This window comes from Lepidothrix coronata, unplaced genomic scaffold, assembly GCF_001604755.1.
Source record: "Lepidothrix coronata isolate B3197 unplaced genomic scaffold, Lepidothrix_coronata-1.0 Scaffold45, whole genome shotgun sequence".
In the NCBI taxonomy this organism is placed as follows: domain Eukaryota; kingdom Metazoa; phylum Chordata; class Aves; order Passeriformes; family Pipridae; genus Lepidothrix; species Lepidothrix coronata.
Window position 1 is genome coordinate 1593604 of NW_016690225.1, and position 125091 is coordinate 1718694.

The window sequence follows — 125091 nt, forward strand, 5'->3', positions numbered from 1 at the left end:
CTCGCGAAGACTGGCCATATTATATTAAATTGAAAAACACATATGAATAACATGCAGTCAGTTAGAAGTTGTGTGAGAGGAGGACATCAAACCTGTCCTGCTTCTGCCTCTGCCTCTAGTCTATCCAAAGTGCTTGAATCCAGAGCAGAAGCAAGTTGTCAGATAGCCCTACTCTCTCTCTCCAGCAGCCTGTGATGAACAGGGAGAGGTGCTGGGAGCTGTACTCTGCTCTTCTCCCCCTCTTCTTCCTCAAGGCTTCATTTAAGTGCCTAGAGGGCTGCTCCCATCTGTTCACTCTACAACAGCACCAATGGGCAGGGAGGCTGAGGGGAGCAGGCAGGGAGAGAGGGGAGTTTGTAGTAGCAGAGGCATTGCCTGTGTGAGCTTGTTCACCTGCATGGGAAAAGATGGACTCATGGTCCTTGTTACAGCTCTACATCCTATTTACAGGATGGAGGACATCTCTGATGCCAAGCCTACTGGCTCTCAACACTGTTTCCACTCTCTGGGCTATATCTGAAGCAGATCAGCTTTTATAGTCGTGCCTGGAGCACCCAGTTCTGCAGAAGGCTGCAGCTCCCTGCTGCATGGGAAACCTCTGACACCCTGATTCCCTCATTCCCTCCCCACCACCTCTATCACTCCCACATTTCTTCATGCCAAATTCATGACCCTTATTAAGCACTTAAGGTAGTGTCCTTCCTAGGAGAACTCTGATGCTTCATATTCGTATGGCTGGATTGTAACTTGTCCAGACTCATGATTTATGCAGAGGCAACATGTGAAGTACTGGGGCCTTCACACATAAGGCAGATGATTGTGGGAATGGCCTGGTATAGATGGAGTGAGTTAAACTGGCAGAAGGTTTCTCTGCTTGTATGATTGATTGTGATGAGTGGAAAAGGTGCAATTCTATAATTAAGAAGGCAATGTTTTCTTCCAGGATAAGGTACGTTTCACTTAGGGAGGCTTTAGGGCAGAGCTAACTAGGAAAGATGGTGTGAGCAAAACCTTATAGTTAAAGTCATCAAAATGCTTGGATATGCCAGTACTTCAGGCTATTTTTAAATGATCCTGAAAGAGTTACTAATATCTGACTCCAATGTCTACTCTCCAAACTAGGCTATAGAGTTATTTCCCTGTTACAGTCTGTCAGATGTTTCATTATTTGATGCCATATGCAGCAGTTTGTTGAGAAAAGACTGAGAAAGGCATTTAGAAAGACTTCTAGACTGCTGGTTGCATTGATGGGATGTGGTGATCAGAGTTCATATTTCCCTACACAGAGAAAAGGGATGAAACTGTTTTTCCTTGATTTACATTAGAGCTCTGACAAATTGCTTCTGATACACAAGACTAATCTCTTTCCCTGCATTTTGTGCAGTTCCTGACCCCAAAAAGGAGGTTCTGAGAGGTCCATCTCGATGAGAGCTTGTTATTGTGATAGGCCTACTTGGTGGACTTGGAGGTGATGTAAATGTGAAGCTGTACAACAGTGCTGTACTTTTTCAGTTGTGCCCAAGGAGGCATTTAGGTTCCCCAGAATATTTAGACTCATTCTGTAATACAGTGGAAATGAATAGTTTGAATGTGCCTGAAAAAAAGGCTGATGTTGATGAATTAGTTTTACATAGTCATTTAGATTGGACCCTTAAAATCCTTACAATGATTGGTATACTTACAGGGCTGGCCGTGAGCACAAAACTGCGTTTGTCACAAATCTTGGCTCTATCTGGAACAGAAGTGCTCCATTTCACTGAGATTTACTGTGCACGTTCATCCCTTGTATTAGCTGCAAAAGACTGTTTTCAATGCGATACTGCTGTTGTTTCTTCAAAATCTGTGGCAGTTGTTCTGCCATTCACTTTCTTAATAGTGTTGTTGATAAAACCTCTCCTAGTGCCTTCCCTAATCTGGGCAGTTTAATGTAACATTTTTCTAGACCCTCCAAAGTGAAGACAGTCTCATCCTCTCATGTTATGACAGTGAGATGATGCTGAGAGATTTAGGGCATGAGAGACAGGACATAAAAAGGTGCCGGACTCTGCATTTTGGTGCAGACATATTCAGACTCTGGTCCTTCTTGGTTACTTATGCAGCTGTTTTAATGTAAAAGGCACAAGAGCACCAGGATCAGGAATAAAAACCAACATGGTTGATTCTTGCTTGGCTGTGGGCCGCAATCACTGCAGGCAGTGGTGTTTCTTGTCATCTCTCTGATCTAAAGTTTGCAATCCTCTCAGCAGAGAAGCCCAGTTGCTGCAGTGCATCTGTCTTGATTTACAAGTGAAGTCAAAATGCAGCAGCAACACAGTGTGGTGTGTAGGATTAGGCTTATACTGAGCTTTGCCATGCTGGTTTTACTTCAGCTTTAATTCACACCATCTTCTCCACTGACTGCTGTGAGTTCCTCTGGCATCCCATACTGGGTCAGCAGTGTGGTGAATTGAGCTCATCACTGCAAAGTTGGTGCAATGATTAGAGCAGCAGCTATATCTGTTATTTCCTTACACAGCTCTCAGAGCTCTTCTCTGCCGCGTCCTTTCACAGCAACTTCTCTTGCTGCGTCAGGTTTGCGGTAAGCGATATTGCTAATCTCCCAAGCTGGGTCCCTGCATGCAGGATGCTTCCTCCTTGCTGACAGCTTGCCTGTGAGCGACTCTGTGCTGCAGACCTTGAAAAAAAAAATTAGAAAACCCAGAAAAGATAAATGTTGCCCTTCCTCCTTTGTCTGTGCGTGAAAGTGAGCATGTGGGATTCTGCCTCTGCTACCACACAAAAGAGCCTTTCTCCCTGCTCGTCCCCAGGGTGAGTTTCTTCACTGATCCCACTGTTCTTCCCTCTGGATACCATTCAAAGGACAAAATGGAGTAAATAAATGTCCTCTGCTCTTCAGAGAGATCATTGCATTTTACATGAAACACACTGACCCTTTAAAACTATAACCAATTCATCAAAATCATTATTCTGTGTAACACTGGTGTTTTTTTCTGCATTTGAATAGCATTAACAATGCTTAGAGAGTATTATATACTACCATACATGTGCATTATCTTTCTTCCTAAATACGTATAAAATACCCTTGAACCTAAACTAGAGTAGCTGCTGTATCAGCAAATGCTTGTGCTTAGCTTACCTGCTTGTGACAGCATAGTCTTACTGGTGAAATGTTGTACCCGGGTGAGTTAATGGAGAATAGATATTTTTTTACTGTAATGAGATCCCGTTTCACCTGTGGGATTGAGTGGCATTATTTTGCGTGGAAACTAAGCATGTGTCTGTGCCACATTGGTATCATATTTTCAACGAGCACAGAAAGAGAAATAACTCAGGAAGAAAATCTCATTTAATGACTGGTAGATATATTAAAAATATGCCTTTTCTTGAGGACTTTGCTCTAACAGGTTAGAACTGAATAAAATGCCTTAGCTTTACCTTTCTTCTCTTTCTGAATGACTTTGAAAATGTATAGGAAATTGCAGGACAGACTTGAAGAAACTGATTGCAATGTTGTCAAAGGGAGATAACACGAAGATGGCAAATAGTGAAACATAGGAGGACAGGAAGGTGCACCAACAAGAGGAATGTGAAGTCTCTTAACTAGAGACCGTAATATATCCAAAACTGTAACAAATGGTGTGAATATTTTGGTAGATGCAGATCTTGGGTTTGCTAACTCAGGTTATGACTACGGTTATGCAGTTTTCAGGGGAACTCACCTGAAACTGTCTTGTGTCATACATGACATTCCGGGTGAGCAGCAAGTAACTCATTTGCCCCATTTGGCCGTGTAGGTGCCCAAAGTGAGCTCAGACTGTTGATCTGAAAGGCTTTGGATTGTGAATTTTCTTCCCTGAGACCACCAGAACAAAGTTATTAGTCTCCTAGACATAACGAAAGGCTATTTTTCTACCATCCCATTCCCAGACTGTTTAGGCAATGTGATACTTGAAATAATCTTTATTGTTTGTTTGTTTGTTTGTTTTGATTTTGTTTTGGGGGTTTGTGCATTTGTTTTTATTTTGTTGTTGGTTTTTTGTTTGCTTTTCTATTTCTTAATGCCATATGATCTATTTTATCTCAGCTTCCTGGACAAGACCCTGGACACTTTCTATGTGCCTGGTTTAGCCATTTGGTCTTTTCATGTTTGTTCCTATCTTGTAGTAACAAGCGTACCAGTTTCCTCCTGTTTCCTCCATGGATTTTACTTTCTGTGTCACCCACATGGAGGCTGAGTGTGTCTTTTCTCCCATATGCCATGGCTGGCAATAAAAATGAGCTTCATGACAACAAAGAGGACTTCGCTCTTTGGAAGTGCTTTATCACACAAAGTGTCCCAGCGTGCATCTTTTTCTGGGAATGGAGTCATGCTCTGATTAGATATTGCAAAAAGCAAGGGGCCTGCAGTATGGCATGAAAACTGTGGGCTATTCCTAAGCGGAGTAAAACTCAGGGCATTCCCCTCACACCTTGATCAAAAGTAATGAATGACACTAAATATTTCTCTTGTGGATGTGAAATTAAATATGAAATGGAGGTAGGGAGCAGCTGGCCAGGTGTCAGAATCCCACCAAGACCCTCAAGATGGTATTGGAAAACAAAGAACATTAGGTCACTCTCCGAGTCTGTTGTGTACCAAAGAGAAATTTACCATTTAGGTAAAAGTCTGAAAAACAGCATTATTTGTAAAATGAGGATTAGTTGCACTTCTTTTGTTACCATGGGTGAGACCATCTGAAATACTGCCCCTACTTTCAGGCATTGTCCTTGACTGGAAATGTGGACGCACTGGAGAAAGCTGAGTTTTAGGAAATGAAGAATTTCAGAGCACTGGCTATGTTTGATTTAGAAAATGAAATTCTAAGTGGGGAACATGAGAAGTCTTTCATTAGTCTTATTAAAGAAAACAATCAGTTGATCTCCTTGTTCCTTTAAGAAGTGCAAGAAGAAATCAGATTAATTTTTGCTTACTCTGCAGCTAAAAATATTCAGGCTGGATACTGTGAAAAATTTGTTAAGGTAGTAATAATCCTTTTAGTCTACCTAAAGTTGCACAACATCCTCATTTCTTCATTATTTTATTACTAAAAATCTCAATGCCTGAAATACATTACTCTGTATTTGGTAAGTTTTTCAAGCATCTTCAGTACTATTGAGTAATTTCAGGATAAATTGAACAGAGATGACATGTTTCTGACAATATATGCTTCTAATTATGTTGAGAGCACTGTCTGAGAGCTTATAGGCTTACCCACTCACATGTAATCTTATGTTGAGCTTTGGAGAGAGCTAAGCATGCTGTAGTCTAATAAAGTACAGGAGAAAAGTAACTTGGAAAATTAAAAACCCTCAAAGAGGATAACATAAACGTGGAAAATAATTGATTGATGTAATGATTAATGAAAGGATTGTGAGGAGAAAGAAAAGTTGATGGCATGTGAGACAGTGACCTTGGCAAAACAAGGCATGCAGGTGACATAGGAATATCTGACATAAAGCTGTAAAAGAGCCATGTGAAAGGGGGAGAGTGGGCAGATTGAAAGCAGTGGCAGATGAAGCGTAGGAGGCAGCAAAGAAAAGCTGCCGCATACATGAGGATGAAGTAATAGATCTCCTTCCCCCTTCCTTATATTACTGAATGGGAGGAGGGTCTGGTTTGAAAACACTGTAGAGAGAAGGCATTCTTTAGAATGGACCTACTCTGTATAGCTCCTGAAGAAAACTTGGTTGTGATCAGAAACTAATGGCTCTCCCATGCCTGTCTGTTCAGAAGCACTTTCCTATTTTGGTCACCACAAATATTCAGTATTATCTGGAGCTCATGTTCCTTCTCCTGTGCCAGCCTGCATGAACATAGAAAAGTCTTGTCCATTTTAGTTTCTTTGCTCCAGTTAAACCCTGAATTTACACTTTAATGATTCCATTCCTTCATTTTAATTTTGTCAGTTCTCTTATGGCATGCTGTTCTCTCCTGCTACAATTACAGGCTTCCAAGATTGTTGGTGACTGTGCCATAATATGCACAAGCTGCTCCACCTCTGTACTGTTCCTGTGGTACTTATCTCTCACCCTACCTTCACTCCGATATTCCTTAGCAGTTTTTCATTCTCAGCAACTGCTCCCTTTTTAAGTCTACCAGGTTCTATGCTTACCAGCTCTCTCTCGCTCTCTCTCTAGATATATGTACTAATAACATGAACAGGGTTATGGCTGTCATGGCTGATCCCTAGAACTACCAGCATGACCATGTCTTCACTATAAAGCTATCTTAGCTAGCAGAGCAGGAAGATTGCACTCAAACCTCCATAGGCAATAGTGCCTTGCTCAGGCTGAATCCTGACTGTACTCAGGTTTTGTTTGGGAAAGTACCATGTGTTCTAGTCCAAAAGAGTATCAAGGGGCAATCAAATGCTGTTACGGTATTGATGAGTGAATTATCATGCTTAGGAACCTCCTGTTCGATTGAGTAGCCAATGTGTTCTGCCTTCAGAAGTTGCCCTCGGAGAAGGTTGGCTCTCCAGGGTCTGATCCAGGCAGACATAAACATGATAACAACTCAGCCAGCCTTGGCTTGGCTGTTACCCATTTTGGCATGAACAAGTCTAGGTTGTCTTCACCCAGCATGGTTGGTGCCCATCACTGTGCTTGTTGCCGTGCAGAGCTGATATGAAAAATTATTTTCCCAAATCTTGTCAACATCAGGAGCCTGACTTTTCATTAGAACAGAATCAGACAGAGTTGACAGAAATTTGTGTGGGACAGTTTATGGCACTGTCTAACTATGATGAGGCTAACCTTTCCTGGAATAATTAACTTCGAGGTTTATGTTTCTCTTTCCTGAAATGTACAATGTTAGTAACCTCCCACCACATATTTTTTTAACTTTCAAACTAACTTTTGAATATTTTGCAATTAACACTTTCTGGCTTATCTTTGTAACTCTAGGCTTATACATCTAAGCTAAAACCTGAAATTTTGTCACTTCAGCAGTGAGAAACTCCCAGAGAAGAGTGAAATGGTTTCAGATTGAGGCTTGTAAAGTTGGTTTACAAATCTGATGAATCTGAGAGAAAAGCTCATGTTTTTATTCATAAGGCTATGTGTTGTTAAACACAAAACTAAGAAAAAGTGTCTCATATGAGAAGTAGATGCAGGGGCCTTTTTGCATACCTCTGAGACCTCTGCAACTTTGGCACCTATATCTGAACTGCTTACTCTAGGAGGACACATTTTAGTCAGCTGCTTTGGAATAGGATGAATTGTATTTGTGCAGTGACTTTCTCCACTGACAGTAAAGACAGTCCATGGTAAGGAGTTCAGGTACAAATGTAGGAATAAGCTATATAATAGCAGTCTGCGTTCACATTGTAGGGCAACTGTTTACGTGATGGTAAATCATCAGCTGAGAATTAACTTTGAATGGATTAAATGAGAAACAGTTGTGCATAAAGGTGAACAAAAATCAGAATAATGTCCTAAATCAGTGATTGTGTCTTTAGCTGTGAAGTGCAGAGATTTTTGTTTCTTGACCCTTTTTCTTATTAAATATGTGAAGAACAACATTTTCTATGGGTGTCTCTATGAACCAGAAAATGGGCAGGGAAGCTGATACATTTCTGTGAGAGGCTGAGCGCTCAGCAGACCGAGACAGAGCTGAAAGGTCTCTGAGGACTGTAGATTTTTGGAAATATATTTTCCTGAGGGATGATGGGATTACTGTTGTCTGGACCAACAGGTAGGAAACAAATGATGCTACTTGTTTCGCATGATTTTGTGCTTGCTATCCTCTGTGAATAGGTGTAGCCATAGTTCTATGTAGTTAGACACAGATGTGAAAAGTCTTCTGAATTTTTTTGGTGGAATGCAGGAAACTATTTTTCTTTTTTCTTGTAAGGATGTTGGATTAGGTAGCCAAGAATTTGAGGGATTGAGAGTCTGTGCTTGTCTTCTGATGTAGATGCTAGGAGAATTCAAGTATACTTATGAAGTAAATTACAAATTCAGCTTGAGCTCTTAAACTCGGTTGTGGTTCTGATATTTCTGACCACTTTTTACTCTTATTATAATTTTCTTCTGGAAATGCAGCTTTTCAGGGTAAACACGGCATTGTGAGCTGAGAATTTCTTGCCTTGGGGCCCCATCTAGTGGGTAGTGGCTTCTACTGAGCAGCACCAAGAGCAACTTTTTGTTGCTGAGAAATGAAAAGCAGGAAAAGGAGCTGATATGAAAATTCATTACAGAGCTTAGTAAACACAAATGAAATAACTGTGTTCGTTCTTCTCCTGATGTCATTTTTGTTACTTTCTCTCTACAAAACATTCATTTCTTCTCTGTATCCCTTCAATTTTTGTTTTAATGGAATGGCTGTATTATTTCACTGAGTATGCAGCAGTCACTGGTATATGATACAAGGATATCAGTATTCCTCTATGAAGTTATCCGTAAGGTAAGAGGCTTCTTAGGTAAACTTGAAAGTAGGAAGCATTGCAGCCAAACTAAAAGGTCTGTCTGTCAGAGCAAAACATTTAAAATCTGTATTTTGTCTTCACAGAACTGCTTATATTCCAGATGTTAAAATAGTAATCATGCTCAGACAGAAACTGTTTGCTATATGTATGTATTAGGAAAAGAAAAGAAAACGTCTCGATAAATGGAAAAAGGTTTTATGGCTATATCCAAGTTATTTTTACAAAAGACATTTTTCTAGTCCTTCTGTCAAATGAATTTAGCAAGCCAAATTTGGATTTCAGCTGCACTTAAGTCATTCAGTGTAACCCGAGGGAGTAAGATGGATAGCTAGACAGAATATATGGACCTGGCTGTTTAATAATTTGCTTTTTTTGAAATAAAAAGAAAAAGAAAGAAGGAAATAGCTAAACTATCTGGTAAGGATAAAGCTGTTTTCTCTGGCAAATGAATTTTACAGAACTAGCTGTTTTGAAGACAGAGTCTGTAACATAGATGGTAATTTTTCAATTTAAGATGAACCCTGATGAAAGCACTTTCTGAAGATTTTGTGTGCTATCTATATCTTCAGAGAGGATCCTAAGGGATAGAGACTGGATACTCCTAAATTTGTGTAGTGGAATTATTTTGCAAAAAAAGTTATTTTATAAAGGATAGGTTGATTATTTTCATTAAGCTGCATAGCAGGGTTATTTAAAAACTCTGCATGAAACTCCCAAGGTAGAGATATTGAAAGACAAATGAAAGTCTGGCTGAAATGAAAAGTGCATTGTTGAGAAAGAAGCCTTTTTAAACTTTGACTGTTGACCTTGCATACCTCTTTGCCTTAGATTTTTTTCTTTTTTTTTTTTTTCTCTTCTTTTAAATTTAGTATGTGTGTTGGGAAAAGGCAAGTGAAGTTGCCTTTCCACATCATGAAAATCTGACTCTTCAGTTTACTGTTTATAAAGGAGGAAGAGTTTTAAAAGATGAGTGTGTGTGTGTGTTTCAATATAGAAGAATGATCAATAAATAATTTTTCTTTTTTTTTTTCTTATTGCCATCATATCTAGTTATATTATTTTCTATCAGTTTTCAGCCTTTCATATTTGTTCTTTAGCCTCTATAGCTGGCATCCCTTTTGCAACACACATCTCCCTATTTTGATAGCCCATGTTGGTTTTATGCTGTCTCAGACGTCATGTACAGTAGGCAAGATTTTTAGCTCTGCAAATCCTGGAGAAGTTCTAAATTTTTTTCCTCATCACTGTGTTTCTCAGCCTGTCAGAACTAAAATAGTCTCTGAAATAAATGATTGTGGAAAAAATTACTTACAGAATAAATGATCTGAAACACAGTGCTGGAGTTACAGCACGTGGAATGGTCTCTTAAGTCCCATTACACTGACCAACAACTGACCTAGCTCAGCTCCCCGGGAAGGTGTGAAGGTCTGACAGAGGTTAATGCTGATCAGGTTTTTAGGAAATAGATCATATTTGTGAGAGAAACTTTGTGTCACAGATATATTCCAATCTAGACTAGATAGCAAATGCCTTTTTAACTATGATTTCTGAGTTTTAGAAAAAGTCCTTGTACTGAAACAGTATTGACACTAGTAATAAATAGAAGTCCTTCTCTTGCCTGTATTGAGTGTCACATCCCAGGTTTGTCCTATAAGTTCTGCTAGTCAAACTATTTCCATTTTATATTTCACTATTCAAATTTTAGAGACATTAGGCATGGGGTTAAAAACAGTCATTTGGAGAGGGAAGATTTAATCCCTTTTTATTCCATGCAGAAGTTAATACCGAAGAGGAGGAGTTGCAGTGGAGAAGCAGAGCCTCATGCCCCCTAAACAGCACAGGGACGAGTGCACGGGCAGGCGCAGGGCACAGTGCTAAATCTCGAGCTGCCTGGCCAAGGGCCACGTCTGTCTCTGGCTCAGAGGGTAGGCTGGGTCTGAGGATACCTTTGGAAAATGGTCTAATGCTTCTTTCATGCTGAGCAAGATCTTCTGACCTTGGTCTCAGGCTTGGTGAACCACCAGCAATAACAGCTACAAGGATGGTGAGAGCAGCCTCACATCCACCTGCTATCCTGGGATGCACCTGCCCTCTCATCTATTCCTCAAATTACATAGTACAGGTGGGGCTGTACACCCATGGCTAATCTGCTGTCCTGCACTTTCCCAGTGTGAAAGGGAAGACAGAAGCGTAGCCTAAGGATTCATAAACAATGTAAATACATCTTCATCATGGCCTGAAAGTCCTCCTTGGACCTGAGAAGCCTTTCCATATCCACATATCCAATTCCATATCCCCATATTCAATTCCATATCCATGGATGTACTTACCTGGAGGCAATTTCTGTTCGGTGCAGGCTAATATTTCATATACTATAAATATGATATTTAATATGAATTTTGATATTTATTAAATATATTGCAGCATGAAGTTTAAATAATTTGCAATATTGAATTAATACTCAAACTTGTCTATTTGAAACTGGAGTTTGTGAGTTATAATATATTGCAGAAGTTGAGTGAGGCTTTACAGTAAAATCCTGCATCTTAATTGGCTGGTTGTCTAAGTGCAAATATACTATAATGGAAACCTCACTCTATTATTTTTGATTCCTTACTCATAAAAGGTTATATTCTGTGGTATAAGGAAGATAATAAACATTTCCCCATCAATCCAGTTTCACTAATGGCCAACACTGTGAAATGTGTTTGAAGAGAAGTCAGAGGTATAGAGGAGGCTTTTGCTTTCCAAATTTGATTTTGGAGTTAATAAGAGACTCCCCCTGCCCTGCCCTACCCATGGCCCCCCAAGGCCCGTCTACAGGTCACCACATCCCTGGGCACCTTTAAGCAGAGCCTGGCTCTGTCTTCTTTGCACCCTCCCTTCGGGTATTTGTACACATTCATCCAGTCCTCTGAGATTTCTTTTCTCCAAGATGAACAGCCAAGCTCTCTCATCCTCTCCTGGTGTATCAGTTGCCCTAATCTCTTAATTATCATCATTGCATCCCAGTGTAAATGCTTATGTATGCAAATTTTAATAATGCACAAAAAAATTATTCCAAGGATGGTAAATAAAATGCTAGTTAGTAATCTTGTAAGTGGTGGTCAGAATTATTAAGTCATGAGACTTCCTTGAATGTTTAAAGAAATCTGAGGTGATTCTAAATATTATCAATTTTAAACAATTTTTTTCAGGCAGACCTGTCTTTGGACAGTTACTCTTTAAATTATTTCCCGGAGGAAGTTTTTGATCTTTGGTGTTTATCTTTAGCTGTAATTTTTCTACCTAGAAAGATGTAATCACATTTGGTTCCTCTTCTGATCTCTTTATACACAATGATTTATCTTTTCTCCTTACTTGGTTGCTGTTCCCTAGTCTTTTCTTTCAACAGATTGCATTCAACAAGAAAATGTTCATTAGCTTCTGGAATGCAAATCAATTCTTCGACTTTTTTCTCTTAAAGATCAGTGGTGCATATTTTGTAAGTATTGTCTTAACATAAGAATGACTTTATTAGAGCAGGCCTCGAGGTACATTTAGTGTCTTCGCCAAATGGCAAATAGCAGGTCCCTTGGAAAGTTTTAAAACACTAAACAAGTGTATATGTTTTGCTGCTCCCCAGAGTAGTTTCCATCCTTTTACCCAATTTCAGGTCATGATTAGCAATGAGAGTAAGTTACATGTTACCCTGCTTGTTATGTGTCTGTGGGTGGTAAGAGATGGTGGCATTGTCTTCCTGCTTGTCATCTCATCCTCTGGGCTGGCACTAGTAATGGCACATCTGGACATCTCCCTTTTCTTTCTTCTTGAAAATTGTTAAGGGGGGCATGGGGAGGTTGAAGGGGGAGGAGTAGCAAAAAGTAATAATGAACAAGGCACACCGCAAATCAGAAGTCCAACTATTGAGACAGCTGCTCTATATTACCTGAGACTAGAGCTTTAATGGACTATTTCCATGTGGTTCTCTTGAGGCACAATTGTTTCCCAGAGCATGTGACACATGAGGAAATTTCTGTCATACTTCCTTTGGAAAGGGAGTGACACTGCTCATATGTGTCTCTTCTGTTATTAGAGGGATACATGTGTAGTGGTCTGTTCTCTTTTCAGTGCCATATTTTTTAAAACTTGCAAATGGAGGCAGTATTTCTGTTCCAGATATATCATACATGAATTTAAAGTGTGTGATTGATCAAAGATGCACAGAAAAGCAGCCACTGTTTTTTGTTGCCCATCTGAACTCACCAAGTCCAGAAAAGAGCTCTTACTTTCCCTTCAACAGGCCTCTGTTTGCTGGCTCCTTTCATGATTCCTGCAAAGACATAACCTTCCAATTTGTCAGGCAGCCTCTTCACCAGCAGCTATCACAATCAACTGTATACTCTGTACACCTTTATACTAATTGAACCAAAGATTAGGCAGGAAAAAACATCTAGAAAGTATATTTGTCTTTTTATAGGCACACAGCTGAAGTTCAAGTTGAAGCTTTTATATTACAGTATAGGAATGCAATGCAGGTTGCTCAATCAACATTTCTCAGAAAACTTCTGCAGAGATCATAATCCTAAGGTGTTCTTTTGGTAAGGTGCCTCTTTCTACACACTCCCTCTTCCTGGAAGATTCATTTTTTTGTAACAGAATCACAGAATCACAGAACAGATAGAGTTGGAAGGGACCACTGTGGTGGTCTCGTCCAACCTCCCTGCTCAAGCAGGATCATCCTAGAGCACACTGCAGAGGATTACGTCAGACAGTTTTTCAATATCTCCTGTGATGGAGACTCCACAACCTCTCTAGGTAACCTGTTCACGTGCATGATCACCTGCACAGTAAAGAGGTTTTTCCTCATTTTTAGGTGGAAATTCCTTGCATCATTTTTTGTCTGTTGCTTCTTGTCATATTGCTTGGCACCAACAAGAAGAGCCTGGCTCTGTCCTCTTGACACTCTGCCTACAGATACTTACAGGCATTGATCAAGTCCCCTCTCAGTCATCTCTTCTTCAGGCTATACAGGCCCAGCTCCCTCAGCCTTTCCTCATATGAGATGTTTCAGGCACTTAATCATTTTCATAGCCCTCTGTTGGACTTGCTCCAGGATCATCATGTCTCTCTTGTACTGAGGAGCCCAGAACTGGACACAGCACTCCAGGTGAAGCCTCACCAGGGCTGAGTAGAGGCACAGGATCACCTCCCTCGACTTGCTGGAAATGCTCTTCCAAATGCACCCCAGGATTCTATTGACCCTCTGGGCCAGAAGGGCACACTGCTGGCAAGTTCACATTGCTGCTATCATGTGAATGACTGCATTGAAAGTAATGATAGGCAAATTTCAACTCTAGAAAAAACACCACAATTCTTTTACACTAAATATAATAAAGAGTTGGAGACAAGTACAAGGGCACACTGCTGGTAACGCATTACTGCAAATTATTTCTTTCATTTCTTAAAGTTTATCATGACCTATGTCTATCCCTTATCTCTGACTGACTATCCACTTTTATGTCAACACATAGTGCCAATTGCCTTGTTACTTCATTTGCAAGATTTTCTTAGCAATCACTCTCTTTTCTCCCAAATCTGGAAAATCGCAATTATATAAACACCTAAAAACTAAACCTGTTTTATTTCTTTGGCTTTTCTACCTTTGTCACAGAAGTCCTGACTGCTTTGTGCTAGCAGGCTGCACCAACAGCACACAGTCAGAAACCAATATTCTATCAATTGCAGTGCAATTGCACTGGGAAGGTGAAGTTTGAGGGTTAGTGTGTGAGCATCTTCTGAGGAAGAAAATATGGTGGTTGATGAAATCTAAGAAGTCAGCAAGAACTACTACATGGAAGGTAAAGATAGGCAAATTTTAACTCTAGAAAAAAAGGCATATTTTTTGTTACACTAAATATAATTAAGAGTTGGAGAAACATACAAGCAATAGGTAAGGATTAATTCCTGAATATGTCCAAATTAAGACAGATTTCCTTTTACAGTACAACTACTTCAGCCAGCTGGCATTTTGACCACATATTTTATCAAATGCATGGTGTCACTGCACAAAAGTAGCTAACATGACTAACATGACTGAATAGACTGTGAGGTATAAATAAGGCAATGATTATTATGATTCTACTGGCTTCAAACTATATGTTTCCACTCAAGAGTTCCCATGCATTGGGAACACTAAGCAGCTGATTTCAGTCCCCTTTTCAGGAAGGGAACAACAATCTGTCACTCCCTGAAGTGTCCTAAGCAACCCCAATGGTTGCTGTGGTGTTACAATGCTGTTTTTGTCCTGTCGTAAATGCCGAGACATCTTGACGACCACACTCAGCTCAAGATTTTTTCCTCTCCTGTGCTGCTGTAGTATTTGTGTCACTTGAGAAACACTGCCAGTGGATGGGATTGGGTACAAGTGTAATCAGAAAGGCCACGGAGGCAGGGAGGGAGGACAGCTGTCCTAAGCATTCAAAGCTTTACATTCTGTGCCGCTCTGATATCTAAATATCTTGACGTGAGCCTCAAGATATTTATTAAGCTGGATGACAGCCTGCTTTGGTCTTGCAGCATTCTGAATCTGCCTACCTGTTATTTAGAATATATTACAGAACAATCCAGAATGGTACCTAATGCTGCCTTATTGCAATAGAAAATCAGGATAAAAGAAACAGGCTCTATACTGTCTATGGTGTAAAAATATTTCTGCTATCTCAAGCTATCTCTGTATCTGGAACACTTAACTTCCTCAAATAACATTTAAGAGTAATTGAAAAATTGTTTGATTCATATATCAGTAAGGTAGGAATCAAAATATATATACTTATATCTGTAAGTTTTTCAGTCAGCAATGTAAATATTACCTTGTGATTAAAATAAAGTTGCAGAGGAATAATCAGCAGGCACAGTATGTGAGACAAGACATAGGCTAGATGAATAATGAAAAAAATAAAAAGAACAAAATATGAATAACTTGTCTAAGTTGCATTTCAATATGAAGAGTGTTTGTGTGGGCAATCCTACAGTCTTTATTTGGGGAAAAGCACCTTTTGAAATCAAAAGAGTCTTTGGCGCTCTAACATGAGTCAAGGATGCTAGTGGGTGACATTTAGTGACAACTGAATGCCAAAGAGTGAGAAGGGTAAATAATCAGTTAAATGGCATGGACAAAGAATTCAGCAAAACCTTCCCATCAGGAACACTTGCAACCATGCAGTAACTAGGAAGCAGTAGCAAGAATGGAGAGAACTGGTAACATCCAAATGTAGCTTGATTTGAAGGACCAGAATATGGACCATGGACAGAAACAGCAGTTGGAGATTGGGATGAAATAATCAGGTAGGTCTCTTCAGTCTGTCTTTTGTAATGAAATGTTGCTTTGTTTTATGCAGTATGGCATTGCTCTTGAAGACCTAGAGAAGAAACTATCAAGCAGTTGGAGAAGGATCAGGGTGGTTCATTAACATTTCTGCTTAAGTTTTTATTTTGTTCTTACTAAATATGAAAATCTATTAAAACAATGCAAATTTGGGGCCTCCCTGAGATCATCAGTCTTAGCACACTTTTTGTTATATCTACCTATAGTAAACTAATTCCTTTTGCTTATATCAACCAAAGAATCAAAGTTATCCAGCAGTACTGAGGAACAAGAATTAAGAGGTCCAGCTGACATAACTCCTAAAGAAACTTGTGCCTGTTCTGCATTTGCAGCAGTTTTTGCCCATTTTTGCCCATTGTCAGATCTCTGCTGTGTCACTCCTTGAAGCTGTTGTCATTTGGTCCCGAAATCAAAAAATATTTTTCTAATGAGATTTACCTGCTTCCAGAAATACAGTAAAAGTTCATTAGTCTAGAGTACAGTAATGATCATATATGTCAGACAGTATATCATTTGTGGCATGGGCCATACGCATCACAGCTATGTGCTTTCAGTGACATGAACTGTTGGATATGCCATACAAAGTTCAATGACCTTTAATAGTGGGATATGCCTGAAACTGATACCATTTGATGTTTTCACAGCAGCTCTCACATTAGACTCATCATGCAGGTGATCTGCAGTGTGATCTGTTAAGTATTCCTTTCCTTCTCCTTTTCCCTTGTGAAACAGGAGCAGATAATTTCCACATTATCTGTGTGAGGATATGTAGAGCGTGACATTTTTTTTCTATAAGATTGTCTGACTGAGGTCCATGTTAAATGATGATAAGGAAAAGGAGAGAGATAAACACATAGACACAAAAAATGTGACTGACTATTGATAATGAATTGAATAACCAGAAATAAACTTGGTTAGTGGCACTAATTGATAACCATAGTGGAGTGTGAGAATGCATATTCCATCAAGACGACTGATTGAGAAGCAACTAAAATCAGGTTGATAAGAAAGGGTAAAGGCAACAAACATACAAAGACACGGACCCGACAAAAAATGATGGAGACTATGAGAAGAAACAAACCTTGCCAGTCACACTAATCGATGGGCAATTCTAGAAAAACTAACTCGGACTTTGAAGCTGGTCAGATTATGTGACCAATACATCTGTTCTAGAACAAGCAGCAGTCACGACTATTGAGGCCATGTTACTGAGAACACAGCTGAGCTGGGCAGGGCATGTCTCAAGGATGAAGGACCACCGCCTCCCTAAGATCCTGCTTTATGGTGAACTTGCCACAGGCTGCAGCATGAGAGGAGCCTCGAAGAGAAGATACAAGGACTCCCTGAAACAACATCTTAGCCTTGGCCATATTGATCACCATAACTGGTCTACTCTGGCCTCAAATCGGGAGGTCTGGAGGCACATCATCTATAACACTGCTGCTTCCTTTGAGAACGCATGCAGGATCACTCTCGAGGAGAAAAGACAATGCAAAAAGAATCGTGTCTTGCTGAATGTACCACCTCAGGAGTCTTTCTGCTGTGCCTTTTTCAACTGGACGTGCCTATCTTGTATTGGCCCTTTTAGCCACCAGCACGCTTGTAACAATCGTGGGTAAAGCCCTCCTCAAATCTTCGTTCACGAAGCCTAGCTATGAATTGTTGCTGTAGCAGGTATCTGCAGAGTGTATTGTGTGACACTGGAATAAATATACCAGGCTAGGGCAAGCATCTTTATGGTCCTTGTCTTTGCACTTGGTTGAAAAACAGATCTTATTGTAAAGGTAAGTGAAGAGATGCCACTAAGCTGATATACAGCCAGTATATATCCCTATGGCACGGTTTGTCTAATTAACTCAGCAAACTGCAGTAAGTGCTACTGTTTTCATTAAGGTTTATCAGAAACACTTCCAAAAGACTTGATAGAATTACAACCCATCCAATATTTAAAATCTGAGCTGTACCTTCATGTCACTGGCTAGACTGTAATTTGCTTAGCTCATCCTAAAATTTAGCAAAATATATTTAGCTAAAACATGTTTAGCCATTCCCACTGGCTGAAACCCTAATTTTAAATAGAGTATCACTGTCAGCTCGTTACCAGCTCTAGAGTATTTTGTTTGGACTGCCATCCAAAGCAATGGAGAATATACTCATCTCCACTTGCAATAACTCACAAAAGAAATTGTTGAAATATTCTGCTCCATCAGGCAACCACGTGTTTTTGCAGCTCAGCTAACCCTCTGTCAACTTTTTAGAGAGACATTAAATCAAGCAGGATATGAATCTGAGCCTTCCTTAATCAGTAAAACCTTACCACTGACTCTGATGTGCTCCAGGGGGGGTCCTTGGACAACAGGATGACACATTACTTAATCTTAAAAATAATTGACTCACTGTAACTCAGTCTGTGTTTGCCTTCTTAGACATAAATAAGGATACTTACTAAGATATTCACTTTATCTTATGTTGCAGGGGAAAAAATCCCAACATTTTTTATACTCAGGTATTTTAGCATTTGTCCAAAGGCTTGTGCTGAAATGTTTGATGTCCTGAAAACAGTGCAGTCTAGCTCTGTCAAATTTCTGGTTGAAAATCCTTGTCTGGCTGTTTAAAATAGCTTCTGGCAAGTGTAAGCGTATTTTTTGGTTTTGTCGTGGGGTTTTCTGTTGGTTTTTTTGTGATTTTTTTTTCTTTTCCCCACAGCTGCTGTTGTCCTCTCTCTTTGGAGTTGCACAGTGTTCTCTTAGTTGCTAGTGTTTTCTTCTCCTTCTCCTCCAAATGACTTTGCTCTTCTCTGATCTGATCTCCACACAGCCTAGCCTCATTTCTGGGAAGGGTAGTTTTAGCTTTTGGCAGTTTTCAGCTGCATGTGGCTAGCTTTAAAATACTTGCAAGTTGGGCAGTGAAAAAGAAAATCAGGAAGCTTTAACAGAGGAAGAAAAAAATACATCAAGAAAAAATAAAAATAAGCAGATGGAAGGAGGTAGAGAGAGAAGTGCTTAAGCTTCTTAGGCGTCGTTATGCGTTTGTTCTCTCCGTGTCTGAAAGAGGCAGTAAGGTGTGTTTTACCTTGAGGATTTGTGCTCAGCTGCATGAACACATTTACAGTGCTGTCAGCAGTCAAGTGCATCTGTTACTGCTTTCTTGTTAGCTAATCTTCATAAGCAGAGGCACTGCCTCCAAAACTGTTTTTAATTGTTTCTTTCAGGTGGTGGTATTCTCTTCTGAATGAGACTCATTCAATGTGGTTTGTATACAGATAAACCCAAACTTCTGACCAAAGGCACTAACTCAGGAAAGAGCATGATTTATTTTTTGTGTGATTGAATTTGCATTCATTGCTTTGTCTTTCATTTGTAATGCCAAGAGAGATGCTAGGACTCGGGTAGCTGGGAAGGAAATCCAAGAGACTGCTCTTTGATCACCAGTGCACAGTATCCATTTTTCCAGCATAGCTTTAGAAACCTCACAATAGGGCTTTGTGAATAATTAGGGCTACTGTGGAGATGAGGAACTTCATTGCTAATTACCAATCTTTTACTTTACAGGAAACTATAAATATGCAACAAGCATTTGAAGAAATCAATAGCTAATATATTAACAAAGCTGGAATTTAGAAGCTGCCATACAAAGATGCATTGGTTTTTCTTGGAACTGGAGAAAGCTAAAAGCACAAGGCCACTATTAAGGCACCCTTACAGGCTAAAAAGTACCTCTTCTAACATCATTGCATTTCATTTCATTTTATGTTTTGATGTTTAATCCAGTAGCTAAAAAGCTAATGCATGTTTTTTCTGATTTCTAGTTCAGTTCTTTTTCTTCCCCTTTGCAGGAGTAGTTGAGCCATTACTTACACTTGTATCAACTAAACAACCCACATCAAGGGACAGGTATAAGATAAAGAAGTAACTCTAAAATAACACATTCATAAAGGGATTTTAGCACATGCTCAATTTGAAATGCTTGAATAATTCTTCTGATACTCTGCTAAAACTCCGTTTTAAAAAACCACCTCTTAAGGAATAACTTCTGTTTGGGAAGTGGAGGGATCAGGGGAAGGTGCCTTCTATGTTTGGGAGGAAGTTTGTTTGAGAACATAATGCAAATTATTTAATTATTAGAATGCTGGATAATTTTTGGTGCTCTGCTGCCTAAATTTCACCACCAATGAATAACAAAATATTTAAGTTTTCCTTTCTATCCTAGTTTGTGAATATCTATGAAGAGAAGAAGAATTTATTTATTGACTTACCTGGAGACAACCTGAGACTGGCCCCAGTTCTTGCCTATGTCATGTTTCCCACAGCCCTCAGGATGCACTTTCACATCTTTGTCATCCTACCACACCTTGAAGAAAAAACTTAAAATACAGGAGAGCTCAAGTGTAAAGACAAACAGAACAGGCTGTAGAAGACTCCATTTCTTTAGAGATAATAAATATAGAACAAGAAATTAAATGCAGAGTGTAATGAGAACTTTAATGTTTTCCTGAAAACTGACCTTTTACCTCCCCCAGGAAAATGCAATAGGAGAGAAGAGATGGAACTGGGTAAGTAAAGTGCGTTTGCTCTGGATTATTACCTGCTAATTACTTTGACAGCTGCTTCTGAAGCAACATCTACATTTAGGGCATATGCCCTCATTCCACTGTGTCTGTCTCTGTAGATATAATTCTGTCAAACTGAGTTATAATTCAAGAGCTATGGGAGGAAAGGAGAAATCTGTTTAAAGCAAATGGTAGTCCTAGACAATACAAAGGTAGGAAAGATCCTTACCAGAGCTCCTTAGGGAACTTGGATGAATACTGAAGATGAGATAAGAATCAGTTATTTAAATGCTTTGCTACCTCTTGCACTGCTTCCCACAAATGAATATAAAAGAAGAAAGCATGACTTAAAAAGAACATTGTTCATGTGTCAAAGTTTTGCATACCAACCACTGGAAGAGATTGTCATTTAGTGACTTTGGCCTTGATCCCATTCCTATATAAGTAAATTGAAAATAGATCTTGTTATTTTCAAGTCACTTTAAGATCAATTAATTCCCTACCTTTTGTATATTGCTGACTCATTGATTATTTGAGTCATTATGGGCCATCAGGAGGTGGGATTAGGTCTCCCATACAGACAGGTTTTCCCAGACATGTAGTCCTATTTCCAGATAAGGAGGAATATCATTAATTATTCACACCTGCCACAAGGCCTTGTCAGCCTTTTTACCCTTCCTTCCCTTCCTCCATATGGGTGCAATCCCTGTGGGGTTGTCTACCACCAGAATGAGAAAGAATGACCGAGCCCAAACTTATCAGCTCTTCAGAGCCAGTGCTGCTACTCCGTCATATCTGGATATGTCAGAAATGCCACAGCAGTGCCTTGTAGCTTCTGGATAGAAATCTAGGAGCCCTACAGGCAGCAAACATCCATTTTAGTTGGTAATAATCAGGAAACATCAGAGACCATCAAGGTCTCACAGAATTGAGTGCTTTGGCTATGTTTTTTTTTCTCTGTTTGTTTATGCCTCTATGGATATTATTTCTTCCTGCTTTACTTACAAAACACAGAAAAATCTCTCTCAAGTTGACTGGTGACATTATAGAGATGGAAATATTAGGTTTTTTATACCACTACTAGGCCTTCATATATTGCAGTTATATTCTCAAATTCATTGAGCTCTTGAGGAAGCAGTGGGGAGGCTCATTTTACAGCCTGAAGCACTAAGGGGATTTCATGTCTCTACTAATAATATTCTAGAGTTTACATCTCCTCACTGGTCTTCTAAGTTACTGATTATTTTAAAACTTCAAACATTTCTAAGTAAAAAATTTAAACTGTTTTCTGACATTTGGTTGTTTCCCATGTCCTTGGTGTTGCTGGGAAAAGAAACCCCAGTTTTAATATAAACAACTGTTTTTTTAAGGAATGACATTTGTCTTTTACTAAAATACAGTGTAAAACTGCATAAAGGCTAGTGCTTTTCTTCTGCTTTTATACCACACCCTTACTGCCTACTAGGCTGACCCCAGTTTTGGGAGAATCATTTGGTTAGTTCTAAATATAGAACTGCATCTGCCCTTAAATGGGAGTGAAGGGGCAGTAGCCTTTAGAGAGGGGAATTATTTTTGTTTTCCTCAGGCAGAGTTTACTAGGCTGGGAAAGGCTGGTCTTCCTCTCTGCTTTGCAGTTTTTCTATATCCCTTGGTAAGTCCATTTTCAAACTAGGGTTTTCTTCTTCAGAACAAATGGGAGTGCTTGTAGGAGGGTGTTGGGTGCTTTTCTGTAAAAAAAAAATTAACTTCCTTACGAAACCAGAAAAAAGCAGGACACAGATTGATTCATGAAAAGAAAAACAAAAAAATAAAGTAGAATTTTATTCTGTTCATAGTCACCTTTATTTTATTGTGTCTTACATTTCTTCTGTTTCTTGCTGCATATAAAGAACTACATTACAGAAATCTATAGCTCTATTTGAATATGTACTTTTCCAATTGCACAAATATTGGCAGTGCCACTTTCTTATGGGCTTATACCGTATGTTTTATCTGAAGTCTGTGTGTAAATAATTAAGTATAAAATCCTATAGTAGCTGGCAAAACTATTTGGCATGCTGAAGAGTAGAATGTAGCTAGGAAAAAAAGAAATCTACTTTTGTTTTTTGTCTGCCCTGCTTTCAAGTACATGTTTCCAGAAGATGTATTTCTGGTGTCCCTGTTGCTCTAGACTACGTGATGTGTTCTTTGCCATATGTTAATTCCAGCTAAATAGCACTGATAGAGTCCTGGGAAATCATATTCATCCTCTTGAAATTATGTCTGTGTGTTGATAATGCCTATGAGTCAATGAAAGTATCATAATGAAGGATACTGAATGTTGGGATGATGGGAAGTGACTTTCACCATCTCACTGTTCAACAGTCTTTGCTGTCCACTTGGGGGGATGTAATACATTTGCCAAATGAAGGGAAATTTTCAAACTTTATGAGAACATGTTGGAACTCTGTACATTTGGAATGTTAGAGTGGCAAGGTTTCTAGTCAATGTGGACAAATTCAGCTTCATTTAATTTCCAGTCTAGTATGATCATGAATTCATAAGATATCATCCATATTAGTATCCTTTCTGGGATATATACTGTTTAGCTTCTAGTAGGGCTGTGGAAAGAAAGTCAGATTGGAAGCTTCCACTCCTTTCCTTCATGCGAGTAATAGAAAAGCCAAAATTACATTTTTTTTTTAGACTTACAAAAATGCAGGAACTGGTCCTCCCCTTCACAACGACCTTGCTGGAGGGAAGGGTACCCATGACTCTGCCTCTTCCTACCTGCCAAAGAGCAAAGCTCTCTCATCAAGGTTGGGGATATGACCATGACCATGACTATGACCGCCCATAGTATATTTCAAAATACCTCCACACTGACTGTTCTGGCTAGAGGGTGAAGCAAACCATTCAGGGATTACTACAAGGTTAAAGTGTGCATTCTAACTAATCATAGATATGCTACAGCATTAAATTGATGAATCTACCTGTATGTCATTGAAAACAGTATCAATTGATGTTGTGAAATGTCAAAAGTCTACTCATTGAAGACATGAAATTATTAAGAATAGACACATCTATGATAGCTGGTATCATCAGCTGCTTAAAAATGTTGCTTTGCTGGATATTCAGATGACTAGAAATAGAGGATAGAACTCTGTCTTTAGGTTGAATAACAAAAGTAATGCATGCACTTCTGGGGATGATTTGAACCAGGTTAAACTTGTTGTCCACAAGATTTCTGTTTTAAAACCAATTTTTGAAATGAGGAAAATACTATTCCCATACAAAGGAGGTATGATCAGTAAAACATAAGACCAACTATGATATAGCTAAACACATCAGAAAAGAAAAAACAAGAAGCCTTAAAGGTTGCTAAGTAATGTCTGGAATTTGGTAGGTTTTAAGCAAATGAGAATTCCATATGGTTTTTTTTTTAAAGAATTCGATAAGCATTTGTATTCTGTTATCAAAAAAGTTAAATTGAATTCTTATGCAGAATGAAAAAGGTCTTCAGTGGGAAGGACAGAAACATCTTACAATAACTGTATATTTGAGTGGGTTTTTAAGTTCATCTTTTCTCATGCACAGAACATAAATTTCTATGTAAGATCTAAATATACACACATGTACAGAGATAAAAGACTGGAGAGACATATTGGAATTTTAGAAGTTTATTATCAAAAGGGAGAAGATTTTACCAGATCCTTTGCATCCCATTCTATTTAGGCTGCAGTGTCTATGAGTTGCATAATGATTCATGATGGTTTTACAAGATTTCCACCAAAGTCAGTTTCTGTGGGAAAATGCTACTATGTTATTAAATCTACAATTTCTACAACATATATATATAATAAACTGGAAAGGATCATGTATTTTTTGAGGAAATACAGTAGTTCTTGAAACTGGTCATTAGGGGCAACCAATGAATAGAAGGTGTGGGTTTTTTGGTTGGTTTTTTTTTCCATCTTTCATTGTGGTATGTAAGTGATATGGATTTAAATATATTTTTATGAGTTAAATATCATGGGCTTTAATGCACCACAGAAGTGTAAGCTGGCAAAACAAGGTTTCCTAAAAACACTTAGCCTTGAACAATGTAGAGAACAACAAGCAGAACTACAGACGGGTTGAGGAAACAATGCCTAAGTCATGGGAAGAACAAGACAACCCCTCCAATAAGTACAAATGGCCAAAGATGTTTAAGAAAGATGAGATACAGAGGAGTATCAAGAATGAGGATGTGCATGTAGGAGCAGGATGTACTGACCTTTCAGCTGGAATGAGGAGGATAGACTACATGAGGTCATGCAAGAACTCGTGAATTGTTTTTGGCTCTTCTGCAGATGGCCAAGAACAGAGATGAGCAAAGAAAGTGCATGTCGTATGTTATAGCATTGACAGGTCAGGCCGAGAAAGTTCATGTTGCATGGTGCGTTGCTCATGGCAGGAGCCTTCTGAATCTGGGAATGGAAGTTGTCTATCTATGGTGAGCACAACCAGGTTCTTCCTATGGCATTTGTCAACCCATCCATCAATTTAGTTGGTGGTGTGCGTCCTCTCTGAGGCTGTGTAAATGATCATGCTAGAATTTACTACTTGTCCTTTAAATCTTAAATTAACTCACTTATCAAGCTAACAATGTTTATATCAGACCGTTGGCTCCTCTGCCCAAGAATGTGGCCCCTTGTCATGTGTCCTACATTACTGCTTTCTATTCAGATCAGTATTACTGTGTCACAAAACTATGCGTATCCTGTCCTGGGAACTCTGCCTTTTACTCATGGTCCAGTATAAATTGTTATATATGTGCTACTAAGCATGAGGAAACATATACTTATGTAAATAATCTGAATAGCCTAACCTGTGTTTTCTATCATTAATTCTTAAGCACATTTTGGCTGATGTAATATTTTTCTTTGGGTTTAATAGTCTTCTATAATTAACTTCTTTAATAGTCTTTGGGTTTATAGAGCACACAGACTGGTGCACTTTAGGTCCTTCTGATGTCAGAACGAGACACTAAATGTTTCAGGACCATGTTGTCCTGTAACTCCAGGTCTTTTTCTGAAAATCCAGAGTTGTTAATAGAATCTACAGGGAAGAAATTTAAGGATTTTTTGTAACATGTAGGCTATATATTTTAGCTAGGTCTCTGTAATTCTTGCAGTAGAACTTGGTCAATAACACATGAGATTTGCTTTTTAATTTGTTATAATTAGTCAGATAATTAATTTATTTTTCTCTGGACCAATTTATGTAATTTTTTTGTTATTGAATTCTCCATTTTCCACTGGGATGTTTTTCCCCCTAGTGCCTCTGCCAAACCACTGCCTGCATCTTGCTTTTGGGTCAGTTCCACCAACTGACTTGCCAGTATAACTAGGTCTTCAGACACCGTCAGTAACAAAATTTTGGTTCACCTAAATCAATAAATTCAGTGCAGATTAGCTGTCATCTGCATATCATGTTCTCTAACTGACTAAATATTAAAATATATTTCAAAAATCTCATATAAATGTGTACCAGTGAAAAACTGGGAAAACAGTCAAAATATTATTCCTAGGAATAAAATAGACATTTCTTTCATCAGGAACTCAATACCCTGTATCCTGCTTTTAGTGGGACTGTAATTTTGCTCTTCTGATACTTGTCTGTGCAGCACTATTAAGTATTAAATACATACTTTGGAAGCATCATTGTAATTAACTGATGATTATTATTACATTTGGAATTGTTGCCAGGCAGCTCCCCTCTGTGTTAACCAAAGGCAAAATGAATCTGGTTCCTAACAAGCTCAGTTAATTACTTGTATGGAAGCTGAGCATGCATGACTAGCCTTGTTTCTATACTAAGGTGTTTGGATAAATGTGCAAAACATCTGAATCCAAATTTTGAGAAGTCCTGGGTGCTGACAAATAGACGAAGATATGACAATTAAAATGTAAGTTTTACATTTAGTGGAAAAAGCTGAACTGTAAATGAAAAAGATGTTTTCTCCTATCTCAAAGATGAAAACAACTCAGACTGTGATCTATCCAGATAAATGAGCATTGTTCTGCAATCCTTATACACTGAATCTCAGTGCAAGTTATATGCATACCAACATGTACATTGCATGTTAATAAATTCACAGAATTATTTAACTTGTCACATGTAGACATGTAAACATATAAACATGAGGGGCTCTTAACAGTGGAGTCAGCTTAATCTATGGGTTTGCCCTTTGCACCTTCATTTTGGCAAAAGGCTAATTAAAAATAAAAAAGAAGGAACATGATACCATTAATTGTCTGGTTAATATGTGAACTAGGGAGGAAACAAAATGTCATATACACAGTAGCCACATGGTCAGATAGCAGGAAGAAAACCAGCATTTGATATCTGCAGGTGTAGCATCACATGATGTACAGATAACAAAACTAGGAGAAGCCAAGGCTGCTCGTGAGTCTATGCAACTCTGCTCATGTAACTAAGACATTGTGTTCTATAATGAGTTAATGATTCTATGAGAGGTCTATGTCAGCTCAGCACTGTATGAGAGCGCTTAACTAAGCTAGCATCAATGTGATGGGCTGAACTACCTTGGGTCATGTTAACTTTCTTATTTCTCTAGAAATGTGTCAATATATTTCTTTAATGCCCCATAGTGATGTTGTAAACCTTTTTCATTTTTGTCTTGCAGTGTCTGGTGTTTTGTCTAAAGCTCTCATTCCCAAACGTGTCATTTGTCATTCTCATATCTCTTGAAAAAAGGGTTGAAAAGGTAATTATAAGTTATGCAGAAGATGCAGCTATGAGGTGATAAATTCTAAAGATCCCTTTGATCTCAGAACTTTATAAGACAACACGCTTCTGTTATTAAACATGTCTACTGTCTTCTCCTTACTTTTTCTTCAAAATGCAAAACTAGCTGATGTGAGAACATCAAAACTTGCGAGCATCTGACTCTACCCTTGACTACCTGAAAGTAACAGTCAGAGTTGAAGCTTATTACACTACTTGATCAATGACTAGCATTTCCTTTTCTTGGTAAATACTCTATGCTGGAAATACAGTATATACTGGTATTTTACCTTGTTAAATATTGTATCTAAATGAGTATCTAAATTTCTATTCAAATCCCTTTGAGCTTTCATTTTATATACATCATGAAACCGCCTATTCATGTGTCTTTTTGTTACAAATGTGGACTTTTGGTGTGGGTATGAGGCAGGTTTTTCTTGGCAGGGTCCACGTATGGGCAGGGCCAGGCTGTGGGGAGCTGGAGACTGGCCCTTCTGCATCATTGCTGGGACAAGAGCTGATGGTCTTGGGTGCTGACATGGAGTCCTGGGCTGTGGGCAGGGTGGGAGGAGCCCTAGAGGAGGCTGGGCAGAGACAGGTCCATTGCTGTCCCCAGGACCCTGACACACTATTAACATGGCCCCTGGGTGAGCTGGTGTTGCTTTGCTTCACTTGATATGGGTACACATGGGTGGATCCTAGGCCATGCCTCCTCCACCTGTGCCCTGGCTACTGGAGCAGAGCTGGCAGTCTGCACACTACAGGGAAGCATAGCAATGGGGACACTCCCTTTAGCTTTTAGTAGGAAATTAGGTTTTACTGCAGTAATTTCCCAGACTAAATCTTCAGGATTGGGCTGAAGCTGGTTTATAGATTTTATAGAAAGAACTTGCTTCAGTTGTCGCTGAAGTGTAGCTGCCTCATGGGGAAGATATTGGCTGTTCAGTTGGGATCCTTCAACACTGATTGGACCAAATGGCCCAGGAGTAAAGACCCCCCCTATTCAAGTCAGACTGTCGTTTCACAAGCTCGCATCAACTCAGGATATGGCTAGTGACATTCCCCACTTTTGCAAGAAGTTGTCATCATATTTCTAATGAACACAAAGGGATGTAGGCACCTCTATGTTCTTTTAATGACATTGTTGGGAATCTGCTTAACTCTAACTCAGTGGGAAACATGCTCTTTTCACCCACACTGCTTCTTAGGAGCACCCCGAATGTTCCTGAGTACCTTCTGTCCAAATATTGATCAAACTATGCCATGCTTTGGAGAAAGTCCACAAAAAGGCAACAAGAATGATTGGTGGTCCAGAAAAAATATTGCAAGAGAAAAGATTACATGAGTCATCTTTGTTGAGTTTAAACAAAAGAGATGAAAGCAGATGTAAAAAAAATCTTCGACAGGCTGCTGCAAAAGGGGGTGAACACAGTCTATTTTTGTTGTCATGGTGAATTGTTCAAGAGATAATGAGCATAAATTGCAACAATGAAAAAAGTAAAATGTTTGAAGAGCAGAGAACTGAAATGTCTAACTATGCCCAAAAAACTGTCAAATTTCCATCCCCGTAAATTTCTATGTAGGTGTTAAATGACATCTGCAAAGAAGGGGAAAAACGATCTGACAAAATATCTTCTATTGCTGTCATCTATGATTCCATAGCTCACACTGTATGACTGATAAGATACGGCTTGAGGTACCCATGTGTGCCATTGATGACTCTACTTGTCACAAATTGATGCAATTTTGTACATTTGTACATGTTCACACACTTCTACAAATCAAAAAATGTCAAGCCAAAATGTCTGAAATATATGGCTGAATGTGTGCATGGTTGAATAAATGGCTAATTTCACTCTCTGCAGGAATTACTGGTTGTAACACACTGAAATATGTCTTCAGTAGCAGTGCCATTTTACCAGAGGAGGCACAAGCACTTCGATCAGTCCTATCGCAGCATTCAGACAAGATATGTACTTGAGGAATACGCAGCAAGAAAGTAAGTGCCATGTATTTAATCCTAGACAGGTTTCTATTTTGGGTAGTTAGTTCTTAGAATCAAGATACTTACCTTCCCCCTTCACCCACAAAAACTGTGATTTATTCAGAACAATAGTTTTCCAGTTTCTTCCATTGGGATGCTCCTTATCTAGAGTCTCCCATCAACATAGCTAAACTTTCTTATATGTTGTAACATAGCTACACAGACCTTTTAGCTCAGGATCTGTCCTGTTTACTATCTCCAAATTGAAAATTCTTCCTTTTAGGCTCAAATTAAAGCTCTGACTTCAGAAAAATTGCCATGAAATCACAGAAACAGGTTTTTAACCATTCTTCCATATGACATGATGATATTTCTTCATCTGAAGCTGTCTACTCCTAGTTATAGTTTTTGTTATTCAATTTCTTTTTCTAAACTTAAAGGAAGGCTTAACCCTTCTCATGGGAAATCTTAGAGTTTTAGCCACTAAATAAACATTCTTTGTATTTCAGAGCCTGGGGCTTTTTATCTTGGTTGCTTCAGAATCAATGTTCTCCCTCCTCAGTAATTAAGATGCCTATCTAGCTGTCTAGCTTGTCCAACTTCCCTTATGAAAGAGTTTATGGAAGAGGTTTTGTGAAGTATAAAAAGGCATGACTATTTAGAAACAGACAATGCTATGGGGATTCTTTGTGATTAGTGTATTAGACAGGCTTGTACCTTCATGATCCACTGAAGTGCACCTGAGTGATTGAAGACTGAGATAAGTATAAATTTAATAGAATGAAATAGAACTTCTAATGATCCCAAGTGACAGATGATAAGCAGTAAGCTCTTGAAGGAATAGTGAGAATCAGCACCTAGTGCACTCAGTGAGGGTGCAAACGTTTCTCACCAAACAGTGCTCAGTCATGGTATTCAGCTCATTCAGCTCAAAGTAATTTCTTTGACTTCTGTGTGTTCATTTTTTGCCTGAATTGCTGGGTTATAACAATGTTTTTTATATTTGAAGGGCTGCTTCCAGACAGGCTACTTATTATGAATCATCTGGCTTGGGCAAAACAACGTGTAGACTCTGTGCCAGGAGGGCACGCACTTTGGCTCATGAAGCAATGCAAGAATCCAGGAAAAGGTAAAGCTCTGTTGGTCCAATCTGACCTGTGTAGTGGCTCTGGTCCCATTTAGTACTGCTCTTTTGCCAGGCCTCTTTTCACAGCTGACAGGACTGGAGGTTTCTCTATCACTGTTCTTCATTAATCTGTTTTGGCTGGAACACTAAATGGCTGAGTGTCACTTTCAATCTCATATTTCTACCCAGAGTTGTTCCCCCAATCCCTACTGTGACCCTTGAAAACAACTTTAAAACAAAAATAAATTAGAATCCACCTGGTATCCAAAACTCATTTTGGACAGAGCTAATCCACTATTCCTAAATCTCTAATTTAGATCAGTTTAAACTGTTTGAGTTCTTTCCTTAATATCAAGAGGGCTTACTGTCATATCTCAGTTACAGCCCTGATATGAAGTGCCATAGGAAATGTGCTGATGACAATATTCCTGTTAGTGAATTTGACCATTGCTGCTCTGCTATGCTCTACAGTGACAGCACAAAAGACACAAAGAATTTATACTACAAGAAAGAATTCTGCCTTGTTTGTAGAAAATATGTTGTGAAAATCATATACGTCCATATGGTTCTGGTACTTTGAAACATATAACCTCAAAACAGAATGTTTTAGGAAAATCAAATGTTTCTAAATACCAGACAAATAATATGCTCACTGAATTTCACGGAAGTTTTCTTATTTGGGTAATACTTTCGAAGTCTTGCCATATGTTGACTATGTTGATAGACATGTTAGAAATATCTGATATTCAGTACCTTATTTTGTCCTCTTGGAAAGGAAAAGAGTAGCACAGGCTGTTTACTGAATCAGCATGAGCGAAGGAGATTGAGGCTAGCTCCTCCTAAAAACATTTATGAGTTAGGGTTCTTTTTACGAATTCTGAAGAATCTATGGAGTTAGGTTTTCAGGGAACAACCCACAATTTTTTTTGCAAATGTTGTATTTTCCTGGTAATTTCTATAGTACTTTCTGCTCATCCTTGTTCAAGGACAGCTTTTTTTGCATGCAGCAGTTCATCAAATCCATGTGAAAGCCTTGGTCTGTATCTTGCAGGTGAGGTCAGCTGATACAGCCATGGAGCTAGCAGAGCTGCCAGGTTCTAAAGCTAAGGGTACAACGCAAGCAAGGCACAACTTTTACCAGGTGTGAACAGGCACAGAATATGCCTTTACTCCTCTACCCTCTTGTGTCCATGGGAAGGAAAATTAGGAATCAGAAGGAGGCCAGGCAGGTTCTTGATCTCGATTACCAGAGAACTGAGACTATGGGATACCATGTCAGTGTGACCACAGCAGATTTCAAGTTCTGTAGGTGGGGCACCACAAATATAAGGGGAAAGAAAATAAAGAAAATTCATATTAATTTCAGATATTCATTATTAGGATAGGTAGATAGATGCTAAGAATAATTCCTACATTAGATTTTATCCTGCTAATATGATTTCAGAGCCCTCAGTTGCTTAGTATGCACAAGTGACAAACTTAAAGCTTCGTATTGGTTACTCTTACCTGATTTTTTTCTTGTCCTACAGGAGTCATGAGCAAAAGTCTCATTCAAGTGATGAGAAAAGAATCCGTTTTGCCAGTGAGTTGTCTGCTTTGGAAAAAGAGATTCACACAGCCAGGCACCGTGCTAGAGAACATCTGGATAAGCTTGCTGTTCAAAGGATGGTACCTGTTGAATCTTTTTGTTCCTGTCCAAACATAATTACAAGATATCCTGAAATTTAGGCCTGTGCTTCACATACGAGTAGTGATTTAGCATCTTTTTGTGGATTTAGGATTAGATCTTCTACCCCATTTGAGTGTGGTGCCAGATGCTTCTTTTATTTTCCTGTGTTTAATAGGTAGAAGAAAATATGGCACTGGAAAGACATATTTTAGAAGAAAGTATAAGTCGAGCACCTGAAATCCTAGTGCGCCTGAGGTCTCACACTGTCTGGGAAAAGATGTCTGTGAGCCTTTGCTTCACTGTACAAGGATTTCCAACCCCTGTTGTACAATGGTAAGAGACTGGCCTTTCCTAGCCCTCTAAAAATGTTGCTAAGCTTTTTTCATTTGAAAGTTATGCCATAACTGATAAGTGTCACATACATAATGGCTATGTTAAATCCCCTTTATAATCCTCAAAGATGTGCTGGATCGTAGCGGTTGATACTGCATGTGAAGGATTGGGAGGACAACGTGCTGAATGGCCCTGTGCAATGTGAGAAGCAAACTCAAGTATTTCAGAAGGCAGACAGTGGAAGGCATTCCAGTCTTTCTGGCTATTGAGTTCTCTGATGATGAAGTATCAAATGACAAAATACAAAGAGCTCACAGGCTACTTGCTAAGCCTGGATAATTGTGCACAGCACCACTGTTGTCATCTATGGTCACTTTGTGTTAACTTCTGTTGAGGAGGACATAAAGGTAATATCCTTGCAGCTGCCGTCCTCTCCAGACAAGTGCTGTCCTATGTATGTGACAGCCGCAGGCAGAGTTCTGTTGCAGCTCACCTTATTTGTGCTGAAGTGCTGTACTGTAATTCAAGAAAAAGTTTTCTTCCCATCTTGTGTCAGGGCTAGTGGACTTGAAATTCAAGTCACATGCCATCTTCCCTCTGCTTCTCTGTTCTTCTAGACTGGGTGCACATCTTCTCTTTCCACTTCCTTGCTGCAGTGATAGTCCCCCTTTGCCTTCATGGGCCAATATGTATCTATCCATACATCCTGGAAAATACTCTGTGCAAGTAGATAAGATTCATAGAGAGGGTTCAGATGATAGTAAATAATATCTGGATCCAAAGATCTACCAAATGAATGAATAGTTGCTGATATTTATGAGTTTTATTTTTTCCTTGATTGTCAGGTACAAAAATGAGGAATTGATTACTCCTGCAAGTGATCCAACAAAGTACAGAATTGAAAGCAAATATGGAGTACATGTGTTGCATATAAACAGGTAAATCTTTCTGGGGACACAACAGTTTTTTTATGTTCTACACAAAGTATTTTATATCAAATACAATTAAAAATTCACATAAAGGCTGAAAGAGAATTGTTAAGTTCAACACTTCTCTGTTGGTACTCACGTTTAGGCTAGAGAAGGTTCACTGACTAGCTGAATATTAGATCATGACAATGAAATGAAAAATTAGATATTTATATTCATTAACGTCAGCAACCTAGAAGATACAAAAGAAGAGGCAAGTAGCTGAAAGTAGGTGAAAGAAAAAAAGTTCCTTTTTTTATTAGAAGTATATCTTAGCATGTTCTTGTCATGATGAAGCTTTTTAAGGCAAACAAAATTATTGCTGGCCAGGTCAGGGGTACACAGCTGTATTTGTTTTACTATCCTGTTTACTTTTTTATGTCCTTTTTTTTTTTCTTCCAAAAAGTAAGAAAGTGTAATTTTTTTAAAGGTTATAATGGAATTAATTTTATTTTTTTCAAAATGTTAACCTTGTGATATAGAACATGCCTGGGTAGAACAGCTTCCCCAAATTAATCCCATGCTTTCCTAAACAATTGAAATATTACATGTTACATGTGAATTGGTGCAAGCTTTTTAAAAAAATATAAAAACCCAAAGAAAAATGAGGATATTACTATGGTATTTAAAAAGAAAATTAATATCTAGAGCAGAGACACAACCCCCTCCTTTTAATTTCTCCAGAACTTGAGCATCAGCTGTGCTGAAACAGCTGGAATATTTGTGGCTAACACTTGGCTGGCCAAACATTTAATCTTCTACCCTGTCTCCATCTGTCAACAGTGGAAGCAGCCATGAGTACAGCTTTGCGGTATTAGTTCAGAAAATATGTGCATCATTCCTTCTGTTTTTGGGAAAGACTACTTGCCTTTGTCATCCTGCAGCCAAGTCCAGCCCAACTGTCAACCTCTTCATAGCTCAGGATGGAAGAAACATACCCATGTACAGAACCTGTCAGAAAGAATCACTGTGTTGTTGCTTCCTAAGGGATGCTTCTTAGAGACTCAGTCTTCCACCCCCAGGCTATGGCTAACTTGCTAACTGCTCTCTGTATACATGAAATGTGTCAATATTTTTGATTCTTCTCACCAACATTACTTTTGAAGATAAGAATAAGAGGTTAGAAGATAAAAACAGGTTGTCCTCTAGCAATCCTCTCCATTTCAGCAGGGAAAATGGAAAACACTCTCCTTTGTCTGGATATGTGTGAGTGCCAATCAGGAGATGAAGCTTTGGTCATTTCCTGATGGTGAGTGACTGTGACTGTTTGTGTCCCTTGGTTAGTATCCATAAGGAACTGCTTGGCAAGTCCAGATGCCATTATGTAGGTTCCTTTGTGACATTTTGGGAGGCAATAGCTTTTAGAAGAAATGAGAATTAGGGCTGATGGTTCTTTCTGAGCATCTGTAACCACCAGGCTGAAGGGTACTAATGGCTTCCATCCTCTTGGTGCTTTTTATCTCTTTTCTCTGCTGGTTATCAGCCATGTAGACACTATCGACAATCAGCTTTGGAAGTATTCAGACCTAGCTATATTTTAGACATGTTCAGACATACCACAGAGTCACTTCAAGTTCCCACATGCACCCATCATCAACCTCTGCTTAGTAATCCCAGACCCAGTATTCATGCAGACTCCTTCATATTCAGCCGAGCTCCCATCTTCAGAGACTCTTGCTCCATTTCTCTTTCATTCTGTCTGGCAGTGTGGTCTTTTTGTCACCTAAAGATTCCTGGCAGCTCTCCTCCAGGTTTCCCTTCTCCACTTAAAAGAATACTGGGGGATTGTTTTATAGAGTTTATTAACTGAAATTTTCTAATGTAAATTTTTTTCATTTATTGATATTTTATTATATTTCAAAACTTGACCATCAGCTGTAATTTCTGTGTCAAAAAGACAAAATGAAGATGCGGGAAAGGGAAGAACATTATGTTAGTGCATAATTAACATTAAGTGTATCTTATATTTAAAACAGTGGATGCATAGGTAGTGGTTAAAATATATAAATTATTAATGTTTTTATATAAATCTTTATCAATTAACTCTAGATCTTCTGTAAAAATCTTCGTGCACTTATATTTTGTATTTTATGAATAATTTGCTCTTCTAAGAGGTGGAACCATTGGGATTTTCTTCCTATCCACGTCTGTGCTCTTCTCAGCTGTTCATACTAAACTGCTGAGCTGCATGACATCTGATCCACAGCCGCTCAGAACAGCCTTGGAATTTCTTGGCTACCTTTCTAGCACTTCAGCAAAGCTCAGAGAGTGAACTTTTTCCTTCTTATGCAAGTGTGATATTTATTCCAAAGAGTATTCCCTGATCCCAGTGGAAACATTCTTGAGGCACTGAAACCTTAACGTCACCTTGTTGTCTCAAAGTAGTAACAGGACACTATTTCATCCCCCACTGTTTGCAGTCCTCCAGGGCCTATATGCCTATACATTAACCAGATAGTTTTAATTTCTCTGTCTCATATTTTTTTCATGCTCTGTGCTCAATTTACCACATTTTCTGCATGCATTCAGTGCTATTATTATCATACAGTGTCTCTTTTTTGCTCCTTTTAGACTTGTTCAAAGGGGAGCTTGCGCTCAAGATGTCCCCTGAGTGGTAAAGAAAAGAGTTTTGGAGTTAAATTCTATTTTTGCACATCTCATAGTTGTAGAAGAAATGACATGCATTGCGGTAGTGGTTCATCCTATCTTTCATCTCACATCTGATAGGTGATTAGGAGGAGACTGTGAAGAATCCTTGGAGGAAAAGCTACTGGTAGTTGAAATGATTCATACATATCTGAGACTTCTTTATCCCACATAATTTAAGTATGGAGAAGCACATAATACAAGAAAAGAGTAGTAGTCAAGATGAGAATGATCCGTTGTTTTATGGCATAGCTGAAAAATATTTTCTGCCTTAATGTATATCTTAATAATTAAAAATCATAGCCCTTTAAAGTTCTTAGTTGCTGATACTTGCTTAGGACAGGTTTGGGCTTTTTTTTTGTTTCTTTGTTTACTGTGATGGTTCTTAAATGAATCACTTAGCCTTACTCAACTGTGAACGACTATGACTGCTTCCTGCTATGTTGGCTGGCACACAGAGGGGAGAGCAGTATGCTCCTGCCTGGAGGTATTCCTGATCTCCACCCCTCACTGAGCAGGAGGGTGAGCTGAGCTGGACGGTAGAAGGAGTAGGGAAGGACATCTGACTTTCCGGAGCACTTTCAATGTGATGTGGTTTCACAGTCTCATATATACAGGCATCAAGGTTTGTCAATATTTTGTCTTTTATTAGGGCCCGCTTCCTTTCCTGTTTAATAAAGGCACAGCTGAAGCAGCACATATAATTGCAGCAGAAAATGTTTGTGGCTGCATCAGCAGAACTGTGTGGCAGAGCCAGCAGAGTGCAGTGTAACACCTGCTGGCAGCAGGCAGAGCCAGCCCTCAGACTCCAGTCCTCAGCACCACCAGAACTGCTTCAAAAAGAAAAGCTTAAAAATTGAATGAATCTTCTCTTCTAACTATTGTCATTTAACAAATGACACTGTGCGGTCAGTACAGTGCTATTTTAGTTTGATTAGGCACAAAAGGCTTGGGATGATTTAATCTGGAGAGGGAGAGAGCTAGGCTTGCCCTTTCTCCTGCTGGAGGTGGAAGCAGAATAGAGCAGAGACGCTGCAGCAAAAGTAGTCCCCCGGCGCGGCCAGCAGAGCCTTTGAACTGTGCAGAGTTGATGGGTGATTAACTGCAGCTCCGTGGGTTTTGCCGGTATGCAGTAGAAGTGAGTGTATAGGCAGCAGGAATGGCGTTCTGTTCTTTCCTTGCTGAAATGCAAACAGTCCCCAAATAAAATGGTCTGTGACCTTCTGTCCTGTCAGTCACTGCCCTCTACAAGCTGCAGTAGTTGGGAGCTTGAGGAAGTGGCTGCCTCATAACAAAGGTCCCCTCTTCCCCAAATACAAAATCCAAACAAAAAGAATCAGTCAGATTCAGCACATATGGTGGCAATTCTGTAGAGTATATCAACATTTTGTTGTCATATAGCTTTAACATTGAAAATTTTGCCATTTGGATTCAAAGGAAGCATTTTTAACTCTACGATTTACTGCATACTGCCTCCTGTTCTTGACATGCACTGAATTGTGTTCTAATTCAAGTAAAAATGCTATTTCATCTTAACTCCTGTGTTTAAATCTACACTAGGCAAATGGATGAATATATGCATTTTAAATAGATGTATCTGCCTGGGGAATATTACCCACATAAACATTAGCACTTCAGAACCACATGTGGATTCAGAGCAATTTAATTTTCACAAAAAGTATTAGTGTCTTGGGACAGATACAGCTCTAGATTCACACTTCATGCTATCTAAATGTACTCTATGCATATTTTATCTGACCTTTGTAAAGGTTGGAAAACACGTTCTCTATCATGATGCAAGAGTAACTGTTAGAGAGACCACACCTTGCCTCCCAGTGCTCCAAATGTAGTTTCTAACTGGTCTTGACTCAATGCACTTTACAGTGCAATTTAGGAAATCTAGGGGATTTGTCATATAGGGAAATGGAAAATTTCTAGGATAATCCTCAATCTGAGCATTATCTGGCACAAAAGGAAAATCAGAACTTTATGTAAGTTGCCATCCTGTCCAACTTTCTTCAGAGTGGGCACTAAACAAAAGCACTGTCTAGCTCTTACCCACAAACCCCCTTCCAATATAGGATTTAAAGGTATTTCAGTAAGTACTAGGCTATCTAAGATGGTTTATGTCTTTCCTGGAGTGTCAGGTGAGTGATGATAGCAAAGAATTGTAAATTGCTTTCAAAGCAGTAACGTCTAGAAAATGGGTAGTGTTGTTACAACCTCTTAAATAGCAGAAAGTGCTTGACTTGTATGTTCATCATAACTGTAAGTACCTCGTTTCTCTTTATAAAAAACCATGGATGTTGTAAAAGTGTGGTCAGATATTTGATCAGTAACTTCTTTCTTATGTTCTCCCTGAGCAAATTAATTATAATTCTACCACTAACTTTTGTCAAATATTTCCTTTCAGATATTGAGTTTCTTTGGGCTAAAGATGTAACCCTTTCGTGAATCTCCTGTCTGTTCTAGAGACATTTAGGGTCATATTCTGTTTTCTTTACCGTGGACACATCTCAAACAGAAAGATCTCATGAAGAGATGTATTTTGCTGTTCCTTATGAGAGCAAATGTATGGGGAGGGGATTAAGATGAGCAGAGATATATATCCATTTGAAAAGTAAGTCAAGTATCTGCCATTCTGCTCCGTTTTAGGGAGACAACTTTTCAGTTATTATGCCTTTAAATTTCTGACACTTTGAGTGGTCTAACATAGTCTGGGATCTCATGTTAGTTCATAATACCTGTTTTTCTACTTTCTGGATTATTTTTATGACACCTTTTTTTAACAATAAATTGCTTTTTAGATCCTAAATCCTGTGTAATTCTTACAGAAATGAGTTTTTTTATCAGTTGTTTTGATGGAAAATGAAGCCAACACTGAGAGCAGATGATGGTTGGTTTAAAGTGAAATTTAATCAGTGCTAATCTCGGTCAAGCTATGTTGATTTTCTGTCTGTTGTCAACACTATGGCAACAACAAAATGTTAAGGAGCAGTTAATTTGGACTTGACAGAAGCAAATGCTTTGTTTATGTGAGGGAATGTTCTAATACAGCAATGATGGTGTAAAGTTCATCACTCAGTTATGATATGGGTGCTCTGTGCTGTCTAATTCATGTACAGCCCAGGGATGGATCAGCACCTCATCAGCAAACACAAGAGGACACGTAGGTGGTAGGAAGACAGTGGGCTCCTCCATAGGTCTTTAGCAGGATGGTGAGTGAGCTGAAGGGCAGGAAACCTTTACAGGGCATTTATCTGGGGACAAGGCCTGCAGAGCATGCTATAACATATACCTGCCACCAGTGCCTAGGAAATGCACTCCTGGGCTCTGCCTGACAGAGTAAATCCTCTGCCACAGTGACCTACTGGCATGGGATAGACTACTTCTCTCATCCTTCAGGACAGGGCTGTTAGACATCCAGACTGCTTTCTGGAAAAGTTCCCTTACTATCTCCTGAGCTGTGTGTGGGAATCCTTTTGGCGAGCTGGAGCACACCAAGGCATGCCAAGGGCTGTTCTAACACATCAACGCTAGCGTGATCACGATCCGGTTTCTGGGGATGAATGATCTAATGCTGTTTAATTTGCTAATACATAATATATGTTATTAAATATACTATGGACTATATAGTATATTTATACATTATTTATTGTATATTCTATATATAGATCCTTAAACAGGGATATAGTGCAGAGTGATGACAATGTCTTACAGTTCTGAAACAGTTAATTCTGCAAAGCCCTGCTTGTAAGAAATGTTTGATGTGCTTCATTTGCTATTAACTTGTTATACTATAGCAAGACATTTTAGTGGGCTGTGGTAAATTCATGACCTATGTACATTTCAGTATAGAGACATTATAACATGCCTTAGGAAAAAAACCTGTGCTGCAGTTTTACATTGTTTTTTGGCATTTTTATTACACAAGTGTTAAATAGTGTGAAACTGGGATAGAAAAAAATGTTCTTCTTTTAAAAAGTTAGTGCAAAGAAGTGCTGTCAAGTCTAACAGCTTTCAAACAAGTCCAGAATCAGTTAAGCTGTGAACAGGTATTGTATATTTTAAAAATTCTTCATAAAAACAAAAAAAAATAAAAAAAAAGTTAAATAACATCTAGCCCAGAGAGTAGTACTGAATGAGGTTACATCCAGCTGGCATCTGGTCACAAGTGGTGCTGCCCAGTACTGGGGCCAGTTCTGTTTGGTATCTTTTTCAGTGACCTGGACAAGGGGATCAAGGGCACCCCCATTCAGTTCGCAGATGACACCAAGTTGGGTGGGAGTGTTGATCTGCTGGAGGGTAGGAAGATTCTGCAGACAATCTGGACAGGCTGGATCGATGCGTAGAGGTCAATCGTATGAGGTTCAGCAAGACCAAGTACCAGGTTCCTGTCCGTGGGTCACAACAACCCCATGCAGAGCTACAGGCTGGGGGAGGAGTGGCTGGAAAGCTGCCTGGCAGAAAAGGGCCTGGGAACACTGGTTGACAGCTGGCTGAAGGTGAGCCAGCAGTGTGCCCACGTGGCCAAGACAGCCAATGACATCCTGGCCTGTACTCCTGTACGTGGCACTGGTAATGCTGCACCTTGAAACCTTTGTCTAGTTTTGGGCTCCTCACTACAAGAAAGACATTGAGGTGCTGGAGCAGGTCCTGAGAAGGGCAATGGAGCTGGTGAAGGGTCTGGAGCACAAGTCTGATGAGGAGCTGCTGAGGGAGCTGGAGTTGTTTAGCCTGGAGAAAAGGTGGCTCAGAGGAGACGGTATCACTCTCTACAACTATGTGAAAGGAGATTGTAGCCAGGTGCGGGTCAGTTTCTTTTCCCAAGTAACAAGTGACAGAATGAGATGAAATGGCCTCAAGTTGCACCAGAGGAGGTTTGGTGTAGCTGGTAGGAAAAATTTCTTCACCAAAAAGGCTGCCAAACAGGTTTCCCAAGTGGAGTCACCATCCCTGGAAGTGTTCAAAAAATGTGTAGATATGGCCCATGAGGACATGGTTTAGTGGTCTAACGTGGTGGCAGTGCTAGGTTATAGGTTGTGCTTGATGATCTAAGAAATCTTTTCTAACCTTAACCATTCTATGATTTCAATTCCTTTAAACTGATTTTCAGACTTACTATGCCTATCTGAACTGTAGTATGGATTCCTACCCAGCTGCAGGCTTTTTGGTAATGTGGCCTAATCTTAGGCCTAACCACTAGGTCTTTGATAATTAATTGTGTCATAAACTTTGTATTTTATTGCTTTATTTTGTGAGATATGTGGCTGAAGGGTTGCCTTGAGGAGGAGCTGTTAGACCAGTAAATTTAGAGAGATAAATCTCAATGTAATAGCACTTCAATCAAGTTGTGTTTAAGCCATCACAGTACAGATAGTATAATTTTTATTACATGATCCTGTCCAGAACATATGCAAGAATGCATATATTGGTGTCTGTTACAGGTGCTACATACTCTAAAATTGACATCTTATTATGCAATTTACATAAAACACCTTTACATATTCCTTCTCCCACACCTGGGGTATATGACCTCTTAGAAGACAAATGCAACCAGAATTTCATCCCTTTCATCTGGCAGTTGCCAAGAAGACACAAATTTGCTCTTCTGAGGGCAAGCTAAGTGCATGCATGCACAATATTGTATCTCATAATTGAAAATTTTTGAGTGACCTCCATCATATATACTACTAAATAAACTGTTCCTGATGGACTCCATTTTAAATAAGAAAAGAACTGGGGCATCAAAGTTAGTACCTATATCTTAACATCTGGCCATATATCTGCTAATGTAACATCCTCTTCAAGGAAGGATGTAGTAAGTGAGACAATCAATCACTGGGTCCTAGTTTACATGAAGTAACTATTTTTTGCTTTGTATTTGTTTATGTTGTCCTTGCACAGTAAAGGGGTTTTTTTCTGGCTAAAAAATATAACAAACCAGATCATTTATGCACATAATTTTGGTCAGTGTTCCTGTTATTTTATCATTTCCATTGGACTAAGAGATATGAGAGACACAAAAAATACCAGTATCTACCATCTGAGAACAACCATAGAAGGAGGAATTTCTGCAAGCATCACATGTATTTTTCTTCCATGTGTCTTTCTTAAAATATGTGGCAGAAGGGCAAGATGGATTAAGGAAGAATGTCACACAGAGAAAGGGAATAGCCAGAGTGGCATTCTCCAACTATCTCCTTTTGATCATTCTCTAAAGGTCATTTTCAGTTTGCTCAAGTTAATGCAGTCTGCACACTAAACTGTGATAAAACTGCAGTTAAGAAGAGTAGTGGCTTTCTGATTGTCTTTCATCAATGTCTTGCACTGTGTGACACTCACAGAGAGCTTTATACACTTTCCTTACCGGTAAAGAGCTTTATACACTTTCCTTATATTGACCTAGCTTGACTTGTAGTATCAATCATTCAGAGAATTTTTATTTGCTTAAATAGACATCTGGTTTCCTCCTTCCCTTTTTCAGAGCTGACTTTGATGATTCTGCTACCTATTCAGCAGTTGCAACAAATGTCCATGGTCAGGCATCAACTAATTGTGCTGTGATTGTGCGAAGTAAGTCCTACTTCATAATTAAAACAATAAAGAAATATAATGCTCATGCCGTTGAATGTTTATTGTATGTTTATTTATAGGGTTCAGAGAGGATGAAGAGCCTCACCCTGCTGCGATAATGCCCTTCCATTGTAAGCCTTTTTTTTCTATTTGCTTAGATAATTTATGTACTCTTTTCAGAGTAAGGTTTTACAGATGAGAAAACTGGATATAACTTACTTCTTCTGACTTTGCCTTCTAAGCATTCAGTTATATTAGGAGCTATTGCATGATGCTCTTGCATTTCTAGATGAGCATTGAGTCTAACAGAAAGCTCCATCTACTGTTCAGATCTGACAGTAATCTCTTTGTGCCAAGTACAATTTACTTTTACTCAAGCATGTTTTAATTTTCTCATTCATAGTGCCACTCTCGTATGAAGTTTGCTTCACCCACATTGATGTCGAGTTTCTGGAGAAATTTGGAGTCACCTTTGCAACTGAAGGTGAAACACTGACCTTGAAGTGTTCTGTGGTGGTCACTCCAGAGCTGAAAAGACTACGACCTCGTGTTGAGTGGTATAGAGATGGTAAGTTAGTACATTGAATAGAAGCTACCCATAAAATGCTGGAGGAGTCACTGAGGACACAGGTCAAGCTTAGAACATCATATTCTAAGAATTAAGTTTGGAATAGAGCAAACAAATATGTCTAGCTAGAATTTATATATGTGCATTTTCAATTAAGTGACCAGGTCAACATTTCCTTGAGCATACATTTACAGCAACAGGGGGTAACTTCATATTATCTGATAACACCAATATTTATCATATTTACTGACTAGGTGGAGATCCAAACTCAGTTCTCAGATTTGACTATGATTTATAGTAGAATACTCTGACCACTGAGCAGAAGGGTACTCATAGGGCAGTAAATTGAAGTCTGAAGTACTGAGGTAAGGTCATGGGTCTCCACTTCCATCTTGCTCCAGTGTTTATTGTGAGTTTTATGTTAAAATCACATTAATATATAGTTAGGGACTACTTATAGAAGTCAGGCCTGATACCCATGCCTTTCGTCTGCTGTTTATGTGCCATGTTGGTAGGTTGCTTTCCTTGCCTCTCTTGTCAGTGAAAAACTATGTTACACCAAGTGAAACAGTCTTACCAGGAAGTGCTGAAAATAACACCACTAAGCATATTGTATGCTTGGGTGGATGGTACACAAACCCTGAATGAGTAATGTTTGTTCACTGCACCAGAAAAGGGTTTTAAAACATAAAACTAGCTACTTGGAGTTTAATGGACAGCAGCCTGTTGTAGATATTTAGCTCACTGCTTTTCACCATCTCTATGTAGGATTCTAAAATAATTATTCTGTCTGAGGATTTAAGGAAAGACGTGGTTATTTGTGAATCATAGAATCAGCTGGGTTGGAAAAGACCTCTGAGATCATCAAGTCCAAGCCTTGATCCAACACTGCTGTGGTTACTAGACCATGGCACTAAGTGCCATGTCCAGTTTCATCTTAAAAACCTCCAGGGACGGTAAATCCACCACCATCTCACCGAATGGTGAGACTTTTCCCCAAAGGGACCACATTGGAAAATGATGGCCTGCCAAGACTGATATTTGGACTGTGATGAATAAACTAAGAAGTGACAGTAAGATTAGTAAGACAAGAAAAGACAAGAGAATTCAAGATTAGGAAAATCAGAAAAAGGATGCTTTTGTTCCTGCTTATTATGCCTTTTGTTTCATGTCCATTATAATTTTACCTAGATTCACATGTGAACCTTCAGGAAGCAAACTGCTACTTACTCTTCCATTCCTATTTATCTATCTCTGTGGATACTTCACTGTGATGGAACTATTAAATATTAGTAAAATAAAAAATATAAAATAATAAAAATGAAATTTTTTTTGGCTGGTGAATAACCTGAAATCTAAGGCTCATACTTGAATCCAAATTCTGTTCCCATTGAAGTGTACAGGGATTTCACTGTACATTTTAGGATATTTAATCACTACAAATAATCATTCATCTCACTCTGAGATGAGCCATCATTTTCAAGGGTATCTTTACTTTGTCTCCTACTGGGTGCAGTTTCTCAAGGTACCAAGCCTCTCAAATTTTGGGTTTGAAACTGCAGCTCTGAAGAGCTGCTAATTTTCAAGGGATGCCCAATATTGTTTCACTTTTCATCAAACATGGATTTTTCTTGCACTATGTATAGGTGAACAAAACGTTCTGGTCCTTTCTCTTTGCGTCTTCATAATGCCAAGGTAATTCCCTCTTGATATGTAAAAATATTACATGCTTTGTTTTTCCCCTTCTTTGCAGTCTCATGAAAACCTGAGATGAAAACTTGGTCTGTTTAAAGCCAATAGGTTTTCATCCCATTATTCTACATCCTGTTATGTTACATGAAATTAGGCATTACAAAAAAGCTTAGATTTGTCCTTCATTACATGTGCATGGATCACAATATTTCAAAGAGGTGTACAGGTGTATCGACTGGCAGAACTTGTTCCCAAACACAGCAGGAATTCATGCACTATGAACCTTTGTTATATGCTATAGTTCCATGTGTTGAGTTTCTTGAGAGCTGGAGACAATGTATAAATGTAAGCCACGAGAAGGTTAATAATTTGTTTAACATCATGTGCTTTAGGCATTTTGGTTCTTTTGAGAGATAATATTTAATTCTACTCTTGCATAAAGACAAACTGTATTTTTTCTGTATTTTTCAGTTAGTGTTAATCAAATAATAGCAGCTAAAGTCCTGAGATGGATATGTATGATTTACTTCTAATAGTTATACACAGGAGAAATATGTGTTTATCTAGCATAAATAAACTTCACGCTAGTGAACCTTATTGGGGGTGTCTACTAGACTCCTAGGGACATATAAGTCGGCTGAATCAAACCCTCTAAAGTGATTTGGGATTTGACAAACATGAATATGATGTCTGTTATTCATGGCTCAGTTAGAACAATTTAAGATACTGAAAGAACAATTTAAGATACTGAAACAAAGTCAAAATAATACTTCAGAAACTTATATCTAATCTAGATATGAGTTCAGATGTTAGCAGGAAGTTTCTGTTATTGATCTCTATTGTAATATAAACACTATAAAGCTATATGCGCTAGCATTCTGCAGCCATTTATACTGCAATCTAGAATAAAACAATTGACTTCAGAGGGAAAAATCACAGAGTGAACAATTTAGCAAAAGTTTCAGAAGAACAAAATACAGGATGAAAAGAAGTTTCAGTATATAGTAGTTCCCCACTTGTATGAACTTTCATCAGAGTAATGTATCAGGGAAATTATCTCGTGTACTGAAAACCACATATCAGGTTTGAGACCCACTGCCTCTACGGGTTAGTAGTCTCCCGCAGATCTGTCCTTTGGTAAATTCTGGGAGAAGTAACAGAGCACAACACATAAATAGACAGTGAATTTCAGTGCAGTAGTATTATTGTGAGGTCAGGTGTATGAATACTTTTTCTATTAGAACTTCTAAATATGCTTGTAGCCTCCAAAATTTATTGTCTTCCTAGAAAGTCATTCCTCCAGACTGCATTAAAAAAAAGAGAGCATCTGCTGAGTTCTGGTGGGTCTTTGGCCTTATGTGAGGGAGGGAAGTTTTTCTGCTCTTACCAAACACAACTGCCTCCTCAGTTTCTGATCTCAGGTACACATAAAGCACGGAAATGGATAATTCTGACCTTAATAGACATGACAGGCTTGCTTACAATTTCCTTACATTCAAACCAGGGTGGCTACTATTCCACTCAAGTTTGCAGTCTAAATAAGTGACCTGCTTTTCAGAAGTGCTTTTCAGTTTTTTTCTTCGGGATTTTCCACAGAGCTCATGCATTGGTTAAAGGTTCTAGGGGAAGATTCTTTCTAATTTGGTTTAAAATATTTCATGTCTCTCTACACAAAGTCTAAGTACCATTGTGACATGCATGACAGAAAGGGGACACTCAAATTTTCTAGGTAAGGATCTCATGTTTAAGAATCTCATGGGAAGGAACGTGATTGAATTTACTTTGTGTGCTTCTCATAAAACAAACACATGCTTAGATGATTATGCAACTTACTGTTGTAAGTTTTAGCAGTGTGTCTTCCAGATACTTTATTATCTGAATATGTGCCATTTTTTATACCTTCTGATGCAGTTCAGTTAGTAGGTGGGAAAACTGATTCCTCTGCAATTGTTTGAGTGTCTGCTCCAAAATGTATGTAAGCATTAGAATAATAGGCATTCATAGATATTCAACTCTTTTATATACAATTCTCCTGCATCAATTACAATAAATTAGTGTGTAATAGGTCTTAGGGAGTTAAAAACCAAAAATACTCCAATTAGTTATTAAAAAGGATGATGTGAGAAAGTCTCTTGGCTAACATAAAATTTCTTGTTCATTCTTTTTCTCTGGTTTCACTAAGCAATCAGATTAATTTGCATTAATCATGGGTCACCACCTCTCACCTTTGAGAGATTTAAATTTAATGTTATTCACTGCTCAACAGGCATGACTTCAAATTTTAAGTTTGGTATATATTTATAACAGTCTTTAGATCAAACTGGAATCTAGTATTTAAATTTGGAGGAAGAAATTGAATAATCTGACATTTGACCTGAACAGGAAGCAAAACTTATTAAAAATGAGACAAAGTACCACCCTGCATTCATTATAGGGTATGGCAGGTTTTCATGTTGTTTCTAAATGTGGATAATATTTTTCTCTCTCAGTGTATTAAAAATTATAGCGATGGGAATTATGCTGTTGGCACTGCATGGGGTAGTCTTATGCCTCATGTTCTCTAAAGTTCATTGATTAAATAAGTTTAGAGAGATGTAACTTACTCTCTGTAGAGTTTTCATAGTGTCAAAGCCCTATCACTCTGAATCAAACTGGCATAAATGTTAGTTTGTGTCCCTGATTAGCAGAGGACTGCACTAGGACGTAGGCCGTTCTGGCAGCACAGTAATGTGCCTGATGGGTCTTCTCTTCCAGATGTGCTGATAAAGGACTCCAAGTGGACGAAGCTGTATTTCGGAGAAGGCCAGGCAGCTCTTTCCTTTACTCATCTCAACAAAGATGACGAAGGTTTATACACCCTGCGCATGGTTACGAGAGGTGGAATCAGTGAATGCAGTGCATACCTGTTCGTAAAAGGTAAACTTTTAATCTGCTTCTTGAGGAGAAACGAAAAAGAACAGTATAAAGGTTAGTTTTATTAAACAATTCTGTGTAATGACTGAAGTACAAAAGAAATCCAGCTCTGTGGTATTTCGTAGTCATTTGATTTGTATATAGTAGTCTGCACTAGAAAAAAAGAGTCACCTTACATGAATGGGGAGCTTCAAGAGGAACATGCCCCTGAGGACATTTTGCTTCCTTAGGAATGGGAAAAACCATTCTTGTGAAGAAACAGCTTGTTTCTTTTTTTGCCATCTCCTTTTCTGGTAGGAAATAAACATCTTTGCATAACATCAGTGCTCACTGTGATGATTTTAGCTTTAGAAATTGGAAACTGGGAATGGGCCTGTTGGGCATTCTCATACCCTGTGCCTGGCCTTAGGAGTATGTGCAGGAGAAAGCAAAAGAAATATTCCCACCACTATACTAGTTACAGTCATGTCAATAATGAGAGAAAAGAAGCAAAGTTAGAAACTAGCTCACTGACAAATATGGGTTTCACAAGGGGACATGGATAAAAGGAGGTAAGTCTATTAAAACATAATAAAGGTCAGAATTTTCCATCCTGTTTGCAAGCACAGCTCCAGTGAAGTGAGAATGAGCCTCCACATGGATCTGTGAGCAGAACTTAGTATTCACTTTCATATTTTTTTTCACTGAAAGATGAAAATATCTCTGGTTGAGCAGTTCTTTCCTCTTTGATGGTGGCAAACTGGAACAGCCCCACTTAAGCCATTGTAGCCACTGTAGCTGTATTAATTTTAGACCTTATTTTTCTTGGAAGTGCCATCCAGACTTGTGTGGGGTCGAGGGGCATGAATGTTTTATTCAGGATGTTGAGATCCAGCTTCCTCACAGGACTAGTGCAAGAGCTTCATCAGCTTTGCAGTATGTCTTGAAGAAGCCACACTAATAAAGCTTTCTATTTTGAAGTTACCTTCTAAGAAACACAGTGCTCTGGTGAAAAAAGACCCACTAATATATAATAACTTTCTTAAAATTTTTGTTGTAGTGATGGGTCAATTTTAGGTACCTCTATTGTCCATTTTATATTGTGTTTGATCCCTTTGCATGCACAGGGCCCTGGCCTTGAGCTATGTCCTCTGGAGTCTCTAGTGTTCTCTGTTGGCCATTCTTTTGACTTTTTTCATGTATGTTGTGATTTGATACTGACCACAAACCGCTTCACAAATAATTGTGATTAGACTTCAAAAATTTAGACTACATACAGGGTGGTCTTTTGTTATAGAAACCTTTCTTTGAAGGTAGACAACTTTACCTGTTAGCAATTTCATTAGGAGTTGCGGGTCCACTTCAGTCAACATCTTTCAAAATGAAGCCACAGAAGGGTATCTTAAAAGTGGAAGATTGATCACTTATGCTTGTTGGTATTGTAAACTATAAACAAAAATTATCATTTCAAAATGTCCCAGGAGTTTGCAAATTTTTTATTCTTTAAGAGAGTTATTTTCCTCAGCTACATGTTCTTTACTGAGTACCTTGGTCTCTTCAGTAACACACTGAGCCACAGCTTTCAGTGTGTCAGAGCATCAAAAACACGTGTGGGTTAGGATTTTAATTCTCATGAAATGTTATAGGTGTTTGATGCCGAAACAGCTTTTCTGTCCTCAAAAATATCCCTGAACATTTTTGTCTATCTGAGTATATATACATTATGGTCCTGAACCATTATTGCAGTGAACTAGTATGTCATGAAATGTTTGGGCTTCCATTTGTATAAACAAATAGCACAATGAAATGGAAATCTTCCCTTTGCCTTTACAATGTGTTTCAGAGAAGTCAGGGTCAAAACTGATTTTTTTTTTTTTTTTTTTTTTTTTTCCAGATGCTTTTTTTTTAAAATTTTTTTTTTTTTTTTTTTTTTTTTTTTGTCCAGATGCCGATGCATTGATCGCAGGAGCACCAGGGGCACCGATGGATGTTAAATGCCATGATGCTAACAGAGACTATGTAATTGTTACCTGGAAACCACCCAACACAACCAGTGAGAGCCCAGTCATTGGATATTTTGTTGACAAGTATGTAAACATTAGGATTTATTTAATTTTGTTAGTTGCCAGAAACATGTGTACGCTGAAGAGAAAAAAATTACCATTATATCCTTCAATGTATGTGTTCTTTAGATATATTTTTACAGACCCTTGGCACTGGAACTCAGTTACACACTGTGTTAAATTACTACATTGTTTCCCAGCAAACTTTTAGGCCAGATGATCTAATGCTTTCCCAGGCAATTCTGGGCACAGTCCGGGAGTTAGCAGTGGCCAGAGGCCATTACAAGTAATCATTTGCAGGCAGACACATTTTATCAGACACTTAAAATGTTCAATAGTATGGATGTGGGTGAATCAGGGAATGAGCCCTGACAGTATTTAATTTATAGAAGCTAGAATCCATGGGCATCTTGAATTAAATTTAGTCTCTTTAATCTGTATACTGCAAAAGCTGAAACCTAGGAGTTATTACATTATCTTTTTATTTCTATCTTAAATGTAGTACATCAGGAGCTCAAGGCCTGGGCTCCCAGAAGCTGGTAGTTTAAATCAAAATGACAGTCTTCTCTCCTTCAGTCAGCTTTGCACTTTGCTGGGGTTTCAGCTCAGTGTGGGCACTGGGCAACAGGGGATCCAAATGCTGTTTTCCATGTCTCTTCCACTGAGGTGAGCCAGAGCAGAACATCTGACCCTTATGTCAGCAAAAACATTGCTGAAATTATTCCATAATGTATACTGCTCTGCACTTAAAAGAAACATTTGCAGCCCATTGCTATTTGTTACCCTGCTAATTTGGTATAGTTCAGTGGTAACTGTCTGGAATTGCTGGAAAATGTTGGTTTATAAGTGGCAGCCAGTATGAGGAAATTAACTTGAGACCTGGGGACTCTACCCTCTATATCCAATTTGTGTAGTGCATAGATTATAAGAGTATTTCACCTATTTTTTATATAATTTAGTCAGATATGTCTTTTGACATGTTGCTTGGATTACTGTAGTGCCAAGGAGCCTTTGATCATGACCCTTTTTTTTCCTGGTACTGTCAGGTCAAAAGGCAGTCTTCTACACCAAAGTTTATAGTAGTAGGACACAAACCATATACGTACACACAAAGAAGCCAGTATAAGGACATCACTCTGCTTCTTGATGGCTCTATGCTCTGTGGCCCAGTTATTTTGGGAGGAAAAGGCATGAAGATGTTTGCTTGATAATATGACAAGGAAGAGATGGAAAAGATTAGGTGAATGTTGCAATTTCAGTATGTTCTGTGGAGATGCATGTTAAAAATAAAAGCCATTAATTTATTGTTTTTAGAACAAGGAAGAGAAGCAAACAGAAGGGAAGCAGAGAGATTTGAAAAGACCAAAAACTGTGGAAGAAAAATGACCTTTGCATTATGAAAAAATAAGAAAAGGGTGGGAACTGATTGTCTGATCAGACAAAAGTGTAAAAAGTGTGTGACTTTCATTAATGAGGTTTATGGTTTAGTTCCTCAACTTACTGAGGATGACTTCTGTGGTGTAGGATGGTGCATATTTATTGTGAGCTGATACTGATAAATTCTGCCTTCTGCTATTCCAAGATGTGAAGTAGGTTTGGAAAACTGGGTCCAGTGCAATGATGCTCCTGTAAAAATCTGCAAGTATCCCGTGACTGGTCTTTACGAAGGACGGTCTTACATATTCCGTGTGAGAGCAGTGAACAGTGCTGGCATTAGCAGGCCTTCTCGAGCCTCTGAACCAGTTGCAGCACTTGACCCCGCTGATCTGGAGAGAACACAAAGTAGGTTATGCAAGGCTAAACAGATGCTGAATATTTGATCTTCATTTTTTTTAATATTTATTTAAGATTCTGTTTGCTTAGTTAACCTAAGGAGTAGAGTTTATTTCTTCCTTTGATTGAATATCTTTTTACAGACTGCAAAGTAGCCTTATGAGAGCTTCTCCATGAATAGAGTAAGCCAGCTTGCTCTGGGGAGTAGTTTTATTGATTTAGCCTTGTCCTAAAGCCCTATGCAGATTCTGTATATCACACCTTCTGTTTTGTGTGTTCCTTTTACTCAGAGGGGAATTAAAGTAGTTATGAAGACTTCAGAGCATTCCCACAATGTTTCCTGTGAAATCTGAGTTGAATATGCACTGTTTCCTTTATGTACGCTTTATGTATGTGTGTATGCTTTCCTTTTCACATAACACAAGTCCAACTCATGATACAATTTTTTACTAATCTGTCCCAGAATCAAACTGTCTACTGTTCCTATGATTCTTGCTTTTTAGCACATCTTTAAATAGTACGGTCTTATCATGCTCTGTTTTCCTGTGAAAGTTAATAAATCAGTGTACAACTTTGAGTTTACTCCATCTGGAGAAAGATTTAAAAACGACAGTATAGAAAAGGAAGTTTACAGGCTTTTGAACAGATGGTGAACAGTAACTTGCAGAATTTGTGAATATATTGAACTAGTTCAGGAAACTAATTGAATATTTTGATTAACAGCTATTCATGTGGATGAAGGGCGAAAGATTGTGATCAGTAAGGATGACCTTGAAGGTATGTAGCATTTCTACAATTTCAATCCATCTGTTTATGCTCCAGGATTTTAGCATTATAATTAGAAACATAGCTTGAAAAAAATCCATCTAGTGAGCTAAGTCTTTATATTAATAAATAAAGACAGACATTCTGGCTTGCAAGGCTGAGAGAACACAAATAAAAGGTGAGGCTTGGAAGGACAGAGAACATCACACTCCCAACATCACAACTTTTATTATGTTTTGGCAGCATGTCCTCACCTTTTTGCTTTGACTAGTGGTAAGATGAATTTAAAAGCATTTGATTGCCCAAATTTCCCTTCTTCGTATCCTTGTGGCAGCTAAATATAGGATTTTTTAGACTGATTTTGATGATCTGAGCAAATTATTTCCATTTTCATAAAAACTTATGCATTCCATCTCAATTCTTTAATTAATATAGTTATCTGAATGCAAAGGTTGTTCTTAAGGTTAAGGTTATAGGTTAAATACTCTTTTTCTTCAGGGGAACTGGAGAGATCTCTGCCAACTTTTGAGATAAAGTCTGAATTTCTTCTGATTTTAGTTGCTTCCCTATGTGATGATTTGTTTTTTTAGGCTTGAATAATGAGCTTCTTTATACTTAAACTGTCAAAAATGTTAGCTATAATGGCTCAGCAGTAAAGAAAGAGTCTGTCTGCTCTCTTCCACAAAGGTTATAAAGGTTATAACGCTGTAATTACAATAATAACATAGTAAAAGAGAAACCACCTGAGAACAGGTGTAGTTTTAAGGAGAATCAGACATTGAATGGTTTCCCCAGTGCATGGAGAGGACAGATGAAGTTTCTCTATTTTTACAATGACACCCTAAATGATATGAGATGGGTATTATAGGATCAGAACCAAATTATAGGATCAGATTATAACTGTCTTACTTCTTTGGCTTCACAGAATGTCCTCCTGCTCTCAGGATCACCTGAGAGTGATCAGAGGTAGTAAATGGCCAGTCTGGCGTAGGCATAAATAATAGCAGTTGGATTTCTGTAGCATGAATGTGCGTATTTAATAAAGGAGTATGAATATTCAAATACCGCTGCTTATATAGATAATTACTTTCATCCGGAAGATTTGAGAGTATTTCTGAAAGAACAATCTCATAGATTACAAATGGTTTTACTATTTAGTGCAGGATGATGTTCTGTTCTGAGAGAGCAGGCTGCACCATCACGTTATATCATTACAAAGTATGGTAGCTTTGTTTTTTTCAAGGACGGAAGAAAATGTGTTGAAATTTAGTTATGTAAAACCACTTGGAAATCTTTTGACTTTATACTGTGAAGGATTATTGCAATTTTCTTGGCTGCATGTTGGCAATTTTGTCTTAAACTCAGCTGATTCATGTGCCTTTCTGAAAGAAAAAATATAGTTGTAGGAAATCAAATATAGAAAGCATTGACAGAAATAAATTTTCATTGAATAGGTCAGTTTGCTTTAAAAAAAGTCTGGTTTTGATTGGGAAATGTATATGATGAAATAACATCATAGAATCATAGAATCATAGAATCATAGAATCATAAAATGAGCCGGGTTGGAAGGGACCTCCGAGATTGTCAAGTCCAACTCTTCATCCACTACCACTGTGTTTCCCAGACCATGGTACTAAGTGCCACGTCCAGTCTCATCTTGGACACCTCCAGGGACACAGAATCCACCACTTCCCTGGGCAGCCCATTGCAATGCCTGATTACCCTCTCTGTTAAGAATTTCTTCCTAATGCCTAACTTAAACCTCCCCTGGCAGAGCTTAAGACCACATCCTCTTGTCTTACTGATAGTTGCCTGGGAGAAGAGACCGACACCCACCTGGCTACAACCTCCTTTCAGGTAGTTGTAGAGAGTGATGAGGTCTCCCCTGAGCCTCCTCTTCTCCAGGCTGAACAACCCCAGCTCCCTCAGCCTCTCCTCACAGGACTCGTGCTTGAGTCCCTTCACCAGCCTTGTTGCTCTTCTCCGGACCTGCTCCAGCACCTCAATATCCTTCCTGAACTGAGGGGTCCAGAACTGGACACAGTACTCCAGGTGTGGCCTCACCAGTGCTGAGTACAGGGGAAGAATCACTTCCCCAGACCTGCTGCCACACTGTTCCTGATACAGGCCAGGATGCCATTGGCCCTCTTGGCCACCTGGNCTCTTGTCTTACTGATAGTTGCCTGGGAGAAGAGACCGACACCCACCTGGCTACAACCTCCTTTCAGGTAGTTGTAGAGAGTGATGAGGTCTCCCCTGAGCCTCCTCTTCTCCAGGCTGAACAACCCCAGCTCCCTCAGCCTCTCCTCACAGCATTCGTGCTCAAGTCCCTTCACCAGCCTTGTTGCTCTTCTCTGGACCTGCTCCAGCACCTCAATATCCTTCCTGAACTGAGGGGCTCAGAACTGGACACAGTACTCCAGGTGTGGCCTCACCAGTGCTGAGTACAGGGGAAGAATCACTTCCCTGGACCTGCTGCCACACTGTTCCTGATGCAGGCCAGGATGCCATTGGCCCTCTTGGCCACCTGGGCACACTGCTGGCTCATGTTCAGCTTCCTGTCAATCCAAACTCCCAGGTCCCTCTATGTCTGGTTGCTCTCCAGCCACTCTGTCCCCAGCCTGTAGTGCTGCATGAGGTTTTTGTGGCCAAAGTGGAACACCCGGCACTTGGCCTTGTTGAACCTCATCCCGTTGGAATCAACCCAACTCTCCAGCCTGTCCAGGTCCCCCTGCAGAGCCCTCCTGCCTTCCAGCTGATCGACACTCCCCCCCAACTTAGTGTTATCTGCAAGTTTGCTAATGGTGTACATTTTGAGCCTGATTCATTCTACAGATGTTTATAAACTGTTAAAAAATTACTTTCACAATATAGAGATTATTATTGAAACATTTTTTCTCTTTTTTAATGCCAAATCTTGAGCATTTAAAGGATATATGCTCTTTGCTAGCCTGAGAAGTAGAAAAATGTACCTTCAAAGAACAAAGCTTTTTGCTTTCTCTATCACAAGCCATAAAAATAAAATATTTTGAGGTGTCTGCTGAGTTGCTATTTCTGACCTGTTACCAAGAGGAAGCTTCTTCAGGGCTGTGTAGCTATGCCTGTGTAGTGGTCCTTCACAGGTCTGAGCCTCTCCTATCTAGTGCTGTTTCACCATTGTAATTCCTCGGATTATGGAACTGACTTTTTCTCACAGTGCGGTGGGTGAGCGGGACCACAAAGGACCATGCAGAATTCCTCCTGCCTGGCCCAGGGCAGACAAGTTCTGTCTGACATTCCCGGTAACCCTGCAGAGTGAGTGGGAAGAGGAGTCTGATTAGACCACATTACCTGTTGGAACCACCAGAGGGCTGGTGACATATTTTTACGTCTCTGATTCATAGATTTTACAAGTGCTTTAGACTATACAGCTGGTAATACCACCATGCTACAGGATACATCGCTAATAGGTTCTGCTCCTTTTTCCAATTTCCTCTTTGTTTTAAAAGTGTTTTTCTCCTTATTGTTCTTCCCTTCCAGATAATTTTTCTATTCTAGTTTCTGATAATAACGCTTTAGATTTTCGTTTTTGGTCAAAAAAATCTCGTGTTTGCATATAGGGAGTAGGTTTTTTACCAGAAAATCAAAGTAATTCAGTTGTGATCAAAGAAAAAAGTGTGACAAATGCACAGATTTTCAGAGGGTATATTTAATTTTTATTGGAAAAGTAACTAGCTGTTAATACTGGAGTTATTATTTATCAAAATTTAATGAAGTGATCAAGTGAACTGCACAGATGGTATCACAGACCCTAATATCTGAGCATTGCATTGCAGAGCGGGAGTTCAGAAAGATAGCTGTGGCATGAGTGCTGACCCTGGGGGTTAATCTGCTGTTTAACACTTGCTACATTTCTTACTCTTACAGGGCATGTTCAGATACCAGGCCCTCCCACCAATGTACATGCTTCAGAAATCAGCAAAACATATGTTGTACTCAGTTGGGATCCACCTGTTCCCCGTGGCAGGGAGCCACTCACGTATTTCATTGAGAAGGTACTGTACTGTGCAGTGGCATTCTGCTGTAAGGTGCTTCATTGCTGTGTGCAATTACATTCAACCCATTTTCAGAACTGCAGAATGAACAATAAAACTAACACTTTCTGTGGCTTTGCAGGATTTGGAAATGGGATATTAGACAAGCATGGATAATCAAATATCTTACGGCATGATTTAATGAGCATTGAAATTCAAGGTCCAGGGAAAAGGATACCCCTGTGCTATTTGCTTACTGTTGTCTAAAATGGGAACAAACTAATTGTGTAAGGTAGCAGTTTAAAAAAAATGGAAAAGAAACATCTTAAGTTTCTTACAGGCAAGATTGTAAGTTTTCAATCTGTCTGTATTAAAAGAAAGTTGGCAGAACAAGGAATAAAAGTGATCCCTAATTTGATCTTCACTTTGAATTGAAAGGGGACTTTCATGATCACAGTAGGAGAGGTTTGTTCTTCACCCACCTAAGTGACTAAAATTTAGATAAATCTATCCATGAGCCAGGTTTTTTAGTTATATTGGATTGCAACAACTTGTTACAAAGTTTTCCCAGTAGATAAAATGGGCTTTGTACCTGACCTCTAAAACTCTTACATGCCAAACTATACTTAATTTTTATGAATTATGCTTCTACCATATGCCCCCTATTAACTATCCACAAACACTAAACCTGTCCATAAAACTGCCATACATTCAATTTACATCTTGAATATTGTGTCAGGCTTTCCTCAGTCCATTACTTTACAAGTTGTTTTCTTCTCACATCTGAAATTCCTCACATTCCTCCACAGTTCATTTCCTAGCCTTCCTGTTCACGTCACTCATATCTTTGCAGCTCCCATCTTGTCTTTTCCCTCTCAGACAAATGAAAAATCTGCACTTCAAAAGACCTTCATAGCCCATTTCTACATTTTTCATCTTCCATTTCCTGTTGGATGTTGAACAATTGTCGTAAAGTGAAGACCAGACACTAGTTAAATTTTCCAGCATGCATGCCCATGATTTCTCCTGCTCAACCTTTCACATTCAAAAGAAGTAACAAAAACTTCCATAGAAATAAGTATCCCGTTATTCTTTCTATGCAATAAAATAGCATATCTTCCTTGCACTTATTCCCAGCTACATACGTCTGTTCTTATCTATACATTTCAAGCATATTGACACTTAAGGATTTTGAAGCTCCTGTCATGGAAACACCTTGTTATTTCCAGAATATGCAGAAATAGCTCAGATCAAAAGCTCAGAGGTAGATTTCCACTGAGTGGACACCTACGCTTGGTTACTGAAGGGAATTGAGAATGAGGACTAAAAGGCTATTATTAGGGGAAAAAAAGGTCTGTTATACTAATTAATACATGAATCTAAAAATCTTTCTGCATATAAATAACTAATATATATGAATAGATTAGTCAGTTCATACATGAAGTCTGTTTTTTACTTTCCACAGTCATCTGTTAGCACAGTCTTCTGGAAAAGCACAGTTTCTAATTATTTTATTTCAGACAAAGAAGACTCAGTCCTGAAGAATAAAAATGTATTTGTAGAGACTTCAAGAAACTCAAAATGGAAATGAGTTCTCTATGTTATAAAGCCATGTTCTCTTAAAATCATTAATTTAACAGATAAATTAAATCAAACTGCAGATCAAAATGTGATGATTAGTCTTTCCTCTGTGAAAATGAAATGCAACAATTAATGTTTTTCATGGCATGCAGTAAAATATAAGGCAAAATAATGTTTATTTCATATTTTCCAGCTTTTTATGATCAAGAAAATGGATGTTATATTTCTTTTTTCTGTTGAGAACACTAGGTGGGTTCAGTATCTATGAAAAAGATCTCTATATATGGACTCTAACCATTTATAATTTTGTTATTTATCTATGGTAAGCTTCATTATAACAAGGTAGTTTCCAAGCACCCATGAAACACTGTTTCTCTTCTAAGAAGATCACAGTCTATCAGGTTTTGTTCCCAGACTCTCTGTTCTGAAATTTAATAAACACATAATTTGTATGCACCTTTCTGTGAATCAAAGAAATTTTCTTTAAGCTGTTTATTGGACACTTGGGTTTTACTAAAATTTCTGAAAGATTCCATGACTAATTTTTGGTTGGAGTAAAGAGTTTATGAGGGAAATCTAAGGGATAGCAGACTTCTGTCAGAGTGCTGGTTTGCTGGCTTTCCTTCATGTGTGGTTGTGGTGATGATAAGCTCAGCTGCTGCACTGAGAATATTCAAAAGTAATTACTTCATTTGATAAATGCTTTTTGGGGCTTGACATTACTCAGTGGAATACATAAAGTGGTGAGTAAAGTAACATTTCCTTCCCTACCTTTCTGTAGAATTTGGATTAGGACTTGCTTGCTTGATACCAAATCTTTGGGTGTTCAAGTGTGTTTTGCAGGAAATGAGAGTAATTCTTTTGGGACCAATCACAGTTGACAGTCGTGGCCCTGACTGAAGGCTGGTTGTATGTACAAGTGTGCATGTATTGAAGCTGAGACAGGCAGGGAGACAGTGAGGCATTCGGATCTTTTTGAAGAGTAATGGAATGCATGAGCTATGGGAATTTGCATGTGTTTAAGGGAGGCATTTGAGAGCGATCCTTCTCTCACAGCTCTTAATAAATTCATGACAGAATGCAATACAGCAATATGTTCATTTTTTGACAGTTCACAGAAATTATTCACAGCTTTTTTTTTTCTTGTAGTCCATGGTTGGCAGTGGAAGTTGGCAAAGAGTCAATGCACAGGTTGCAGTAAAATCTCCTCGCTATGCAGTGTTTGACCTTGCAGAAGGAAAACCATATGTTTTCCGAGTGCTGTCAGCAAACAAACATGGCATCAGTGATCCATCTGAAATCACAGAACCTATTCAACCACAAGATACTGTTGGTAAGGTGTTAATTGTAAGACATTAATATTAAAAACAATAGATATTTTACAAAATGGAAATAGATAACTCGTTATAATTAGATTAATATAACTACAGTAATAGTAAATGACTTTATTTGTCTTCAATTCCATGAAGGATTTCAAGATCAAGATGCTAAATTTCAGAAACTTTCTAAAATTTTTCTAATGATCACAAGTCCCCTTACTGGAAACAATAATCATTAAAAAGTTAAATTATTTTTAGTTATTCACTCTTCAGTGCTCTATTAATGTGACTTTTCAAAAAAATAGGATAATGCAGGTTAATTGCTAACTTAGATAATTATATTGTCTGGTTCGGGTAATTATATACTACCTAACTCCCTACAGTTTCAGCTAGGTAAGGTAGCCTTTAATTTCTTTCTTAGTATTCTAAGTTGCAAATTACTGCTGGTGCAGAATTCCTGTGGCAGGAAGTTGAGTAGATTTCAGAAATAGGGGAACATACAATTACATGTTCAGTGGTAATTTCCCAAATGAAAATGAAATGTTTATCCTGGGGCCACATTCAAAAACAGAAATGAAAATTTAGGGAGTGTCTGTTAATTTTATTTTTCAAATATTTGTTTTGCTTTTGCAATTTTGCAGAGGTCACATACAACAGCTTTATGTATTGACAGCTGTTACCTTAGGTGCACATAACTTACTAGTACACTTTTTACTAATATAAAAATATTTACAATATCTGATATACCATTGTTAAAAAATATAATCCATATCTTCAGCTTGTAACTACACATGATAAAATAAAAGCAGCTTTTGCTTTTATACATTCTTGATTTGATGTCTCATTAATGCATATAACATTCAATATTTCCCAAGGTAGCAAAAAACCCACTGCATTTATTTCACTTAGTACATAAAATAGGATATCCCTTAGGGATTAATGCAAATCATTCTGAATAAATTACAGCTTTAAATAAAGCATAAAGCAGAAGATTCTGTTTTAAAGATAATCTGCAGGAGTATTTTCAGAGATGAACTTTAGCATCTGAGCTAAAATATGTCAGAAACACATAGCTCCTTTTAGTTGCCTTCATGTAGTGTTATTTGATATTCTTGAGAGTAGCTGAGACAACTTCATGGGGTGGCAATAATTACATAGCAATTATGGGTAGCTTATGAGCAGAACTTAGGGAATGGATTGGGTATCTTAGGCCATCCAAAATGATGTTTAAAATTATGCAACTGAATTGAGTGGTAAAAGACTATTCAGTCTGAGATTAAAATCTAAATTTAGGTGCTTCCATGTAGGTATCTACAGGTCCACTAGGTGCCTCTGCTCTCGCTGTGGCAATTGGAGCCTGGAAAATAAGTTGGTTGATGTGACCATAAGTTGCCCCGTAGTACCCAGCTGTGGAGTGTCTGCATCGGGGTGAGATGAATTGTTTTCAGGACTCTACCAAGCACTGAGCAGAGGCTCAGTTTGACTACTAAGAAGACATCTAGTACCTCTGCAAATGGTTTCAGTTTACCATTTCAGAGGACTGTAGGTATTATCTCCTGAGTCATATAAAACAGCTCAATGAAGAAGTGTCAGATGGTCTAAAATGGCTCTAAGTGATTTTGTTTAGGTAACTGAATTAAGCCCTAGGTCTTGGACTATAATGGCAGCTTAAGAACATGTACTTTTAGACACTAACACTTAAAGACCTAAATGGAGGGATGTTTATCTAAAACTGAATCCATTTGATCTTACAGATTTATTGCATAAAGTACGTTAGTCTGTAAGTATTAATTTTTATTTTAATATTGAAGGACTAAGTGGAAAAAATTGCTGCCTTTCATTTCATGCTGCTTCTAGTTCTCTGCAATATATCAGTCTGAGAAAACTAAAATGCTTTAAATAGGCAAGTAGTGGATGACTTTCTTAACCTGTCATGCTAGGCTGAGACATTGCCTTAGTTTCTTACATTATGAAAGCTCAGATAGATATTTCATAGTGTACAGACTGTGTGTTGGTTCTTACCAAGATCTTTTTTTCTATTTCGATCTCAATATGTCTGATTCTATTTATGCATGTTAAGGTGTTTAGATAATATAAACCAACAATGAACTTTCATTGCTTGTAAAGTGAAATGTGTACTCTGCTACCTTGGGAGAACTGTAGTCAACAGATCAAAGGAAGCTTTATCCACTTCTGCTTGGTGCTGCTGAGGTTGGTCCTGGAGTATTGGTTCCAGTTTTGGCTTCCTTATTCTAGAGGGATGGTTATGGAGGAGCTGGAGAAGTCCTCTAAATAGCAACCAAGATGACCAGGGACTTAGAGATCGAGACCTCTGAAGAGAGGTGGAGGTACCTGGGCTTGTTTAGTTTGGTGACTTACAAAGATAATGGTGCCAAACTGTTCTCAGCAATGCCAGATGACAAAAGAAACGGGCAACAGCCAAAAATTGTTACACTGGACATACTCTTTCAATGAAAGAAGTGCAAGAGTGAAGTGATGGAAGAAATTGTGCAGGGAAGCTGTGAAATCTCAATTGTCAGAGGTTTTCAAGACTTGGGCAAATCCATGACTGACAATCCAGTTTAGTGTTGGTGGTAATCCCACTCTCTGTGATATGTTTAGCTAAAGCCTTTGCATTCAAATATATGCTAAAGTTGTCCTAAAAAGCCCATATTTTCTAAATTGGTAATGTCATTAGTTGACTGGAAGGGAGCATTTCTTAACACTCATGATATATTTATAGTTTATGTGCATGTCTTACTAATGCAGTAGTGCTACAGGGACATGAGTTGTTCACCAACCTCTTATTTGAGAGAGTACATTTGAGAGAGGAATTTTGAGAGTTATCATTTTCATATCTGAATGCCTTCATCCACACCAATATTTGGAAATATGTTCTCCTACAATTGACTTCTCAGAAAATCTATATAAAATCAGATTGGTAAGGAGCCTCATATCTTAGAGTATGAGGCAGACTTAGAGTGAAAGAAATACACTAAAATATGTATCATATAATGATAATAACCTGGTAGAAGTCACAGGTCTAGTGATTAAATATGATCAAAGTATACAGTGTTTCATCTAGCTCAAATTACTTTAGTCTTTATGCGTTTCCTAATAGTGTACGTTTTCTCTCTTTTTTCCTAGTTGTTTCGTCTGCACCTGGTCAGGTGGTGGCCACAAGGAATACAAAGACATCAGTTGTAGTTCAATGGGATAAACCAAAACATGAAGAAGATTTATATGGCTACTACATTGACTATTCTGTCGTGGGATCAAATCACTGGGAACCTAGTAACCATAAACCTATTAAATATAACAGGTATTAACAATATATCTGTATTTTTGGGAGGTTTGAAAAATATAGGATAGTTTTAAGTCAATTTACATGCTAAGCCATGGTGTTATAATGGAAGGAGAATACTGAATGACTGTGAAGAAAAACAGTCTGCAGACTCTTAGAGCTAAGTTTTCCAAACTGCAGGGCAGATGGCAGACTTTGTCCCACCTCCCTTTTTTTTTCCTCCAAAAAGAAGCATCCTTTTTTTCCCCCCCATGACTTTGTGTTATAAAAGCAAGTTCTAGAGACATGATTCTGAGTGTCTTGGACATGAGTAAGCATAAAATAAATACCTTTCTTAAAGTATAAATTATGTTGTTGGGTAAACACACCTGATTCACATAAATATGAGAAGGAGAGAAAAGTCAAAAGTTTTATCATAGTTCATGGACAAAAGGGCAAAAGGTCAGGCCATTTCTGCTATAAATATGGTGGGAAAAATGCTTCGGCTGCTCACACCACTGTGCAGGAAATCTGGGTGTCCCATTCCAGAAATGTCAGAGCTCCCTGATCTGCTACATCTGTGGATAAAGGATGGCAGCCCCTCTCCCTAGTTCCCTTGTCATGACACTAGTCCTGTCTGTATTTCTAATGATTTCTGACTCCCTCCCGAAAATATCACACTTCATTATGGGATTCTTTAATTAATTTCCTCTGTGACAATCATGCTTACTTTTATTGGAATCACTCGCCAAATGCAAAGTTTAGATGTGTAGATTGTATTTTCTATAACACGCATATCATGTTGTTTAGTGTATTTTTTTCAGTTATTAATTGGTTTTGAGTGACTTTGTATTCTGCTGAATCCTTTTTTCAAGTAGTCAAGGAATTTGATCAAAGAAAAAGTAGAGACTAATTCTTGGTCAAAGGGATTGGGACAGAATAAAAACAACAAAAAGCATTTATTTGTTCATACATGAGCATACTCTACAATAGGATAGTTCTGACTTTTCTATCCAGTACAATAATTACCTAGAACCTCAGATCAAAACTAAAACCTGTTTTGGATAATGACTACAAAAGTACAGTGAAAAATACAGTCCCTTCCCAGAATAGATTAGAATTTAGCAAGTCAAAGTTCAGGGGGAATATATTATATTTTATCTGACTTTACTTGCTAGATCAGCATTAGCAAACTAACGAGTGACTTTCCTTCCAGTGTCCCATTCTATTTTATTGTACAACAGCATGTCATTGTATTACAGTTTCCCTCATGGAAATATTTTCCTTTGTGAAGCACTCATGAAATTGAGCTTTTTAAATGTTACAACAATTTCATCTTACAGCACAGAATGTTTCCTGTAAAATAATAATATGGAATGCTATTTTTTTAACCCAGGTTTGTTGTTCATGGTTTGGAGACTGGAGAGCAGTACATCTTCCGTGTGAAGGCTGCAAATGCTGTAGGATTGAGTGAAAACTCACAGGAGTCAGAGGCTGTAACAGTACAGGCAGCCCTTAGTAAGTGTGATTCTGTGCAACTCAGCTTCTTGTTTCTTGAATGAATCACATATTTTCAGCAATCATGTCCTTTGGTCTGATTTGCTGTAATAGTATATCATGCAACAATCCAACACATCTGCTTAATGATGTCTGTGTTCTGGCATGTGGCTATTCTAAAGAAAATGCTGTATAAAATTCTTTTATAAAAAAAGCTATTCATAATGCCTGTTAGAAATATTGGGCAAGATGCACTGTAATAAACAGGTTGCCTTCTACTCATAGGCTGTATCAAAGAAACTTAAATTTTGATTAAATTAGACAAATAGTTTCTGAGTGACTTGAAGTAGTGCAAAACATTGCTCCATTTAGAAAAGTCTTGGCAAACTTTATTACTGTGTGGCTGAACCAAACAGAAAATTCTCTTTGTCTGCTCCAGTTTGGAGCACAATGTATTTATAAATAAAATTTCTGTGTAAGATCAACTGTGCAACCTTCAATGGGAATGATACCTGTCGAGTGAAAGGCTGGATAATTAGTTAGAGAAAAAAGCACACAGATCTGGGCTACTATAGTCCAATTTTTATTTCTGTACAGTTTCAATTTCATACTGAAAAATTTAAAATAGAACACCTTTTTCCCGGCTGAGTGGCCTCTGCCTCTTGGAGAAGACCAATAGACAGACTTGTCAGAAATAAACCTTTAGAAGATTTATAATTCAGAATGGCTAATAAATTTGGATAAATGGCTGATAAATTTGGATGTTGCTGACAAAGTTACTCTATTTGATTGTTTTAGAACGAAGTGTGTCTCATATGGGTAGGTGGTGCATGAACACTTGTACACCTATCACCACTATGCTGTAAATGCACTTGCACCTATTTGTCACTGTTTTGTTTTGAAGATAAGGGTTGCATGGGGTATGTCACCAAACACAGAGCACATGGATCTTACACACCCTTACAGGATGTGGATGGCTTTTGTCCATTTTGGTAACCTTAACAGGAATTTAGCTGGACTATTTATAGGTGACTTACATGGCTAGAATCTTTCTGTAGTATTATTTTAAGGGCATTTATAGGAGTTTGCTCTGTTCATTCTTATTTACGAAGAAATGGCAATAAATGCAAAGTCCACAGTTCATGGCCTTTGAGAAGGCCTGTCAGAAAAAAAATTAGCAAAAGGCCAGTTCTGCTGATTACTCTCTGTTTTTATGCTGATCACTAGTGTAGCTACAAGATCAGGAACTCTTTTCTGAATGAGGTAGCTTACATTCTCTCAAGTTATACTGGTAATTCAACTGAAAATATCATATGAGCTTTAGGGCCGGGTGCTTAGCCTGCACAGACAGCAGCACATCAATGTCAAGAAAGGGGTGTCTTTGGGCAAACTTTCAAGCATGGATGGCAAATCCAAAACTGCTTGCTAGAAGGGGTGCTTGCTAGTAGTAGGGGAATAAAAGGCCCAGAAAAAGAGTTTTCTTCATCTCTAGGAAGATGATTTTATGACACTTCTGCTTGTGATACAGATGGGAGAAAATCCATGCAGGTAAACTCATGAAGGAAATTGCTTTTCTCTCTCAATGTAAGTTAAGTTACTGGAAGTCTAAATATTTGCTATTCCTTATAGGACAAGTCTGAAGAAAGCATATAATATCAGGATAGGAGAGGAAAACCATGAGGGCCATAGTCAGTCCTATGACTTAATTTCTTTCAAGTTCATACCCTTTTTTTTTGTTATTGGATGATTTTTACTGTGTTCCAGAAGTACTTGAGTGGCTTATTTGTTTCTTAGCAGGAAAAGACCTTCTGATCCTTTTCCATCTACTAGCATAATATTTGGTCTGGAGAGACTTGTTGTCATTATGATTTCAATACCAAAGATCATCTATTCCTTCTTGCTATCTCCTGAGAGGGCAGAACATTAGTCAGATGTTTCAAAAGCTTTCACATTTATATCTGGTGATAAAATGAATGCTGATTAGCAACTTTACAGCTGCTTTGCTACCAGCATGCAGCTGACAGCAGTATGCTGCAGAAAACAGAATCAATACCAAAAATGCTAAACAAGTTCTACACTGCAGTGTTTTAGACTCTGTCCTAACTCAGGTTGCTTATTTCCTTATAGCTTGTCCATCATATCCTCATGGTATCACACTTCTGAACTGTGATGGTCATTCAATGACCCTTGGTTGGAAAGCACCAACATACAGTGGAGGTTCACCAATCCTTGGTTATTATATGGATAAACGGGAAGCTAACCATCAAAACTGGCATGAAGTCAATTCTTCCCTTATTACTCAGACAATTTATACGGTTGGTATTTTTTAGTCCTTATGTTTTTGGAGTTGATTTATACTGTTTCTTTGGGGGTTTTTTTACACAGAAGTTCTTTAAATACTACAACAAAACTAGGCACCATATGGAGTGCAACTGGAGTAGAGAATCAATGCCATCCCCTGCTATGAAATTCTGAGACACATAAGGCCATTCAAATGAGAAAATTTTTGAGGGAAAAGCATGAAGCACATTCTTCACAAGGGAAGAGATGAGCTATAAAATGCTTCACAGACTATTTTCATTAATGATCACTATATGTAGCACCACTGTAATGACACGCAGAGAAAGGATGGAAGTGTTTATCAGGACCAATGACTGTGCTGTCTGTAGAACTAGAGATGTAAATGAAATGGAGTTGGGTTGAGAAAAAATATAACTGTCCCTGTTCTTACTCTGAAAATCTGCCTTCAGCTGAAAAAAGATGTATATTAATGAACCTAACTTTATATCTCCTCTTCTCCTTTGCAGAGCACCAGTTTTGAAATAAATTACTTCTTGTTGCACTTACAGTGTATTAAATGTTTCTTAAAAAAGGAAGATTTGGATGTGAACTTCCTTGAGAAAAAGTTAGGGAGATAGGATGTAGCAAGGAATTGATCAATCTGATGCTTGTTAAATTAAGTTAAACAATGAGATTTTATTCATAAATACTTAAAATTTTATTTCTGCAAGTCAGCAACCTTCCTGTAAACCTCAGGGCAGAAGTAAATCTTACTGTTGTTTGACACTAAAGTAGAAAATAATGTTGCAGATGAGCTGAGGAAGGAGGTTTTATGCACAGAAGGCAGTTGGCAATACTCAGGTGTATGTGTGCTTGTGCCTGGTTTTATAACTGCCATCTCTGACATAGCAGATGGAGCAGGAGTGTTGAGAAATGAAAAACGGAGCATAGGATAGGCATCAAAGGCCAATACTAAGCAATGCTTTCAAGTTATTTTTAGTTTTAATGCATTTGTAAACAAATGAGTAATGTAAAGTAGGGGCCACCATTCAGAGTTTAATTGGATATTTAAGTGTCAGTCCTGACAGTAACTGTATTTGTGCCTGAAGGTGTCTCTTCGTATATTAGTTTGAATGACTGGAATCTGAAATACTGATGGGGAAATAAAACCAAGACAGCTTTTAGTAGCACAAAATATTTTATGACATACTGCAAGCAGAGAATGCCCCAAGATATGGAGTGCAGCACCGGGAAATCACTAAAGGTTTAACCTTCTCTGATTAAATAATTCCAAGGGAACCCCACAAATATTCTTTCCCTTAATAACCTGGTATTTCAAAATAATTTTTACAGGCTGAGCTGTTATTCTGTCTTGTGGGTCACATATATAACACGCTGGCTTCAGGAAATTACATCTAAATTATTTTAGTGCCTGACCTTTCTATTTTACCCTCTTAACTTTGGTCTTGTATTTGATGCTACTGCATCATATGTTTGTTACCATCCCATCACATGTTTTTTACCATTAAAAAAAATTACACCAAAATCCTTTTTTAGCTCACATTTTCGCAGAGAATCTAGCTATAGTTTATTTATTAATGAAAACCTAAAACTCTTTGCTATCTCCAGTAGAAATTCTACCCTCAGCTGCCTGCTTCTCTTGAGACATATGATTAAATGTAAGTGGGAAAATTATGCAGAGGAACGAGGTGTAGAAGACTTGGATTTTTGTGTTTAGGTGGTCTGGAAGAAAGAAGGCTGCTACCATGAGGTGCTCAGGGTATCAAGACATTCATGCCTTTTAGTCCTCTACTTTGATCTCAAAACCTGAGATGCTGATGTGGGGATGGGCTCATTAGATAAGCCAGGATTAATTTACCAGGGATGTTTGCAGAGGACTGACATGGATTCTGCTCATCCTATTTCCAGGGCTTACTTTCTCACTTTGTAATGGTAGGTAACATTAGGAACAAGATGCATACAAGCCAGAAAGAAATTACTGAGGGGCTCTTTCCCAGAGTTATATCAGCACAGTATGGAAATAACTGGATTGTTTTTACTTTAAATTTCCTGTTGGTTTCCTTTCTTCCTTGGTCAGTCCACTGCAACCTCTTTAAACCAAAACCCTATTTTGACTCTTGCTTAAGTGAATGGTCTATGAATAGCCATTCATACGCAATGTAAGAAGGTATTTCACCTTAGAACACTCACCCATAAGTATCTGCTAGTGGTCATTCATTGATTGGGCTCCCTGGACCTTTACTCTAACCTTTGACAGCCTTTTATGCCAATATATGAATGCTGTTCTTCCTAGGATAATGTCACCAAAACATGAACGTATAATATAGAACTCTGCAGTGTGTTTGGTTTAAGAGTAAAATCTTCAAATTAGATCCTCCAGCACAGCAGTGAGGCCTAATAGTTAATTAATCAATGCTTATTTTCAAGTATTTATTAAATGAATATAAGCCATGACTTTTGATATATTGAATTGTTTTCTCAAAATAAAAAAGGTAGAGGATTTGACAGAAGATGCCTTCTATGAATTCAAAGTTGCTGCTGCAAATCTGGTTGGAATAGGTCAACATTCAGATCCCAGTGAGCATTTTAAGTGCAAAGCCTGGACTATGCCAGAACCTGGTAAGTCTATTAGTTCTTCATGAATCTCAATGCAATATAAACTCCTGAAAACACAGCTAGTGTAATGTTCCAGCCAAACTCTGCTGGATGTCTTTTGCTTAATTTCTTCCATATTACCTCTTGAGACTGCCCCTGCTTTTGAGATCTCCTGCTGAAAGCTACCTCTACATCCCCACTGATGACACTGAACCTCCTGGGAAATAGCTGACCTTTACTCACCTTGCTGACTGTCCCTTTCTTTCACTGCCCACATCAGCTCAGAGCAGAAAGTCTTGAGCATTTAATCTGTGTTGTCATCTCTATCAGCTCTTCAAGCCCTACAAGCTCCACTTCACACTCACCACCTGTACAATATATAGGCATCTCTGCTCCATAAATGCAGTTCAGAATATTCCTGGAGTTTCAGACTCCAAAACTATATTAGTTTTTAGTCATAAATAACACATAAAAGGGGCCTGTTTCTTGACATAGGGACAAGTAGCATAGCTAATGTCTCCCAGTCTCAACTAGTGTGTCCACATAAGTTTGTTTGCCCTAGATTGTACCTAGGTGTTACCTGAGAGACTATTATTAGCCACGTGTTAGAACAAATGGCTAACAAACATACAGTAGGCATGACTATATGCTAGTGCTCAAAACCTGTGTTTAAGTTGTCTGTAGTTTAGCAGTGTGGACAGAGCTGAAGACTGTCAATTGCAATGCTAACTATTGTAAATTTGGGAGTCCCACGAAAATGAAGTTCAACTGTAATCTACCTCATGTAAGGATATAAATTGTGCCTACATGTTAGACATCTAAGGAATTAGTCCACCTCAGCAATGCTTAAATAAGCTATGAAAGGGTTTTTGAAGGCCTATTCTGCTTATTTTATAACACTGTAACACCCTCACTCATGCTGAGCAACACATTTGCTGAATGTTAGTCTAGACCTGATGTCTGGACTAATTTGCTTTAAAAAAGTGTGTTACAAGTACAGTCCATAATGAAAACACAGGCACCTACCACTTTAAAACATTTCTACCTTTTCTTCCCCCAAATGCTGTAAAATACTACTGTATTGTTATATCAAATTCTACTTATGACATTGAGCTTTTGTGTGCAATTAAAGATCCATTCTAATACCTGTTTATGTCATCAGGAGCTATTTGACACCTACAAGCATCTGTTCTGTGCCTAAATGTTCACACGGTTTTTTTCTCGGTAAATTAAAAAGCCACACATCCTGTAAATCTGGATTTGTAAGACTATCAAAATGATTAGTGAGGTGTCATAAGCTGGCAGGGAAGTTTCAGTTTTCTTTTCTTTGCTATATGTAAAACGTAATTCTTACCTGGAATGAGAAAAAAATTCAGTAAGGTCATGGAATTGTTTACGAGGACAAACTCTCAAATGTTGTCTAAATCAGCTGCTTGCCCACTTGCAGGTCAGTTATACCTATCTCATTGACAGAGGCTTGTCTAATCCACCCTTAAGATTTCTCATGAGAAGGTCCAGATTCTTTAGACAAGATCTGTTCCTAATATTACTATGCTTACAGTTTATGTGTTTCTTTAATATTCCTGAATCTTTCTTTCTGCAGCCTTCTCCATAAAGTATGTATTCCTTTTGCTAAATAAACAATTTTTTTGCTCTTCTTCTAACTTTTTCTAGTTGGTTCATTTATTTCTTGAATGGCAGCGCAAAAACTAGAGACACTATTTCAAATGAAGATTTTTTTTAATGCTGAGCATGGAAATTCCACCTCCTACAATTCATTTGTCTGCTTACATATCCTCTTCCATTTGCCCTTTAAATAAAATTTATGTTGGTTTGTAAATTGCAAGTTTAATTCTTTTTAATGCCCAGGTTCTTTTTTGCAAAACTGTTTGTCAGAGAGTTATTCTCTACATTTTATAGCTAAATTCTTCTGAGTTCATAAATCTTACTGTATGGATTTAACGATATGACAAAGCTGTCAGCAGCAAAATGTTTAATCTAATGACCTTAACTGACTTTCTGTTAATTACATTTTCATATTATCTTGTAATATTTAGTATATATGCATCATCAGTTGAACAATTGTATTTCTTAAAGAAAGGATCTGTGATTTATGCTCTCTACAGTGTTTTCAAAACATTAGTGAAATTTCCTAGTGTGTAAGCAAGTGAAGATTATCCTTCATTTTAAATGATAGAGAAAGAAATCAAATAAAAGGCACTTTCAGGAAATAAGGAGAGTGAAATTTCCATTTTCATAATGAACAATCTGACCTTTTTAATCTTTGGCTGATTACATTGTTCTCATTATTAAATGAGATGAACGGACACTATTGGATTCCTCCTGCTTAAAAAAAACCACCAAAAGCAAACAGCATTGCTCTCACCCCCTCCCCTTAAAAATAAATCTCCAAACCTTTTATAATATTTCACAAGCTTTTTAAAATACATTTTAAAACAATGTCTTAGAAGTAATGAAAAGAAATAATTGAGATTTAAGACTGCAAGAAAGAGCCTGAATCTCTTCCCTGACTTACAAAAGATACTGAAGACTAATGTAATGTGACTGCAATATACTCCCAGTGTCAACGAAATAGTCTTTCACCTTTTGATATGGAAGGGAGATATCCTTTGAAAGGCCAAAGCCCTTTGCAGGATTTCCAGCATAGGTAATGGATTCCTTGCCCAGAGTTCATAATTATTTCATCCTTCTGCAGAACTTGTCTTAGGTATCTCTGTGAGTTTCTGTGAGTTAGCAATGATAATTAATGGATTATTTTATATTACTTTAAATAAAATGAAATATCTGGGGTCTCAGAATCCTCAGAATAGAGCATACATCATTACAGTTTTCCTTCTACTGTCTAGATTTCTAGCAGCTGTATTTGACAGAGGAAATTTTAATTATCTGTGTATATACAGACATTTAGATTGGGATTCTTAAAGACCCCCAAGGGAAGGCTTTAGGTTCCTTGAAAATTGCAGTCTTCCCATGAGAATTATGGTATTTATCCTTATAAGAACTGCAACAGTTATTTAATGTTTCTTTTCTGAAATGTGTTTATCCACTTTGGAGAAACACTTTCCTAATATTTTCTTTTTTTTCCCTTTATATTTACTGAATATCATCCTTTACAAAATTTATGTTCATTCATCACTGGTTAACATCATGTAGGCTGGAATGGCAGTTAGATTTATTTTTAAGGTTTTTCCACTCTTTTCTTTTCTAATTTTTTTTTTTTTAATTTATTTTAAATAGTGAGATGTGCTGTAGGGAAAAGTAATACCTTGAAAACAGAGAAAATCCCTAAGTCTCAAACCCTTTCAGCTTTCCTTACTCTAAATCTAAAGCTAAGAAGTGAGTTATGTTATTTGGCCGAATATGAGTATTCCATCATGGGTGTTTTGAACATGGTAGGAAACTGTTGTGATTATGCCTTTACTCTTGATATTTTTTACTGACACAAATAAATTTCGAGAGTATAGTAAAAAACAATTACTATAAGTTAAACTGAATGGCATTAGAACAGTTAAGTGAAGGAGAGAGAAAGTATAGTAGGGAGAACATAACCTGGTAGCTGTAAGTGTATAAACTCTCATTTGTAGAGCACCATGATGTTTTTGGTGTAAATTTTTCTCCTAACAGATATAATCTCGAGAAGTTCCTCCTGGCTATAGCTATCCAGCTCATAATAAAAAAAATCTTCTGTCATGGAATGAGAAGCCTAAATTCCTGAGACTTTAGAATGAGGATCTAAAGTCCCCTGGTGCCACTGGGTTTGGGATTACTCTGAAAGATCAAAGCTCATGTATAGCAACAAAAAAAATAAAATTCCAATGTTAAATTATGAACCTGAATCAGACTCAGTGAAGTATCTTTGATGTAGGGATGGTGAATTAAATAACAGACAAGAAGCCTCTCTTACTTGTTGGAAAATCTTAATCTGCATGGATCTTCCACATGATTAACTTTCCCTTAAAATAGAATTACTGAGATCTAGCTAAGCATACTAATGTCAGTCACTATATAAAGCAGATATTGCTGTATACAGACGTGAGAGAAAAATGACCTAAATACCACGTGTACCAGGGTTTATTGGAGAGGATGAGATTTTTGAAAGCAAACACATTCAAAATTAAAGAGGTACACTTTGGCCTTTACAGGAACAGTTTGAAAAACTTCATTATATTAAGTGAAGTTCCAATATTTGAAATATCTTAGGTCCTGCCTATGATCTCATGATATGTGAAGTTAGAAATACATCACTGGTTCTTCTGTGGAAAGCTCCTGTTTATGAAGGCAAAAGCCCTATAACTGGATATTTAGTGGACTATAAGGAAGTAGATGCAGAAGACTGGATCACTGCTAATGAAAAACCAACTTCAAAGCGCTATCTTAAGGTAACATTTTCATTACTTACTATTAATTCAAAACTGAGTTCTAAAAACTTCTGATTGAGTGCAGAAAAGATATATATTTGAACTTTGGCTTCTGCTAACATCTTCATATAAGTAAACAAAATAGTTTGGATTGTTTTTTAAATTGTCTTTGCCCTTTTTCTTGTTCAAGGTCACTGATTTACATGAGGGTCATACCTACGTTTTCAAAGTTCGTGCAGTGAATGATGCTGGGATAGGCAAGTCATCTGAGATATCTGAACCAGTGCTTGTTGAGGCACGGCCAGGTAAAATGAACTGTTTAATCTCCTCTGCTTCTAAAATGCTAAAATATTTAGAATTGAATTTAATCAATCTGATCAGATATTCTATCACAGATAAGTATTTCAGGAGTTAAGATCTTAGCCTTAAAACTTAAAGAAAAAATCATGTAGATACAAAGACAGTGATAAGAATTTTTACTTACTACAGAGATTATTTGATAATCAGTTATTTTAGTTTTTGTTCTAACAAAGGTGCTGCTTGCTGTGACTGAAAAAAGTATGAACAAAGCATTTATTAAAGCTTCAAGAGTAGTAATAGATTTGGTTTATTTAAATTTTTCATATCTTCTCATATTCAGTTACATCTTATTTATATGTTTATCAATAGGCATTTATTAGTTTTAGCATTCTTTATTTTGTGTGTAGAGTAAGAAACTTGATAGTATATGTTACTGAGTCAGAATGTGATATAAACCTGCTTTAAAACCTGTTAATAAAATCAGTATCTGTTAGAGAAGATGGACAAAATTTGCATGGACTTTAGTAATTTATGAATTGCACCTTGAAAGAAAAGTGCAGCCTTAGGCTTTGAGTTGATTCCTATTTTGCAGGAACAAAAGAAATCTATTCAGGTGTGGATGACGAAGGTAATATTTACCTGGCTTTTGAGTGTAAAGAAGCTACAGATGCATCTCATTTTGCATGGGGTAAATCTTATGAAGAGATTGATGATTCTGATAAGTTTAAGATTGAAACAGAAGGAAATCAGTAAGTCATACCAATCTATCAAATTATTAGAAATTTGTCATGTTAAAAAGCTCAATAACATGTGAAATCCAACTAATTATGTTCTTTTTTGGTGATTTTAGTTCTAAGCTGTACTTCAAAAATCCTGATAAATCAGACTTGGGAACTTACTCTATCTCAGTTAGTGACACAGATGGGATTTCATCTAGCTTTGTTATGGATGAGAAAGGTAAGGTCCTTAAAATCTGAAGTCTTACTTCATTGTATCACCTCAAGTGCACTAAAAAATGCCCAAGAAAAAAAAAAAGAAACCTACAGCTCTCATATTCTTTCTTACGCATTAAGGAAAAACAAAAAAGACTGTAAAACAGGCTTCCTGAGATTACATATTTTTCTGATTATCATAATGATGAAAGCTGGGATAACTTCAGGCAATATATATTTTTTCTTAATATAAAGAATATGCCAAATCAAAATTGTTTTCTTTATGCTGGGATTATAATGATGTTTGTAAATGTCTGTTACACTTTCAGTTGGGCTTGGGGCTCTACATGCAGTTTCATACAACCGAGATGCAGGAAATTAGTGAGAAAAAGAATGATACTTTAACAAGATCTGAATACATTGGGTCAAATTATAATTTGTCCTACATTTATATTAGTTTTACTTTATTTCATTGTAGCTATTTTGTTTCATTGGAGTTGCAATGAATTTGCTTGAGTCTGACTTTGTTGTGTCACTGAGAGGTGCTAACATAAAAAGCAAAGAGGAGAGTTTGCTATTTTACGCAGCATAAAAATTACTCTGGTGCTTTCCCAGTCCTCAGGCTGTAATTGCTATGCCCAATTCCTTAAGTGTGAAAATTCCTCTGCTTACCATCTTTCTAAGTCATTTAAGGAGAGGAGATGAGACTAAGTGTGAGTCTTACAGTAGGCAGGACTTTTATTACCGTGAGAAACTTGTCAAACCACCCTTTCCAAATAGGTATTGAGAATAAATCCATGTGCAGGCAAAAAAAACAAAACCAAAAGGTTCTCCAGGACCTGGATGATTTCTGAGGACTCTTAGTCATCACCAATATCTGCTTCTTCTAAGTGATGCCTTAAGCCCCTAATGGTTTTTTTATTTTTCTAATAGTTTTAAGTTTTATAAGTAGTGGAAGTAGACTCTAAAAGCAGCATCCCTCACTCCCTCCCTTTTCCCTTTCTCTCTAGCACCCTTGTTTACACATTCCTTAACCCTCTTACCCCATTCTATGCTCCCTATATCAATCCTACTCCTGAAACCAGTAGAAATGTTTAGTCTTTTGTCAAGGCAAGGCCTAGACTGTTGGCAGAACAGCATATCAGGGCCTAAACCACAGAACACGGTCAAGAATTAGGTAACTATGTAACCTTTGTGCTCTGATGATGGTGAAGATGGGATGAACAGAGGGTCCCGAAATGCACCCCAGACTCATTTTAAGGGGGTGGACCCGGGGTGGACCAGAGTAAAGGCCACAAGGGTGGACACATCTGGGATTGGATGGATGATATTATAAAATGTAACATCTCAGGCACGACCGGCGTGCGTCTTGTAACATCTTAGCCTTGGCAAAATAAACCCTTTCTTATCTCACCCCTAATTAACTGCTCTGGAGATTTTTTTTCAGCACCTAAATTCCACGGCAACATAAGGAAGATAAACTTGCAATATTTTTAATTTTCCAATGCATTTTATCATGAGAACTGCCCTCTGGCTTAATTTTGAAGCATCGCTCTTGAAATGTCTCCATAGATCTTGTCACCATCAGTTCTACCTTTGAAGGATTTTTTGTTAAGAACACTGAAGGTGTTTCCCATCCCCCACTTAGCCCATGTCTCAATCTTGTGTAAAACAGTAAAACAAACTTTTCAGGGACAATATGAGAAAGGAAGTCAGCAGATAAAGGAACCTCATACACTGCTTAGAAGCTATTGTTTCCCATCTTTCTTTTATATTACTGTTTTTTAAGTTTAAAGTAGGTTTTGGCCCTTGTTAAATTTTCTTGCATAAGAAAGTATGCCTGAAAATGCATGGAATAGGAAGACTTGCTAAATCCATGTATGAGAATTTTAAGTTTTCTAAATTTTATTTTTTACTCATCATTTTCTGAAGAGAATAAGATATTTCACATATTAAGGAGAACACTTTGCTTATGCTGATATGTGCCTTCCTTGACACTCATTTGACTGCATTTTGTGGATTTGACATACTTCGGGTTTTTCAGAATAAATTAAAACATGAATATTTTTCTTATTTTCAGAGCTCGAACATTTGATGGCATTAAGCTATGAAATAAGGAATCCAAGTAAGTTGAAGATCTGAATCTGTGTGGTATTCTAGAAGAAATATAATAACATACTAATGACTGGAGTTCCAAAAATATTTTTCCTGAGACAATGGCAAATGCATTTTTTATGGCAGCTGCATTTTTCATGGAACAACTTACTTCCTTATCTTTCAGTTTGTTTAGAAGAATATTAGTTAAAATTGAATAAAATCATCATTCCTAAATGTCTTTGAAGTTTAACTTTCACAATAGACTATATAGGTTGTTCCTAGACAAATCCTTACACAATGTGTAAGCTGTAAATTCTTTTCTCTCTTGAGAAATTAATTTAAAAATCAGCCAAATACTGCATTAGTGCCTTTCCCTGTATAAGATTTATTTGATATCCATAAATAGAAGGGAGTTGCTAGTATTTTACTACAGTATTTCCATTTCTCACAAGGTTTCATGTGTTATTGACTTTTGATCCTTTTCTTTCCGTAGCAATACCTCTGAAATCAGAATTAGCTTATGAGGTTCTTGAGAAAGGAGAAGTTCGCTTCTGGATTCAGGCTGAAAGCTTATCTCCAGATTCTACCTTCAGATTTGTTATTAATGATAAAGAAGTTGAAAACAGTGATGTAAGTACATATTGAGTATTATGTATGTGATTTCGTTTAATAAACCTTTATGCAATAATAGGTATTCTATTGTTATCATAGAATCATAGACTCATTTAAGTTGGAAAAGACCTTTAAGATCATGGATTCCAACAGTGAACCTAACACTGTCAAGTCTGCCACTAAACCATGTCCTTAAGTGCCACATCTACATGTCTTTGAAATGTTTCCAGGGATGGTAACTCAACCCCTATCCTGGACAGCTTTTCCAATGCTTGACAACCTTTGCAATGAAGGAATTTTTCCTAATATCCAATCTAAACTCTCCCGGTACAACTTGAAGTCATTTCCTCTTGTCCTATTGCTTGTTATTTGGGAGGAGAGAACGACCCCCACCTCACTACAATCTCCTTTCAGGTAGTTGTAGAGGGTGATAAGGTCTTCCCTAAGTCTCCTTTTCTCCAGCTCCCTCAGCCACTCCTCATAAGACTTGTGCTGCAGACCCTTCACCAGCTCTGTTGATCTTCTCTAGACACGCTTCAGCACTCAATGTCTTTCTTGTAGTGAGGGGCCTGAAACTGAGCCCAGGATTAGAGGTGTGGCCTCACCAGTGCTAAGTACAGTGGGATGTCACTGCCTTGGTCCTCCTGGCCACACTGTTTCTGATACAGGCCAGGATGCCTTTGGCCTTCCTGACCACCTGGGCACACTGCTGGGTCATGTTCAGCAGCTGTTGACCAGCAGCATCCCCTACTCCTTTTCCACTAGGCAGATTTCCAGCCACTCTTCTCCCAGCCTGTGTTGTCTCACAACAACTCCATGGGGTTGTTGTGACCCAAGTGTAGGACCTGGCATTTGGCCTTGTTGAACCTCATACCTTTGGCCTCAACCCATCTATTCAACTTGTCCAGATCCCTCTGCAGAGCCTTCCTACCCTCCAGCAGGTCAACATTCCCACCCAACTTGATCCCCTCATCCAGATCATTGATAAAGACATTAAAAAGGACTGGCCCCAGTATTGAGCCCTGAGGAACACCACTTGTGACCGGCCACCAGCCAGATGTAACCTCATTCACCACCACTCCGGGCCCAGCCATTCAGCCAGGAATCAGTGCATCCATCCAAGCAATGAGCAGCCAGTTTCTCCAGGAGAATGCTGTGGGAAACAGTGTCAAGGGCTTTACTTAATTCCAGGTAAACATCAACAGCCTTTCCCGCATCCAGTAAGTGGATCACCTTGTCATAGAAGATCAGGTCAGTCAAACAGGACTTGCCTTTCACAAGGTCATGCTGGCTGGGCCTGATCCCCTGGTTGTCCTGTGCATATTGCATGATGGCTTACAAGAAAATTTCCTTCTTAATCTTCCCTAGCACCGAGGTCAGGCTGATAGGCCAGTAGTTTCCTGGATATTATAGTTGCTTATTACCATGTTATTAAGATGTGATAATACCTGAAAAGAATGCCAACATTTAACTTGAATCTTTTTTGCAGTATAGAATTCCTGTTGCACAGTGAGCCTACTCATACCAGAAAAAAAGAACAAAGTTTAACTCTCAGAAATCTGTGTTTATTTTGGGTAACTAGATGACCAACAGTCAAAGAGAGGAGAATTTAAACACAGAGCACAAATATTTTAGAAAAATAGCTCAAGAAAAAGGCTGCTTCAAGTACAGCTTTGGACTCCACACCAGCAAGACATCAGTCGCAGAGTTTCACGCTCTCTGAGGCTCAGGCTACTAGTTTTACATATAATGTGGGAGGCACTTGACAATGAAGGAATGTTCATAAACTTAAAACTTTTATATGGTATCACTTTCTATTTTGNTTTTTTTTTTTTTTTTTTTTAAATTTTGGCTTAGAAACTGAATGGGCACTAGAGCTATGGAGAAGAAAGGGCAGGCCACCATCTTGCATTGTTTTTAGCTCTAGGAAGACCTTTCATACAAATGGGCACAAACAAGCTCTCAAATTGGGCTGCGAAGCAAACAAGGTCATGCCTTTGCAGGGCAGGAGCATGGTTCATCTACAGGTCATAAAACACAGCAGTGGGAATACATATTCCTGGGAGGAATACATCTCCAGTGCAGCTGTTTGAAAGATTCAGTTTATTCCTGAGAATGCAATTCCTGGTTTGGGTCAGAGACACTTATCAGCATTTTTATACCATAGAAAAGCAAAGAGCATTTACTTTAATTACATATTGACAAGTGGAAGAAGTATTTCTGAGTAAAATACTTCTCTGTTCTTCTTGCTTTAAGAAGTAATAAAATACAGCACTAAACGCCTGAATATTAGTGCCCAGGATGTATTGAAATGACAATACTTTGTCTTGGCAATATTTGTGGAACAGAATGAGCTATTTTTAGTTTGCATATGTTTTGGAAGTGTTGACATAGAGAATCTTGAAGTGAAGCTGCATTATTTCACCTCTTTAATTAGTAACCCACAGGTGACATTTACGTTTGGAGACTGATGATATTTTTGTGGAAAGTCGCATAAAAGTCTAATATTTATGGCGCCCATAAAATCATTGAACTTCATCTTGCTGCATAATGGCAATAGTTAGAAGCCTAATTGCACTCTAAAACCTGTCTGGAGACTGGGCTACAGTCACTGAACATGTTCAATAGACCATTATGCTGGTGAATTGTGGCCTGATTCTTGGCGTTGGCTGAAGTGATGAATTTTTCCTGCTAGGTCCTAAAAGGGAACGTTTTTGCTAAGATTTCAAAATAAGCTGAAACCAGAATGAACTGAGCCCCATTTACTCCGCTGTCTTTTAAATATTTTAATATTTTGTTTCCTTTATCCAAAACTGAGAGAGTAAAAAACAAGAAAAAGAAGCTTTTTAAAGGATCAGAGTAAATCATACATCTTGTTTCCCTCCCCCCCCTTCTACTACTGGCAAATTTAAATTTAACATTTGCCCTGAGATCTCATGAAGTAAATGCCAGTGCAGTCCTTGACCTCTGTGGGCAAGAGATTGTAAGCCGGAATTTTAATTTGCATTTTTTGATAGTTTGGCTAAGTTTATAAATGCTATTTTTAACCTACCTGGCCTATCTCATTAACTCTTAAAGATGAACTCTTACATAAGTAGATTTTGTACTTAATTTTCTGATTAATTCTATCTTGTCTTATTCTTTGATATTTTCCTTTGCACTATGTATGGGAAATAGCATATCCAAATTATATGAACATTTCTCCCTGTTATTTTTTATAAATATTATACCTCTGATTTTCCTTGTAAGCCATTTATTTAATAAATTATTATCTCGATCTATCTGTTGACTACTGTTTTGTTAATTCCATATACTTATCTTCATCCTTCAGTTACCTCACTAAGATTTAGAAGATTTGTATATTTGAGAATACCGGTACTGAATGCTAAATATCTTGACTATGTCTACGCTGTTCTTCCAGACTTGTTATCCATACAAGAGTGAATCTGTTTTTGAGGCTGGCCAAGATGTGTCACTCAAAGCTAAAGCAGATATATCTGTGGTGTCCTTCCTACTGTTTTTGTATCGGGACTTAGAAGTTCTTCCACTTAAGGAAGGTCCTAGAGAGTTTAATAAGTGGCATTTTTACGAGTGTTTTTTTTGCCTTTCTTCTTTCTTCTCCTTCCCTAAACTTTATCTATCTGTGGCTTTAGTACCATATTTTACATTTGGAATCCAATAAACAGGTCAATAAAAATATTCTATTTATAAGGCATCATGTCTCCTTTTAACAGTATCTATAATAAATTTATCAGTAACGGGGTCTATAATAATTCACTGCATATAACTCCATTTAGATGGTGACATTTACTGCTTCGTACCATCACAAATGGAAGTTGGTGTGTAATATCCTTGGCCACACTGGTTACCTAAATGTAATCACCAAGTAACTTCTGTGAGTTATTCTCACTTAGCTTTAGAAATTTGTTAGTTGAGATTCATAAAACATCACTGGTAGTGGGGGACACAATCATCATGGTTGGAACTCACTGAATAAAAGAGAATATTACTTAGTAAAAAGTGCCTATATCTAAAAGAGTATTTAAAGCATGTATTTTGCAAGGATTGTCCAATATTTGCTTGCAATTTTGTGTTTCTTGATGATGTCTGCCAATAATTTGTCTTTCTGGAATATTTAATAGAAAGCAAACACATAAAGGACACAAACAGTGAAAAGTGCATTTAACTTTGAATTCAAGTCAATATTTGGTATTTTGAGTATTCTGCAAACAGTTTAGTGGGTAGCTATATGTTCTGACAGAATTCTACCACTCTTTTACTGGACTTGGTTCACCCTTTTTGGTTCCCAAAAGCTTTATTGGTTTTGCTCTAATTACTTTTCTCATGGTCTTTCACTTTGTTGTTCTTTGAAAATCACACCTAACTTTAAATGAGAAAATTGTTATACTCTTCCTAAATAACATTTTTTTTTAGTGAAAAAATAAGATCCCCTATTGAGCTGCTATGTATGTCTTGGATATTTAGTAGTAATGAATTTTTGGATTTGTTGTGGTGGATTTATTTGAAGATCGACATTTGTGTCTACAAACATAATATTTCCAGTTATTTCTGGACTCTGTTAGGAATAGTGCTTCAGCCTGGCAAATCCCCTTGTTGAACTGGAAGCTGTAATGCAGCTAAAGGCTGGCTGTGTAGGTTCTTCTTCAAACATGCATAGTGCCATAAACTATTGTTTTCAAATCCAAACCAGCTGTATTATGATGACTCCAGGATTCAAAATGCAGCTGCACACAGAGATTTGTGTTACCACTGGGATCTTGTTGTACAACAGTAAATACAAGCACACCCCTCTTTCCACAGTTTAGAATTAAAAGGACAAAGAAAAGCTTGTGTGTGGAGGCAGGAATATGAAACATAATGAATTCGATGGGGATCATAAGTAATTTACACTGTACTAAAAAGTTATTATTTGTTTATTTCAGAGGCATAAAATAAATTGTGACCGTTCAAATGGTATTATAGAAATGATGATGGAAACATTTACAATTGACAATGAAGGTACCTACACAGTACAGATTCAAGATGGAAAGGCCAAGAACCAGTCCTCATTAGTTCTCATTGGAGACGGTATGTTCACTGAAACATTAAAACTTTGATGAAGAAGTGAGCTTCAAATATTCTTTGAGTAATTTTGTGACTCACTTATTTTTCATTCACCTCTTCTAAAATTTAGCATTCAAGGCAGTATTGGCTGAGTCTGAGCTCCAACGAAAGGAATTTCTCAGAAAACAAGGTAAGACAGAGTAGATTGGTGACTCTAGGGCCAGTTTGCAGCTAATGATTAATCTCTGGTGAGTAATAAGTGTTTACAGCTTCCATTCTTCATTAGAAGGTGAGTCCATTGTACAGTTTAAGAAGATGCTTGAACCCTTAGTGGATCTTATTTTCCAGTATTGTCAATTTGTGACAGAAGCTTAACTAAGTAGAGAAATAGAGTGGGAGCCTTCAAAAGAGGTTATCTTTGCTCAATATTCATGAGAAGTGTGCCTACTGTAGGCTCTGATCCAACCAAACATTTAATCACCTTTAGTTTTAAGCGTACAAATTATCTGTTCAATATAATTGACAGGAGAGTAGACAGCCAAGAAAAGTAGCACCACACAAGGAAGATTAAAAACTTGACCATGCGGTTTCTGTCCAGGCAAAATTCCAGGAATTAAATATATATTGGTTGCATAGTTGTTATTCAATTTTAGGGTTTGTTATATATTTGTTATCAATATAGTTTGTGACTGAATGAAAGAATTATTATTGGATACCTAATTCAGAATTCTATCACTGTGAAATCCTTAAAAAATTGAGCTCTAGTTTGTAATTTTCACTTGTAAGCAAATGGCTATTAGGATGAAAGTAACAATTAAAATTAAAAACATTTATTCTAAATAACTTAAGTAAGATTTTCTATGGAACAAATGTAATTTTTTTTGAGGGTTGTTTGAAATTGATTTAGGAAAGAAATTATACCACTTGCAGCATAAACGCACAAGATCTTTCAGTTTTCAATGATTTAAGTGAAAGTTGGAGTCTTTGCTACTTCCCAGATCTGGATATTGCAATTATGGGCCCTGATCCTGCAGACATTAAAACATTGACATTTACTGAGATGAGTAAACACAATAACTTCAGCAAATTTTCATCAGGATGTATTTCTTTGCAGGATTAGAACCTTGGTGGGGAAAAGGAATATTTCCTGTTTTGCTTGTAATATATAATACATTTTTAAACTTTATGTTATTTGAACAAATAACATCTGGCATAGGATTTTTGCTTTGACCATTTAATAGGGTGTTTGGATACTTTTGTTTAATCTCCAGTTGCTTTTGCATTAGGTAAATTGTACACTTGTTTGTAACCACTTTGTTTCTTTCCTCTACCTAGCTGGCAATTTGGAACAAACATATCTAGTAAACTAACTTGTCTCACTCACCATTTTACATTTTTGAATACTATATGACATACAAACAGAGATGACACTCAGCTTTCTAAGCTGTAGTGTAGACACCTGGGTCAGTATGATTAAAACTTACTGCAGGATTTTCCTTCAAGTGCATGAGTAGTTCAGGAATTTGCTCTTCTGGTGTAAGGATGTTATAATTGTCATAATTTTTCTTCCTTTCATCAGATCTCTCTGATACTCTTCATTCTATAACATTGTTTTAAAACAATTTTGTTTCTTAGGTCCTCACTTTTCAGAGTTTTTGTATTGGGAGGTTACAGAGGAATGTGAAGTTTTGCTTTCTTGTAAGGTAAGGAAGTATACTTGAAATTATTTGTTAGAATATGTTGATTAAAAAATGAAGTAGGAAAATGTGAGGAAAGAGTTAGATATTTTTAAAATTAGAAGTTTCCTAAGAAAACATTTTAATTATTTAGAAATTTTTAAAATGAAAATTTCTGACTGAATATTCTTCAGCAAGTGTTCATTAAACAAACAAATGAAAAAAATAGGACATTTCTAAATGTATTATTAGGTGATCCAATTCTTAATAATAATTGTGAGCCATAAAAATAATTTACACAAAATATGTATCCTTTATTGGTCCTTCTTCCTTCCTCAAAAAATAGCCACGAAAAGCCAGATCAAAATCTTTCCTTACCATTTTCTGATTTAGATGTTTCTCTAACAAAGTATCTGTTATTTAATCAACTGTAACCAAATATGCAACAAAGGCTTCTAGAATTAAAGTTGTAGAGAATGATTTTTTATTATATTTGGCTAATGACTTTTGAATCTTAACTAACGATAATGTGTATTGAATTCAACATAACTTTTGCTATAAACACCTTTATATGCCTTTCTGAATTGATATATTTTCATTTTTGTTGCTCTTCTGTTGTGACTAATTAGAGGTCTGAATAACTAAGTTAATTGAATTCAACAGGTATCAAATTCTTCTTCATTCTCTTTTCCTGTAATATGGACTCTTTTAAATTATTTTTCTCCTCTTCTTTTGCATAACTTTTGGCTTTTAATTAGACTAACTTGAATCATTTATTATGAGCAATTTACATGCACATTTGTGGGATTTTTTTTTCCTCTCACTAATTAGGAGACCTTTAACCTCAAGTTATTCCCATCAGAACTGACTGGAGAGGTGAAGCTGCCATTCTGTCTGCCCACATTTTAGGGCTCAACACTCATTAGCTAACATGATACCTTTGCTGGTACTGAGCTGCATAGCTGGAGTACTTTGTAATCTCCACATGCATTTGCCTCAGGCATGAACCCTGCTTATCCTTTCATTTGCATGGGGAATTAAATGTTGCTGAACCAGTTATACTAGTGTTAATTCTCTACAAATTAATCTGAAATTGTCCTTCATTTCATTGACTATTGAGCCTGTTTATACCACTGAAGCTGGGAAAGGCTGAGCATCTGATTATTTGCTTTTCACCAGTGTGCTTTTTCTTCGCAAGGTCAGAACATTTTATGTAAATTAAATCTAGGATATGGGATGTTTGCACACTCATCACTTTAACTATGCTATTGACCTTATAATGTTTGTTACTGTTAGTATGTGACTGGCCATTAGGTTCACATGATACTGTTGTTTATGGCTGTTTAACTGATATTTGTACACAGGAAGAGTTTGAACAACAAAGCATGGATTTGTCCTTCAAACTTCAGATACCTGACATAAAAGTTTGAAGTGTGGCCATGCTGGGCTATTTCTGTGGTAATAAAAACAATTAAGGAACCATCTCTGCCTCCCGAAGCCTCATCACAGCACTTGGCCCAGGTGTCTTCCAGACTCTGTTTAGTACTCCTCTGCAAAAGCTATTGTCAAGGGTGTTTCTACCTCTTGTAAGGGCCTGGGATAATGTGAAGGAAGTACCTGTAAGAGAGGGCATTTTGCCTTGGCTTTCTTAAAGGCATGACATAGGGCAGTTAGGAAACCACGTCAACTGGAAGCTTGCGTAGGGCAGAGGACTAACTGAATGATCCAGACCCATAACAATAACAATGAATAAATGTGGATTGTGTTATAAAAGAGTATGTTACCTCACATCCCACTTATTTTCTATGTGATTGGACCTGATTGACTTTTAATTGACTTAGTATTTAATTCCAAATTAGCTGGGATGGATGACCATGTTCTTCATATTGTAGTCCCTCAATACCAGTGGGCCATGATTGTCCATTTGAATGACAAATTAATGGTGTTTGCTTTTTCCTTTTTACTTTATGTTTATTTTTCTTCATATGCCAGCAACTACTGTTAGTTTTCTTCTAGTAATTCTAAATTTCAGAACATTTAGAAGCTACCTGCTCTTGCATAACTTTGACCCTTATTTGTACTGTGTCTGTTAAAAGCAAGACTTTTGTTGTGTGACTAAACAGAGGAGAAGTAACTTTTCATAGTAAATGTCAACATGAAGTAACAACAGTACTGCAAATTGCATGTGTCTAAAACTCAGTCTATTTATTGTCAGATTGAGTGCTAACGGTCTTTGATGAAAAATTGTTGAAAAACATTAAAGGTTTGTTCCTTCAGGCTTTGTTCAAATAAAATTGCCACTCGTGTCATAGGACTACAGGAACACTTTGTAGTCACTGGTAAATGCGAAATGCTGCTCACTTTTCTCAAGCAAGTCATTGCTTTGGGCCAGGTTGTGATCTCAAATACTCTGTCAGAGATCCATAGCAACCACAGTGGTAATTAAGCAGCAATAGACGTGATTAATTTGAGCATGTTTCATAGAGATATCTAGGAATCAGTATAGGAGACCCTCCTATTTGTTTAGTCACCTCTAAGACTCTGACTCTTGAGTCACTTTCATAGAGCTGTTCATCTATGGAATGACTTCTCGAATGTGAAAGGGTTGGAACCTGGTACATATTTTTCCCTCCAAGCAAACCAGTTGAAAACTACTGCAGATATATATTAACTTCTGGGCTGCCCTCTATCCATTTGTTCAGTTTTTTATTTTTTTTAAGGAGCCTTTTTAAAGCAACTGCCTGGGGACTGAGAAATGTCTTGCCATCTCTGTCCTTCTACCAAAGCCACGCTGACTGGGAATTCAGGCTACACATGAAAATACCAATGCACTTCAGGACTTTTAGAAGGGTATGGGTATAGTGATGTCAAATAAACCACAGTGTTTTTGAAAGTGAGGGAAAAAAATAATATATATATATTGCCAGGGTTTCTAAAAAGATCTGCTTTTTTAGCTTCTTTAAATTCAAAGTTTGAGGTAATCTATCCAGTGATATTTTAGGCTTATCCAATACACAATTTTTATTTCAAAATTAGAACAATACTTGAGGTATAGCTGTAGTGTATTTATGCATTGTTTAGATGAGCTGCTGCTACTACAGCAAAATTCTGCCTTTCAGGCATTTGTGCTATGTTGTTAAGCCCCTTTGTGTGGGGCAGACTGCAATCTGTAGGATTCCTTGTATCTTTGTACATCCCATAGGACACAATGAAGTAAGTAAAAAAAAAAAGGATTCTTGCTGCAGCCTGTAATTTTGAAGACTCAGATACTCTCGGAATAGTAATTTCAGTTGCTATCTGCAATTTAACCATGAGAGACATTGCTTAGGTAGCTGGGATAAATCTCCAAATTGGCCAAAGGCTGTCTAAGATAGGGCCCAAGTTCTGTGTTACAGCTCTCTGGAGTCACATGGCAAATACAAAATGATAAAGGAGAGTTCAACAGATCTAATTTCAAAGATACTTGTCACGGCTATCTCTAGACGAACTACAACCACAGAGCAAGGGTGCAAAACCTTTTAAGGGAAGAGACTGACAGGATTTTCTTTAAGGATTTTACAGGGCTCTGAAGCTGTAAACTGTATACCGTGATGCAAAGAAATACCATAGGACTAAGATTTGCTTAGTAGGACTTGGTTGAAAATGTTTTTTTTACTTAGCTTTATTTGACACGTTATAAAACAATGACTTCCTAAATTGAAAGTACTTGTGTGACCGCCTGCAGTGCGATACCTTTCCTCAGGACATAGACAGGCTTATGTGCCTTTTCTGTTGTACAGGTTGCAAACATAAAGAAGGAGACTGATTTCAAGTGGTATAAGGATGGTTCTGGGGTTGATGTTGAGGAACTGCCTGACCTGCAGAAGGGAGAATGTCACCTCAGTATTCCCAAGGTACAGTATCTCCCACTGATTAGAAATGACAGTTTCTGCTTGACATATTATAGATTTGCCAGGCAAAGAGTAAACCAGCTATCATGAGTTCTGTGAACAGTTTAAAAAGCCCTCATATTTGCTACCTTTCAATTAGCTGGTGAATAACTAATGCTTGTAAAACATATCTATTTTTGTTATCAGCTCAGACAGTTCATGCTTAAGTTGCTTCAGAGTCCTTAGGTGAACTCTATCTTGTTCTTTCTTATTGCTCCTTAATTTTTCAATTTGTTCAAGCACCTCATTTTTGACAGTATTTCAGTTTTATTGCCTGAAATGAATAAGTTTGAAGTATATTGCTTCTTAAAATTTATCTTTATGCAAACAGGATAACCCAGTTTGTGTCTTAAACCTTAGCTTACGTAGTCACTGCCTTTGTCAAGTGACAAAACCTCTGCAGACTGAAATTTTCTGCTTTCAGCATAATGTGCATTCCATCTAATTGATTTAATAATTTTATTTAATGGCTTCATATTCTTCTAATTTCCTTCCTTCATTTCACTTGCAAGAGGATACCGACTTTCCAGTGGCTTCATTTTTCTTGAGTAAACTTTTTTTTTGGGGAGGGTGGTTTCTGCTTGTCTTGGATTGCTCCTGTCATTCAATACGTTACTTGTGCTATGGTTTACTTGCTTGTGGATTTGTGTAAGTCCAAGAATTAAGTATTCTCCAATATTTAACTGTTTATATATTTTCCTTCAGGTTTTACAATAAACTAAAATAAAAACATCAAAACCCCTGACTGCCTTTAATGCAGTATCACTGTGGTAGATTTTAGAATGAAAACTCTCCAAGTGTAATGAATTAATTATTTACTTAGCATAGATATAATTTGACTACAGTTGCTGCTTGAATGAAAACAGCTTGAATGAGTTGATATTTGGACAATTATAAGATAAAGATCTGTTGTTATTGTTTACATAATTTAAAAAAGTATTCATTTTGGTAGAAGAAAAATTGCATTTCTGAAGTTTGTGTGGGTTGAAGTCATGCTCTGTTACATTTTACTATGCTGCTTGTAATTTCTTCTGACCATTATCAATCCTGGTTGACATTTTGGAACCAAAAAACCCAACATGGTTTCTTGAGGAAATTGAAAAGAAATCTGAATATGTTTTAGGTTTAAGAACTAAATACAGCAACATAAAAAAAGCATGAGCAGGTTTCCATCTCATCTCTCTAAGATTATTTATCCAGAAGGCAGTAAAATGTGTGTTGTTTTATTTAGAAAATTATGTAGGACTGAGCAAATCTAGTACTACTATCAAGTTTTTCAGTAAACATTTTGTGTTTTCCCTGTAGCTGTCTCGCAAAGATGAAGGAGTTTATAAGGCAACACTATCAGATGATAGAGGTCATGATGTATCTTCTCTTGAATTGTCAGGAAAAGGTAATATTCAGTTTACTATAATGATCTCCACATGTTTTCAAGACCTATCCTTGAAAATGCCGTGTTAACAAATATTTTTTGTGTTCTTTGCATTTAATTTCTCTTTTTATGTTACAGAGACCTGAACTGCAGATCATCAGTCTAGGAGGAGTGACACTGGGCATTGTAGTGATTAATCTCTAGCACTCTGACAGGCAGGAGATGAAGTATGTTTCTAATCAGAAAAACACTATTTTATGTGCGATAGCTCTCTCAAATTTGTTAAGCTTTAGTACCTACAAAAAACCCTAAGGCAACAAAGTGCTGAATATGTTGATGTGGGACTGTTAATGGGGACTGAGAGCGATTTTGATTCTAAAATCATAAAGCTGTTTTGTGGGTTTATGTCAGCTGGCAGCTCTGCCCCATGCAGCCTCTCACTCACTCCCCTTCAGTGAGATGAGGGAGAGAACTGGAAGGGGAAAAGTGAGAGAACTCCTGGGTTGAGCTAAAGACAGTTTAATAAGTAAAGCAAAAGCTGTGTATGCAGGCAAACAAAACAAGGACTGCTTCCCATAGGCAGGCAGGTGTTCAGGCATTGTCAGTAAAGCTGGGCTTCATTACACGTAACGGTGACTTGGGAAGAAAAATGGCATCACTCCGAATGTTCCCCACTTTGTTCTTCTTCCCCTAGCTTTATATACGGAATTTAATGTCATATGGTATGAAATATCCCTTGGATCAGTTGGAGTCAGCTGTCTTGGCTGTGTCCCCTTCTGAGTTCTTATGCACCCCCAGCCTCCTCCTGGTGAGGCAGTCTGAGGAGAAGAAATAAAAGGCTTTCACACTGTGCAAGCACTGCTCAGCAATTGCTGAAACATCCCTGTGTTATCAACGCTGGTTTAGTTACTAATCCAAACAGCACAGTACAAGCTGCTGTGATGAAAATTAACTCTATCCCAGCCAAAACCAGTACAATTTCCTCCCGTTATTCCATACCTTTTATGTCGTGCTCCGGTCCCACACTACGTATTGTGTTCTCATTAATCAACTTCTCCCTTCCTGTCCTTTGATATACAGACAGATATCATTCCCTTAGTCTATGGATTTGTGTGTGCATGTGTGTGTATCCTGATCACCGGAATAAGCAAAAGATACAGTAGGGCTCCATCATGTGGTCAGGGCTTCCAGTGACTATACTTCAGGTATGGGAAAACTGTGCTGTTTGTAAATGTGCAGTGAAATGCCTATTTAGAGAATTCACAGTATCACAATATCCTGGACCTCTGTGGGTCCAGGAGGCTTTGAAAATGTCAACCAGCAAAAACAAACAATGGGTCTCCTCAATGGTGGAAACAGGAAGGATAAACAGGGAAGTTTAGCATGAATGGGGAAGATTGCATATTGTGTGGGGCAGGTAACTTCAAGCTCAATGTGCGCTACATTCAAGTGAGGATAAATGCAAATAAGAGTAAGAGAATCTAGTCTAAAATGCACCCATGATAGACATTTAAAAAAGGTTTTGTATGATATCAGACATCATATTGATATACTGTAATTCTATGTATATTTAATTTTTTTAATGTAAAAAGAAGTTGGTTTACTTTTGCCTGGAGATTAGCTCGGTAGGATAGAGCATGATGCTAATAATGTCAAAGTTGTGAGTTTGATCCCTGTAGGGGCCATTCACTTAAGGTTTGGACTTGATGAGATTTGTGGGTCCCTTCCAACTCAGAATATTCAGTTATTCTGAGTCTATAGCAAAGACTGATCTGTTCCTAGCATGAGTGAATTTTACTTGACTTTGGTAGAAAGAGCTTGCCTAAACTTCTTTGCTTAGATCCCAACAACCAGGCCTAAGTGAACCTGGATTCATCCCATCTGCATGTAGGCGGTTTACCTAAATAATGAATATATTTTCAGGCTCCCAATAGTAGAAGAAAGACATGTTAAAAAATTAACTCAGTTTGCCAAAGATCTTAACATTCTTTTTCAGCAGATCAAGGAACTACCTGAAATAAAAGGAAAACATGAATATCATGCTGGATTATTAAGGTGTTTTTTGCCACAAAATCCTGTATTATCAGTTGATAATCTCCCAGGCATTTTTCCTCTGCATAAATTCTTTGCCCATTAATCTAATTGATGTAATTAATTCTTTCAGAAAAAAAAAAAACAACAAACAAATCTCATTTAAACAGTATGGTTAGCATAACCCTACCTTCTCAGACACCCATAATGTAATGTGTATGTAGTATGAAATTCATGTCCTCATGTCAACGTGCCAGTAGAAGCACACTGGAGATTGCAAAGAGTTATGGAACTAAATCACGATTTATTTTAACAGAGACAAAAATGTGTATATACAGATCAATATAGAACAAAATATAAGTAGTATTTTCTGAACTCCATGCATTTCTTTATCTTCCTTATTCGTAAAAATTCCTCAGCCTAGAATATGCATTCTTCAGTCTTGACTATACATTCTTCAGATTATGGTGTGTCTTTCTCTTTCTTTCCATCTTACATACTGTCACTGAATGTGATTCCTCTGCTATGAAAGACTTCCCCACTTTTCTGCACCTGTCTCCAGGGTTCTCTCCTGCACACCCGTCAGCTCCGTGATATTTCAAAAGCTTGATATGATACCTAGTTTATTTCACCTGTTGTTAAAGGACTTTACATTTGTCAAATGCCATCATAAAGGGAGCAGGTGAAAACTCTTTCACCTAGAATGTGATAATTCCTTTTTTCCCCCTCACTTTTCTTTCAATGTGAACTACCCAGTTTTAATGACTCTTTTTTTCCTGGCCTAAGGGGTACAGAGACAAAGATTTGGCAGCAGACAGTTGACTCTACAAAAGGCAGAGATACTGAGTGACACAGCACAGAATTTACATGCTGTACACAGACAGTTTCCAATTTGTCCTGTACACCTGTTGCAATTTTAATGGTTTTCTTTGCTTAAGGATATGAAGATTTCCCATATTGCTTTAATTATACTGAACATAACAAAGCTATATTCTGATTGAATTTGATGGTATATTTTCTTCTTTTTCTTTTCCTCTCTGCAGTTTATGATGATATAATTCTGGCATTGAGCGAAGCAAGTGGTAAGTAAATGCTGCCTTGAATTTTCATGTAGGCTTTTTGTGTTGAAGTCATCTGAGGCAGAGGCAGAATGTTTTTATTTTAAGTAGTAAATCTGTGAGAGTCATGATGGTTATATTATTAAGGACATGCTATTAAGTTTCTGAATAGGCAGTTGACCTTGCTAATGGACACTATTAAAAGGGAACAAAGTATTATTCCACCTGACTTGTTTGGTTTAGATACTGTGAAAGTGTCACAGCAATAATTTTCTACCTAATTCCCGTTAGTAAGTTAACCTTAATATAGAGAGAATGAGACCGATCGTGTTCCCAGTGAGAAGCTGGAAGTCATTTTACTGAAAGAATGGGGTTTGCACAAGTATAAAATTTTTATGCAATTAAATTCATCACACTGCACAATTATATGACTAGCTTATTATTACTTCACATTGGGTCTTGCTGTTCATAATGCCTTTATATGACAATAAAACCATAAATTCATACTGCACTTTCACCTGATATAAATCAGCAGATGTCCCTTGAGAGGTATGACAGTTTTCTCTGTGGTAGTTGAGAATCATGGCCCAGATCCTGGCAGTACAAATAGTCCATTAGACTGTTTCCTCCTTTTCATTCCACTATCTCTTCTGTTTGATACACATATATTCTATTATATGTAGGTAAGTCAGCCTCTCCACTGAAGATCCTTTGCAATGAGGAAGGAATAAGGCTCCAGTGTTTCTTGAAGTACTACAATGAGGAAATGAAAGTCAGCTGGTGTCACAGGTAGATAAGAATTTTTTTTTCAGTTTTATTTGAGAAAAAATGTTGTCTTTATGATTCATTATTTATTATTCCTTGGCATTATTTAGTAACTGGACCACATTAATCAATTTCTCCTTCCAGCACATTATATTCTTTTTTAACATGGATAGTAAAAGACAGAAAAAAAATATCAACAGAATTGTCCAACAACAATCAACAGGAGACTGTTTGTCTTCCATTGGTTGACTAAAAGATAGCAAAATATTTGGGCATAGTTTCCTTTTTAGGGCTGCTCTTTTCTTAAAGTGAATGAAACTCTCCTCCAGTACTAGGTGAATACCAAGGATCTGCTCTCATGGTGTAATAAAAGCCTGTATTAAGAAATTATTTTTTTTTCAAACTGATACAGTCATAAGTAGCCCAAAATATTTTAATGTTGATAGTCCTCTCTGAAAAGTTATTCAATGGGGTACACAATACTTTAAGTATAGTCCTCAGAGATAAGAATATAGCCAAAAAGGAGCTGTAACGTTCCTTACAGTTTTCCACTCCCAATCTTCACATTAATCTTTGACTTTGGAGACAGTCTAATCATCTACACATCAACACATTTAAACTGTGTATTTACAGTTAAATTTGTATGTCCACATGTTAAATATTAATGTCCACATGCTTCACTATATCAGGTCCTTGCTTGTTTGAAGCTGCAGGTAATGTTTGAAAGGATTTTAAAACTCTTCAGGTGATTTCAACTATCATATTCCTCTGTGGCCTACAAAGATGACATACAGTGAAATGCTCTGACTTGGACAGAAAAGGCTGGTTTATCAGTATGGTATCCTAGATTTGCAGTGTTGTCCAGCCCTTGCTTTCTATGCGGACAGGAACACAAAGTGTCAATGATTATCAGGTTCAAGGAGCTGAAGAACACTTTTGCAAGGATGTGAAACTGTATTTATACCTCAAGCTTTGTATTTATTAAGTTCTGTTCCTTCTTTCATAAGTATGATACTAATATGATGGAAAGGAAAAGAAAAAAATTTTTTGCCTCTGCCTTTTACTATATCTGCTTGAATTTTAAAAGTGACTTAGTCCATTCCACCATCTATTTCATAGAAATATAAAACTAATATGGCTAATATGGAAATATCAGTGTGTGTATGTATATTTACATAGACTTCCTCTCTTCCCCAAATATTTCAGATTCTATAATGTCTTACTCATAGATTTTCTTGAAGATCATTGAGCACAGATTCTGAACAAATAGAATTTAAATTCTTCAGTGAATGCAATGATTATAATCAGAGCTGTTAAAGCTAAAACAAAGACTAAAGCAACTAACCAACCTTTCTCAACCTCTCCAAACTTCCCTGCTCCTTTAAATGTAATTGTAGCAAATTTTTTCCTGGAAAAATTGAAAGGCTACAAGAACCATGATTTTTTTTTTTATGGGAATTTCTGACTAGCTTTGAATTACTCACTGTCTTGCACAGCAGAGAATACAATAAAAATCCTAAAGCTAGGATGCGTCATCCACTCGTGGCATACTGGGGAATATTATATGCAATATTTTCTAATATATAACAGTTTCTATCCAGGAATCTAATTTGATAGGCTGAACTCAATGTAGTTGTCTTACAGAAAGGGAAATCATAAAAATACCTTTTTCCCATCAAAGTAACTCTCTCTAGCTATGAATCCAAATCAGCTCTGTCTGGGTAAATAAAATGGATGATCAAGGAGAAGCTAGAACTGACTTCATCTTTTAAAAATTCCAGCTAAAAATGTTTGGGGAGGAAGAATGAAAAGAAATATTTCTTTAGTTAATGAGTGAAAGAGGAAAGTTTCTCTTTAAGCCATTGAAAGGGGTTTGGTTTTCATGCTCTCATTAAGTATCGTGTTCTGTTTCACTCTTCATGACAGATTGTGAATCAGAAGACCCCCTGATCTGAATCCATAGGGCATTTCTTTTATTCTTAACCAGGAAGTGATGATAAGTCAATATAATGCCACTGTTTTTAAAGAGCTTTTTATTACTTATCAAGAGTTGAGAAATTTTCTTGTCTTGTTTTTAAAGACCCAAAGGTGTATTCTGACTTATGTAAGAGGAGTTCTAGACAAATCTTTTATTCTTTTTTTTTTAATCAAGTTTTTGAAGTTATTGCAAGACAAAAGATGTTTTTCCATCATCAGAAAAGGTGATCTGCCTCAGGTTTGCTGTTCTGATCTATTCTATGTTATTGTGTTTGAAGTATACAGAACTCTAAACATTTTCACATAGAGTCATGTATGTCCATGTAGATGTAAAAACAGCTGTGTATGTGGAGAGAAGCAGAATGAGAAGAGGGTGAACAAATTAATCTTTGAAATGAGAACTCAAGCTAATGGTTTCAAAGTGTTTCCTACCCCCAGTAGGAAGCAAAGAGTCTTCTGGGAAATTTCTCCCATTAGTTACAATCTATCTGTAGTTCTGGAATGGTATGTTATCCTTTGTAACTTTTTATAGATGATTTCCTATGGCGAATATACAGGAAAAGAATGTTTAAACTCATCTCTATTCTTCTGTTTTTTCCAGGGAATCTAAGATTTCTTCTGGTGAAAAGATGAAGATTGGAGGTGGAGAGGATATTGCATGGCTGCAGATACAGGAACCCACAGAAAAGGATAAGGGAAACTACACCTTTGAAATCTTTGGTAACAAGGAATCCTACAAAAGGACAGTTGATCTGTCTGGGCAAGGTATATTTATAATGTCAGATTTATATGGTGCCTTTTCATAGATTACGCAGATTTTACTGGCAATAGTCAGAGGAATGACATTAAAAACAGATAGTTTTTGATCAGAACCAGTTGTAGTTCAGTCTTATAAATGTTAGGATCTTTTTAGTCTTGTATCTGGTTTCAGCATCAGTTGCATTGGGTTTCAGGAGCCTAGTTTTCCCATTGCACTACTGTGTCACTCTGTATGGGTTTTAAGAGAGCTGTAACACGGGCATGTGTTTAAAAGTTTGTACTGAGCCCCAAGTGCAAGTTATGTTGATAGACGATAACCCTCTCAATTGTTTTGTTACAGCTTTTGATGATGCACTTGCAGAATTCCAGCGACTCAAGTAAGTGCTACATCTTTTGCATTTTAATGCTGTAACAACAGCGTCTTTACTTACAAAAAATATTTCATTACTAATTTCATCAATAACATTATATATTTCTCTTTCTTCCTCAAAAACTTTAGGGCAGCTGCTTTTGCTGAGAAGAGTAAGTTTATTTTACATTATATCATAGGTGTTCTATGATGTAGTCTAGTGTTCTTTTTAAGGCATCCGTCATGATATGCTGTCACAACTTACCGAGTTCTGTGACTGTAGAAATCCTCTACTAGCGCAAAATACTGCAATAGCAACAGTAATTTGTGGATTTAGTTGTCTTCAATTTCAATGGAAACCCACTGAAAGCTTTGCATATTTTGCAAGTCTCCACTGTATCTTCCTGCATCTGCAGAGATTTGATGAAATGTGATTTGTGTGTCACACAAGGAGGTGTTGACTCTGAAAGCTGCTGATAATACTGAATATTGGTAACTATCTATTAAGTAAAAAATTGCCTGCTGATGCCTATTGTGCATTGCTTGCTGAGACCTAGATAGTGGGGAAGCTTGTTACTGATAGGGACTGTAGGAATGCTGGAAATGATATCAATTCCCCTGGTAATGAAAGGATGCTTCTGCCCACAAAGACAGCAGCAGAACAAATTTTCCTTAGATCTTAGATACCACCAAGATGCTAAAAGCATCCTCCTTGCTTTGCTTTGGGCCCAAAGCACAAACTGTCAAGGTCAGCAGCAGCTTCAAGGTTGTTACATGTGTAAGTTTAGAATGGTATAGCACAATCTCTGCTAAAAAAAAAATCTGTGGGGATCTTACAGTACATAAAACCCCCACCACAAAATAACACAAAAGTTGTATTATGTTTTTTGGAAGATAACTCAAAAAAAAAAAGTGCAAAAAAAAAAAAAAAGCTGTGACGCACTAAGTTGTAAAATCATTAAAAAATGAGTATTTTTGAGGGCTAAACTTCACACAGTCCCCATATTTTTCTTTAACTCCTAGATCGTGGTAAAGTCATTGGTGGTTTGCCTGATGTCGTTACTATAATGGATGGGAAGGTAAGGACAGTTTTTGTCAATGAGTCGATGTTGAGTGGTGGGAGGTTTACTTTGATGGCAAAAGGGGAGGGAATGCAGCTGATTTTATAGAAGCTGAAAGCAGTAGGACAGTAATTTGATTTTAGGTCAGATCTAAAATTTAATAGATTACAACAGATCCAAGTTATCTACAATTATTGTGGAATATATCTGTTCTCTGCTAAGTTTTTAATATTAACTTATTAAGTCTTGATTAATTATTATGAGTTAATTATTAATTGCTCTTAAGTGAGGTAACTTTTCAAAGCAATAATAATTAAATATTGTCCATGTTACAGAAAGGACAGAAAAAATTAAACTCACACTAGTAGATATAAATAACTAGTAGGTTATTTTCCCAAAATTTTATTTTTACATTTGTATCATTACTCCTTTAAATATTTTATAGTAAGGCTGATTCCTATATGATATTAATTAACTTTACCTCCTACGTGATATCATTTCTTCAAAAATATTCACAGATTTAGCATGTCACTATGTTGTACCCTGAGTGTGTAAATCTTCCTTCAACATTCTTTCTGACTTTGGAGGCATGTAGTATGCAAGACTTGCTTCTATTAGTGAACATATGGTGGTTTTGATCACTTAAAATTTCTTCCTGTTTTATTTTTACTCTGAATTATATCACACCTATTCAGTCATCACCAGTGAAGAAAAACATTGCTCAAAACATGCACATGTGAACTCAGGTGGAATTTCTCAGCTCCCTCAGGATTTGGTGAAGCCTGAAGGGGAATATGGAGGGAATATAAGGAAGAATTCTGGTAGAAATTATTAGTTTTGAGTTGTTGTGCATTTCTGTTTGTTTGGTTGGTTTTTTTTTTCTAACACAATGTTGCATATGTGAAATTCTTAAGGTGACTTAATTATCTAGGGCAGAATTTTGAGCAGAATGAGTTTCCAGCAAAGATGGACAAAGTAGGCACTAAAGTAATCAATGCAACTTCTTAAATGATTCTTTCATTTGTTATGCGATCACAATACCTAAGTACATGAAGTTTACATACATATGCAGAAGGATGGTCAAAACGGGTTTCAGCAGTAAACCTATAAAAATTTGGAAGACTGACCATGAAAATTTTATGACCTCCTTCAACCTCAGTTCAGTCTTTGAAAAATACCTAAGCTACCAGGAATGTCTATTAAGTAATTTTGGCTATTTTCTGAATATGCTGTACATGCATGTAACACATGGCAAGGTTGGATAGGACTTTGAACAACCCTATGTAGTGGAATGTGTCCCTACCTGTAGAGTGTTTCCCTCCATGGCAAGGGGATTGGAACTAGATGATCTTTAAGGTCCCTTCCAACCCAAACCATTCTATGATTATAAGAGCACTTTACCAACATTTATGTATTATTTATTCTTCATGAAATGTTTCTTCTTTTACTAGTCAGCAGCACCTGGAATCGATGTCCAGTGATTCATGTTATATACTCTATTTTTAAGCAATTTTTTTTTAAATAATCTCAAGCAATAACCTCGGGAGGCTTTGGTCAGAAAAGATTTGCTTAGTCTTGCTCCCTGTTGTGTACAGGGAAGCTTTAAGGATGTTTTTAAAGCTATCGTTGCCTGAACCTCATGTCAGACTAATGGGTTGTCAGGAGTCTCTTGCAAGCAGGACTGCAATGACTGTCCAACTTACCATCTTCAGACACTTTAACCCTGAGGCTAGTTCTGTATCACAGTCACTAGTGAAATGGTGGAAAGTCTGAATCAAGGAAAAAAGAAATATTAGGAACATTACTTTCAGTCTTCAAGAACATGATACCATGTTATAGTTTAATAAATAGAAATAAAAAGTGTCTGAATATTCTGGTTAGACAAATCTGACTGACTGATCTCAAAATTACTTCTGTTTTCCTCTCTCAGACACTGAATCTGACCTGCACTGTATTTGGAAATCCTGACCCGGAAGTTATTTGGTTCAAGAATGACAAGGCCTTTGAAATTGATGAGCACTATTCATTTAAACTGGAACAAGGCAAATATGCCAGTTTAACAATCAAGGGAGTGACCTCAGAAGACTCAGGCAAATATAGCATCCATGTCAAAAACAAATATGGTGGGGAAACAGTGGATGTCACTGTAAGTGTGTACAGACATGGTGAAAAAATGCCCGAAATTAAGCCCGGCCAACTTGCTAAACCCAGGCCAATACCACCATCAGAAGAAGTCCTCAAACCCGAGGACGAGTGAAAATCTAATAACAAGTGAAGATTGACACTGTGTTTGACAAACCAAATGGAATACATGAGCTGTAGTTGAGCTATTCCCACACAGAATTCATTGGTAATGTCCAAAGGGAAACTGAGCTTTTAAGAGTTTGCTTTAGGGAGGTAGCTGTGCTATGGTGCTGTACGCATCTGCAGCAATCTCATTTTTGAATACATATAATAGGCTGGGACTTGCAAATAGCAAAAAGCCAAATTCCTGCCAGAGGTTCCCATATACAATGGCAAGTTTCACAAACCTACAAACTTACAGTAAACCTCCATTTTCACACTTCTCAACCATTTGCAAAGCAACTCAGCAACCCCCTGAGAACAAATGTGCCATTAGTAAAGGTAGTGAACTGCAGTTAGATAGATATTCAGAGATGGTCCCTTTGACTTTGAAACCTCTGGTCCCGTAAGTCCAGTGAATAGTCTTCATTTACTAGTGTTACTGTTGTTCTATCAATAGTGTAACTTTGGTAGACTTTTACAGATGTTCACTGTCTACTCACTCAACCATAGGTCACATAGTTGTATTTTGTTTTTCTTGCTTTGTGCTAATAAAACTTTAAAAGTCGCCTTCACTACTCACTGATCTGAAACACACTTAACTAGTTTTGTTTATTATTTTTCATTGTTTAATTATTGCTTATTGAACAATTTCACAGCTGGTAGCATGAAGACTATTGACTTTCAATAAAGAATGCAAAATATGGTTAATCACTGAGTGGCACTTGCGACATTAATTTTACTTTTTACGATACAGGTCAAGCTTAAACTGATACTAAAAGATATATATACAACTCAGTCACTCCAGATAATTATGTCTTTGATTCTCCTCTAACTAAAAAGAACAAGAGAACTCTCCTGTGTTCTGCTAGGCAAAAATTTCAATATATGTTTATCATGAAAAGTTCAAATAAGATGGGATTCAGTGCAATTGCTTACCTGTCTGTCATGCAATACATGATTGAGTGTCTGCAGTTATGGCTTTTTGCAGATCAGGCTCCCTGTTCAATAAAAGTCCACTTATCTACCTAGATGAAACTTTGTTATTTGCTAAGAAGCTTCCAGCAAAGAGTTGTAATAGTAAGTAACAGTAGTGATACAAACATATTGAATGTAGCCCTCCTCTCTCGCGACTTCTCCCTGTCTCTAGGATAAATGAGAGGAAAAGGGAGCATTGTGGGATACAGGGGAGCTTGAATGAGGGGTAGCATGGAGAAATTGTGCTCTGCAAAATCTTCATTGGAAAAATTGGATGAAAGTGTTTGGCACAAGTATTGGTTCTGTAATTTGTGTTTGGGGTCATGACTGAAAGCTGGTGCTGAGTCTCAGCTTCCGAATTTAAGTGTGGGAAATACAGCTCTGAATTCCGCCCTTTCTCTGCAGCAAACTGAAAAACCCCAGGAAAATGGACAGTTTCAGAACAAATGTAATCTCAGTTCTTTTTTCTTTTTTTTTTTTTTTCTCTTAAATTTCATCTAAGTGACATAGATCTTTCATTGTTTTGTTTGGCAAACAATTCACTTGATTCCATTTTTTTGTTGTTGTTATTTTGTTTTGGGGAAAGATGAAAAGCAGACTAAATAATAAACCTATTTACAACCTGTCAGATATAGTAGGTTGGAGCACTCATCTCAGAGACAGGAGAGCAGCAATCCCCCTCCTCCTCCTCATCTGTGGAGATTTGAACCTGTATCTCTGACCACCAAGGGTAGTACAGTAATGCTGAGTTTGGCTTGTGTTTGGAAGTGCTGCTTCTATTTATCTTATCTCTTTTTTTTAACTTTGTCTGACTGTGTAAACAAACTGAAAAAGAGACTAGATCTAGACATCCTGACTCTCACATGAGCTTGTAAATGCTAGATTTGAGAGGTTTTCTCCCTTTGTTGTAATTTATCTTAATTTTCAGTAGTGAAGGAAGGATTTAGGGAATGGTAGTTACTATAAATTATTTAGAAACCTCATAGTCTGAACAGGTAATGATGAGGATGGATTCTCTGCAGTTCCAAATTCCTCAAATAAGAAAGACTGCAAATCTCCTTTGCAACTCATTGATATCTGTGAGTAGTCATGATAAAAAACAACAGACCAGCTCTGGAAAGGAAATAGTCTTTAATCACATTTTATTAAAAGATGTTTGATTTAAAATAAAAAGCTTTTTGAAAGGTTTTCATACCTTAAAGCAAATGAACAGTGAGTTTATATTTAAGTATAATATAAACAGTCAGGAATTACATTGAACAGTGATGATAAGTGCTTCTTTTGGGTGAAAACTTGTGGCTATAGAACCACATTCTGCAGCTGGTTGTTGAATGAAAGCATCCAAGAGGGTTAAAGACAGAAGAACATGATATTGCCACAAAGTAGTTTAGTTAGGAGATTTTAGAACACAAAGGATAGCAAGGATTTACCCCTCAAATATCTATCAAAATAAAAAAATATTTTTACCTGAGTCTGTCATCATAGAACTTAAGCAAGTATCTCAACAAAATAAACCAAATTTTCTTTTTTCTTTCTTTTTTTTTTTTTTTTATTTTTATTTTGTTTCTTATTAAAAGCCTCTAAGAGTTTCAAGATCTTACTATGGCAGGCTCACAAAACATGAGAGCCAGTCTCTGTAGCATACAAAATGAGTACTAGTAGGAATTTAATATTATTCTTATCTCCTTCTACAGTACACAGGTTAATTTTACCTGACACTATCAAATTATTGCATGTTATGGCAGCCTTTCAGAGGTATCCTTGGGCACAGGAGACAAGGTTAGTCTCATCTCTGCTGTACCTTTAGCTGGCCTTCTTAGTTAAGCAAGCTTCACTTATTTCCTTCCAGGCAAACAGAAATAATTTATTATGACAGTTAATCCTCTGCTGAAGTACAGAAATTATCATTCACAGAAACATTGTACTCAAAAGGCTAAGGATTTCCTAGAAACTCACATTTTTCAGTGTTCAGTGCACCTTTAGTTCCTTTGTACACATTTTAAAATCTTGTTACCAGTGCTAGGAAATGAATTGGGTCAACTCTATTTAAAAGGGACTATCTTTTCAGAGTGAATGTGCACCTAGTTGCCTGGAGGGGCAATAAAATTGGATGGATATTAGAAGAACAAACACAATGCTCTGGTAATCAATTTAGAGGGAATACACAGTGTGCAAATACATTTGCACACACCCTCCATAGACCTGGTGCTAGCATTAGCTTAATTAATAAACATTTCGAAGGGGAGAAACAAGAAGGTAAGATTTGCTGGAGAAGGTCTGATGCCAAATCAGACTGTTCACCCTAAGGTCAAGAGAATTGACTCATTTATACCAGAAGTGAATCTAGTCTATTATTTCTATAAAACTAGGAGCCCATTACAGTAAATTAGCTGTTTCTGTTATTTTTAAGAAGAAATGTTTCTATTAGAATGATTTTCTGTCACACTGTTGAGTTTTGTGTTGTCTGAACTTCATGTGGCACTTTTCTAGGCAATGCTAGAGTGAAATGGAGCACCGCCGACTTATCATGGGAGGCAGATAAGATGTCAGCCAGCTGTGCTGATGGGCCAAAGTCGTGGCTGTGCTTGTCATGTTGGCATTCTGCTACAAGGCTGGCAAGGCTGCTTTTTCTCCAAGCATCTGCTTCCTTTGAAGCTGCTTTGATATGTTGCTGTTTATATTCTGGAAAACAAGTTCTATGAAAATTCCTCCTAAGGCAAATTTACAGGTGCTTTTTATGAGGAAAAGATTTTTTTTATGACAGCATTTGCCTCTAGTGTAAATCTTTCTCCAACCCATAAGGCTCACTTGCACCTTACAGCTCAAAAACTTGTACTCACTTCATTAATCTGCTCTTGTATGGAGACGGAGGTTCAGTGATAATAGCACCCTAAGTGATGTTAACTCACAGATGGCTTTTAAAGGAAACTTTGAAATATAATAAAGCACTTTATTTTCTGTTTTGTAAATCCAAGAATAAAACCTCTAGATGGCACCAGAAGAACAAGATAGAAATAAGAAGATCTTAAAAAATTCTTCCAGCTATAGTATATCCATCATTTTGATGCAACCACATCATTAGGTAATGGGAGATTATTAAAAGCATTATACTTATGCTAGTGACAAGGACAGATCCAGCAGATGACTGTTTCCCGGAAATAGCAGGTGATTTTGCAAGTAATAACACTGCCTCTTAATCTTTGCATGGCACACATTAAGAGGTTAAGCATGCCTTGTAAAATATTGCAAGGCTTATGTTACATCAAGTTTCTCCTTAGGATATGAAAACACCAGTGTATTTGCTATATTTATGAAGGAAGATTTGAGTTCAAGCTCTAAATGCAAACTTCTGAGATTTAGCAGCTTCCACAAGTTTTTAAAACACTGTTTCCCATGCTGCAAGGCCCATGCCCTACAATTTTTATTCAGCCTTTACTGAGGGAAGATTCCATTTGTAATTATCATGAGGTCTGTAAGCAAAAAGCACAGGGTCTGGCTCTTAGCACTGCCCCTGCAAGATTCAGTGATGTCAAGACCTGTAAGAAACTACCACTAGCCTTCTATATTAATATTTAATTCCTCACTGGAACATGCAGTAACTCAGTACCAGCTTTGTCCTTAGGTATTAGCTCAAGGTTTATCAGTCTGTTATATTTTAAAAATAGCACACTTGACTTCACACCATTTCAGTTGTGAACATTTGAACTTGGTGTGGGTGTAGTAAAGGACTGTTAACTTGTAATACACTTGTCTCATTTTTTAGGTTAATGTAACTTCATTTTCTGTTATTGTTGCTCCTCTGTTTTATTAATATTGTACAGCTGACAATCTGTTAGGAAAAAGAGACTTAGACACCCTACTGCAGTTAGAACTGATATTCTTAACAGCTGAAGGTAAAGCCTTTCCTGTGGTATCCTAAACTATCCAGCAAGGTTGTTCCATGCAGATTTCACCAGTACCAGTGCATTCCAAGAGTGAATTCGCACTACATCCTGCTGAGGGCCTCTGTGGGAAGCCATTATCCATCCTATGACAGTGAACACAGCATGTAGAAGAGAGGCAGATGGAAAGAACTACAATTTCTATTAAAGACAGAGCCAGTGCAGCTCTTTACCATTTTAAATCATGGTACAAATCATGATCAAAATTTTAGTCTGCTGGCTTAGTGACCTCCACTGGACCATTTTGAATGAAGAAGTTACACTAAAAGGCAATTCAACTGTTGTAAATCAACCCAAAGCCAGCCCTCCTGATTGCATGACTATGTGAAAAAGAACTCCATATAGTCGTATGCCACTTTAGCTGTCTGGGAAAAAATGCCTTCCACATATGAAAACGGCAATCAACCTCCTGCATGGTGCTTAATGGGAGGTAAAACACAAGACGACTCCCTGGCTGGGAGTTATGAGGCCACATGCAGATGTCTCCATCTGAGGTAATCACTGAAACTCCCTTCTTGGAAATGGAGAGACCAGGAGGGCACAAGTCATGTCATTCTAAAGCAGGTGTCTCAAATAAGTGAGGTGAATCATGTATATTCTTTCCAGGTACTGTAAAGGGAGCTTAGTAAAACCTGGTTGGATGGGAGACATCTGCAAGGCTGATATATGAAGTCATATATCAGAAGGTGTGATAAATTTTGCACCATATTTCTCTAATTTATCTCTTTAGTTGAAAAATCTATTTATAGACATGCTTCATAACAGCTGAATTTTTTGCTGTGTTTTTACAGGCTGGCTTCCTCTGCTGAACTCTTGTAATTTTCTGCCTTCTCTGTGATATCCAGTTTCTTTTGAAATATCTCTGCAAGTATTTGCTGACTTTCAGCAGTCACTTTGTCCCGGCTCATAGTTGACTATTGTCATTTGGCCTTTACAGATTGTTTTAGGCCTTCTACCCATTTAAATATGTAGGTCTTCATCCCAGTTTTTGATTGGCTGTGATGCTGCTGTTTTTGGGGGGGATTTGTTTCTGCCTTTGCTTCTCTCAGTGCCATCTCTCTGTGGCAACATCTCAACCAATAGATGCCATAAGCTTTTCATGGTCTATTAGTGTCCTTTTGCTAAGCCCACAAGATATGCCTTGTGCAGTTTCTCTGTTGTGCTGGCCAAGCGCAGCCTCTGGCTGGAGAAGCACCATTCTGTAGTTCTCCTAAGTCAAACTTCTTCTGCCTAAGGCAGTTCAGCGACTGGCAAAAGCTCTGAATCCTCCTGCTCCTGGGCTGGAATCTGTCTGCTTTAGTCTTCTGTTTTTCTCTGACTAGTTACAGTTGTCTTTCTCTTCAGCTCTGTTACTCTCTAGGCTTTTTGGTTTCTTGGTATGATCTGTCTTCCCCTGTCCTTCCATCTGCTGTCTTTCGATCCTTCTTTAATGGCGGAATCTGTCTCAATAAATAAAACAGCACAGGGCTTACTTATCTAGTCCCTGGGCCAACACGCTGTACACATCACATTAAACTCTCCTAGTGCCCACCACAAAGTGTAATGTCACCTGAACTGCCCCCTGGAGACAGTACTTATCCACCCTAACCTCAGATCAGGAGGTGTTTAGGGATGTGTGAGCTGACCTGCACTAAAACTTTGCTAAGGTCAGTCCAAACAAATAAAAATACTAGGTAATTAAGTTTGGTGCTGATGCCTTAGCACTGGTTAATTTACTAGAAGAGGTTGTAGCTGAAGTGTCCAAGCACCAGTAGTCACATGAAATGTGTATTTGATAGAATCAAGACTTAGTGACTTATTAGTAAGTAAATAATTGAGGCTACGTGGTCTGCTGTTCTAATAACCTCTTTCAGCAAGCAAACCTATCCTAATGAAAATTAAATGTTTGGTTCAGCCACCTGTGAGTTTTTGTACTGTTGGTAACTGAACCCAGCATGTATGGATGTTGACCCTTTCCTGTTCATGACGCCTTTTTCTCTTCATCCTCCACTGATTGTTTTCCTACTAATTTTTGGATAACTTAGGGAAAAAATGGGTTATGATTAACTGGCACATTTGTACTTCAACTCCTCTTCAATGTATATAGCACTTTGCAGGCTTAAACTTGCTAAGTTTAAGAAAACTTCCTGGTTTTCTTCTTAGCTTTTGAATAGACCTCCAGGTCACATACAGTAAACACCTGTGGCAGCTTTTGCTATTAAAGGTTATGTTCTGACCTTTCAGGAACAGGTTGGGCTCTTGAGAGACCTTTTTCCTTACCTTGGTGTATACCCCTTGCTGCTGCAGTCTGTTTGGCATTCATGTCTGCTCAGTGGGCTTCCAGGTTTTCTTGGATGTGTCTTTTTTTCTTTGAGCATGATAAGCAAACCTGTTACATTTTTTGGGGGAGTCTTAAACCTGTTTTGTGTTCTCTTTAAGCACAATCATGTTTTATATGCACAACTTTCCCTTTGGAGAGGCAGCTAAATTCCTATGGATCTTACTCTTTTCAGTCTTACTCATAGAAGTAAGTCTGTGTCCTAACCTGTTGTGACTGCCTGAAATGTCCCACTGCAAATCAGAGAGTATCTCTTGCAGACCTCTCTGTTTTCTGCATCAAGTGTCACGGTTTAGCACTATCTGGCAGCTAAGCACCATACAGCTGCTTGCTCACTCTGCCCAGCTTCCCCCACCACGGCAGGGAGAAGAAGGGGTAAGAAAAGGTAAACTTTGTGGGTTGAGATACTTACAGTTTAATAATTTTAAAAAAAATACTTCTACTCCTAATTGTAATGAAAAGAAGAGAGAGAGAGAGAGAGGGGAATAAACCCCAAGAAAAACAAGTGATGCACAATACAATTAGTAACAGCATACTGATCAATGCCTAGACCATTCCCAGGCAGCATTAACAACCCCCAGCCAACTCCCCTCCCAGTTTATGTGCTGAGTATGACATTCCCTGGTATGGAATATCCCTTTGGCCAGTTCAGGTGTTTTGGTTATGCTCCCTCCCATCTTCTTGTGCATCTGCTTGCCGGCAGAGCATGAGACGCTGGAAAGTCCTTGATTTAGAGTAAGTACTTCTAGCAACAATAAAATATCAGTGTGTTATTGACATTATTCTCATACTAAATCCAAACCACAGCATTTTGCAAGCTACTAAGAAGAAAATTAACTTTATCTCAGCTTCAACCAGGATATCAAATCGCCTGTATTTTAGCCCATTTAATTAACTGTGATTTCCCTTCTTGGAACCTTATCCTTACCTTGTACCAAAGATTCGGAAACATAATTTCCATCACTTTCAGAGCTCTGAATGATACATTCTGATGGATTCTGATCAGGCCTCATGTCCATCCCATGCCAAAATGTGTGATTATTTCATTCCAAAGAACATAGCTAGTAATTCTCCTTCCATCTGAGCACGTCTTGTTGGGCTTGACAGGCTTTAATTGAAAATGCCATGGGCCAATGACTTTGCAGTAACTGTGCTCCCAAGTCTCCTCCTGAGGCCTCAGGCTGTAATTAAAGATGCTCCACAGGCATTTCAGGATTGGCAGCTTGCTTATATTTGTCTTTATTCTTTCAGATGATCTTGTATTTTGGTGTTAAAGAGACAGAACTGAGATATACTGAGTGGCAAAAGGGACTTTAGTCTGAGCAGTTAAACAAGTTGATCCTCTAAGGGGGTAACCCATCCAGAAAAACGCGGCCGAAGCTTGCAGTGTTTTCCGTTTCAGGAATGATACTGAGAAGGACACCAGCACACCTGCTCTAGAGATTGGGTTAACCTTTGAAGGATTGCTTATCCTTCTTGCAGCAGCAATCATTGCCAGTATAAGCCAAATCCAATTCATACATCTAGAAGCTTGACCCACAGGGTGGAGACCCTCACATAAATATGACAGCCTAAGTGAGCCTTCTTTGAGCAATCCCTGCTGGGCAGTGTGGCTGCATGGCAGTGATCTTGACCTTGACCTGAGGTTCCTCAAGGTTCCTCCTTGAGACAGTGAGACCTTTTGCCAGCAACTGCTCTTTGGTAAGTAACCAGTACTGTGTATGACCTTGCAGTATGGTAACTTTGATTTAAGACTTGATAGCATTGATTTGACTTAGTAACTTTGATTTGTGTCTTGATAAGTGCTGAATCAGAGTTCAAATGGTTGTGCTGTCCAGTAATAAACTGGACCTTGTCATGGAAGTTTGTTATGACACAGTTTCACAGCATCATATTAAAACTGCTTTTGCTGATACCTTTGACAGCTGTTCTTTAAGCAACCTAAATTCATGACAGATTGAACAGAGAGGAACAGGAAAGGGGATATGCAGAAGATAGTTGTCTTGTCCTCTTCAAAACTTGTCTCAGTTGGACTAAGTCAGTAAATTTTAGTTTGCACATGAGTAGAGGTTTCTTAGAGGTAAAAGTCTCTGATAGTTCTGTGCACATAGGTCAAGCTCCAGCCAACAGCAGCTTACCCTTTCCTTGAGATGACCCCTCTGGGATGCCAGAGGCAGTGTCTTTGCTCCTAACTAGATGCTGCAGTGAAGAGTGTCTCTTTTCTTCCTCCTCCTTCCCTGTGGGATTCAGGCAGGGTAGGAATAGAGAGCTGGCTGATGCTGTTGCAGAGCAGATGAGAATAGATTGTGGGAAGCCTGAGATTTCAGGGAGTCTGGGGAGGAGACAGAAAGGGGGACCACGGATGTGCCAGGAGGCAGCTGATAGAGCAAGTGACAGGCTCAGAGAGCATCTGATCATGGGGATACTGGCCTGGCTGTGAAAGCAGACAGCAAGGAGCAAGAAGAGTTTTAAAAGTACAAGGGAGAGCACGAGGTAGAGGGGAAGGAGACTGCAGTGAAGGAGATGAGCAGTGAGGCTGAGTACCCAGATACATATGTGGACAAGGCAATAATGAAACAGAATACAGCTGGATATGAAGGTCCAACAGCAGTAAGGACAAAAACATGTGTTCATGGGTTGGATGATGTGTTTCTTTCCACAGCCTAAGATCTGTGTATCTTAGGACAGTATTTTGAGAAATCTGCTGATGATTAGACAAAATTATTACTAGTGGCAATTTCTAAGGGAGTAGAGCATGGCTAGTGAGTGGGGTAACCAAGGGTGAAACTCAGAAGAATCAAAAGATCTAAGCAGTAGGAAAGAGTGACAGGAAGAAAGAGACTGCTGAGAAACTGAAGGATACATGCTGCTGTAACTGGGGAAGACCATGTCAGACCACAAGCCATAGTAATATTGAAAGCTTTATCAAATATTCAAATACTAAGACTCAGATACTAAAGGAAGACTCAGCAATAACACCAACCATAATATGAAGGGAGAAAAAAGACATCAAACATTCAATGAGATTTACAAGCTGAGAAGGAGACTGACAGTGGGTACGTTCAGGGCCGTATGAGGATATTCGCAGTGGGAGAGTCAGAACTTCAGTTCGCAAACAATGTTAGGTGGCAGAAGACACTGATGTCAGAAGAAGAGATATGTGATTGAGCTGCATAAGAAGGTTCAATCTAGTCAGGTGAACGTAACAGTTGTTCTTTTAATTATGATAGATATATCCCTGCACATCTCTGTTATTCTAAATGTAAAGACCACCAAGCTTACTAAGGGACTCAGATACATGATTCTAAATAAACAAATGGAAGTCTGTGACCAGATCCTCAAGATAAACTTGCAAAATCTCTACCTGAAACTTTTGTAGCTAAACCTGTCCCCTTCTCAGGATCTCTGTACAGCACTGGACCTCATAAACAATACATAGGGTGACCTGAATGTTATTCATGATAAGTGGGACACCCTCTTCTATCTGAGGAGGTGCTAGATGTGAATTCTTTAGTTTGGAGAGTTTCTTCTCCTTACCAGCTGTTCAAATACTAATAACAGAACCACCAACAAAAGAAAGCTTATGTTTGGGCTACATAACCTGATTAAATGTTCTTTTCTGGTTGACTAGCAGTGGGTTGAATCTCAAATGGAACAGAGCAGGAGCTGTACAACTATCAGTATTCTCTCTGCAGTGATTTCATCTGTCAAGCTGCACACAGATTTTTTTCTTTGGTTTTATAAAGCCAAAATCTTTAATAGAAAAAATAATAAGGGGTACTATGACCTTCCAGTTTCACTGAGGTGTCCCTGGTTCTATGTACCCAGCTCCAGTGACACATTGTGGCCATAACCTCAATGTTTATGACTTTCTTGCTCTTCTGGCATGGTACAAAATAACCACCAAGAATCTAGCATATATTTTTCTCACCTGTAGAAGTTCTTTGTTTTCAAGGTTTTCTTTTATTTTCATTACCTTGCCACCAGGGCCATGAGCTATTTTGTGAAGAATTGCAACACTGCCTTGGCAGAAAAAAAGTTGTATATTTTAACTGCCATTTGCTGATTGTTTAAGCTCTGCTCTGTTAGTTTTCTTTATTTTCCTGAATTATAATAAAGGATTCAATGATGAACCTACACCTAATTTGAAAGACAAAGAGAAGGTAGTTTATGTAGCTCTTATTTTCCTTTTTTAAAACTGTATTTTATTTTGATGGCTAATCCCAGATGGGACATGAGTATCACATCCTTTTTTACAAGGATTTGATTGAATGCATAAACTCTTACAAAGTATGAATCACATTTGAGAAGCTTGATAACAACTGCTGCAGTATTCCTGTTCAACTCAGAATGGCAACACCTTAGTTATCATTTACTGGAAGTACATTTTATAGTTAAAAGCTTTAATATACCAGTGTTTAAAGTCTTCTCAGAAAAATGAAATTATGAGGGTAGGATATTAGAGTAAAGGTAGCACAATATCATAGGCAAGTGGGACTCTAGAAAAAATTGAAGTTGTGAGCTGGAGTAAAATTAGCAAGACAAAATATAGAAAACTCTGACAACAAAAACTTAAAAAATAGATGTTTTGTAATTTATCTTGCCAATTGCTCTCTACAACTACCTGAAAGGAGATTGTAACAAGGTGGAGTTAAGAGAAAATGGCCTCAAACTGCATCAGGAGAGGTTTAGGTTGGACATCAGGAAGAATTTCTTCACAGAAAGGGTTGTTAAGCTTTGGAATGGGCTGTCCCGGGAGATGGTGGAGTCACCATCCCTGGAAGTGTTCAAGAAATGACTGAATGTGGCACTTGGTGCTCTGGTCTAGTTGACAAGGTGGTAATTGATGAAAGGCTGAACTTGATGATCTTGGAGGTCTCTTCCAACCTGATTGATTCTGTGATTCTGTTAAAATTTAAAGAAGAAATTAAAGGAAAAAAAATTAAAAAATTGAGCACTACTACACAGTGACTAATCCACCATAAAATCTCGGTTTCTCTCAGGGATATCCTTCCCTAGAGAGACAGGTTTTTCATATGGGCTAAAGCACATATACCTCTAGAGACAAATACATGATTCTATGTCTTGTATGATGCACTATGCATGAAAGCATGTGAAAAAAGCAATGTATGAAAATATGGGTAGTATTAAAGTCCCACCATTCTTCTGTTGCTTGAAAAATGACTAACTGATAAGCATTCAACACCAGGTATTAGGAGGAAATAACCCTCCTTGAGTCTAGCAGAATTCAAATTGGAAGCAAGTAGCTAACTTTCAACTGTGAGAATCAATTAACATATGGGACATAGGTTTCAATAGCAATTGAGAGAGAGTGTCTTTCTGAATAGATACAGTTTAGTTAAATTACGAGTTATTTAATACTTGCTGCTCAACTTCATTTGTGGTTTTGTTTTGTTTTTTATTTGGTTGGGTGTTTTTTCTAGGGGGTGAGGCAGTGGTTGACTGTTTTTTTGGTCAGGCTGGTCAATTATTTTCTTTCTGCCTTAAAATTCTACAAAGTTATTGCAGTAGTCCCATATAATCTCATCATATTAAGTGAAACTTTTATTCTTTCTTCAGCTCATGGATTTAGGGACAAGATCTTGAACAAAAGAATGAGACCCTGTCATGATGAAGGGTGTACAACTCAACAGCAATGAGAATTAACTGAAAGGGGAAGTTCAGCTAGATGTTTCGGTGAGAGATCTCTTCCCTTACTGGGGGGGTGAGAAGAAGCTTTTCTTACTGTAAAAGATATATGACAAATACAGCTGTCTTTGCATTCAGAGATGGGAATCATTAAAGACCTTGAGCTGAGTGCAACTCCTTGTATATCACCAGGTTGAAATTTTGAGTCCCAGACTTGTCATATTATTAAAATAAATGGGGTTATACTAAGTGACACGTTCTTGGGAACTGAGAAGATTTGGTCCCCAAGGACTTTATTCACTTGTCTTAATTCTGCTTATCAATCAACTGGTAGTTCACATTTAATCCTGGCACTAAAACATTCTTGCAGGTGAATCTTAATTTGTAAACTCTTTGAATTCTCTCGTGAGTCAAGAATTTAAACTAATTTGATATTACACTCCTTTGATAATGAAAAATGTTGATGAGAATAAGAGAGAGTTTACAGTAGTGTGTCTCATTAAATCATTTTGCATTTCAGTTTGCATTTGTTTCAGTAGTAGGATGGTTTATCTTAAAAGTGGTGTTTGTGATACAAGCCAGATAAAAACTGCCTGACAGTCACATGAAAAATGCAAATGTTCGTATTTTTAATTACAATAAAATTTACATTCCTGCTAAAAAGCATGGCTAAATGGTGCTAGAAGATGTATAAAGAGCCCTAGATCCATCAATAAGATGTAATGTTGACAGTGGCTGGAATTTCTACTGCATCACCTCATAATTTAAGCTCTAAGTCCTAGACTGATGTGAGTACGTCAGTTTTAATTTAAAACATAAGAATGCAATTCTAATCTGGTGATGATTGTGCAGAAAAGCTTAAGAACCTGAACTAGAAAAGGTTAGAAAAATGAAAAAGGAGCAAGTAGGAAAATTTACCCTTCAGGGGCAGGGGGAACTCAAGTGCATTTAACACCTCCCAGGAGAACTGGGCTTATTCTGTCCCCTTCAACCACATCATTCACAAGTGCGGTCTCCTCAGATGTACCCAAAGAAAAACGTCCAGGAGTGGGCTGCTGTCACTGGAGCAAACTGGCAAGCTATTTGCTATGGAGCCTCTTTCCTTGGGATTACCATGGAGTAGGGAAAGATCTCCTCCGGCTACATGAACTGCCCTTTTTACAACTGCAACCTGCTCCTCATCACCATTTTTCCTTTTGATCCTTCCCTCATGACACAACAGAAGCAAATCAATTTGTTAGAATTAACCCCTGCTTCTTGGTAGCTGCTGAACTGGCTGAAGAGAAAAGGGTTCTGAAATCAGATGTACACTGGATTTTTTTTCCAATGGGCTGCAGGAAACCCCACTGGGTGTGAGGTGAGCATCCCTGGGTTATAATTTTATCATAAACCTGAAGACTGATAGCTAATAATGTATGAAAACAGTGAGATAAATTTTACTTCACTTGTAATTAATGGTGTGAGGATCAAGATTTATCAGAAAAGAACCTGCTTAAAACCAAGCCCCAAATTTTTCTTCATAGAGGAGTCTGATTTCCAGGCACAGCAATGCACTTATCTGTGCCAGAAGCCTTCTTGGTCGTAGTCACATATTAGTCTACTTACCGCAATACGCAATAATGCAATGTAAGATTCTCATGACAGAACTGTTATCTTTAGCTGTAAACACATAAATAAATTTTTTTATGCAACCAAATGTGCTGTCCTTTTCATTGTTGTAGCTTGCTACTCTAAAGCAAAATTTTATATGCTTGTTAGCATAATTGTCATATAATATCGCTGCTCCTGGCAAGAGAAATACAAACCATTATTTTTCATAGTTTTTGAATTAAATAATATATTCTAGAAGTACTTTTATAAAAATGAAGATTATCCTGAATTCAATTCACATTGATCTTCAGCATTTACTGTTTAGAGGGGAAAACTAGGATCTAGGACATACGTAGTTCTGGATGTGCTCATTAATGGTGCATAAATCAGGTTGTTTAATTCATATTTACAGGTAAAAAAAATCCCAATTTAGGAACATCTAAAATGATCTTTTACAACTTCATGAAACAAACGTTCTTTTAGTTTAAGGGTGAAGACGAAGAGGAGAAAAAGGAGCTGATCTCTTATCAGAATATGAGTAGTAACACTCTCATGATTCCAAAGAGATGTGTTAAAGGTTCCAAACAATGATGAGAATAAGGTCACATATACAGGTGTCTAAATCCAGGCTAATGAATTGTGTATCCTCTGTGCACTGCTGCAGTGTTCATGAATCAAAGAACAGCTGCATCTTTCCAAAGTGCTAAATCCCAGAAATGTTAATGAGGCAGTATGCAGAAGTCATAACTGTTGCCACTGTCAAGTGCCCATGAAAATGATTATCTCTTAAGATATTGGAGGCAGAGCTACTATCCCCTAAATTCTCATGGAACTCATCTGATTTACTAACTTCTGGTTGCATCAAGATTTTTAGTTTGTCATGGCAACCTGGGAACAGAGGAGTAGGATGCCATTAGGCAGCAGTCATAATGCAAGCATAAGTTAAACGCCTCTAAAGTTAATGATCCAACTCTTCACTGCAGCCGCGAGGCACACGGTGTGACTTGGGGGATGTGCACAGATGTTGTAAATTACTTTAGATGCCAGTACCACGACCCTGGGCCTGCTGTGTATCAGACCAGACTGGTGGCACAAGTTACAATACTATAACTGCTGCTGTGAGAGATCCTGAATGGCTGCGATGGCAGATGTGATGTCAGTGTCATGCTGAATCACAGTTCCTTTTTTTTCCCTTTCCTTCCTTACTCTGACTATAGGGTTGAGGGCAACCTGGGAACTACTACATTTTTTTCTGCCCCACTAGGAAGTTATCCCACCCTGAATAATCTTTCCATTGCTGCTGGCTCTTTTAATTCAGTAAAATGCTGTAAATCATCTTGAACGCACAGCACAAGCTAAGGCAATATACTTTCCCTTGATTTGCATATTTTTCTGTTTTACATTCTATTCTATCATAATACCAATGACACTAATTTTGCTTTAATTGTAAAGCTTGGATCCAAGAAAATGCCCTAACGGTATCAAATAACTATTTACCTGGGTAAAAACGATAACCGAAAAGCAATATTATTGACAAAATTATCTGTCAGTGCAACAGCATCCTCTCTACAGCTTTCACAGTATGATATTATTAGTGCATGTGAAATCTGCCTGCTCTGCTGCCTGCTTTTTTAGTGATAAGTATTATCTGTTATATTGCAAGGACTTTTGGTCAGAGCCGTGTATATTTTGCAGTTTTCTAAATATATTTCAAGATCGTCAGGTTTTGTCATCTGCAGATAATTGTTAAAGACAAACTAATGGAAGAACAGGAAGAAATATCTGCAGCCAGGAACATTGACAAACAGAAGTTTGGAGGTAGTAATTGAATTATGTGAAACTAGGGCAGACCTAGCAGGGAACAGCCAGTGTTCATCTGTGCAATAAAACCCACTCAGTTTAAGCCGCAGCTGTAAAATTAATGGAGTTTTGGTGAGCTGCCTCTCCCTGGGGATAATAGTAAGCTTACATTTCTAGATTTCTTACATTCTCCTTTCCTTATCCTGGTAACCAAGGCTGCTGAAGTCCCTTTTACACTACCCTCCTCTCTTTTTTTTTTAACCGTGGAATATGCCAAGACTTCTCATAAAGCAGTCACTGTATTAGAAGGCAGAAACTCTCAAAGCCTGGGTAAATGTCAGTGCCGTGTAACAACTTTCACCCCTGAAAGGTCACAGACTGAAGTCCCAGCACATCGTGGTCCGGTCAGCAAGCAACCAGTCAAGCATATCAGTTCAACATAATACCACATTATAACATTTATCTGGCCAACATTAAATGTGCTGCAGCACCATGCTTTCATTTCCTTGATTTTGAATGAACAAAGCAGCTTTTGTAAGCCATCCTAAAGCTGATCATTCAAAGATTAGAAAAAGGCCATGGTGTCTGATGGGGGATTTAGACTGAATGGAAACACCCAACAACAAACCCATGATTCTCAAACTCTCATCCAGCTTCTCTCTAAAATCCTCACCATTTATCTTTGACAAGCACCTAGTACAGAACATTACAGTTACGTGGCAGCACCTTAGCTGTGGTGGGACAAGGGAGCTCCTGGGACAAGCTTGAATCTGTTGGAGTCTGCTTCTTCCCCCTGTGTCCTCAGAAAGTATTTGTAGAGACCTGAGTCTTGTCTTAGCGAAATCCTCCTATAAAAAGCTGTACCCTGAAAGAATTGGTTTGATTGGTTTGTTTTGAGGGTAGAAGGAAAGAAGAACTAAGAACTTTCTTAGTTCCAAATTCCAAATGGAAGACTGTGTTGCCTGGTACTGCTGAAGCACTAACACAGTGAAACCCCTTTCTTCAGGACTTCCCTTTAGTCTGCTCTGTGCTTGATATACTGTTTTTTGTGTCTAGCTGTCCTGCATTGGGATACCTGAAGGCTAGGTACAACACTGCTTAACATTTTGATTCCTAAATTCTTGTGGAATCTTATATTTTATTGGTTGTGACTGGTTGCTGTACATATGGGGAATATTTTGGAAGTTAGAATTTTCTTATCCATTTACCAATTTTGTCAATTTTTCAATTGAATTTTAAAAAGTATGCCAGGAACAGGAGTTTAATTTGCTTAAATTTATATATATATATGTATACACATAAATATTTTTTTAACCAAGTAGCAGCACTAGGAAGACAGCAGGGGTGTATGTTACTAGACCCTTCATGCTCTTAATGATTATACATTGCATTACAGTAGAGATTATATATTGATTCCATAATGTTTTTAATGAACTTTTCATAACTAACATGACTGATTATTTAGAAGACTAGTGATAAATCACTCATCTGATGATTGGTCATTGCTAATGACTTCTTTTCCTTGGATGATGATTCTGACAGAGGTTATTGCACAGCCTATAAACGTTTCTAAAGCTGTGTTTTGTGTGGATGGGCCAACACTTCATTGAAGGGCTCTGCATGTTTCAACTTTGCTGTTTCCTAGGGCATGCTGCCGATCTCTGCCTTCAGTTTTCTGAACATTATCCGAACATCTAATTTCTATTCCGCCTTAGGGTCATGTTAAGTTACCAATTTAAAACAGTTGCTCTGATGTTGACAATTTTAATTTGTTCCACTTGATATGCTAGTAGGCCTATTGTTCGTTCAAAGTAGATTTTTGTGGTTCTGAAAGAGACAGTTTCTGTATTTTGTCAATGCAATGCAATTTGTACCCACATTGCAGTTCCAGACATCTCCTTGAGGGCAAGTCTAATTGAAGTTGCTTGATTTCTGTTACCAATCAGAGTTTTTTCAAACTAGGTTTCTTTTCATCTGTAATACTTTAAGCTTCTCCTGTGCTAACAGGCTTACTCAGGTGTAACATTTTCTCTGAATCTCTCTGCTTGACCACAGCCCTCTGGATGGCTATAGTCAGTCTCCCAGCTAACATTCAAAAAGCACCTGATGAGCTCTGAGGCTGATTAATACTTACGAGAATTTGCTTGTCCTTTCTTAAAATGATTGCTCCTAATTTAAGTCAGGTATCTAGCTCTGACTCACCTTTCAGCAAGTTATACCTTAGCTGGAGTCCCAGCAGAGCAGGGCAAGAGTCAGAGTGGATGCAAGGACCACAATCTGGATCTCTGTTATTCAGTAGTCATTAAGAGGGTAATATTTCAACAGCTACTAAGCGAGTCACTTTACTGGACCAATGTGCCTTTTTTTTTGGAGAAGAAGAATTTGTTGTCTGTTTCAACTATGTAGTGGGTTATGCAGGGGTAAATGTATCTTTGTATGCACTTGCATTGGAATGAATAATTTGTAAAAGAGGGGGAGAAGGTGCAAATTTCCATGGTGTGTATTACTTGAGGGTTTTACTTATATCTTTGTTTTCAACAAGATGGTAATTGGTTGACATCCATGTATCTTCTATATCAAACTTCGTCATGATCTGAGGCCTTTTGGACCTAAGTGTAATTTGCATTTTAAATATCTTTGGTTTTGAATTTCCATTAGCCTTGCATTGTAAGGATATATAAAAATTCCTTTTTTTTTTTCTTTCCAAGTAAAAACTAATCATACAAAGCTTTTTTTTTTTTTTTTCTCAGCAATCAATAAGCTGTTTTTTCCATTTGGTTTTTCAGCTACACACGAGACTTATACTCCATCCATTTCCTCTTTCAACATTTGAATTTTTTGTATTTTAGAAACATGCAGTTGAGTTTGGATGTGTCTTTACTTAATGCCTGTCAGGAAGAGAGACCATGAAGGTGGAGAAGTGAGAGAGTATGACAGGAGAACCAGGATATGTGTAGCAATGTCTTCAACTCCTTAGCATGAGCAGTCTTTGCAGCTGGGGGAACCTCTATCCCTGGCTTCACTTTCCTTCCCCTAAATGCCACTTTTTTCCCATTAGGAAAGGCACTTAATGAAGAATGCAGGCAGGGGAATTGGGTCACACACAGGAAGGGGAAGGATGAAACCTACGACAGGAGATGGTCAGGGTGGTTGGCAGGAGAGTTGTTGCCTGAAATTTCAGCATGGTGGTATGTACTAGCTGCAAAATAATGCAATCCTGCAAAAGAATATTTGCTTCTTACTCTAGACTTTCAGTCCAATATGTATCCTCTCTATCATTCAGTCTCCACATGCTGAAACATTGTCCTGGCTACTGAGTGTGTAAATTGCAAGTTTCCTGCAAACTGTACAAGGTCTATCTTATAATTTTTGGAGATAGGGAAATAGGAAAGAAAAAATGGAGTGATTTACTTCGCGGAACAAACATGGACAAAGCTAGTGACAGTAGAAGAATTAAAGCACACTCACTGTCCAGTTTTATCTCTATTTCGTTTAGGCTTGGTTGTGTCACTACATACAGAGACTTAAAAATTAATATCTCTCGTGAAATACCTTAGGATGCTAATTCCAACCTTTACTAGGTTAGTGTATATTTTGTGAAGGCAAAACCTTCACAGTATTTTAGGGTTGCCAAGTAGCAGCTAGATCATTAATCGTGAAATAGCTGATACTTAGATATTGTGGAAACAGTCTAGACCCAGATCCAGAGCTAACACAGACCCATATAATTCCATTGAAATCACACTCCCTGAGCAAGTTCAGCATTGCAATATTTCCCTAAGTAATAATGTATACTAGGTAGAGTATTTCAGAAATTACAGTATGGATATTATGAACAAAACTGCCATGTATAAATCAATATTTTTAGTTCTTAATAAAATATTATATGCACAAGAGTCCAACTGTACACCATAAAGAATGTTTTATGTTGAAAGTATTTTTAGTGTGCAGTATTTTCATCCCATATGTAACGTTATAAAATTTTCTAATTAAATAAAATTATGTATAAAGAAAATATAATTTTTTACAAGATTTAAACTTAAAGTAATAAAAATATGCAGACTGAGAAAAACTACTATTTTTATTGCTTGTAAATATAAAATTATGTAAGGAAAGCTTTTCCCTGCAGGGTTGATGAACTTCAAAATATTATTATGGGAAAGTGAATTCTCAATAGAAAATTAGCACTCAAGATCCTGAAATGCATTTGGATTCTGGTTAATATTTGTTGATAAAATTCTGTCTATCACATTTTTAACCATAACAATGCGTTGTTTCGATTTCTAAGTTGTGCACTAAATCATTATGCTCTAGAAATGCACAGAATATTGCAGTTTACTAAATCTTGCTATGAAAGATTAGAATTGTTCTGCGTAAGCCTCAGGAGACTTGGCGTAGTCCATGAAGCTCTCATTAAGCATTTTCTTTTGAATTTGTCATGGCACTAGCTGATAAACTAGAGGTACCAACAGACTGCTGGTGATGTTAGAACCTCCCAAATCCAGAAAGATGTGAGGCAAAACTGTTGTATGCTTATTTCCTTGACAGAAGAGTTTTCAGAAGCTTCAGCTTTCTCATTTACATTAACTTCTAGCAAAGAAGAATACTTCCATAATGAGTATTTTATACTTTCAATACATGGTAACTGTACTAGTTCTGGCAATGTCATGGACAGTGAGAATAACGAGTATCATTCATCAAATTGCACTGGAAAGGATAGACATTTTTTCTGCCATTTAGCAGAACTTAGTAAATTATTTCTAGAAAGGATCTTTGCCATTAATACATTGTTTAAATATACTACAGCTGTTTTAAACCAATGATAGTATTTATGATACATATATTCTTTACTGTGTGGTAATCAGCATGCCTGTATTGGGTCAGCACACCAAATTACAATGTATATTAGTTTTTTTGCTTTTAAGAGAGATGAGAACGGAGATTTTATAGTCAGAGATACTACTAATAATATAATTTATTAGCCTTTACATCAGATGTTGATATTTTAAATCCATAGTCCAAATTTATTAATTGAGCTCAGCAGCAAAGCATCATAATCAGCTTACTGTCAACTCCTACAATTTATTGAAAGATGATCTTGCTTCACCTTATATGTCAGAATCAGCTTGCAGAGAGGTTTTCTGTTGCAGAGATATCTATATGAAATTTGTACCACAGATTAAAAGAGAAGGAAACATTTAAAATGCCATTAACATTGAGCAGTAAATCTTTCACCTTAAATCTGAGAGGAGGTAGATAACTCATTTCTCATCAAAGGTAGACAACTAATTAATCCCACTCAAATTAATACTTGGATTTTATAAAAGATGATTGATTCTGTTTAGATTTTTATCCTTTGAACATATGACAACAAGGAGCATGGAAAGTTTTCATCTGTCATATTTGTGCTTGTACCTTAAAGTCTGAATATACTCGCTATGTGCAGGCAGTAGTTTAGTGTTTTGGCTGCAAAGATAAGTGCATGCTATTCAATCACTTTTATTTCCACTGTTTGCAGTTGATAAAGAACAGATCTGGGCCATGTAGAGAGCATGTTGACTGCCTATATGGTCTACAGATGGCTTTTGAAAGCATATTCAGACTGGTGATTCCAGAGAAGGGAATATAACAATAATGGTAACATGTAAAATTTAGACTCACAGTAAGATGCAGTCTGGACACAAAATGACCTTCCAAAAAAATCAGCTAGTCATTCTGAATTCCCATAAGTCTGCCCTCTACCCCCCAGGCCCCCACCCTGATCCTGCTTGTTCCCCTTTTTTTAAGTCTGCTATTTGAATTTCCACTCCCATGCACAAGCAGACACTGACACAGGCTCAGCCAGGGAAGGTTTTGGTGCTCTAACCCGATTCCTGAAATAGGAACAGCTTCCATGTGCTCTGCAGAAATTGCTTGCCCAATACTAGTTTGTTCGGAGTTATATAAAAGCAGACCTGGGGTAAATAGGTTGAACAAAACCACTTTCTGAAGATGGCATGTGGTATGATGGAGGAGAAGGGTAATGCCCAAGCTCAGCAGCCCAGGAACATGGGCTTTTGTGCAATCTCTTGGACTGCTCATTCCTAAAACTTGGCCTGCCAATGGTAGAAGGGGGGCCAGAGAGAGTTGTGCAGTAAAGTTGTTACTTCTGCTGTTTCTAACAGCCCAGTTACCTGGGCTGTTTCCCCCAGTCTCTCAATTCTGTGGGAATTTTACTCCCATTTTCATCTCCTCAGCCCCTCATTTGAGAGATGGTGATTTAGAAAAAGAGTTTGCCAACCTGAATGTTAATTTACCTTAGGAAAAGTTAAATATGAATAGCTTGAAGAGGTGGATATTTTAAGCTCTGTCATGCTCATTATAGGTTAGAATTTCTCCTGCCTTCAGAGAAAATTTTGCCAGGAATAGAGGGAAAATCTCTGACAACAAGGATCCACAATTAAGCTCCCTAAGTAAATGAATGCTGATCTTAGCATACTGTCCTATGAGCTCTCTACCTTGGTCTTTCTCTGTATCCTTTAGGCATTTTTTTTTCCCTAAACAAAAAAGGGGGGCAGAGACTGGTTGCCAAGCAATTGGCTAGATCAAGTGCAAATTCTTTTATATGGAAGGACTAGAAGGTGAGGAGGTGCAGGCAAATGCAAGTTTCTCAGTGTCACCGAACACTGGTCCACTGCAGGCTGCTACAAACACCGGGTAACCCACCTCAGTGGTTTTCTGCATTTCTGCTGTTCAGAAATGTTTCTTGGCATAGATCACAGCAGCACATACTGCAGCTCTTCGCTAACTGCCTCTACTAGCCTGCTGTAAAGGGTAAGTATTCCTGAAATGTGGACTTACCACAGCCAGACTTCTTTTCTATTATGCGTATTTTCCCCTTCCACCATGTGCATGACATGTGGAGGTGGTATAAAGGTAGGCTGTTACTTAAATATAGCTGTGCCTTGAGCCAGCAAAACTGCTGTTAGACAATAACACTGACTAGTCATCCCCTGCTCAATGCCATCTTTCCAAAATCTAACCTGTCTCAAAATCTCCTTTCTAGCACGCATTAGGCCCATGATGCTTAAGAACGCACAGAAAATGAGGCAAAGCAAATTCATCCTGAAAAACTAATAAACTGCATAATTTGAGCAATATATAATTGATCAGTGTTACTTCTGTAAGCATTTTGTGGCCCTTGCTTGTAAATGAAATAAATTCCTGATAAAGAAGTAGGTAGAAATCCAATATCATTATTTTAGTTGTTCATATACTTTACCAGAAAATTATTTTTTTCTGTAACAAAGCATATTTTCTGCGCTGTTGAACAACATTTGTCTTAATGGGATCTGCCTCTTCTGGGTTTATGTGTTTACTTGACTGGGTGGCTTGTCTGCTTGAGAAAGGGAGTTTCTTGAATTATGAAAACAACAAAATCTCATATCCAAAACCTGCTCTCTACAATTTTTTATTACATGATAATAGTGTTATCAAAAGAGTTATTAATTTTCAAATATAATCATCTAGTAACTATTCAGGTTTTTGCTTCCTCAGTAGTTTAGTGGCAATAAATCTTATATTGTTTTGGTCATTCACCTGAATCTGGGAAGAGAGTATTTCAGTGAACTGGACATGAAACCACTGTCCTTTCTATATTTCCACTATTTCCAAAGTACTTCTGCTTTTGCAAACTGCACCTCGAATGGCACCAACTGTGAGCAGTTTGCTGCTTTGTGATGAGGCACTTTGCTTTCTTGGACTGAAAGGGAGCTTCAGGAGCCAGATCCTCAGCTGGTGTGAATATATGAATTGTGGAGAAGTAAATATGCTGCAATTTAGGCTGCCTGCTGATGTTCCCTTTCATTCCCTTGGAGTGATGTGTGTCATCCTACTCGCATAAACCTAGCATGGCTGACATTATTCAAGATGTCATTTGCAAAGCAGAAGGGCTTTTCACCCTGTAATTGTAAAGAAGTAGTGGTCCTCCATCCAATTCATTCTCCCTTCTGCTAAAAAGCTGTTCACAGGCTATTGGCTCAAGAAAATCAGCACAAGGTATTTACTTCCAAAGTAAATAAGCAGCAATAAGGTGCTACTCAAGGGCACATCAGTAATTTGAAGACAATGAAATTATGTTCGTTTACTCTAGTTTTTAAGTGTACATTTTTAACACTTGACTAAGACTCAATTTTTCTTACATTGCTTTCTATTGCAAACAACTTATCTTCCTAGTGCCCACCAATTAAGTTCAGGCTTCATTATGCACCATAATAACACTGTACTGGCCCTTGGACCAGAACTTGGAAGTATACTAAGTTACTTAGTAACTTAGGATGATACTAAACTGAGAGGAGGGGTTGATTCCCTGGAAGGCAGAGGGGCCCTGGGCAACTGGCTCTACTTGCACTCTGGGTGATCTCCTAAGGCCCCTTCCCACCTCAAATATTCTGTGTTTGTAAATAATACATTCAATAATGGGGAATTAACAAATGTGTGAAACCATTTTACCAGACAAAGCACCACCACCTAAGTATCTTTGTTGGTAGGGATGTAGAAATGTTCCAAAGACTGAAGTGACAGCTGTCATGACTTGTATTTCTATCACAGCTATAGAAAGAAACATCTACAATCAATTATATTTTCCTGTCTGAAGGACAAATTAAAAGAATATCCTGTATAATAAAAAAGCCTTTGGTTACATTTAGTGATTGTACATAAATGTGGTCAAAATAAAACCAGCTTTTTCACTTCTTTTTTTTTTTTTTCTTTTCAGCCTTTGAATTATGTAGCTAATAACACATTCAAAATATATTAAAAGTTTAATGGAGTTTACTATAAGTTACATTTAGATTTTTTAATTCCTAAAGGATAATTACAATTATTTCAATTCTTCTCTTCACTAAACATGTCTAAAATGAAGTTAAAGAAAGCACATGAACATTCTTCTAACGCTCCATTCAGATATGAATACAGCATTGCTGCCTTGGAAATATTTGTTTAATGAAACAGAACCCTTGGTTTAAAAAAAAAAAGATAATTCCTCTGTTCTTTATTGGATTATGCATTTTTTACATTATGCAATATCTGTATTGATGTGGTTAGGGGAATAATTGCTGGAGTTTAATTTTTTAAACATTGGTATGTATTTTTCATCTCTATCAATTGCTCAGAGAAGAATACCCCCTGGAGCTAATTAGGAGAGGTAAAATAAACCTACAAGCAGCCTGGTTTAATCTCAATTATTATAAAAGGATTTAGACTCTGTTACAAAGACAGAGTGAAAATCTACCACATAAACCTACCACATACATCTACCACACAAAAAGTAGGTGTTGGTAAACCAGAACTTGTAACAATATCAAATGTAAATTTTTAGATTCGTAGAGGTATAG

At 37.7% G+C, this 125091-nt stretch overlaps 1 protein-coding gene across 2 annotated transcripts; it reads left to right on the plus strand.

Moving 5' to 3' along the window:
* Positions 1 to 21994: 21994 nt before the first annotated feature.
* MYOM2 (myomesin 2) lies at positions 21995 to 100157 on the plus strand. 2 transcript variants are annotated; one of them, XM_017814525.1, is made up of 38 exons: positions 21995 to 22034; positions 27054 to 27134; positions 29020 to 29153; positions 30148 to 30267; positions 31794 to 31932; positions 32109 to 32266; positions 33112 to 33204; positions 42368 to 42456; positions 42537 to 42587; positions 42860 to 43024; positions 47471 to 47632; positions 49554 to 49695; positions 51254 to 51453; positions 52168 to 52221; positions 56116 to 56243; positions 58953 to 59136; positions 62270 to 62444; positions 63802 to 63923; positions 66030 to 66217; positions 68696 to 68822; positions 73020 to 73198; positions 73368 to 73482; positions 74070 to 74226; positions 74328 to 74434; positions 76490 to 76534; positions 77000 to 77136; positions 82062 to 82206; positions 82313 to 82372; positions 83818 to 83885; positions 87638 to 87751; positions 89093 to 89180; positions 92234 to 92272; positions 92932 to 93037; positions 95592 to 95755; positions 96090 to 96126; positions 96249 to 96271; positions 97122 to 97177; positions 99090 to 100157. In XM_017814525.1, exons 3-38 carry the CDS (start codon positions 29047 to 29049, stop codon positions 99414 to 99416), a joined length of 4371 nt encoding a protein of 1456 aa, XP_017670014.1. In that variant the 5' UTR covers positions 21995 to 22034; positions 27054 to 27134; positions 29020 to 29046; the 3' UTR covers positions 99417 to 100157. The 2 variants fall into 2 exon arrangements, with proteins under 2 accessions (XP_017670014.1, XP_017670015.1); XM_017814526.1 differs by lacking the exon at positions 21995 to 22034 and adding an exon at positions 24839 to 24857.
* The last annotated feature ends 24934 nt before the right edge of the window (positions 100158 to 125091 follow it).

What these genes read in the sequence shown, in the direction of transcription:
- MYOM2 (XM_017814525.1), top strand. Translation starts at nt 29,047, where the DNA reads ATGTCTTCAGTAGCAGTGCCATTTTACCAGAGGAGGCACAAGCACTTC. An exon ending in CCAACCCCTGTTGTACAATG is followed by an intron (nt 32,267 to 33,111) that starts GTAAGAGACTGG and finishes CTTGATTGTCAG; the next exon opens with GTACAAAAATGAGGAATTGA. An exon ending in AAACCTATTAAATATAACAG is followed by an intron (nt 62,445 to 63,801) that starts GTATTAACAATA and finishes TTTTTAACCCAG; the next exon opens with GTTTGTTGTTCATGGTTTGG.